This window comes from Entelurus aequoreus, linkage group LG14, assembly GCF_033978785.1.
Source record: "Entelurus aequoreus isolate RoL-2023_Sb linkage group LG14, RoL_Eaeq_v1.1, whole genome shotgun sequence".
NCBI classification, from domain to species: domain Eukaryota; kingdom Metazoa; phylum Chordata; class Actinopteri; order Syngnathiformes; family Syngnathidae; genus Entelurus; species Entelurus aequoreus.
The window spans coordinates 22,764,525-22,908,703 of NC_084744.1; the positions used below are offsets into that span (position 1 = coordinate 22,764,525).

The 144,179-nt window shown below is 41.0% G+C and overlaps 6 protein-coding genes across 8 annotated transcripts in view; 4 read left to right on the plus strand and 2 right to left on the minus strand.

Annotated features, from left to right (window-relative positions):
* Positions 1–12,000, minus strand: part of LOC133665295 (zinc finger protein OZF-like) — a 16,221-nt gene extending 4,221 nt beyond the window's left edge. The window contains exon 1 of the mRNA XM_062070553.1: positions 11,239–12,000. Within this exon, the coding sequence (XP_061926537.1) occupies positions 11,239–11,425 (187 nt within the window). The 5' untranslated portion in view covers positions 11,426–12,000. The remainder of the gene's footprint in view (positions 1–11,238) is intronic.
* A 7,065-nt stretch (positions 12,001–19,065) lies between these two features.
* LOC133665296 (gastrula zinc finger protein XlCGF57.1-like) lies at positions 19,066–34,706 on the minus strand. Its single transcript, XM_062070554.1, has 2 exons — positions 34,228–34,706; positions 19,066–21,695 (listed from the first exon to the last, which is right to left on the minus strand). Exons 1-2 carry the CDS (start codon positions 34,412–34,414, stop codon positions 20,458–20,460), a joined length of 1,425 nt encoding a protein of 474 aa, XP_061926538.1. The 5' UTR covers positions 34,415–34,706; the 3' UTR covers positions 19,066–20,457.
* A 6,308-nt stretch (positions 34,707–41,014) lies between these two features.
* Positions 41,015–71,628, plus strand: LOC133665298 (uncharacterized). Its single transcript, XM_062070555.1, has 13 exons — positions 41,015–41,048; positions 41,732–41,832; positions 43,617–43,835; positions 44,082–44,624; positions 49,152–49,393; positions 54,398–54,538; positions 54,629–54,771; positions 61,836–61,920; positions 62,042–62,186; positions 63,322–63,512; positions 68,209–68,350; positions 68,473–68,600; positions 71,096–71,628. The coding sequence occupies exons 4-13, from the start codon at positions 44,285–44,287 to the stop codon at positions 71,408–71,410; spliced, it is 1,872 nt and encodes a 623-aa protein (XP_061926539.1). The 5' UTR covers positions 41,015–41,048; positions 41,732–41,832; positions 43,617–43,835; positions 44,082–44,284; the 3' UTR covers positions 71,411–71,628.
* Positions 71,629–73,294: 1,666 nt separating this feature from the next.
* Positions 73,295–85,671, plus strand: LOC133665299 (gastrula zinc finger protein XlCGF8.2DB-like). The gene is made up of 2 exons (XM_062070556.1): positions 73,295–73,556; positions 83,722–85,671. The coding sequence occupies exons 1-2, from the start codon at positions 73,538–73,540 to the stop codon at positions 84,858–84,860; spliced, it is 1,158 nt and encodes a 385-aa protein (XP_061926540.1). The 5' UTR covers positions 73,295–73,537; the 3' UTR covers positions 84,861–85,671.
* Positions 85,672–86,546: 875 nt separating this feature from the next.
* Positions 86,547–110,453, plus strand: LOC133664520 (gastrula zinc finger protein XlCGF57.1-like). Of its 3 annotated transcripts, XR_009828592.1 has the most exons (4): positions 93,290–93,686; positions 101,466–101,684; positions 105,307–108,388; positions 108,437–110,453. XR_009828592.1 is itself a non-coding variant. In XM_062069216.1 (3 exons), exons 2-3 carry the CDS (start codon positions 101,522–101,524, stop codon positions 106,869–106,871), a joined length of 1,728 nt encoding a protein of 575 aa, XP_061925200.1. In that variant the 5' UTR covers positions 86,547–88,088; positions 101,466–101,521; the 3' UTR covers positions 106,872–110,453. The 3 variants fall into 3 exon arrangements, 2 of the variants coding, with proteins under 2 accessions (XP_061925200.1, XP_061925199.1); XM_062069216.1 differs by lacking the exon at positions 93,290–93,686 and adding an exon at positions 86,547–88,088 and having other exon boundaries at positions 105,307–110,453; XM_062069215.1 differs by having other exon boundaries at positions 105,307–110,453.
* A 2,767-nt stretch (positions 110,454–113,220) lies between these two features.
* LOC133664523 (gastrula zinc finger protein XlCGF57.1-like) lies at positions 113,221–127,482 on the plus strand. The gene is made up of 2 exons (XM_062069217.1): positions 113,221–113,653; positions 124,188–127,482. Exons 1-2 carry the CDS (start codon positions 113,530–113,532, stop codon positions 125,585–125,587), a joined length of 1,524 nt encoding a protein of 507 aa, XP_061925201.1. The 5' UTR covers positions 113,221–113,529; the 3' UTR covers positions 125,588–127,482.
* Positions 127,483–144,179: the final 16,697 nt, after the last annotated feature.

Here is a 144,179-nt window from a genome sequence, read left to right on the forward strand (position 1 = left end):
CAACGCACTTTAGCTACGGAGCTAACGTGATTGCATTGGGCTTAACTGCAGATAGAAACAAAAGAAATAAACCCCTGACTGGAAGGATAGACAGAAAATCAACAATACTATTAAACCATGGACCTGTAACTACACGGTTAATGCTTTCCAGTCTGGCGAAGCTTAACAATGCTGTTGCTAACGACGCCGTTGAAGCTAACTTAGCAATGGGACCTCACAGAGCTATGCTAAAAACATTAGCTATCCACCTACGCCAGCCAGCCCTCATCTGCTCATCAACACCCGTGCTCACCTGCGTTCCAGCGATCGACGAAGCGACGAAGGACTTCACCCGATCATCGATGCGGTCGGCGGCTAGCGTCGGATAGCGCGTCTGCTATCCAAGTTAAAGTCCTCCTGGTTGTGTTGCTGCAGCCAGCCGCTAATACACCGATCCCACCTACAACTTTCTTCTTTGCAGTCTCCATTGTTCATTAAACAAATTGCAAAAGATTCACCAACACAGATGTCCAGAATACTGTGGAATTTTGAGATGAAAACAGAGCTATTTGTATTGGATACAATGTGTCCGAATACTTCCGTTTCAACGATTGACGTCACGCGCATACGTCACCATACATAGACGTTTTCAACCGGAAGTTTAGCGGGAAATTTAAAATGTCACTTTATAAGTTAACCCGGCCGTATTGGCATGTGTTCCAATGTTAAGATTTCTTTATTGATGTATAAACTATCAGACTGCGTGGTCGCTAGTAGTGGCTTTCAGTAGGGCTTTAAGATTTTCATCTTAATCATTAGAGCAGGGGTGTCAAACGTACGCCCCGTGGGCCAGATCAGGCCTGAGAACAGGTTTTATCCGGCCAACGAGATGAGTTTGCCAAGTATGAAAATGAGCCAATTTTTTGAATGATAGAAACTGCTGTTCTAAAAATGTCCACTGGATGTCGCAATCACAATTCTATGTATCCCATGCTGCAAGAGCATGACTTCAGAGGGGTGAGATCTCCTGTGCTGGTATTGGTGTAAAGAGCCTTAACGGCCAGAACAATCTCATCTTGAATACCATAGAATGATAAACATGGCCTGTCTGTTGACAGAATCGAAGGCTTTCTTGAAGTAATGTAAGATCTTTCTTTCCGTTCCTAATTTCTTCCACTATCCTTCCCCAAAGATAGGATTTGCGAAAGCGTAGAACGTGGATCTACTTTGGGGACAAGTCTGTTTAGGAGCATCTTGTTGTATAACTTCGCCGCTATGGCAGTTAAGGAGATCACGCGATAATTGTCATGAGAGTAAGATTTCCCTTCTTTGGGACAGGTAGAGTGTACGAGGATAGCCAGAGAGGGTGCTTCATGGGAGGTATACACATGATTGCAAATCTCCAGAAGAAGCGGATGGAAGGTCTTATCTTTCCAGATCAGTGGGGGAATATTGTCAGGGCCAGGGGACTTCTTGCTGTTCAGTCCAGAGGTAGCTGTTTGAAGTTCGCTGATTGTGAGCGGAAACGTCTTGATGTTGAGATCGCTCGCAATTTGAATTATTGGGAGGTTCTGTGGGACGGGTGAAGATTCCCCGAGGAGCTTGTTAGTGGTTCAGCCAGCCTTCTTTGCGCTTTTGAGGGGATCCACCCTGTGCAGTGACAGAGGGCCTTTCTTTCCTGCCGGTAATGTCATTGTTTTCCAGGCTGCGCAGTGCTGCTGGGGTAGTTGGAGATGTTTTATGTTGTCAATTTTTCCTTGGATGTAATCGGCGGTTGCTTGGTCATAAGCGCATTGCAGGGAGATCTGTGCATCTGTCACCAGTTTTCTATTGGAAAGCGTGGGGGATTGATCGTACTTCTGATTAGCGGATAGCAAGTTAGTACGAGATGTCACAACAGACTTGTGGCTACTGATGGATTTCAGACTTGGCTTCTGTTTCCGAGGAAGAGTACCTAAAGCTACTTCCTGCACACAAGACAAAACAAGGTTATATTTGTCATTGGGCGGGATTTCCTCGTGACATAGCACTTGGAAGCGGTTGAAGACCTTGACTATGAAATGGTCAACGAGATCTTTATTTCCACTTGTGATTGCCCAGTCAATTTGATTCATCGGATTGACAGTGCCTTTCTTGGAGCAGCGAAGACTAAGGTTTATCTTGGCAGAGACGATTCTATGATCGGATTGCAGGGTGAAAAATGAAGAGTATGTTCGACAGTTTCTAACGCTATTGATTCATTGCTTGCTTATCAAGATATAGTCTAGCTGTGCACGATACCCAGTAGGGTATTGAAAAGTCCAAAATCTGTTAGTAGGATTCATAAAGCGGGTGTTTGTCACAGTAACATTGAATTCAATTGCCAGGTCAAGCAACTTCTCGCCGTTGCGGTTTGTGTTGGTGTTGTACGAGAACAGTGCTTCGTCAGTGCCAATTTTAGCATTAAAACCACTGCATAGAATGAGCATGTTGTGGGCAGGTATGTTATCCACAAGCGAACGAAAGTCTTGGTAGAATTCGTCAACTTCGTCTTCAGATCTTGCATTATGTGGACTGTAGCAACAAATAACGGAGGTCACAGGATTTGAGTGCAACTCAGTAATCAAGATTCGATTAGAGATCTTCTCAGCTTGGACTAGATTTGAGCTGGCTTTGGGGGATCTTAAAATGCCAACTCCGTTGATAGTGGCGTTAACATCGTTTTTGTAGGCTCGACATGTGATCATTTTGCAGCCCAGATGTTTGTGGTACTTTAGCTCATCACTGGGGTGGTGGAATCTATGCTCCTGGATACATATCATGTCAATGTTGCAGGCAATTGCACCATCAAGAAGTTATTCGATGCGACCTGGCTTGGACAGTGTGCAAGTGTTGAAGGTGCTGAGTATTACAGGCCTTCCGCACTTGACAAATGTAGTTTCAAGCCTTCTCCTTTTATCGGGCGCAACCCTTCCTGTGGGGTTTGGGGCTATGCCGTCATCCGTCCCAGTAGAGGGGACAAGGGTCGAGCTTGGAACCGGGTATGCACAGGCTTGAACCGTTGTGCTTGCCATCTTTTCAATAGCTAGATACGTGCTCGAGTCGCCACTCCTGGGCACGGTTTTTGGGGGGTTGTCTCCCCCAGCTATGCAAGGCAAGGGCGCTACACCTTAAGGAGAGAATCATATACTCCCGCATAGTAGTACTTACGCTGCTTATTAGTGGTAGATAATATAGAAAATGTGGATTGCTACGTTCATGCATTGATTGTCAAAGTAAATGTTGGTAATGTAACCTGTTACATTTCTACCCAAATAAATCATTTTGAGAATCTGTACATTTTTGTTGTACTTGTGACTGCAAGGGGACTCATTTTCTGGGCGCACATAAATATGATGAATTGATATGTATCCCCTTCGAACTTGTGTGCTTAAAGAAATGAGGGCAAATTCATAAGTTTTGTTGTAGATGATGCTACATATGGACAGAATAGAGCACATGATGTCAATACATCAGTTGAGGAAAATGAGTGAATTGCATTAAAGGCCTACTGAATTTTTTTTTTTTTATTTAAACGGGAATAGCAGATCCATTCTATGTGTCATACTTGATCATTTCGCGATATTGCCATAGTTTTGCTGAAAGGATTTAGTAGAGAAAATCGACGATAAAGTTCGCAACTTTTGCTCGCTGATAAAAAAAAAGCCTTGCCTGTACCGGAAGTAGCGTGACGTCACAGGAGCTAGTATTCCTCACAATTCCCCGTTGTTTAAAATGGAGCGAGAGAGATTCGGACCGAGAAAGTGATGATTACCCCATTAATTTGAGCGAGGATGAAAGATTCGTAGATGAGGAACGTTACAGTGAATGACTTGAGAGGCAGCAATGGACGTATCTTTTTTCGCTCTGACCATAACTTAGGTACAAGCTGGCTCATTGGATTCCACACTCTCCTTTTTCTATTGTAGATCACAGATTTGTATTTTAAACCACCTCGGATACTATATCCTCTTGAAAATGAGAGTCGAGAACGCGAAATGGACATTCAGTGCCTTTTATCTCCACGACAATACATCGGCGAAATGCTTTAGCTACGAGCTAACGTGATAGCATCTTGCTTTAACTGCATATAGAAACAAAAGAAATAAACCCCTGGCTGGAAGGATAGATAGAAAATCAACAATACTATTAAACCGTGGACATGTAAATACAAGGTTAATGCTTTCCAGGCTGGTGAAGGTTAACAATGCTGTGCTAACGACGCCATTGAAGCTAACTTAGCAACCGGACTGCACAGAGCTATGCTAAAAACATTAGCTCTCCACCTACGTCAGCCAGCCCTCATTTGCTCATCAACACCCGTGCTCACCTGCGTTCCAGCGATCGGCAGAAGGACGAAGGACTTCACCCGATGCGTTTGGCGGCCCGGAGACGTAGGAAGTCAAGGTGAGGTCGGCGGCTAGCGCGGCTAGCGCTCCAACAAAGTCCTCCTGGTTGTGTTGCTGTAGTCCGCTGCTAATACACTGATCCCACCTACAACTGTCTTCTTTGCAGCCTTCATTGTTCATTAAAAAAATTGCAAAAGATGTCCAGAATACTGTGGAATTATGAAATGAAAACAGAGCTTTTTGTATAGGATTCTACGGGGTACCATAACTTCCGTTACTCGGACTTCGTCACGCGCATACGTCATCATACCGCGATGTTTCAGCCGGATATTTCCCGGGAAGTTTTAAATGTCACTTTATAAGTTAACCCGGCCGTATTGGCATGTGTTGCAATGTTAAGATTTCATCATTGATATATAAACTATCAGACTGCGTGGTCGGTAGTAGTGGCTTTCAGTAGGCCTTTAACATCCTGTAATTTGATTTAGATATTTATTCAATTTTCTGCTCTATTAAAACATTAACACCAACGAGAGCATTTTAAAACTCTGCCAGACTCAAATCCATCTATTTGACTGGTGAACATTATCACAGCATTTATTCAGAAAGTATAAATAACGACAAATGAAGATAGAATACTATTAACCGCAACATGTCGTTGTGAAGTGAAGTGTGAAGTGAATTACATTTATGTAGCGCTTTTTCTTAAGTGACTCAAAGCGCTTTACATTGTGAAACCCAATATCTAAGTTACATTTAAACCAGTGTGGGCGGCACTGGGAGCAGGTGGGTAAAGTGTCTTGCCCAACGACACAACGGAAGTGACTAGAATGGCGGAAACGGGGATCGAACCTGCAACTCTCAAGTTGCTGGCACGGCCGCTCTACCAACCAAGCTATACCGCCCCATGGCGGTATATCTCGGTTGGTAGACACCGTGGTTTGTGCAGTCCTTTGAGACATTTGTGAATATCCATCAATCCATTTTCTACCGCTTGTCCCGTTCGGGGTCGCGGGAGGTGCTGGAGCCTATCTCAGCTGCATAATGGCGGTAGGCGGGGTACACCCTGGACAAGTCGCCACCTCATCTCATTGTAAATATGGGCTGTATAAATAAACTTTGATTGATTGATGTAACTGTAAAAAAAAAACATTATGATTTGTACATTTTCAGAATGTGTTGTGTTTATTTTAAAACAAAGAAAACCATCTGAAATTGTCTTTATTTTTAGGTTATTATGCCATGATTTTACCAGTCCTGCCCACTTGGGAATAGATTTTTCTCCATGAGGCCCCTGAGCTAAAACCAGTTTGACACCCCTGCTTTAGAGACAATGGAATCAATTTGAGGGCTGGAATAACAAGAGGCAAAAATCATGTGCCATCTCCGGGTTGGGGAGGAGATCTTGACCAAAGTGGAGGAGTTCAAGTACCTCGGAGTCTTGTTCACGAGTGAGGGAAGAGTGGATCGTGAGATCGACAGGCGGATCGGTGCGGCGTCTTCAGTAATGCGGACACTATCGATCCGTTGTGGTAAAGAAGGAGCTGAGCCGGAAGGCAAAGCTCTCAATTTACCGGTCGATCTACGTTCCCGTCCTCACCTATGGTCATGAGCTTTGGATTATGACCGAAAGGACAAGATCACGGGTACAAGCGGCCGAAATAAATTTGGGGGTCTCTCCCTTAGAGATAGGGTGAGAAGCTCTGACATCCGGGAGGAGCTCAAACTAAAGCCGCTGCTCCTCCACACGGAGAGGAGCCAGATGAGGTGGTTCGGGCATCTGGTCAGGATGCCACCCGAACGCTTCTCTAGGGAGGTGTTTCGGGCACGTCCGACCGGTAGGAGGCCACGGGGAAGACCCAGGAGACGTTGGGAAGACTATCTCTCATACTTGCCAACCTTGAGACCGCCAATATCGGGAGGTGGGGGGTAGGGGTGGGGCGTGGGGGGCTTGGTCCGGGGTGGGGTGGGGGGCGTGGTTGGGGGCGTGGTTATTTACAGCTAGAATTCACCAACTCGAGTATTTCATATATATATATATATATATATATATATATATATATATATATATATATATTTTATTTACATTAAAAAAAAAAAACTTGAATTTCAGTGGTCCTGTGGCTGTCCATTAGATGGCAGTATTGTCCTGTTTAACTTCTCCGTTCTTAATGAGTATATCATTTCGGCCACTGTGTTCAATGGAGAAGTCTGTTCTACAAAATTTACAGGCAACATACACCTTCCCCTTCAAACTGTCCTGGATGAACTGAAATTCTTGTTTCCATTCGTTTTGGAACTTGCAAGCGTATTTCTTCATCTTGCCCCCACGCAGTCTCAGGTCCGCATTGAGCTGGAGGGGGCGTGGCCTCCAGCTCCGGCTGAATACCGGGAGTTTGTCGGGAGAAAATCTCTGCCGGGAGGTTGTCGGGAGAGGCGCTGAATACCGGGATTCTCCCGCTAAAAACGGGGGGGGGGGGGGGGGTTGGCAAGTATGCTATCTCTCCCGGCTGGCCTGGGAACGCCTCGGGATCTCCCGGGAGGAGCTGGACGAAGTGGCTGGGGAGAGGGAAGTCTGGGCTTCCTGCATAGGCTGCTGCCCCTGCGACCCGACCTCGGATAAGCGGAAGAAATTGGATGGATGGATGTTTTCGGCCCTTTTTGTCAAAGAAAACTGTTTCTTTTTTATGGCAAACACACAAAATATGCAAAATCTTCCACAAAAAATATTTTTCAAAGTGGAATATTGGATGTGATGTAATCAGAGCCTTGGATAGCTCAATAATTCAAGAAAACATTGATTTTGATTCAATATTATGTTTTGAGCAGTGACAGTTTTAAAGAAAAAAAAACAGCTTTGTTTTATTAGTCAACATTGTAACTTTTTCTAAATTACATTTCACCTGTAAGCTTTTTTATTCTACTTGTGTTGTTTTTGTTTATTTTAATAGTATTTTCAGAATGTGCCGTGGGCCTTTAAAAAATTAGCTGCGGGCCGCAAATGGCCTCCGGGCCACACTTTTGACACCCCTGCTATAGATAATAAAAAGTTAAATCTGATAAGTCTATCAATAAAAAGCAGAGCCTTACGACTCATGCGCGTTTATCATAACGCACAGTCAGGATCTCTGCTTCAGTAAACAATGGCGGTGATGACGTCAGCGATGCGAGCGACACTTGCTAGCTTGTCAGCCACTTCTCCAAGAGACTCCTTTCGAACACTCCTCGCATATTAAGACTTCAAAAGGCACATATTCTCCCTGTTTGTTGACCTACAAAGTATGTTTTAGGGGTGGAGGAGTCCGGTCGGGTGCTGGTTAGCTTGAAGCTGACAGCTAGCCTGTCTCCATCCTGGAACAATGTGATACAGCAGGAGATAAAAGTGAAGTGGACTCACAAAGCCTAAAACAAGTCATTTACTGGAGACATGGCACAGGATGACGTTAAAAAGGCTGACTTTACACTCACCTTAGTGTTCACCATGAAGTCTTTCTTTTGAAAGTTGTCCCAGTTCAAACTGAGGCAGTATTTGTCATTGATAAAACTTCCGGCGAATCAAAATTTACCACCAATAAAAACGCAATAAACGGGGACAGAAATTTGATCCGGCAAATATAAACAAAACAGCACACCGGTGGAAAGCGATAATCGATCAAATTAAAAAAACCAGCAAACCGGGCGGTAAAAAATACAAATAAAATCAGGGTCCGGGGGACACACGGGCTTCTGGAATTGCGCGTCCTTTCTGATTTCAATGCGTTAAAAGACACAAAAAGTGCGTTAACGCCAACACTGTGAGTATATACTGTATATATGTACACAGCCAATCAGCTAGAGAACATTGAGTCTCTCCTGGAAAGAGATGCTTCGACAGAAGAGAAGTGGTCATCTCTCAGCGGATCACTCTACGAAGCCGCAGCCCAATCCATCGGATACAACAGGAACAAACATTAGGACTGCTTCGACGAAAACTCCACATATATCTCCACTTTCCTCACTAATACGCATATGGCCCATAAAGCCTCACTCAATAACCCAACCTCTGTTGCCCTTCAACACAACTGGCAGGTATGCAGGAGAGAGGTGCAATGTGTCCTGAGACTACTGCAAAACCAGTGGTGGGTGTCCAAGGCACAAGAAATACAGTCACATGCAGACAGATATGAAATGCATAATTTATATGATGCAATTAAATCCACCCCTGGCCCAAAAACCCAATACTGTCTTCCCCCTTTCGAACTGCTGATGAATCATCTCGTATTAGGGACCCAGCCCTAATCGCCTCGAGATGGGTGGAACATTTTGAGGCCTTGCTAAACCAGCAAGATGATTTAGCACTCCTAGCACATACACCAACATATGCAGGAGAAATCATGCACACTGGAAACAACAGCAGCTTCGCTTGGACTCAAAATCAACACATCAAAAACTAAGTTAATGCGTATCAACAACAAGAACAACTCCCCAATAAACATGGATCATAACCCGTTAGACGAGGTTGCCACCTTTACACACCTGGGAAGCATCACTGAAGTAGGAGTTGGGTTGGGCCCCTTAGTTCCAGTGAAAGGAACTTTGAATGCTCCAAGATACCAAAACATGTTGGACAATTCTATGGGATGGCACTTCAAGTTCATATGTGACCACCTACTCAGTGGCCTAGTGGTTAGAGTGTCCGCCCTGAGATCGGTAGGTTGTGAGTTCAAACCCCGGCCAGGTCATACCAAAGACTATAAAAATGGGACCCATTACCTCCATGCTTGGCACTCAGCATCAAGGGTTGGAATTGGGGGTTAAATCACCAAAAATGATTCCCGGGCGCGGCTACGCTGCTGCCCAATGCTCCCCTCACCTCCCAGGGGATGATCAAGGGGATGGGTCAAATGCAGAGGACAACTTTCACCACACCTAGTGTGTGTGTGACAATCATTGGTACTTTAACTTTAAGTTCATATGCGAGTAAAGGCAGGTGGCCAAATATTTTTGGCAATATCGTGTATTTCAGTTTTAGGAGTTAAATGGTGGAACAAGCTCAGTGATGAGTTAAAGACGTGTAGTTCTTTGTTAAGGTTTAAGAAAACCTTGAAAGGTGAAATAATTGAAAATGATAAAATATAGAAACAATTACTTTCATCCCATTGATTTTTCTTAACGTTGATGTTCCAGGCAATCTAATTTTCAGTGAATTCGGTCATTCTTTTTATTTTCTTTTTGTGTGTAAATGTGTATGATTGTTAGAGGCCTACTGAAAGCCACTACTACCGACCACGCAGTCTGATAGTTTATATATCAATGATGAAATCTTAACATTGCAACACATGCCAATACGGCCGGGTTAACTTATAAAGTGCAATTTTAAATTTCCCGCCACACTTCCGGTTAAAAACGTTTTATTATGCTGACGTATGCGTGTGACGTCACGAGGACAAGGGAAGTATTCGGAGCCCGGAGAATCCTATACAAAAAGCTCTGTTTTAATTTCATAATTCCACAGTATTCTGGACATCTGTGTTGGTGAATCTTTTGCAATTTGTTTAATGAACAATGGAGGCTGCAAAGAAGAACGTTGTAGGTGGGATCGATCGGTGTATTAGCGGCTGGCTATAGCAACACAACAAGGACTTAGCAGACGCCTAGCCGATGCTAGCCACCAAACCCACGGATGAAGTCCTTCGTCGCGCCGTCGATCGCTGGAACGCAGGTGAGCACGGCTGTTGATGAGCAGATGAGGGCTGGCTGCCGTAGGTGGAGCGCTAATGTTTTTATCATAGCTCTGTGAGGTCCGGTTGCTAAATTAGCCTTAGCGTCATTAGCCACAGCATTGTTAAGCTTTACCAGGCTGAGAATTATTAACCGTGTAGTTACATGTACATGGTTTAATAGTATTGTTGGTCTTCTGTCTATCCTTCCAGTCAGGGATTTATTTATTTTGTTTCTATCTTCATTTGAGAACGATGCTATCACGTTAGCTCAGTAGCTAAGTGTGTCACCGATGTATTGTCGTGGAGATAAAAGTCACTGTGAATGTCCATTTCGCGTGCTCGACTCTCATTTTCAAGAAGATATAGTATCCGAGGTGGTTTAAAATACAAATCCGTGATCCACAATAGAAAAAGGAGAGAGTGTGGAATCCAATGAGCCAGCTTGTACCTAAGTTACGGTCAGAGCGAAAAAAGATACGTCCTGCACTGCCTCTAGTTCTTCACTCTAACGTTCCTCATCCACAAATCTTTCATCCTCGCTCAAATTAATGGGGTAATCGTCGCTCCAAATCTCTCTCGCTCCATTGTAAACAAAGGAAAATTGTGAGGAATACTAGCTCCTGTGACGTCACGCTACTTCCGGTACAGGCAAGGCTTTTTTTTATCAGCGAGCAAAAGTTGCGAACTTTATCGTCGATTTTCTCTACTAAATCCTTTCAGCAAAAATATGGCAATATCGCGAAATGATCAAGTATGACACATAGAATGGATCTGCTATTCCCGTTTAAATTTTAAAAAATCATTTCAGTAGGCCTTTAAATATGTCTAATCTGTACTGTTAAACTGGTCACACAAAATGGTTGATTATATGACCGAAAAAAACCTATTTCATTCATTCATTCATTCAAGTTATACCAAATGTCACGTTCTTGTCAATAATCAAATGAAGTGAATTATATTTATATAGTGCTTTTCTCTAGTGACTCAAAGCGCTTTACATAGTGAAAGCCAATATCTAAGTTACATTTAAAGCAGTGTGGGTGGCACTGGGAGCAGGTGGGTAAAGTGTCTTGCCCAAGGACACAACGGCAGTGACTAGGATGGCGGAGGCGGGGATCGAACCTGGAACCCTTAAGTTGCTGGCCCAACTATAGAGTTAGTAAACATGTGAGAGTAAGAAGTCAACAAACCTGTTCTGTGTAACACAACTTGATGTTTCTTGAAAACAGCGTCCAGTAGTTGATAGTTCTCCTCTTTCGTTCTAGAAAGTTCCGCCTTGTATTCTGCTATCGTTCTTTCTAACGCTACAAATATTTCCTCGACGGCAGCAGTTAGTCGCTGATCCACCAACGCTCTCAACATTTGTAATGTAGACATTTTCACACAATCACAACACTTTACTCTCACACTTGATCTCTACTTAGCGATGTGTTGATAACTTCTGTCTTCTGTTAGCAGCTAACAAGCTAAGCTAACTAACGAGCGAAGCTAACTAGCGCGCTAAGCTACTCGTGCACCAAGACAATTGTATCCTTAAATAAAGAATCAAATAAGTATTTTATACGAAATAAATATTTACAAAGTGGAGAACAAATAATAAGACTGACTTGTCAGCGTCCTGCTTGTCACTACACGTCGACAAGATAGGTACCGGAAGACATGATCGGTCTGCGCTTGCGCGAAGATGACGTCATTTCCCGGACAGGCATTTTATTTTTTTCAGGCGGAGCTTCTGCTACGTCATGTTTTGTGATGTTTGTATGTTTTATTGGTGTTAGGTAAAAAAAAATAAAACAACTTACCTAGGAGTAAAAAGTAACAAGAATACAACAACAAACAAGGGATAGATTTAAAAAAGTTAATGTAAAGTGAGGCTATTAATGGTTTAAGATACTTTTTACTTACAAAAAGCTTTTGGTTCTTAACCTTGTTGGAGGTACCGAACCCCACCAGTTTCATACGCGCATTCACCGAACCCTTCTTTAGTGGAAAAAAATAAAAAAATAAAAAATAAAAAAAATTATATATATATATATATATATATATATATATATATATAAAATATCTATATAAAAAAAAGGAAAAAAAAAAAGATATATATATATATATACATTTATTTTATTTTTTTTCAAATTCAAAACAAAGTTATATGTTTTTTTTTTTACTGGTGCACAAAATGAAGCGTGCATGAACAAGAACTCACAACAAATGACTGCTACTAGGCACAGATCGCGCTCGGAACAATTGTATTAGACTTGTATCCAATAGGGAATAAATACTTCTGATTTTAAGTTTATGCATCGTGTCCTCTTTAAACATCTTCTGGCTCCAGATTAAACGAATATGACGACACTGTCTCAGCAGCAAACGTGAACGGCTGTCTCACCTATGCTGGATATGACTCTCTTGTAGGGAAATATCCGTCGAGAGACTTTGCAATTGATTGAGACTTTTATTAGTAGGTTGCACAGTGAAGTGCATATTCCGTACAATTGACCACTAAATGGTAACACCCGAATAAGTTTTTCAACTTGTTTAAGTCGGGGTCCACTTAAATTGATTCATGATACAGATATATACTATCATATATACTATCATCATAATACAGTCATCACACAAGATAATCACATTGAATTATTTACATTATTTACAATCAGGGGTGTGGAGGGGGCGGGGGGTAGGATATGGACAGCAAGTAGTGGACATATAGAGAGAGAGAGAGAAGAGAGAGAGAGAGAGAGAGAGAGAGAGAGAGAGAGAGAGAGAGAGAGAGAGAGAGAGAGAGAGAGAGAGAGAGAGAGAGAGAGACAGAGAGAGAGAGAGAGAGAGAGAGAGATCAGAAGGCATAAGAAAAAGTATCTGCATTTGATTGTTTACATTTGATTATTAGCAATCCGGGGAGGGTGTTAGTTTAGGGTTGTAGCTGCCTGGAGGTGAACTTTTAGTGCGGTTTTGAAGGAGGATAGAGATGCCCTTTCTTTTATACCTGTTGGGAGCGCATTCCACATTGATGTGGCATAGAAAGAGAATGAGTTAAGACCTTTGCTAGTTCGGAATCTGGGTTTAACGTGGTTAGTGGAGCTCCCCCTGGTGTTGTGGTTATGGCGGTCATTTACGTTAAGGAAGTAGTTTGACATGTACTTCGGTATCAGGGAGGTGTAGTGGATTTTATAGACTAGGCTCAGTGCAAGTTGTTTAACTCTGTCCTCCACCTTGAGCCAGCCCACTTTAGAGAAGTGGGTAGGAGTGAGGTGGGATCTGGGGTGGAGGTCTAGAAGTAACCTTACTAGCTTGTTCTGAGATGTTTGGAGTTTAGATTTGAGGGTTTTGGAGGTGCTAGGGTACCAGGAGGTGCATGCGTAATCGAAAAAGGGTTGAACGAGAGTTCCCGCCAGAATCCTCAAGGTGCTTTTGTTGACCAGAGAGGAGATTATGTAGAGAAATCTCGTTCGTTGGTTAAGCTTTTTGATTACCTTGGTTGCCATTTTATCACAGGAAAGGTTAGCCTCTAGAATGGAACCTAGGTAGGTGACCTCATCTTTCCTGGTGATAACAATGTCACCCACTTTTATGGTGAAGTCATTGACTTTCTTAAGGTTGATGTGGGACCCAAACAGGATGGATTCTGTTTTACCCAAGTGTATGGATAGCTTGTTGTCAGCGAGCCAGGTGCAAGTTCTACACAGCTCAGCACTGAGGATTTTCTCCACCTGTGACTTGTCCTTGCCGGATACCAGCAGGGCAGAGTCATCCGCAAACAAAAACAATTCACAGTCGCATGCCGATGACATGTCATTTATGTATATAAGGAACAGTAAAGGTCCCAATATACTGCCTTGGGGGACTCCACAGCTCACCGAGAGGGGGGGACACGGTGCCGTTCACCTCTACCACCTGCTCCCTCCCCTCCAAGTAAGATTGCATCCAGCTCCATGAGGTTTTGTTAAATCCGATTGCTCTGAGCTTATCCAACAGTATAGCGTGGTTAACGGTGTCAAAGGCCTTCTGAAGGTCCAGCATGACCATGCCGCAGTATTTGCCCGCGTCCACCTCATGTTTGATGTGGTCGTTCAGATAGAGAAGACATGTGTCAGTGGAGTGGTGCTCAAGTGAACAAGTGCGTGGCAATTGTTTGCTATAGTTCCAGGGGTACAGAAATGTCTCCTATTCCAGACACATCTTTGATCTTACTTACACAGTCGTCCAGGAGGGGAACGTTTGCAAAGTTATTGTTTTCTGTTTGCCGTTTCCATAACGGTAGATTTTTTTTTAAAAGCCTTCAGGTGTTCTTCCGCTTCCATGATGTTGACTCCACCACCCTTTACTGGGTATCCATAATACGCCGATAGGGAGAAGTTTTTATCAAACGATGAGTCGGGTGTGTCTTGACCACCGCCGAACCCCTGAGGCCGACTCACCAAACCCCTAAGGTCCGATCGAACCCAGGTTAAGAACCACTGAAATGATCTGAATAAACACAGAGTCGTCACATTTTGGTTGATTGTAGCAATCCATGCTAGCCTTCGCCATTAACTCTTCTTTTCAGCTGTTTCCGTTTGTCCAGAAATATGCGTAGGAGTGCGATAAAAGCTAGTAATATCTCTCCCACCTCCATTGTGGCAATTAACAATGGCACACGTCGTCGGCATTATGAATAGTACTGGATAAATTATCGCCAACAAGTAACCTTTTATGTAAAGTCACTTTTGGAATGTCACTTCCGCCCTTCAATATGCACACCAGCAATACATTGTGGGAAATGTAAAACAAATCCGAAACTCTCCATTGCTTGGATTCCAAATAACGTCACGTCACATCATTGAATACACGTGGTGGTCAAGTCAGCGCCATTTAACCTTTCATGAAGAAAAACACCCTATGCTTGTGTTGTTTTCAGCTGTACAAACCTTTCAAATTGCGAAAAGCATAGAGGTTTCTTCAGAGTTCCTCAAGAGGTAACCAAGAATGGTGGAAGAGTGCAAGATTTTACGAAAGACGACGACAAAATTAGCCCGCACTCCAGTCCAAGGGAGCAGGTTTCAACAAAACAATGTCTTTCCAGCGCATTTAAAAATTGACAGGTGAACAAAAGTTACCTTAACCTACTCAGTGGCCTAGTGGTTAGAGTGTCCGCCCTGACATGGGTAGGTTGAGAGTTCAAACCCCGGCCGAGTCATACCAAAGACTATAGAAATGGTACCCATTACCTCCCTACTTGGCACTCAACATCAAGGGTTGGAATTGGGGGTTAAATCACCAAAAATGATTCCCGGGCACGGCCACCGCTGCTGCCCACTGCTCCCCTCACCTAGTGTGTGTGTGACAATCATTGGTACTTTAACTTAACTCCCTGGTCTATAAACTAAAATATATCAACACAAAATAACAAAAATAACTAAATGATTTCATAGCAAAAGCACATTGTAAAGAGAAAGAATTTAGAATGATGGGAAAAGTAAGATTAAGTAAAACTAAAGCCAAAATAAAGAATAATTAAATCACATAGAAAATCAAATGAAAAGAAAGACGGTTCAACCAGTAACTACTAATAGAAACTTCAGTAACTATTTCTAAACAAGTTAAATCTACAAAACAAATCAAATCAACAATGAGGGAAGTGAAATTGATGGCAAAACTAAACAAAATAGTTCTCCAAGATAACTAAAATATAAAGAAAGAATATAGCCAAGAAAAGTGTACGCCAAAGATTGTTTCATTAAAGGCCTACTGAAATGAAATGTTTTTATTTAAACGGGAATAGCAGATCCATTCTATGTGTCATACTTGATCATTTCGCGATATTGCCATATTTTTGCTGAAAGGATTTAGTAGAGAACAACGACGATAAAGTTCGCAACTTTTGGTCGCTGATAAAAAAAAGCTTTGCCTGTACCGGAAGTAGCGTGACGTCACAGGAGGTAGGATTCCTCACAATTCCCCGTTGTTTACAATGGAGCGAGAGAGATTCGGACCGAGAAAGCTACGATTACCCCATTAATTTGAGCAAGGATGAAAGATTCGTGGATGAGGAACGTTAGAGTGAAGAACTAGAGAGGCAGTGCAGGGTGTATCTTTTTTCGCTCTGACCGTAACTTAGGTACAAGGTCTTATTGGATTCCACACACTCTCCTTTTTCTATTGTGGATCACGGATTTGTATTTTAAACCACCTCGGATACTATATCCTCTTGAAAATGAGAGTCGAGAATGCGAAATGGACATTCACAGTGACTTTTATCTCCACGACAATACATCAGCGAAGCTCTTTAGCTACTGAGCTAACGTGATAGCATCTGGCTCAAATGCAGATAGAAACAAAATAAATAAATCCCTGACTGGAAGGATAGACAGAAGATCAACAATACTATTAAACCATGGACATGTAACTACACGGTTAATAATTCTCAGCCTGGCAAAGCTTAACAATGCTGTTGCTAACGACGCTGAAGCTAACTTAGCAACTTAGAAACCGGACCTCACAGAGCTATGATAAAAACATTAGCGCTCCACCTACGCCAGCCAGCCCTCATCTGCTCATCAACACCCGTGCTCACCTGCGTTCCAGCGATCGACGGCGCGACGAAGGACTTCACCCGATCACAGATGCGGTTGGTGGCTAGCATCGGCTAGCGCGTCTGCTAGCCAAGTAAGTACTCCTTGTTGTGTTGCTACAGCCAGCCGCTAATACACCCATCCTACCAACAACTTTCTTCTTTGCAGTCTCCATTGTTCATTAAACAAATTGCAAAACATTCACCAACACAGATGTCCAGAATACTGTGGAATTATGAGATGAAAACAGAGCAGTTTGTATGGTGACACATTGGGTACGAATACTTCCGTTGCCGTCGTGACGTCACGCGCATACGTCATCATACATAGACGTTTCCAACCGGAAGTTTAGCGGGAAATTTAAAATTGCACTTTATAAGTTAACCCGGCCGTATTGGCATGTGTTGCAATGTTAAGATTTCATCATTGATATATAAACTATCAGACTGCGTGGTCGGTAGTGGCTTTCAGTAGGCCTTTAAAGCCGGCGTGCTTTCAGCGGTCTGCCACAGAGGGGACTTAAAGGATGCAGAAGGAAGAACACACCCCACAAGTCGCCCTGCACCGGGCACGTACCCACTGCGGAGCCCAAAGCAAACTGCGGCAGTCATACCACCATGTCGACTGAGCCCGCACATCATGGTGCGGGCTCAACTGGTGATTAGTACCGCTTTTGTACCCCCATAGCCCCACCAGCTGCGTTCCTTACTTCATGCACCCGTCACAGGACCACCGCCAGACTGCGCACCACCCAGTGACTGTCATCGCCAACAGCCTACCTGCCGCCAGCACGCCACAGGCGCCAAATGCCAAGACCGGGACCACTGACAGCAAGGCAGGGATGGCGTGAAAAGCTTGATTGGTAACCCGGAACAGGTGAGCCCAGACTGCCAATCAGACAGGTGAACCAATTGGAAGAATAGACTTGTTTTTGTTGTTAAACATCTCAAAGAATCAGACCATTTGTCATGAAATTGTCTGATTATTCATGTTTGCTATTGAAGTAATTGAACAGTAACTAAATGTAATTTGGAATTTGTTCAATCGTCAGGTATTTGTTAGTAACATAACCAACTTTGTGTGACTTCCTCTAGACCAGGGGTCACCAACGCGGTGCCCGCGGGCACCAGGTAGCCCGTAAGGACCAGATGAGTAGCCCGCTGGCCTGTTCTAAAAATAGCTCAAATAGCAGCACTTACCAGTGAGCTGCCTCTATTTTTTAAATGTTTTTTATTTACTAGCAAGCTGGTCTCGCTTTGCCCGACATTTTTAATTCTAAGAGAGACAAAACTCAAATAGAATTTGAAAATCCAAGAAAATATTTTAAAGACTTGGTCTTCACTTGTTTAAATAAATTCATTATTTTTTTTACTTTGCTTCTTATAACTTTCAGAAAGACAATTTTAGAGAAAAAAATACAACCTTAAAAAGGATTTTAGGATTTTTAAACACATATACCTTTTTACCTTTTAAATTCCTTCCTCTTCTTTCCTGGAAATTTAAATCAATGTTCAAGTAAATTTATTGTTTTTATTGTAAAGAATAATAAATACATTTTAATTTAATTCTTCATTTTAGCTTCTGTTTTTTCGAAGAAGAAGATTTGTGAAATATTTCTTCAAACTTATTATGATTAAAATTCAAAAAAAATATTCTGGCAAATCTAGAAAATCTGTAGAATCAAATTTAAATCTTATTTCAAAGCCTTTTGAATTTCTTTTAAAATTTTTGTTCTGGAAAATCTAGAAGAAATAATGATTTGTCTTTGTTAGAAATATAGCTTGGTCCAATTTGTTATATATTCTAACAAAGTGTAGATTGGATTTTAACCTATTTAAAACATGTCATCAAAATCCTAAAATTAATCTTAATCAGGAAAAATCACTAATGACGTTCCATAAATTATTTTTTAAATTTTTTCAAAAAGATTCGAATTAGCTAGTTTTTCTCTCCTTTTTTTCGGTTGAATTTTGAATTTTAAAGAGTCGAAATTGAAGATAAACTATGTTTCAAAATCTAATTGTCATTTTTTTTCGTGTTTTCTCCTCTTTTAAACCGTTGAATTAAGTGTAAATATCATTAATTATTAATAATAACATAGAGTTAAAGGTAAATTGAGCAATTGGCTATTTCTGGCAATGTATTTAAGTGTGTATCAAACTGGTAGCCCTTCGCATTAATCAGTACCCAAGAAGTAGCTCTTGGTTTCAAAAAGGTTGGTGACCCCTGCTCTAGACAGTACAATACATTGTATTACTTTTTTTTATTTTTACGTTAAAAAAAAGTTATTTTTAAGATGTAGGGGATTTAATTTTGCCGTTGCATTGCGCCACAATCAATTACATTAGGGGAAACCCAGACTTTCTAAATGTTGCATTGAATAATTTAAACTTGACTCAACTGAGAAAAATCTTCTATTTCAATAAAGACATATGAAAATAAGACATTTCAAGAACTCTGTGTCAGTCAATCCGGGTCACGGCACCAAACAGCTCAATGAATTAGACCATTAGTCATGAAAAACAGACATTTTATTCCACAAGGTCACATGCAAAGGATACAGCGCTGGTTTCAAAATAGCTAGTACAAACAAAAATGTCTATCTTACAAAAGGTGTACATAATTATATTGTATAGTGTACAAGTACAAGTAGTAGGACCGCTAGCACCACCACGGTGGGGACTTGTTTTGGAGACAGCAAGCCTGTGAAGGGGCACACTGAACCATAACATCAAAATCACTGCTAAAATATTTGCAGAAGTACAAATTGATGTGTTAATACACAACTTAAAGGTAGAATAATAAATATAAACTGTTGTGTGGATGTTGTTTTCCAGGATGTGTAACAAAGAATAATATTTACAGTCGTGGTCAAAATTTTGCATACACTTGTGAAGGACATAATGTCATGGATGTCTTGAGTTTCCAATCATTTTTACAGCACTTATTTTTTTGTGATAGAGTGATTGGAGCACATACTTGTTGGTCACAAAAAACATTCATGAAGTTTGCTTCTTTTATGAATTTATTATGGGTCTACTGAAAATGTGAGCAAATGTGCTGGGTCAAAAGTATACATACAGCAATGTTAATATTTGCTTACCGTACATGTCCCTTGGCAAGTTTACCTGCAATAAGGTGCTTTTTGTAGCCATCCACAAGCTTCTGCTTGAATTTTTGACCACTCCTCTTGACAAAATTGGTGCAGTTCAGCTAAATTTGTTGGTTTTTCTGACATGGACTTGTTTCTTCAGCATTGTCCACACGCTGAAGTCAGGACTTTGGGAAGGCCATTCTAAAACATTAATTCTAGCCTGATTTATCCATTCATTTACCACTTTTGACATGTGTTTGGGGTCATTGTCCTGTTGGAACACCAATCTGCGCCCAAGACCCAACCTCCAGGCTGATGATTTTAGCTTGTCCTGAAGAATTTGGAGGTAATCCTCCTTTTTCATTGTCCCATTTACTCTCTGTAAAGCACCAGTTCCATTGGCAGCAAAACAGACCCAGAGCATAATACTACCACCACCATGCTTGACGGTAGGAATTGGTGTTCCTGGGATTAAAGGCCTCACCTTTTCTCCTCCAAACATGTTGCTGGGTATTGTGGCCAAACAGCTCCATTTTTGTTTCATCTGACCACAGAACTTTCCTCTAGAAGGTCTTATCTTTGTCCATGTGATGTCAAATAAAGTAATTTGTGGTTTGTATAATCGTCAGGTAGTTAGTAACACAATAGAAAATTGTGGTCGGATGTTAATGAAACTTTCAGGACTTGTCAGAAATGGGAACAAGCGATTAAATGTATGTGTTTGGATTCAGCCTTCTTTTGAATGATTCTTTACAACTGGGAGATTAGGCCTGGTGGAGGTCTGCGGAGCGCTTTTCTATTTTACTGCTGCTGTTCTCACCAGCACACTTGTGTTTGTTGAGTTGGTATTTATAAGAGAATCTTTCATCACACACACTGCAACTCAACACTTTTTCCCCAGTGTGTCTTCTCGTGTGTTCTATCAAACTGTCCCCTCTTGAAAAACATACGCCACAGATTGAACAGGAAAAAGGCTTCTCTCCTGTGTGTACTGTCATGTGTTTTTTCAACTCTTGACTTCGTACAAAACTTGAATCACACATAGAACATGAAAAAGGTCTTTCTCCTGTGTGTCTTCTCATGTGAATGGTCAAATCGCGATTCCTTGAAAAACATACACCACAGATTGAACAGGGAAAAGTTTTCCCCCTGGGGTGTACTGTCATGTGATGTGTCAACGTTTCTTTCCTTGAAAAACATACACCGCAGATTGAGCAGGAAAAAGGTTTCTCGCCTGTGTGTACCGTCACGTGTTTTTTCAAGTTTTGACTTCGTACAAGACTTGAGTCAAACTCAGGACACGAGAAAGGTTTTTCTCCAGTGTGTATTCTCATGTGGTTTTTCAAATTTTGCCTTTGAGCAAAACGTGAGTCACACACAGAACACAAAAAAGGTTTCTCTACAGTGTGTATTCTCATGTGGTTTTTTAAACTGCCCTTTCTAACAAAAGTTGTCCCGCACACTGAACAGGAAAAAGGTTCCTCTTGAGTATGTATTCTTGCGTGTTTTATCAGGTCTCCTTTTATACAGAATATTTTACTACACACTGAGCACGGAAATGATTTCTCTCCAGTGTCAATTTTCATGTGTCTATTTAGAGACTTTTCGAGGTCAAAACCTTTCAAGTGAGTGTTGTCAGTGTGACATGTCTTATCATCTGTAGAGTCTTCATCATCAGTGTCATTATCTGATAGAGGAGCTAAGAGCTTGTCTGCTTGTGATCCTCCACAGTGGTCTCCATCAGCTTCTGTTGTCATGTGTTGTGTTGAGCTGCTGCTTGGAGGCTCCGCCCCTCCCCTCTCCTCACCTTTACCTTTGACCTCATCATCTTCACACTTCACAGGGACACCAGTCACTGGGAACTCCACCAGTCCTTCAATGTCCTCTCCCTCCTGACTGATGCTTTGTTCCATCGCTTCCTCTTTAATGAGTTGTTCCTCTTTTATGTGGGGGGGCAGTGGTTCCTGCTGCTGCTCATAGAGAAAATGTTCTTCATCGACGTCTGCGGGACACGAGAAGACAAACACATGCTTTAGAAAAGTCAGGTTTTGCTCACCCACATGGGACATCGTCATTAGGGTTGGGTATCGTTTGAATTTGAACGATTCCGATTCTGATTCCGGTTCTTTGTTTCGATTCCGATTCCTGACGATCCTCGGCTCCGATTCTTTTAAGAGGCAGGGTCAAAAAAAAAGTCTAGGATATTTTAAATGAGCTAGCTAACCTACAGTCTTTCTGAATGAAATAGTCTGACATTCTCCATCAATTTTAATTCTATTAACTTTTTATGAACTTTACCATAAATTCCTCACAGGGCTGTTTTCAACTAGAATATAAATATCAAATCTATGAACTTGAAAATAAATATTATAAATTATGAATACATTTTCCCAGGGGTACACTTTCCTCAAGAGAGCTTTATTTTTGAAAACCTCATGAAAACACATTTACACACACAAGTGTATGATGCTGCAGGAAACCTCATGAAAACACATTTACACATAAGTGTATGATGCTGCAGGAAACCTCATGAAAACACATTTACACACACAAGTGTATGATGCTGCACGAAACCTCATGAAAACACCTTTACACATAAGTGTATGATGCTGCAGAAAACCTCATGAAAACACCTTTACACATAAGTGTATGATGCTGCAGGAAACCTCATGAAAACACATTTACACATAAGTGTATGATGCTGCAGGAAACCTCATGAAAACACATTTACACACACAAGTGTATGATGCTGCAGGTACTTAAAAATGTTACCGTGCTCCCACTGATGGGCTAACCTGGTGCAGAAAAGCAAATAAACAATAAGAAACAACTTGCCAAACCCAGTCCAGATTAGCAGCAGGTACAGTATAAAATCAGAGACAGTTCTTGTTTAGGAAAATTACCATATCCGCCTTCTCAGGCAGGATGCGTGAGCGTTCTGGACAGATAGTGTCTCCTGCTGTGGAAAATACACGTTCGCTGGGTGTGGAAGAAGCTTGAACGCATAAATAGGAGAAAGCGAGATCTGACAGCAAAGGATAAGTCTTTTGTTGGTTCCACCACCATGCAGCAGGGTCGTCAGACATAATTATCGGTGGAACGTCCTGGTACATCTGCAGCTCTCTCTCCACTCGTTTCTTGATGGACATGGAGCTCTGTTATTTCGAGGTTATTTCTTTTTTTTTTGTAAAGTAAAGCCACATTTTTGACCGCCGACACCCGCTATCCATGCTTGAGCTTGACTGACTCGCTCGGCTATGCTAACACTTCCGGGGGTGGGCGCTTCTTCGTTGGTGCTCAGCGGCTTCTTCTTCCGGTTCGGCTGACTTTTTTTTTTTTTTCTCCGGTCGGCGGACTGGGTATCGAAAATAGGAATCGAAATTTAAACTTTTGAACGATACCGGGAGAATCGGAAAGCTAGTCCCGGTTCCAATCGATACTCGATACTCGATACTCGATACCCAACCCTAATCGTCATCCACCAGCATATGATCTCACCATTTAAAGGCCTACTGAAATGATTTTTTTTTATTTAAACGGGAATAGCAGATCCATTCTATGTGTCATACTTGATCATTTCGCGATATTGCCATATTTTTGCTGAAAGGATTTAGTAGAGAAAATCGACGATAAAGTTCGCAACTTTTGCTCGCTGATAAAAAAAAGCCTTGCCTGTACCGGAAGTAGCGTGACGTCACAGGAGCTAGTATTCCTCACAATTTTCCTTTGTTTACAATGGAGCGAGAGAGATTCGGAGCGACAAAGCGACGATTACCCCATTATTTTGAGCGAGGATGAAAGATTTGTGGATGAGGAACGTTAGAGTGAAGAACTAGAGGCAGTGCAGGACGTATCTTATTTCGCTCTGACCGTAACTTAGGTACAAGCTGGCTCATTGGATTCCACACTCTCTCCTTTTTCTATTGTGGATCACGGATTTGTATTTTAAACCACCTCGGATACTATATCTTCTTGAAAATGAGAGTCGAGCACGCGAAATGGACATTCACAGTGACTTTTATCTCCAAGACAATACATCGGTGACACACTTAGCTACTGAGCTAACGTGATAGCATCGTTCTCAAATGCAGATAGAAACAAAATTAATAAACCCCTGACTGGAAGGATAGACAGAAGATCAACAATACTATTAAACCATGGACATGTAACTACACGGTTAATAATGCTCAGCCTGGTAAAGCTTAACAATGCTGTTGCTAACGACGCTAAGGCTAACTTAGCAACCGGACCTCACAGAGCTATGATAAAAACATTAGCGCTCCACCTACGCCAGCCAGCCCTCATCTGCTCCTCAACAGCCGTGCTCACCTGCGTTCCAGCGATCGACGGCGCGACGAAGGACTTCATCCGTGGGTTTGGCGGCTAGCATCGGCTAGGCGTCTGCTATCAGGGTAAGTAGTCCTTGTTGTGTTGCTACAGCCAGCCGCTAATACGCCGATCCCACCTACAACGTTCTTCTTTGCAGCCTCCATTGTTCATTAAACAAATTGCAAAAGATTTACCAACACAGATGTCCAGAATACTGTGGAATTATGAAATGAAAACAGAGTTTTTTCTCCGGGCTCCAAATACTTCCCTTGCCCTCGTGACGTCACACGCATACGTCAGCATAATAAAACGTTTTTAACCGGAAGTGTGGCGGGAAATTTAAAATTGCACTTTATAAGTTAACCCGGCCGTATTGGCATGTGTTGCAATGTTAAGATTTCATCATTGATATATAAACTATCAGACTGCGTGGTCGCTAGTAGTGGCTTTCAGTAGGCCTTTAATTTTTTTATGTTTTAGCGATCGTCAGTTAGGGTCTCAAAGATCGAGTGGTCGATCGCGATGAACAGGTTGGTGACCCCTGTGGTAATGGCTCTCTCAAAGTCCCGGGTAAAGTTTGTAGCCTGTGTGTAGTCGCTCTTGTTTTTGTTTGGTTCCACCGAGGCTTGATTACTGCAATGCACTTCTCGTCAGGGTCCCCAAAAAGAGCATCAAAAAGCTCCAGTACATCCAAAACAGTACATCGAGGATCCTGATGAAAGTGTGCAAGCGTGATCATATCACATCCATCCTCAAATCACTCCACTGGCTCCCTATTGCAAACCCCGGACCCAATTCAAGATTAACCTGCTAACCTACAAACCCCGTTTCCATATGAGTTGGGAAATGGTGTTAGATGTAAATATAAACGGAATACAATGATTTGCAAATTCTTTTCAACCCATATTCAATTGAATGCACTACAAAGACAACATATTTGATGTTCAAACTCATAAACATTATTTTTTTTTGCAAATAATAATTAACTTAGAATTTCATGGCTGCAACACGTGCCAAAGTAGTTGGGAAAGGGCATGTTCACCACTGTGTTACATCACCTTTTCTTTTAACAACACTCAATAAACAATTGGGAACTGAGGAAACTAATTGTTGAAGCTTTGAAAGTGGAATTCTTTCCCATTCTTGTGACCAATGACCAAACGGCGCTTATTTGTTGTGTTCCTTGTTCTACTAAACCCCTCCCCTTCCTCCTTCCAAGACATGATTGCACGTTTGAGAACATCCATGATTGGTTGGTTGTTTACTATGATGAGTCACCATTGGTTGAGATTAGGCCAACATAGAACCAGGAACCATGGAACCAGGAAGGGAAGTCACAACAGACTTCCCTAATGACGACGAGAGAGTCGGAGAAGAGAAGAGGGGTTTTTCAAGCGGGAGATTTATATATTTTAAAAAACTAGTGGAAGATGGCAGAGGGATTCTCTTCCGGCGATGTTTCTTTTAGCGATGTAGACCACGTCCAGGAACCCCACAATGTGTCTACTTCTATCTGATGGCTTCATCTGGCCAGGATCTTCAGCTCTCACTGGATCGGTTCGCAGCCGAGTGTGAAGTGACTGGGATGAGAATCAGCACCTCCAAGTCAGAGTCCATGGTTCTCGCCCGGAAAAGGGTGGAGTGCCATCTCCGGGTTGGGGAGGAGACCCTGCCCCAAGTGGAGGAGTTCAAGTACCTCGGAGTCTTGTTCACGAGTGGGGGAAGAGTGGATCGTGAGATCGACAGGCGGATCGGTGCGGCGTCTTCAGTAATGCGGACGCTCTACCGATCCATTGTGGTGAAGAAGGAGCTGACATGGAAGGCAAAGCTCTCAATTTACCAGTTGATCTACGTTCCCATTCTCACCTATGGTCATGAGCTTTGGTTATGACCGAAAGGACAAGATCACGGGTACAAGCGGCCCAAATGAGTTTCCTCCGCCGGGTGGCCGGGCTCTCCCTTAGAGATAGAGTGAGAAACTCTGTCATCCGGGTGGAGCTCAAAGCAAAGCTGCTGCTCCTCCACATCGAGAGGAGCCAGATGAGGTGGTTCGGGCATCTGGTCAGGATGCCACCCGAGATGTTTAGGGCACCTCCAACCGGTAGGAGGCCACGGGGAAGACCCAGGACACGTTGGGAAGACTATGTATCCCGGCTAGCCTGGGAACGCCTCGGGATCCCCCGGGAAGAGCTGGACGAAGTGGCCGGGGAGAGGAAAGTCTGGGCTTCCCTGCTTAGGCTGCTGCCCCCGCGACCCAACCTCGGATAAGCGGAAGAAGATGGATGGATGGATGGCATTCTTTGTTTTTCTATTTTATTGATGTTATGTAATTCTGTGCTACTTAAACATCATCATCAATCTTTATTGCAGACCTTGAGATCCATTAAACATATAAAAACAGAACACAATACATTAAAGGCCTACTGAAATGATTTTTTTTTATTCAAACGGGAATAGCAGATCCATTCTATGTGTCATACTTGATCATTTCGCGATATTGCCATATTTTTGCTGAAAGGATTTAGTAGAGAAAATCGACGATAAAGTTCGCAACTTTTGCTCGCTGATAAAAAAAAAGCCTTGCCTGTACCGGAAGTAGCGTGACGTCACAGGAGCTAGTATTCCTCACAATTCCCCATTGTTTACAATGGAGCGAGAGAGATTCGGACCGAGAAAGTGACGATTACCCCATTAATTTGAGCGAGGATGAAAGATTCGTAGATGAGGAACGTTACAGTGAAGGACTTGAGAGGCAGTGATGGACGTATCTTTTTTCGCTCTGACCGTAACTTACGTACAAGCTGGCTCATTGGATTCCACACTCTCTCCTTTTTCTATTGTAGATCACGGATTTGTATTTTAAACCACCTCAGATACTATATCCTCTTGAAAATGAGAGTCGAGCATGCGAAATGGACATTTAAAGGGACTTTTATCTCCAAGACAATACATCGGTGACACACTTAGCTACTGAGCTAACGTGATAGCATCGTTCTCAAATGAAGATAGAAACAAAATAAATAAACCCCTGACTGGAAGGATAGACAGAAGATCAACAATACTATAAAACCATGTACATGTAACTACACGGTTAAAAATTCTCAGCCTGGTAAGGCTTAACAATGCTGTTGCTAACGACGCTAAGGCTAACTTAGCAACTTAGCAACCGGACCTCACAGAACTATAATAAAACATTATAGCCAGCCCTCATCTTCCCATCAACAGCCGTGCTCACCTGCATTCCAGCGATCAACGGCGCGACGAAGGACTTCATCCGTGGGTTTGGCGGCAAGCATCGGCTAGGCGTCTTCTAAGTAAGTAGTCCTTGTTGTGTTGCTGTAAGTATTGTACTTAGCCGCTAATACACCGATCGATCCCACCTACAACGTTCTTCTTTGCAGCCTCCATTGTTCATTAAACAAATTGCAAAAGATTCACCAACACAGATGTCCAGAATACTGTGGAATTTTGTCGAAGAAAACAAGAGGTTTTTCTATCGGGTCCGATGGGGTCCAACCACTTCCGTAGATTTTCTGACGTCACGCGCATAAATCATATCCAAAGGAGTTTTTCAACCGGAAGTGTGGCGGGAATTTTAAAATTGCACTTTATAAGTTAACCCGGCCGAAATTGGCATGTGTTGCAATAATAATATTTCATCATTGATATATAAACTATCGGACTGTGTGGTTGGCAGTAGTGGCTTTCAGTAGGCCTTTAAAAACGAAACTATAAAACATAAAGCCCAAATGTCAGTTTCTGACATACAAACATGTGTGCCAATGGTTCCACAGTCCAGATGAGTACTTAACAGAACTGCGGCTAGGGTTCGTTATCACAGAGATTATGTCATTTCCAGACTCAAATACCCTACACATAAACTTATACATAAGGTTGCGTAGCAACGCTGAGAAAGTGGGCACCCCAACACTAACAAACATCTGGCTTGCACTGGAGCTTCTTGGAATTCCCAGGAGAAGCCTCATACAATCATTATAAGCAACCTGCAGTTACTTTTCTGCGCTGTTAATACATACTTTCCAACCCTCCCGTTTTTAGCGGGAGAATCCAGGTATTCAGCGCCTCTCCCGACAACCTCCCGGCAGAGATTTTCTCCCGACAAACTCCCGGTATTCAGCCGGAGCTGGAGGCCACGCCCCCTCCAGCTCAATGCGGACCTGAGACTGAGTGGGGACAGCCTGTTCTCACGTCTGCTTTCCCACAATATAAACAGCTTGCCTGCCCAATGACGTCATAACATCTAGGGCTTTCAGAGAGTAGAGTGCACAACTGCGCACACAACAAGGAGACGAAGCAGAAGAACGAGGAAATTACAGACATGGCGACGCCGTCGATGAGCAAGATGAAGAAATACGCTTGCAAGTTCCAAAACGAATGGAAACAAGAATTTCAGTTCATCCAGGACAGTTCGAAGGGGAAGGTGTATGTTGCCTGTACATTTTGTAGAACAGACTTCTCCATTGAACACGGTGGCCGAAATGATATCATGAACGGAGAAGTTAAACAGGACAATACTGCCATCTAATGGATAGCCACCGGAACACTGAAATTCAAGTATTTATTTTGTTTATATGTAAATAAAATAAATATATATATATATATATATATATGAAATATATATGAAATACTCGAGTTGGTGAATTCTAGCTGTAAATAACCACGCCCCCAACCACGCCCCCCACCTCCCGATATTGGAGGTCTCAAGGTTGGCAAGTATGTGTTAATACCTATCTTGACTACCTGGGCTAATAAAAGTGAAACATTTAACTGTATATCACTCCAAAATGAATATCCAGTCATTGATTTGGTTCGTTCGTGAACATTACTACCCTTCAGTCTTTTGTTCATATTTTTGATACTCTCTTTAAATGATAAATGGGTTATACTTGTATAGCGCTTTTCTACCTTCAAGGTACTCAAAGCGCTTTGACGGTATTTCCACAGTCACCCATTCACACACACATTCACACACTGATGGCGGGAGCTGCCATGCAAGGCGCTAACCAGCAGCCATCAGGAGCAAGGGTGAAGTGTCTTGCCCAAGGACACAACGGACGTGACTAGGATGGTAGAAGGTGGGGATTGAACCCCAGTAACCAGCAACCCTCCGATTGCTGGCACGGCCACTCTACCAACTTCGCCACGCCACCAAGTACCACCTCAGAAAACACTTGGCTCTCCAAGTACCACCGTAATGACCAACATTAAAATACAGTACCGTAGTAGACCGTATTTGTTAAAACAAGGCAGAGGTACATTTACATATTTTTTGGCCACAGTTTGAATACAGGAAAATAATCAAGTGACTACTTGACGTACCCATAGATGGAGCCCGAGAACCACTAGTGGTACCAGTGGCGGGCCGTGCGTTTCCCACCTAGGCCTTCAGTGATGTCCGACTTCAATGATTACCTCTCAAAATACCATCATTTATGTCACAACCATTGCTGGAGAAATACTATACAGAAACACATTTACACACTACTCGGCATTGTACAAAACGGGTTATTTTCTGGCGCATTTAAAAATCAATAAACCCGCATCAGTTCTAATCATAATTTGCATTTTTTAACTCACGTTTTATGTCTCCCACCACGTTATTCCTCTCTCCCACAGTGTCCAGTAATCACTCATGCAAATGAGCTAATGATGTCAACTACCGTAATTTCCGGACTATAAACCGCTACTTTTTCCCCTCGTTCTGGTCCCTGCGGCTTATACAAGGGTGCGGCTTATTTACGGCCTGTTCTTCTCCGACACCGACGAAGAGGATTTCGGTGGTTTTAGTACGCAGGAGGAAGACGATGACACGATGATTAAAGACTGACTTTTCATATACCGGTAGGCTGGTTATTTTGATAACGTACAGACGAGCACTTTGTATTACTTTGCACCGTTGTATTATTTGTACTCTGCACGAATGCTGTTCGCCATGTCAAAGATGTGAAAGTTTGATTGAATGATTGAAAGATTTATTGTTAATAAATGGGACGCTTTGCGTTCCCAAACAGTCATCTCTGTCCCGACAATCCCCTCCGTGGTAGCAGGAAACCCTATATACTACGGTAATTACACATCAAAACCCTGCGGCTTATAGTCGGGTGTGGCTTATATATGGAGCAATCTGTATTTTCCCCTAAATTTAGCTGGTGCGGCTTATAGTCAGGTGCGGCTTATAGTCCAGAAATTACGGTATCAACTTCTACCAATTCTTGTGACAGCCAATAGCTGCCGTCCTTACTGAGGAGTTGGCAACGCCGGGCGATGAAGAGAGATCAGAAAAGATTGAGGACAGTGAGGGCGGAGGTGTAGAAGCAGGGGTGTGCCGTCAGGGCCAGCAAGGCCTTCTCTGATGGCCTCAAATAACCAGTCATGATCATAATTAAAGATGAAAGTACTTTTTTATTTACTTTCCTTAAATATCTAAAAGTATTCATATTCTCTTCATGTCATATTATGCTCCTTCCAGTGCTGTTGTTTTTAGGTTATAGAGCAGGGGTCACCAACGCGGTGCCCGCGGGCACCAGGTAGCCCGTAAGGACCAGATGAGTAGTCCGCTGGCCTGTTCTAAAAATAGCTCAAATAGCAGCACTTACCAGTGAGCTGCCTCTATTTTTTAAATTGTATTTATTTACTAGCAAGCTGGTCTCGCTTTGCTCGACATTTTTAATTCTATGAGAGACAAAACTCAAATAGAATTTGAAAATCCAAGAAAATATTTTAAAGACTTGGTCTTCACTTGTTTAAATAAATTCATTAATGTTTTTATATTGCTTCTTATAACTTTCAGAAAGACAATTTTAGAGAAAAAATACAACCATAAAATGATTTTAGGATTTTTAAACACATATACCTTTTTACCTTTTAAATTCCTTCCTCTTCTTTCCTGACAATTTAAATCAATGTTCAAGTAAAACATTTTTTTTATTATTGTAAAGAATAATACATAAATTTTAATTTAATTCTTCATTTTAGCTTCTGTTTTTTTAACGAAGAATATTTGTGAAATATTTCTTCAAACTTATTACGATTAAAATAAAAATTAAAAAAAATTCTGGCAAATCTAGAAAATCTGTAGAATCAAATTTATATCTTATTTCAAAGTATTTTGAATTTCTTTTAAAAATTTTGTTCTGGAAAATCTAGAAGAAATAATGATTTGTCTTTGTTAGAAATATAGCTTGGTCCAATGTGTTATATATTCTAACAAAGTGTAGATTGGATTTTAACCTATTTAAAACATGTCATCAAAATTCTAAAATTAATCTTAATCAGGAAAAATTACTAATGATGTTCCATAAATTCTTTTTTTTAAGTTTTTCTCTTCTTTTTTTCGGTTGAATTTTAAAGAGTCGAAATTGAAGATAAACTATGTTTCAAAATTTAATTGTCATTTTTTTCGTGTTTTCTCCTCTTTTAAACCGTTCAATTAAGTGTAAATATCATTAATTATTAATAATAACATAGAGTTAAGGGTAAATTGAGCAAGTAGGCTATTTTTGGCAATTTATCTAAGTGTGTATCAAACTGGTAGCCCTTTGCATTAATCAGTGCCCAAGAAGTAGCTCTTGGTTTCAAAAAGGTTGGTGACCCCTGTTATAGAGTTTGTATCCAATCAGAATTCAGGTAGCTTATGTTGCCATGCTGTACCAAATGCACTGTAAGTGAACGGGACATACAGTTGATACACTGTTGTGATAGCCAATCAGGGGCCGTACTTATCAAGCTTCTTAGAATTACTCCTAAGAAGTCTGCTAAGAGTTGACATAAGAGTAAATAAATTATTCGCTGAAAGCTACACTTAAAAGTTAGTTATCAAGCGTCTTACTCACACTTTCAGCGAAGTGTAGGACTGAATCTTAAGTGTCACACTCAGAGCTGAATTACGACATTACTATGTGCCGTAAACGGAATTTTAGGTGACGTCATTTCTGTGTCCATACAAATGACCAATCACGGAAGGGAATCCGTTGTCTAACAATAAAGAAATATCTTGGAAATATTTAAGTGGATAATGGGAGTGTATATTTTGACAATAAACTACAAAATAATACAAAACAAACTAGTCCCCGCCGGCACTCACGCTACGGCTCCCTCTCTTCTATCGCCCACACACTCACTGACGTCACTCACCTCACGGCCACACATACGCTACTGTCATAACATTTTCTTTCCAATTCATTAATTAGGCAACTAATTTGAAACTGGTGTGGGTGGCTCTATATATACTAGCCCACTGCAGCCACATGCAGAAATCAACAAGGAATCGAAAAGTATTAAATCTGTGACAAAAATAATATCCGCTCTGTCTAAACGATACCGTTTGATCAGCTGCTCGTCATCAAAAAAAACAACAACATTGTTCCGTTCCCTGAACGTTCGCGCACGTCTCTCTCGCCTCAGTGCCATCCCCTGCTGGCAACTCCTAACCACTTAAGACACCTCTGAAGGTCTCTTAAATATCGTGGAGAGTAGGAGTGATTCTTAGACTTAAGAACGTTGATAAAAAAACTTTTATTCTTAAGTTTGAGAGTAGGACTAAATTTCGCAAATTCTCAGGACTTAAGTGTAAAATGGCACTCTAAGAAGCTTGATAAGTACGGCCCCAGATCATGCGTTGTCAGTAAGGCCTTCTAGATGGCCTAAGGCAGGGGCGTCCAAACTTTTTCCACTGAGGGCCGCACACTGAAAAATCAAAGCAAGCGGGGGCCATTTTGATATTTTTTATTTTAAAAACCAATACAATATATGTATAAAAAAATATACATTTAGGCCTCCACTCAGGCTTGATCCCGGGGACCCCAAAGGATTTTGGTCAAAAGAATATCAAAAATGTGTCATTATTCAGTTTTATAATTTTTATTTGGTTATTCAAGTTTTACATCTCTAGATCAACATTAGGTCTAGCTGTCAATATAACTTTTTTAAAGATTTCAGTTGTATGCTCTTTTTGTCCAGAGAAAACCCTGTTTTTTTTATGGAAAAAACACGAAATATGCAATATTTTCACCCAATAAAATTTTAAGTGGAATATTTGAGATTATATAATAATTGGAGCCTTAAAAAGGTAAATATGGGGCGGTATAGCTTGGTTGGTAGAGAGGCCGTGCCAGCAACTTGAGGGTTCCAGGTTCGATCCCCGCTTCCGCCATCCTAGTCACTGCTGTTGTGTCCTTGGGCAAGACACTTTACCCACATGCTCCCAGTGCCACCCACACTGCTTTAAATGTAACTTAGATATTAGGTTTCACTATGTAAAAGCGCTTTGAGTCACTAGATAAAAGCGCTATATAAATATACTTCACTTCACAATAACTCATAACACCATTGATTTTTTTTTATTTTATTTGAGCAATGACACTTAAAAACCAATCACAACTCGTCCAACACACCTCGTCTGCATCTTTTATGATTAGACAAGACAAATATATATTTGCAAGGCCATTTTCAAGAAGGATATCTAAAGAGAAACTACATCTTGTGAGACCATGTCGGCCAACCCGGGAAGCTCGAATGGGTTCTACAGATTGTGAGTTCAGATTTTTTTTTTTTTTTCACGTTTAATATGTTTTTTGGCTATTTTAATTTTGACAGTACCACATAAGATATGTTTTAATTGTGGTTCAATGCCCAGTAGTGCGTAAATGTGTCCCTGTATAGTATTTCTCCAGCAATGGTCATGTGGTGACATAAATGATGGTATTTTGAAAGGTGATCATTGAAGTCGGACATCAGGGAAGGCCTAGGTGGGAAACGCACGGCCCGCCACTGTGTAGAAGAGATACAACACATGCAGAGGATAAGACAGAAGAGCCAGCAGACTAAACAGTGGAGATGATTTCCATGTCTTATTTCTGGTTAAATAAGACTAACATTAGCCACAGAGCAGGGAGACCTACTGGAGGTGACGACATCAGTTTGAAGTATGAATCGACATTAAAACAGGCCATTTTTTCGAATTCATATTGACACCAAAGTCTCACTCTTGTCATTTTCCGAAACTTGACAGCCCTGTGTTATATACTCCAGATGTCATTTTCTTGTCAACAATCAAATATAATGTTAGTAAACATGTGAGTAAGAAGTCAACAAACCTGTTCTGTGTAACACAGCTTGATGTTGTTGTTAATGTTATTAATCAAATGTAAAGTTAGTAAACATGTGAGAGTAAGAAGTCAACAAACCTGTTCTGTGTGACACAACTTGATGTTTCTTGAAAACAGCGTCCAGTAGTCGATTATTCTCCTCTTTTGTTCTAGAAAGTTCCGCCTCGTATTCTGCTATCGTTCTTTCTAACACTACAAATATTTCTTCAGCGGCAGCAGTTAGTCGCTGATCCACCAACGCTCTCAACATTTGTAATGTAGACATTTTCACACAATCACCACACTTTACTCTCACACTTGAGCTCTACTTAGCGATGTGTTGATAACTTCTGTTAGCAGCTAACAAGCTAAGCTAACTAGCGAGCTAAGCTAACTAGCGAGCTAAGCTAACTAGCGAGCTAAGCTAACAAACGAGCTAAGCTACTCACGCACCAAGACGATTTTACCCTTAATAAAGAATCAAATATGTATTTTATACGACAATATATTTATAAACTGGAGAACAAATAAGAATGACTTCTGAGCGTTCTGCGCACTTGTTTCTTTGTCAATGGGGTTTCACGACAGTTGACACACTTGACGTTACAAGGCAGGACTGCTCTGCTCGGCTCTCACAAAGCGTGGTGTCATGCGCAGTGGCGTCTGAGGAATGTTACGTCATCACGGCCGCCATTTTAAGCATTTTTACTTCCTATTTACTGCACTACTGAATTTTTAACTGTTTTTTTTTTTAAGCCGTTTGCTTTGTTAGACATATGCTTATCATACACATTTTTTTTGATTCAAGCTAAAAATGCAAACCAAAATAAAAACAGGGTCTGAAAGAGTATGCAATATCATTGGGTTAACTTATAAAGTGACATTTTAAATTTCCCGCGAAACTTCCGGTTGAAAACGTCTATGTATGATGACGTATGCGCGTGACGTCAATGGTTGAAACGGAAGTATTCGGACACATTGTATTCAATACAAACAGCTCTGTTTTCATCTCATAATTCCACAGTATTCTGGACATCTGTGTTGGTGAATCTTTTGCAATTTGTTTAATGAACAATGAAGACTGCAAAGAAGAAAGCTGTAGGTGGGATCGGTGTATTAGCGGCTGGCTGCAGCAACACAACCAGGAGGACTTTGACTTGGATAGCAGACGCGCTATCCGACGCTAGCCGCCGACCGCATTGATGATCGGGTGAAGTCCTTCGTCGCTCCGTCGATCGCTGGAAGGCAGGTGAGCACGGGTGTTGATGAGCAGATGAGAGCTGGCGTAGGTGGATAGCTAATGTTTCTAGCATAGCTCTGTGAGGTCCCGTTGCTAAGTTAGCTTCAATGGCGTCGTTAGCAACAGCATTGTTAAGCTTCGCCAGGCTGGAAAGCATTAACCGTGTAGTTACCTGTCCATGGTTTAATAGTATTGTTGATTTTCTGTCTATCCTTCCAGTCAGGGGTTTATTTCTTTTGTTTCTATCTGTAGTTAAGCACGATGCTATCATGTTAGCTCCGTAGCTAAAGTGCTTCGCCGATGTATTGTCGTGGAGATAAAAGTCACTGTGAATGTCCATTTCGCGTTCTCGACTCTCATTTTCAAGAGGATATAGTATCCGAGGTGGTTAAAAATAAAAATCTGTGATCCACAATAGAAAAAGGAGAGAGTGTGGTATCCAATGAGCCAGCTTGTACCTAAGTTACGGTCAGAGCAAAAAAAGATGCGTCCTGCACTGCACTCTAGTCCTTCACTCTCACGTTCCTCATCCAGGAATCTTTCATCCTGGCTCAAATTAATGGGGTAATCGTCGCTTTCTCTGTCCGAATCGCTCTCGCTGCTGGTGTAAACAATGGGGAAATGTGAGGAGCCTTTCAACCTGTGACGTCACGCTACTTCCGGTACAGACAAGGCTTTTTTTTTATCAGCGACCAAAAGTTGCGAACTTTATCGTCGATGTTCTCTACTAAATCCTTTCAGCAAAAATATGGCAATATCGCGAAATGATCAAGTCAATCAATCAATCAATCAATCAATGTTTATTTATATAGCCCTGAATCACAAGTGTCTCAAAGGGCTGTACAAGCCACAACGACATCCTCGGTACAGAGCCCACATACGGGCAAGGAAAACTCACCCCAGTGGGACGTCAATGTGAATGACTATGAGAAACCTTGGAGAGGACCGCATATGTGGGTAACCCCCCCCCCCCCCCCCCCCTCTAGGGGAGACGGAAAGCAATGGATGTCGAGTGGGTCTGACATAATATTGTGAAAGTCCAACACATCAGCGAAAGTCCAGTCCATGGTGGGGCCAGCGGGAACCATCCCGAGCGGAGACGGGTCAGCAGCGTAGAGATGTCCCCATCCGATGGACAGGCTAGCGGTCCACCCCGGAGCAGAGTAGAAAAGAAAAGAAAAGAAATGGCAGATCAACTGGTCTAAAAAGGGAGTCTATTTAAAGGCTGGAGTATACAAATGAGTTTTAAGATGAGACTTAAATGCTTCTACTGAGGTAGCATCTCTAACTTTTACCGGGAGGGCATTCCATAATATTGGAGCCCGAATAGAAAACGCTCTATAGCCCGCAGACTTTTTTTGGGCTCTGGGAATCACTAATAAGCCGGAGTTCTTTGAACGCAGATTTCTTGCCGGGACATATGGTACAATACAATCAGCAAGATAGGCAGGAGCTTGACCGTGTAGTATTTTATACGTAAGTAGTAAAACCTTAAAGTCGCATCTTAGGTGCACAGGAAGCCAGTGCAAGTGAGCCAGTATAGGCGTAATATGATCAAACTTTCTTGTTTTTGTCAAAAGTCTAGCAGCCGCATTTTGTACCATCTGTAATCTTTTAATGCTAGACATAGGGAGGCCCGAAAATAAAACGTTACAGTAATCGAGACGAGATGTAACGAACGCATGAATAATGATCTCAGCATCGCTTGTGGACAAAATGGAACGAATTTTAGCGATATTACGGAGATGAAAGAAGGCCGTTTTAGTAACACTCTTAATGTGTGACTCAAACGAGAGAGTTGGGTCGAAGATAATACCCAGATTCTTTACCGAGTCGCCTTGTTTAAATGTTTGGTTGTCAAATGTTAAGGTGGTATTATTAAATAGATGTCGGTGTTGAGCAGGACCGATAATCAGCATTTCCGTTTTCTTAGCGTTGAGTTGCAAAAAGTTAGCGGACATCCATTGTTTAATTTCATTAAGACACGCCTCCAGCTGACTACAATCCGGCGTGTTGGTCAGCTTTAGGGGCATGTAGAGTTGGGTGTCATCAGCATAACAGTGAAAGCTAACACCGTATTTGCGTATGATGTCACCTAGCGGCAGCATGTAAATACTAAAGAGTGCAGGGCCAAGAACCGAACCCTGGGGAACTCCGCACGTTACCTTAACATAGTCCGAGGTCACATTGTTATGGGAGACACACTGCATCCTGTCAGTAAGATAAGAGTTAAACCAAGACAAGGCTAAGTCTGACATCCCAATACGCGTTTTGATACGCTCTAATAAAATATTATGATCAACAGTATCGAAAGCGGCGCTAAGATCAAGAAGCAGCAACATAGATGACGCATCAGAATCCATCGTTAGCAATAGATCATTAGTCATTTTTGCGAGGGCTGTCTCCGTAGAGTGATTTGCCCTGAAACCGGATTGAAAAGGTTCACAGAGATTGTTAGACGCTAAGTGTTCATTTAGCTGCTGTGCGACAATTTTTTTGAGAATTTTCGAGATAAACGGTAGGTGGGACACCGGCCGGTAGTTCACCATGAGGTCAGGATCGAGGTTAGGTCTTTTGAGTAGAGGATGAATAACCGCTTTTTTGAATGCTAGAGGAACAGTACCAGAGGAAAGTGATAAGTTTATAATATTTAACACTAATGGACCCAATAAAACAAAAAGCTCCTTGATAAGTTTCCCAGGAATTGGGTCAAGTAAACATGTTGTTTGTTTTGTCCCATTTACACATTTTAACAATTCCTCCAATGTTATTTCATCAAAGAGAGAGAAACTATTTTGGAGGGCAATGTCCGTCGTATATACAGTCGTATTTGTGTTAATAGAACCCAGCTGTAGCTGAGATGCATTGTCTTTAATCTCTTTTCTAATGACTTCAATTTTCTTATTAAAGAAATTCATAAAGTCATCTGCTGAGTGGGTGGAGCTACTGGGAGGAGTCCCTTGTTGGGTTAGCGATGCTACTGTACTAAACAAAAATTTAGGATCATTTTTGTTGAGGTGGATGAGATTTGAGTAATATTTAGCTTTAGCTGAGGTAAGCATGCGTTTGTAAGTTATTAAACTATCACTCCATGCTTGATGGAAAACCTCAAGTTTAGTCGCACGCCATTTGCGTTCCAGCTTTCTACATGATAATTTCTGGGCTTTAGTTTCTTCTGTAAACCATGGGGTACGCCTTTTAGGGGCCCTTTTTAGCTTTAGCGGTGCTACACTATCAATGGTGTCGCGCAGGGCGTCGTTAAAGCTGTTAGTGAGGTTATCAATAGAGCCCACATAATTTGGGAATGGTGCCATTACCGAAGGCAGTAAGTCAGTAAGAGTCGTCGTTGTGGCAGTATTAATGTTGCGGCTGCTATAGTAGTTATTATTATTATTATTAGTTTGTTGACAATGAGTCAGAACTTCGAATTTTATAAGGTAATGATCGGACATTACTTTAGTGTACGGGAGTATCGTAACTTAAGAGGTGGTGACACCCCTGACAAGCACTAGATCTATCGTATTACCGTTGCGATGCGTGGGTTCATTTATTATTTGTGTAAGACCACAGCTATCAATTATAGTCTGGAGCGCCACGCATGGAGGGTCCGATGGGGTATTCATATGGATGTTAAAGTCTCCCATTATGATTATATTGTCGGCGTGCGTCACTAGATCAGCAACGAACTCTGAAAATTCATTGATAAAGTCCGAATAGGGCCCTGGGGGGCGGTAGATGACAGTCAGGTGCAGAGGCAGCGGTGTGACAAACCTCACAGTAAGCACCTCAAACGAGTTATATTTATTATTTAGGTCCGAGGTAAGGCTAAAGTTTTTGTTGTATATTAGTGCAACACCCCCACCCCTTTTAATGGGGCGGGCAATATGCGTTCCCGTATAGCCAGGAGGAGACGCCTCACCCGGCGCAAAAAATTCGTCTGGTTTGAGCCAGGTCTCGGCTAGACCAACGACATCAAGATTGTTGTCTCTGATGACTTCATTAACTAATAACGTTTTGGAAGACAATGACCTTATGTTTAAAAAGCCCATATTATAGGTAGTGGCTGTTTTGAGGAGTTTTTGTTGAAAGTATCCGTAGTAGCAATATTAATAATGTTACGTTTATTATGTATAGTGCACTTTAAATAATTTCGACCATATCTAGGAATTGATATGACAGGAATTTTTAGATTGTTTGCCACCTCAGTAAAATGCATGTCCACCTCTGACGCAGAAAAAACATTATGTGAGTTGTATATTATTCTAAGAGAATTGCTATGTGTGCAGGGATTATCCAGCCTGGCGCTGGCTAGTTCTAGTTTAACAGACTCCTTATTAGCGCTTCTTTGTGGATTAGCATTTAGCTTTTTCGTTAGCCCCGCTAACAACAACGCATTTAGCTTTGTTGTTAGCCCCGCCCGACACCCCCGCTTCTGCTTCCGAGCGCATCGCTTACGTCTCTTTCGCTGACGGTCTCCGCTGGTAGTCGACGCCGCTGCTTCAAAGGCCACTGCTGGATGTACCTCGCGAAGAATTCCCAAGCTAGCGAGTAGGTCCATCGTACACGCATCTTTCAGCCCAAAATGGCCCGATCTCTCCACATCCAGAATCGTAAGTCGGTCGTAAGTGATCACGGAGTGAACACGCTGTGAGCCAGCCATGAAATTGACTGAATTGAGGGGTATTTTTGCCAAATCGGTCTACACTTCCAGGAGCGCTCGCAAGAAGCCGCTGCCCTGAAGCGCCGCCATCTGCTATTCCCGTTTAAATAAAAAAAAATCATTTCAGTAGGCCTTTAAGCTCCTGTTATAAGCTGTTATACAGTACATGTCTGGAACTCTTGTTTTGAAGGCGCTAAGAGCGGAAGTTGTGACTCGTTGTGGTGGTGCGGAGTTTGAAAACAAACGACATAAAGTGGTCCTCGTGTAAAACTGGAGCCTCCGTGTTTGTTATTTTGTAGTTTTATACAGTATAGGCGACATATATAAACCCTTGGTTACAATAATAAAAAAATAAAATAAAAAAAAGGGCTACCTAAATCGCTTTAAATGTTTTTAACAAATATATCAATTTAAGGGCTTTTGTGCTCTTAATCATTCTTCAAAATTTGACTGATCATTTTAAACCATTAAGCCAATTAGAAAATGTAGGCCTTACTTTCATAAATCGACAACTAGTAAATTAAATACTTGTAAATTATTTTATTTTTTTAGTTGCTGTCAAAGTAGAGACCGGAAGTGGCTTTTTGGCGCATGCGTATTTAGAAACGGGCAGTGACCGTCATTATTGTTCTGTGTTCTTAATCAGTGCTTACATCCATCCATCCATTTCCTACCGCTTGTCCCTTTCGGGGTCGCGGGCAGTGCTTACATATATTTCGTTTATTAGAGAGAACATCGTTCATAATTCTTTGCGTCCGGATACATTAGTCCGAGCGCACTTTGACACTTCTCGTGCTAGCTTAGCTTGCTGGCTAGCTTAGCATGTTAGCTGCTAACAAAAACCCATGGCTAAGTAGAGATCAAATGTGAGTATAAAGTGTTGTGATTGTGTGGAAATGTGCGAAAGAACGATAGCAAAGTATGAGGAGGAACTTTGTCCAACAAAAGAGGAGAAGGAGCGACAACATCAACTACTGGACGCTGTTTTCAAGAAACATCAAGTTGTGTTACACAGAACAGGTTTGTTTACTTCTTACTCTCACATCTTTACTAACTTTATATTTGATTATTAACACTTTTGTTGAGTAGATTCTGTATAGGAAGGTGAATTGTCTTGTGAGGATGATGCACTGCTTTGTTTTTATATTCTTCATTAAAAGGAGACACAACATATTTATGAAAGGTTTGATGTTCCTCTCACCAAATATATTTTACATTGTAATCAATGAATTTGCAAACCCTATTTTTACTCAATGGGCAGCTTTTGAAGATACAGTCGTGGTCAAAAGTTTACATACACTTGTAAAGAACATAATGTCATGACTGTCTTGAGTTTTCAATCATTTCTACAAGTCTTATGTTTTTGTGATAGAGTGATTGGAGCACATACTTGTTGGTCACAAAAAACATTCATGAAGTTAAGTTATTTTATGAATTTATTATGGGTCTACTGAAAATGTGAGCAAATGTGCTGGGTCAAAAGTATACATACAGCAATGTTAATATTTGCTTACATGTCCCTTGGCAAGTTTACCTGCAATAAGGCGCTTTTGGTAGCTATCCACAAGCTTCTGGTTGAGTTTTTGATCACTCCTCTTGACAAAATTGACGCAGTTCAGCTAAATTTGTTGGTTTTCTGACATGGACTTGTTTCTTCAGCATTGTCCACATGGTCTCAATTTTTGTTTCATCTGACTTCCCAGGGACAAAGATAAGACCTTCTGGAGGAAAGTTCTGTGGTCAGATGAAACAAAAATTGAGCTGTTTGGCCACAATACCCAGCAATATGTTTGGAGTAGAAAAGGTGAGGCCTTTAATCCCAGGAACACCAATTCCTACCGTCAAGCATGGTGGTGGTAGTATTATGCTCTGGGCCTGTTTTGCTGCCAACGGAACTGGTGCTTTACAGAGAGTAAATGGGACAATGAAAAAGGAGGATTACCTCCAAATTCTTTAGGACAAGCTAAAGGGGATGGGTCAAATGCAGAGGACAAATTTCACCACATCTAGTGTGTGTGTGACAATCATTGGACGGCGTGGCGAAGTTGGTAGAGTGGCTGTGCCAGCAATCGGAGTGTTGCTGGTTACTGGGGTTCAATTCCCACCTTCTACCTTCCTAGTCACGTCTGTTGTGTCCTTGGGCAAGACACTTCACCCTTTGCCTCTGATGGCTGCTGGTTAGCGCCTCGCATGGCAGCTCCCGCCATCAGTGTGTGAATGTGTGTGTGAATGGGTAAATGTGGAAATACTGTCAAAGCGCTTTGAGTACCTTGAAGGTAGAAAAGCGCTATACAAGTACAACCGATTATTGGTACTTTAATCTTAATCTTTAATCTTAAAATCATCAGCCCGGAGGTTGGGTCTTGGGCGCAGTTGGGTGTTCCAACAGGACAATGACCTCAAACACACGTCAAAAGTGGTAAAGTTTAGTTTAGTCTTTATTTGAAGGGACAATGTACAGAAACATTAAGCTCAAAGACAGATATGTTCTGTACCAGATTATAGCTAATTAGCTAATTTCCATGTGCAGTCCCTGGCTACCTACATTAAAGGGATACAAAAATCATGCAATAAAATTATGACAATAAAATCATACACAAGTATTAAGAAAAAAGTCATAAAATGCCCTTTCATGGACACATACTTAATATACAATACAACCACACCTCATTTACATCATCACACAAAGACAATACATGCTTTTGTTCACATCTGTCATCATTTGTAAAAACAACCATGATTTTAACAGACACACCTCACAATTTACAATAAAAATGCTCTCATGGATAAATATAATACACATTAGGTTGATGTGTCAAACATAATGCCCATCTTAGTGACCGTGTGAGCAGCTTTGATTGCTCCAAAGCCACTTTTTAACTTCAATTGTGAATAAAGAGTAATCTGTTAGACTTTTCAAGTTTGTTGTGAGGTCGTTCCATTCCTTTATGGCTTTATATGAAAAGGCTGATTGTGCAAAAGAGGTTTTACATCTGGGTACGCTACACTGCCCCCTGGTGGAGGCTCATAAAGGAATGGCTAAATCAGGCTAGAATGAAGGTTTTAGAATGGCCTTCCCAAAGTCCTGACTTAAACGTGTGGACAATGCTGAAGAAACAAGTCCATGTCAGAAAACCAACAAATTTAGCTGAACTGCACCAATTTTATCAAGAGGAGTGGTCAAAAATTCAAGCAGAAGCTTGTGGATGGCTACCAAAAGCGCCTTATTGCAGTGAAACTTTCCAAGGGACATGTAAGCAAATATTAACATTGCTGTATGTATACTTTTGACCCAGCACATTTGCTCACATTTTCAGTAGACCCATAATAAATTCATAAAAGAACCAAACTTCATGAATGATTTTGTAGAAATGATTGGAAACTCAAGACAGCCATGACATGATGTTCTTTACAAGTGTATGTAAACTTTTGACCACGACTGAATATTTGTGGCTGTGACAAAAAGGGGCTATTGTTCCATGTTTTCATTTGTTGTTTAGCTACACGCTTAACACAAATAATCTCATTTTGTCAACGCCGTCAGCCCAAAACTACCTCTTTTCACTCTTAATACTATTTACCCAACAGACGTCCAGCAGCGCCCCCACATTAAAGAGGAAGAGGAGGATCCACAGTCTCCTCACCTTAAAGAAGAAGAGGATGAATGTTGGATCAGTCAGGAGGGAGAGTGTCTTCTAGGGCAGGAGGAGGATGATGTCACCAAGTTTCCACTGACTGTTGTCTCTGTGAAGACTGAAGAGCATGAAGACAAACCACCTGAGTCCTCACAGCTTCATCACAGTCCAAGTAAGCACAACATCATCTCATACAATGTCTTTAACACAAGGCATACTTTATTGACTAGTATTTTTAGAATGTGCTAAAAAATGGCTGAAGGCCACACTTTGTACACCTCTGACCCAGAGGGTTAAATTCATGATATTTTTATGACCCACTTACTGGCTCCTTCTGACGTGTGTGCATGGGACATTCCATTAGTATTACCTTGCGTGGGAATTGAAATAATCCACACCTGGGTGTATTTTCACATAGTCCAGCAGGATCCATCAGCAGAGGAGGCAGATGACGAGGCCACACTCAAGGCCAAGAGGAAGAGGACCACCACCTTCAACGAGGAAGAGAAGGAGGAAATAATCGACTTCCTCCTGCAACATGAGGTCCTCTACACCAAACGCCTCGCCGGGTTCAAAGACGTCAGCAAGAAGGAGAAGCTGTGGGCGACGCAGGCCGAGAAGATGGGGACGACGGCGGCGGACCTGAAGACCTGGTACACCAGTATGCGCACAATGCTCGGTCGGCTGAAGAAGAGGGCCAGGAAGAGCGGCGCCATGGCTGACCTGAACGCCACAGAGCAGTGGGTCTGGGACAAGTTTGGCTTCCTGCGGCCCCACATCGAGACAGTGGACCCGAGGAACGCGGCCTTGTTTGCTACGTCAACTCAAGAAATAGCCACTGAGGCCCCGGCGGCCAGCGCGGCATTCTCTGGTGCGAGCTCACCGACAGGATCACAGGGGTCCTCGCAGCCGGGGTCTCAGCAGTCACTGACACAGGAGAGGATGACCTCAGGAGAACAGAGTAAGTATCATTTTACATAGATATCGACCGATTATCGGCGTTGTATTTGGCATATTGATGTATACCAGTGTGCAGGCCTCAAATTTTTACTTTTTAAGGTCAAGGCAAGTGTTGCCTTAACCCTTGTGTAATGTTCATATTGTTGTTACTCAGCCAGCGTTTGTGGGTCTGATGGACCCGTTGCATTTTGTGGCTTTTAATGCCTTACAATCAAACACTTTTATGTTAAAATACTGAACAGGGGCCGTATTTATCAAGCTTCTTAAAATTAGTCCTAAGAAGTCTGCTAAGAGTTGACTTAAGAGTAAACAAATTCTTCGCTGAAAGCTGCACTTGAAAGTTAGTTATCAAGCGTCTTACTCACACTTTCAGCGAAGTGTAGGACTGAATCTTAAGTGTCACACTCAGAGCTGAATTACGACATTACAATGTGCCGTAAACGGAATTTTAGGTGACGTCATTTCTGTGTCCATAGAAATGACCAATCACGGAAGGGAATCCCTTGTCTAAGAATAAAGAAATATCTTAGAAATATTTAAGTGGACAATGGGAGTGTATATTTTGACAATAAACTACAAAATAATACAAAACAAACTAGTCCCCGCCTGCCCGCACTCACGCTACCGCTCCCTCTCTTCTCTCGCCCACACACTCACTGACATCACTCACCTCACATGCTGTCACCTATTAAAGGGCCACACACTCACATACGCTACTCTCATAACATTTTCTTTCCAATTCATTAATTAGGCAACTAATTTGAAACTGGTGTGGGTGGCTCTATATATAGTAGCCCACTGCAGCCACATGCAGTAATCAACAAGGAATCAAAAATGATTGAATCTGTGACAAAAATAATACCTGCTCTGTCTAAACGATACCGTTTGATCAGCTGCTCATCATCAAACAAATCCAGGACATCCTTCCGCTCCATGAACGTTCGCACACGTCTCTCTCGCCTCAGTGCCACCCCCTGCTGGCAACTCCTAACCACTTCAGACACCTCTGAAGGTCTCTTAAATATCGTGGAGAGTAGGAGTGATTCTTAGACTTGAGAAAGTTGATAAATAGCTTTTATTCTTAAGTTTGAGAGTAGGACTAAATTTCGCAAATTCTCAGGACTTAAGTGTAAAATGGCACTCTAAGACGCTTGATAAATACGGCCCCAGATGTTTACCTTATCCCAATGAACATCTGTTCAGTATTTTAACATAAAAGTGTTTGATTGTGAGGCATTAAAATGGACATGGACATACAGGCTAACAGGCATATATTTCCCCCCGTTAGCCTGCATGTCGATGTGTCATTGATCGGGCTAGCATGCTAACATTGGTTGCAGGAACATACTAGCTTTGTTAAGACAAGATCATGGACTGTACTGGACAATAAAGTTTACATACCAAATGTCCATTTCCATTTATTACAAGTAATAAGAAAACGTAAATGCCTGACTTACCTATCAAGTAGGAAATTAGCAAGTTTCTTCTTCGCCTTCAATGGTCTCCATCTTTCAAAGGCATCCCCGATACAAATCCTGGTTTTGTTCCTGGCTTTGTCACGAATACGTTGAGAATGGTGACTTTTAGATTTACCAAGGTCTGACATGTTTAGTATTTTTACCAGTGGCAGTAGCTAGACAAAGAGGGCGGTGTGTAACTGACACACTCATCATCCATTTCCATCCATCCATTTTCTACACTCACAGACCTTCTAATTGGTCAAACGGTGTAGGGCGGGTCATTGAAATGAAGACAATAACAAGATTTTGGGGCTGTAAATCTAATTATGAAATGAACAGGAGGGCGGGGGCATTGAAATGAAAACAATAACAAGATTTCGGGGCTGTATATCAAATTTTGAAATGAGCAGGAGGGCGGGGCATTGAAATGAAAACAATAACAAGATTTCGGGGCTGTAAATCTAATTATGAAATGAACAGGAGGGCGGGGGCATTGAAATGAAAACAATAACAAGATTTCGGGGCTGTAAATCTAATTTTGAAATGAGCAGGAGGGCGGGGCATTGAAATGAAAACAATAACAAGATTTCGGGGCTGTAAATCTAATTTTGAAATGAGCAGGAGGGCGGGGCATTGAAATGAAAACAATAACAAGGTTTCGGGGCTGTAAATCTAATCTTGAAATTAGCATATCCCGTCTGATCTACTGTTATCAGCTTATAGAGGTATTGGAAAAAAATATGATTTATTAATGCCTTTTGTCATATCAGGGCCATTTAATGAGGGCTTGACATGAAATGATTACATATGGCTCCTTTAAGCACTCTACAACAAACGATCTTACTACGCTAACATTCACTTCACAGTATGAAATTACGAAAATTAGCATTTTTTTCCTACTACAACAGAACTACATCAGCAGATACAATATATACACATATGATACCAGAATTTAGTATTTAAAAAAAAATCAATAATTAGTCAACTGGATTAGTACCGTGTTTTCCGGACTACAGAAGCTGCACCCACTAAATTTTAGAAAAAAAATATGTTCCATATAGTAGACGCTATAGTAAGTCGCCGATATATACGTTGTGAAATGAGTTATTTACACAGAAAGATTTAGTAAATTGTTTACTTACATACCTTAATTGTCTGTAACACGGCAGTAAAACGGCTGATCAAACAAAACAGAAGTCATCGTCATGGACCCACTAGCTGCACAAGCTAGCTCTCGAATCAGCTAACCAGGCTCAATGACTCCACGGTGACGTTTTGGTGAATTTACTGAGGAATTTGTGAAACTGAAACAATAAAAAAAGAATGCCGTCGTAAGTTAATAATACGAACACAGACAAATGTAAATTTGTTAGCATATTAGCTAATTACGCTAGCTTGATTACATTACGATAGCACGTACACATATGTATGAAAACACATGGGACGGTTTAGTAGGAAGAATTGTTATATTGTAAAATTTACAAACATTGCTTAGAGTGATGAATAGAAACCCTATGGATGACTAGAAGACTACACGGCACTTCTACTTTTGCTTCTAAGCACTTGTAGGCATTCACGCAGCTGCCCCTGCAGTGAGCGAAGTCATCAGAAAGATGGCGCCACAGCTGGAACAATAACACACCGTTGAAGTGTCTTTGCATGTGCAATTGAAACCTATTTGCGCAATGGCCGTTGGCGAAGAAAGAACCCATAAATTAGCCGCACCGTTTTATCGGCTGCAAGGCTCAAAGCGTAGGAAAAAAGTAGAGGCTTCTAGTCTGGAATTCACGGTAATAGATAGAATATAATAGAAAGTACTTTATTGATCCCTGGGGGAAATTCAGTAATAATAACCACTGCTCAAGCACCAGCCCTTTTGCCCAGCATGAGAAAAGTTCCCTTTTTGCCCGAGCTGAAATTTCTATTTATTTAATTTGTTTTAAGAATAAAAAATACTCTCCTTTTCAACAATTCTCCCCAAATATGTTTTGATATTTGACAGGGCATTTATTTGAGTTCTTGAGAGAGTTCTCCTCAGGTCTGCTCGACTGCCCCCCTTTCTCTCTGTCAGAATAATTGTATCTAAGTTATCACAAAACTTTGTGTTACATTGACTTCAGCTCACCCTGCGAGAGGACAAAAGCTGTCTTTGATCCTACCAAGCAAAAGGCTTGCAAAACTCAACTGTGTAGGATGGGGAGGGACATGAGGGCGTCGGTTTCTTTGATGTATTGTAATCTACAGGAAAATGTTGTCTTGACCTGAGATCTACAAAGCGGAGAGGAGGCAGGGCCTGACCCCCCTCCAGGCACCTTTTCTTTGAACTGTTTTGTTACCAAAGGCAATGGCTGTTTTTGACCCCCCTCCCTTAGAAACAGCTGTTGCCATGTAATCAGGGAAAGTCCAAATAAAAGAGGAGGCGTACAATCTTTCATCAGAGCGTGGGACGACACTGTACAAGGTTACAGTGTCTACGCGTTTCTCCCCAATTGAGCTAAATTGAATTCTGTCTCTGTTTAATTCCTTGCTTCTTGTCTTGTTTAATAGATGTCATCAGTGTTTGAACCTGACACTCTCCTCCTTGCAGTGCTAATCACCTGCGGTACATTTTTTTGTTTGCTTATCTGTCAAAACTTAGAATTTTTGCCAGAAAATCCAGTTTTTGTCCTTCTTTCTGGCTTCCATCCGCAACATTCGGTGTGTGGGCTCCTTAAAGGAGCGCGCAGAGTTTCATGTCCCGGGATTCAATCAAATAACAGCATGACAACGGGCATGAAGTTGACAGAAAAGATATCTCTGCCAAAAATGCAAACTTTGTGTAAATATCTTGACAAATATTTAAATAAGGAAGAGCAGGCAGCAGCTCGGACATTCTCGTACTTTCTGTAACAGCCAGGAATAAATGATGTCAGCCTGCTTGAAAAATTAATCTACGTGAAGGAGAAAAATGATAGTTTTTATTGAAATGTTGCCCCTGGACCGCACTTTGGGCACCCCTGGTCTCCTGTCACAAATATCGTGTCAATATTACCGGAAACGCTAAATGTATTTCTGGTGTCTGCTTCCAGAGGACCTCCTGGTGGACTTTAAGACACGCGGCACGTCGGGAACTGCCAGCTCCTTCTTCGGCAGATACGTGGAAGAGAGCCTCTCCAAGCTGCCAGGGGACCTCAGAAGGGCAGCAGAGGTGAACATTATGCAGGAGCTTCACAGGGCCCAGACTGCGGCCGAGCAGAGGAGCACGGCACCCACGCGACCTGCCTTTGTGTACCAGCAGTCGAACCAGCAGGAGTACCAGGGGCTAGCGCAAGTGAGTAGGGACGGGAATTGATGGGATTTTTTACGATTCCAATGGTTTTTTCTACAAGTCCCAAAAATGTGAAATCAAACCATGGAGACATGGCGGATATACACTATATTGCCAAAAGTATTTGGCCACTCATCCAAATGATCAGAATCACTAATCACTTGGCCCGGCCACAGGTGTATAAAATCAAGCCGGATAAGGTTATCCAGGGTAAATCACACCTAACCTTATCTGTGTCCAATGCCACCGTTTAAGACCCCCGTCCGCCGACGCAACACGACCTAGTACTCATGAGCAGAAAAAGCAGACGTCATAGTCACCCCCAGTGTTGCTTTGTGTGCAAGTTCTTAAATGTAACTTATCCAAACAATATCCAGTGTTGTGGTATTTCAATGAACTGGAATCCAGTGTGCTGTGGTGCCCTATTGTAGTGAATCACACCTGAGATATCATAACTTAATCAAATCTTTATTAGACACGTAAACAATGTGATAAGGAACATTTTACAACCATCAAACTCGGGATCTAGATATGTGGTCAGGACACTCCTCACTCTTTTGCCTTCACCTTCATTGTCCCTTCCTTTTTGGTGACTTTATATACTCTAGATCAGGGGTCACCAACCTTTTTGAAACCAAGAGCTACTTTTTGGGTACTGATTAATGCAAAGGGCTACCAGTTTTATACACACTTAAATAAATTGCCAGAAATAGCCAATTTGCTCAATGTACCTTTGACTCTATGTTTCTATTAATAATTAATGATATTTACACTTAATTGAATGGTTTAAAAGAGGAAAAAACACACAAAAAATGACAATTAAATTTTGAAACATAGTTTATCTTCAATTTCGACTCTTTAAAATTCAAAATTAAACCGAAAAAAAGAAGAGAAAAACTAGCTAATTTGAATCTTTTTGAAAAAATTTTAAAAATAATTTATGGAACATCATTAGTAATTTTTCCTGATTAAGATTAATTTTAGAATTTGGATGACATGTTTTAAATAGGTTAAAATCCAATCTGCACTTTGTTAGAATATATAACAAATTGGACCAAGCTATATTTCTAACAAAGACAAATCCTTATTTCTTCTAGATTTTCCAGAACAAAAATTTGAAAAGAAATTCAAAAGACATTGAAATAAGATTTAAATTTGATTCTACAGATTTTCTAGATTTGCCAGAATAATTGTTTTGAATTTTAATCATAAAAAGTTTGAAGAAATATTTCACAAATATTCTTCATCGAAAAAACAGAAGCTAAAATGAAGAATTAAATCAAAATTTATTTATTATTCTTTACAATAAAATAAAAACATGTACTTGAACATTGATTTAAATTGTCAGGAAAGAAGAGGAAGGAATTTAAAAGGTAAAAAGGTATGTGTTTAAAAATCCTAAAATCATTTTTAAGGTTGTATTTTTTGTCTAAAATTGTCTTTCTGAAAGTTATAAGAAGCAAAGTAAAATAATTAATGAATTTATCTAAACAAGTGAAGACCAAGTCTTTAAAATATTTTCTTGGATTTTCAAATTGTATTTGAGTTTGGTCTCTCTTAGAATTAAAAATGTCGAGCAAAGCGAGACCAGCTTGCTAGTAAATAAATAAAATGTAAAAAATAGAGGCAGCTCACTGGTAAGTGCTGCTATTTGAGCTATTTTTAGAACAGGCCAGCGGGCTACTCATCTGGTCCTTACGGGCTACCTGGTGCCCGCGGGCACCGCGTTGGTGACCCCTGCTCTAGATCTAGACATTGAGTCCGCGACATACATGGGGGACAATAACCGATACAGTCTGCTTTGCCAGTCCAAATACATTTGCCGTTTTCCTCGACGGCCAGCTAATACAAAGCACACGCTACCTTTTTTATCACATCTACGGGAGCTTGCATTCCCGTTGTCTCTCCTTCGACAAATGGACAAAGTTTTCCCTAAGTAGAATCACAGCTGACCCGGCCGGACATTGGAAAGCTCTCTTGCCGTCAGAGAAGTGTTGTATCCCAAATAGCTGCAATGGCTTTCTCTTAAGGTATTCATGTGTGATTTCCACAAGCGTCTGTACATGTAGAGCAGGGGTCACCAACGCGGTGCCCGCGGGCACCAGGTAGCCCGTAAGGACCAGATGAGTAGCCCGCTGGCCTGTTCTAAAAATAGCTCAAATAGCAGCACTTGCCAGTGAGCTGCCTCTATTTTTTAAATTTTATTTATTTACTAGCAAGCTGGTCTCGCTTTGCCCGACATTTTTAATTCTAAGAGAGACAAAACTCAAATAGAATTTGAAAATCCAAGAAAATATTTTAAAGACTTGGTTTTCACTTGTTTAAATAAATTCATTATTTTTTTTACTTTGCCTCTTACAACTTTCAGAAGACAATTTTAGAGAAAAAATACAACCTTAAAAAGGATTTTAGGATTTTTAAACACATATACCTTTTTACCTTTTAAATTCCTTCCTCTTCTTTCCTGACAATTTAAATCAATGTTCAAGTAAATTTATTTTTTTTATTGTAAAGAATAATAAATACATTTTAATTTAATTCTTCATTTTAGCTTCTGTTTTTTCGACGAAGAATATTTGCGAAATATTTCTTCAAACTTATTATGATTAAAATTCAAAAAAATTATTCTGGCAAATCTAGTAAATCTGTAGAATCAAATTTAAATCTTATTTCAAAGTCTTTTGATTTTCTTTTAAAAATTTTCTTCTGGAAAATCTAGAAGAAATAATGATTTGTCTTTGTTAGAAATATAGCTTGGTCCAGTTTGTTATATATTCTAACAAAGTGCAGATTGGATTTTAACCTATTTAAAACATGTCATCAAAATTCTAAAATTAATCTTAGTCAGGAAAAATTACTAATGATGTTCCATAAATTTTTTATTTTATTTTTTCAAAAAGATTCGAATTAGCTAGTTTTTCTCTTCTTTTTTTCGGTTGAATTTTGAATTTTAAAGAGTCGAAATTGAAGATAAACTATGTTTCAAAATTTTATTGTCATTTTTTTCATGTTTTCTCCTCTTTTAAACCGTTCAATTAAGTGTAAATATCATTAATTATTAGTAATAACATAGAGTTAAAGGTAAATTGAGCAAATTGGCTATTTTCGGCAATTCATTTAAGTGTGTATCAAACTGGTAGCCCTTCGCATTAATCAGTACCCAAGAAGTAGCTCTTGGTTTCAAAAAGGTTGGTGACCCCTGATGTAGAGGAAGGAGAAACACGGGCATGTCTGGATGACTCGCCTCCATATTTCCAGTGATTACCTCCGAGTTACGAAACCGCTTTATTATGAAGCTGGCTGTGGGCGTTCTTTCTGATGTCACTTCCTGTGTTGGCGTGGTCTTTCTAGCATCACTTCCTCTCCGAACTCACTTTGTAAAGAATGAGTCCACACAAAGCTAAGTGCCGGAGACTCAAGAATTACACGGCTGACTTACCCGTGTAAAAATGTGTCCGAGGAGGGGGACCTTAAACGCTGGTTTAGTGTGGCTGAAACGGGGCTTAGGCTAAATAATTATTCGTTTAAGGGGTTAAACGACTTAGTGTAGATATGGCCTTAGGCATGGAGACTGTTTCTACAAACATTTGTGAAAGAATGGGCTGCTCTCAGTGATTTCCAGCGTGGAACTGTCATAGGATGCCAACCGTGCAACAAATCCAGTCCTGAAATTTCCTCCTTCCTAAATATTCCAAAGTCAACTGTTGGCTTTATTTTAAGAAAATGGAAGAGTTTAGGAACAACAGCAACTCAGCCACCAAGTGGTAGGCCACGTAAACTGACAGAGAGAGGTCAGCGGATGCTGAAGCGCATAGTGCAAAGACTTTCTGCACAGTCGGTTGCTACAGAGCTCCAAACGTCATGTGACCTTCCAATTAGCCCACGTACTTTACGCAGAGAGCTTCATGGAATGGGTTTCCATGGCCGAACAGCTGCATCTAAGCCATACATCACCAAGTCCAATGCTAAGCGTGGGATGCAGTGGTGTAAAACGTTTTGAACAGATACATGAAAACCGAGGTTCTCGGGATTTTTGTTTCGGAACTCATTTTGTCTTCCCAAACATGAAATCTTTGATAGTTTGAAAACCGCACATTGAACCAAACTGCTGAAGTGTTATACCCCTATTAGTCATTCATTCAATATAAAGTCCCGTTCTACAATGCACAAGGCTGATCCTTGTTTGCTCTCTATTGGATTACTGGGATGGGATACATTTTATAGGATATATTGTACTGCGCAGTGGCCTTGTGGTTAGAGTGTCCGGTCTTGAGTTCAAACCCCGGCCGAGTCATACCAAAGACTATAAAAATGGACCCATTACCTCCCTGCTTGGGCGCATCAAGGATCACCAGTGTACAAACCCTGCCTGGGAAGAAAGTCATCCTATCAACTGGAAACCTGACATCCTGAAGAGAAAAAGATTCTAATCGATCTAAGATTGTTTGTTTTATTACATTAACAATCAGCACCTCCGAGTCCGAGTCCATGGTTCTCGCCCGGAAAAGGGTGGAGTGCCATCTCCGGCTTGGGGAGGAGATCTTGCCCCAAATGGAGGAGTTCAAGTACCTCGGAGTCTTGTTCACGAGTGAGGGAAGAGTGGATCGTGAGGTCGACAGGCGGCGTCTTCAGTAATGCGGACGCTGTATCGATCCGTTGTGGTGAAGAAGGAGCTGAGCTGGAAGGCAAAGCTCTCAATTTACCGGTCAAACTACGTTCCCATCCTCACCTATGGTCATGAGCTTTGGGTTATGACCGAAAGGACAAGATCACTGGTACAAGCGGCCGAAATGAGCTTCCTCCAACAGGTGGTGGGGCTCTCCCTTAGAGATAGGGTGAGAAACTCTGTCATCCGGGAGGAACTCAGTGTAAAGCCGCTGCTCCTCCACATCGAGAGGAGCCAGATGAGGTGGTTCGGGCATCTGGTCCCTAGGGAGGTGTTTCGACCCGACCTCGGATAAGCGGAACAAGATGGATGGATTACATTAACATGGCTTTTCTGCATAGATTGGAAATGCTGTGCCACCTACTACACTGCATGCCAGCTCTGACGTCCCACCAACTGCCACACCTGCATATCCCATGGCGAAACAAACGGCACCAATGGATCAGATAGTGCCATTGGTACTGCAAGTAGTTCCGGTATTTGTAAGTTCCACTTTCAAAGAGGTTCTCTTTGCGTTTCAACTCCAAACAGTGACAAACCTCAGTCTTGCTGTCTTTTATTGCAATTCTCAGGATATCCGCCAGATTCTCCGAGCTTCACCTGGGGGCAGGCTGATAGTTCAGAGGCTTGATGAGGATGGTGTGATCACAATCAAGCAGAGGTATTGCCTCGTCCGGATTCTGGTGTCACATCTCATGGAGAAGTTTGGAGACAGGTACTTTTTTTAAGACAGTTTTTTTTTTCCAAGTGCACACACAGATGGAAATGCATATTAATTTCAAGTCACTAAGCATTCAGTATGAATCACACATCAACCTAAAGGCCTACTGAAAGCCACTACTACTGACCACGCAGTCTGATAGTTTATATATCAATGATGAAATCTTAACATTGCAACACATGCCAATACGGCCGGGTTAACTTATAAAGTGCAATTTTAAATTTCCCGCTAAACTTCCGGTTGAAAACGTCTATGTATGATGACGTATGCGCGTGATGTCAATCGTTGAAACGGAAGTATTCGGACCCCATTGAATCAAATACAAAAAGCTCTGTTTTCATCTCAAAATTCCACAGTATTCTGGACATCTGTGTTGTTGAATCTGTTGCAATTTGTTTAATGAACAATGGAGACTGCAAAGAAGAAAGTTGTAGGTGGGATCGGTGTATTAGCGGCGGACTACAGCAACACAACCAGGAGGACTTTGAGATGGATAGCAGACGCGCCAGCCGCCGACCTCACCTTGACTTCCTCCGTCTCCGGGCCGCCGACCGCATCTATGATCGGGTTAAGTCCTTCGTCGCTCCGTCGATCGCTGGAACGCAGGTGAGCACGGGTGTTGATGAGCAGATGAGGGATGGCGTAGGTGGATAGCTAATGTTTTTAGCATAGCTCTGCACTCTAGTCCTTCACTCTCACGTTCCTCATCCACAAATCTTTCATCCTGGCTCAAATTAATGGGGTAATCGTCGCTTTCTCGGTCTGAATCGCATTGTAAACAATGGGGAATTGTGAGGAATACTAGCTCCTGTGACGTCACGCTACTTCTGGTACAGGCAAGGCTTTTTTTTTATCAGCGACCAAAAGTTGCGAACTTTATCGTCGATGTTCTCTACTAAATCCTTTCAGCAAAAATATGGCAATATCGCGAAATGATCAAGTATGACACATAGAATGGATCTGCTATCCCCGTTTAAATAAATACAAATAATTTCAGTAGGCCTTTAAAGGGATAGTCCACCGCTTTGGCAAAATTGCCTGTTAAAGGCCTACTGAAATGAATTTTTTTATTTAAACGGGAATAGCAGATCCATTCTATGTGTCATACTTGATCATTTTGCGATATTGCCATATTTTTGCTGAAAGGATTTAGTATAGAACAACGTCGATAAAGTTCGCAACTTTTGGTCTCTGATAAAAAAAAACCTTGCCCCTACCGGAAGTAGCGTGACGTTGTCAGTTGTTCACTCCCTCATATTTTCCTATTGTTTTCAACGCAGCTAGAGCGATTCGGACCATTACCCCATTAATTTGAGCGAGGATGAAAGATTCGTGGACGAGGAACGTTAGAGTGACGGACTAGAATGCAGTGAAATACATATTTTTTGTCGCTCTGACCGTAACTTAGGTACAAGCTGGCTCATTGGATTCCACACTCTCTCCTTTTTCTATTGTAGATCACAGATTTGTATTTTAAACCACCTCGGATACTATATCCTCTTGAAAATGAGAGTCGAGAACGCGAAATGGACATTCAGTGCCTTTTATCTCCACGACAATACATCGGCGAAATGCTTTAGCTGTGAGCTAACGTGATAGCATCGTGCTTTAACTGCATATAGAAACAAAAAAAATAAACCCCTGACTGGAAGGATAGATAGAAAATCAACAATACTATTAAACCGTGGACATGTAAATACACGGTTAATGCTTTCCAGGCTGGCGAAGGTTAACAATGCTGTGCTAACGAAGCCATTGAAGCTAACTTAGCAACCGGACCGCACAGAGCTATGCTAAAAACATTAGCTCTCCACCTACGCCAGCCAGCCCTCATCTGCTCATCAACACCCGTGCTCACCTGCAGAAGGACGAAGGACTTCACCCGATGCGTTTGGCGGCCCGGAGACGTAGGAAGTCAAGGTGAGGTCGCCGGCTAGCGCGTCTGCTCTCCAACAAAGTCCTCCTGGTTGTGTTGCTGTAGTCCGCTGCTAATACACCGATCCCACCTACAACTGTCTTCTTTGCAGCCTTCATTGTTCATTAAACAAATTGCAAAAGATGTCCAGAATACTGTGGAATTATGAAATGAAAACAGAACTTTTTGTATAGGATTCTACGGGGTACCATAACTTCCGTTAAACTGACTTCGTCACGCGCATACGTCATCATACCGTGACGTTTCAGCCGGATATTTCCCGGGAAATTTAAAATGTCACTTTATAAGTTAACCCGGCCGTATTGGCATGTGTTGCAATGTTAAGATTTCATCATTGATATATAAACTATCAGACTGCGTGGTCGGTAGTAGTGGCTTTCAGTAGGCCTTTAACTATCCATTATAGTCAAATAATTTCATATAGTCGAAACATTCCATTTTCCACAGATACGTTAGTTAGCTAAGAATAAGTTAAGCGTTTTTTGTGTGCCGTGGGAATATGCGATCAAAAGTTTACATACACTTGTGAAAGACATAACGTCATGGCTGTCTTCAGTTTTCAATAATTTCTACAACTCTTATTTTTTTTCTGATAGAGTGATTGGAGCACATAATTGTTGATCACAAAAATCATTCATGAAGTTTGGTTTTCTCATGAGTTTATTATGGGTCTACTGAAAATGTGAGCAAATCTGCTGGGTCAAAAGTATACATACAGCAACATACATGATCAATTTTGCTGATGTAGAAAAGTTACAATCAAATCAAATGAGCTTCATGCCATGGCCTCTTAACTTCATGTGAGTGAATATGATTGACGACGCCTGTTGACTTCTCTGAGCCCATTTAAGTAGGGCTCATGTGATGCAGTCATTAGACTCGGTTACAAACGCGACAATGGGAAAGTCAAAGGAACTCAGCACAGATCTGAAAAAACGAATAATTGACTTGAACAAGTCACGAAAGTCACTTAAGGTCCCAAGAGCAACTGTGCAGACAATTGTTCATAAGTATAAAGTGCATGGCACAGTTTTGTCACTGCCACGATCAGAAAAAAAACGCAAGCTATCACCTGCTGCTGAGAGGAAATTGGTCAGGATGATCAAGAGTCAACCGAGAACACCAAAAAGCAGGTCTGCAATGAATTGGAAGCTGTCAGTGTCAGTTAAGCGTGTTTTGCATCGCCATGGACTGAGAGGCTACCATGCAAGAAGGAAGCCCTTGCTCCAGAAGCCACACCTTAAGCCTCGTCTAAAGTTTGCTGCTGATCTCATGGAGGTTTGGTCTAGGGCGCAGTTGGGTGTTCCAACAGGACAATGACCCCAAACACACGTCAAAAGTGGTAAAGGAATGGCTAAATCAGGCTAGAATGAAGGTTTTAGAATGGCCTTCCCAAAGTCCTGACTTAAACGTGTGGACAATGCTAAAGAAACAAGACCATGTCAGAAAACCAACAAATTTAGCTGAACTGCACCAATTTTGTCAAGAGGAGTGGTCAAAAATTCAAGCAGAAGCTTGTGGATGGCTACCAAAAGCACCTTATTGCAGTGAAACTTGCCAAGGGACATGTAGGCAAATATTAAAGGCCTACTGAAATGAGATTTTCTTATTTAAACGGGGATAGCAGATCCATTCTATGTGTCATACTTGATCATTTTGCGATATTGCCATATTTTTGCTAAAAGGATTTAGTAGAGAACATCGACTATAAAGTTCGCAACTTTTGGTCGCTGATAAAACAGCCTTGCCTGTACCGGAAGTAGCATGACGTCACAGGTTGTGGAGCTCCTCACATCTGCACATTGTTTACAATCATGGCCACAAGCAGCGAGAGCGATTCGGACAGAGAAAGCGACGATTTCCCCATTAATTTGAGCGAGGATGAAAGATTTGTGGATCAGGAAAGGGAGAGTGAAGGACTAGAGGGCAGTGGAAGCGATTCAGATAGGGAAGATGCTGTGAGAGGCGGGTGGGATCTGATATTCAGCTGGGAATGACTAAAACAGTAAATAAACACAAGACATATATGTACTCTACTAGCCACAACACAACCAGGCTTATATTTAATATGCCACAAATTAATCCCGCATAACAAACACCTCCCCCCTCCCGTCCATATAACCCACCAATACAAATCAAACACCCGCACAACACACTCAATCCCACAGCCCAAAGTACCGTTCACCTCCGCAAAGTTCATACAGCACATACATTTCCCCAAAGTTACGTACGTGACATGCACATAGCGGCACGCACGTACGGGCAAGCGATCAAATGTTTGGAAGCCACAGCTGCGTACTCACGGTACCGCGTATCCAACTCAAAGTCCTCCTGGTAAGAGTCTCTGTTGTCGCAGTTCTCCACAGGCCAATGGTAAAGCTTGACTGTCATCGTTCGGGAATGTAAACAATGAAAGACCGGCTACGTGTTTGTGTTGCTGCAGCCAGCCGCTAATACACCGCTTCCCACCTACAGCATTCTTCTTTGCTATCTCCATTGTTCATTAAACAAATTGCAAAAGATTCACCAACACAGATGTCCAGAATACTGTGGAATTTTGCGATGAAAACAGACGACTTAATAGCTGGCCACAATGCTGTCCCAAAATGTCCGCTACAATCCGTGACGTCACACGCAAACGTCATCATACCGAGACGTTTTCAGCAGGATAATTCGCGGGAAATTTAAAATTGCACTTTAGTAATCTAACCCGGCCGTATTGGCATGTGTTGCAATGTTAAGATTTCATCATTGATATATAAACTATCAGACCGCGTGGTCGGTAGTAGTGGCTTTCAGTAGGCCTTTAACATTGCTGTATGTATACTTTTGACCCAGCAGATTTGCTCACATTTTCAGTAGACCCATAATAAATTCATAAAAGAAGCAAACTTCATGAATGTTTTTTGTGAGCAACAAGTATGTGCTCCAATCACTACATCATAAAAAAATAAGAGTTGTAGAAATGATTGGAAACTCAAGACAGCCATGACATGATGTTCTTTACAAGTCTATGTACATTTTTGATCACGACTATATATATATATGTATGTATATATATATATATATGTATATATATATGTATATGTATATATATATATATATATATATATATATATATGTATATGTATATATATGTATATATATATATATATGTATATATATATATATATATGTATATATATATATATATATATATATATATATATGTATATATATATATATATATATATGTATATATATATATATATATGTATATATATATATATATATGTATATGTATATATATATATATATGTATATATATATATATATATATATATGTATATATATATATATATATATATATATGTATATATATATATATATATATATATATATATATATATATATATATATATATATATATATATATATATATATATATATATGTATATATACATATATATATATATATTAGAGATGTCCGATAATATCGGCCTGCCGATATTATCGGCCGATATATGCGTTAAAATGTAATATCGGAAATTATCGGTATCGTTTTTTTTATTATCGGTATCGGTTTTTTTTTGTTGTTTTTTTTTTAAATTAAATCAACATAAAAAACACAAGATACACTTACAATTAGTGCACCAACCCAAAAAACCTCCCTCCCCCATTTACACTCATTCACACAAAAGGGTTGTTTCTTTCTGTTATTAATATTCTGGTTCCTACATTATATATCTATATATATCAATACAGTCTGCAAGGGATACAGTCCGTAAGCACACATGCGTGCTGCTGGTCCACTAATGGTACTAACCTTTAACAGTTAATTTTACTAATTTTCATTCATTACCAGTTTCTATGTAACTGTTTTTATATTGTTGTACTTTCTTTTTTATTCAAGAAAATGTTTTTAATTTATTTATCTTATTTTACAATTTTTTTTAAAAAGTACCTTATCTTCACCATACCTGGTTGTCCAAATTAGGCATAATAATGTGTTAATTCCACGACTGCATATATCGGTTGATATCGGTATCGGTTGATATCGGTATCGGTAATTAAAGAGTTGGACAATATCGGAATATCGGATATCGGCAAAAAGCCATTATCGGACATCCCTAATATATATATATATATATATATATATATATATATATATATATATATATATATATATATATATATATATATATATATATATATATATATATATATATATATATATATGTATATATATATATATGTATATATATATACATACGTATACATATATATATATATATATGTATATATATATATATGTATATATGTATATATATATATATATATATACATACATACGTATACATATATATATATATGTATATATATATACATACATACATATGTGTATACAGTATTTATATATATATATATTTATATATATATATATATATATATATATATATATATATATATATATATATATATATATATATATATATATATATATATATATATATATATATATATATAGGGCCGTACTTGGCTGGCCAGCAGGCCGTAGTTTGGATACTCCTGGTTTAATCCATTAACATACATTGAGGGGGGACAACATTTTAAGAACATATTAAAAACTTTCCAATATATTGCACTCTTGTTTAACAGCACCACCCAGTACAACCTCAACACACAAAGTATAATTACCACCGTTCTGACAATGTAACAAAAACTGAAAATGTAAAAGCTTGGTAAAAATAGAATTCATGGCAGAGCTGTTGGGTTGCATTCAGTTGCACAGCTGTTCTCAATCAAATGGCCCAGGAGTATAAACTGAACTAAAACATTTTGAACCAGACTGGGGGGAATTGGGACTTTTTCCCCCTGTTTTGCTCAATATGAGTTGGAAAATTGAAAGCTCTTCTGTGATCGTGCCATTTTCTACCAGATGTATATTTGAAACGTGGAAAAAACAAGGCTGTGTTTTTTAATGCCCGTACTGTATCCCTGTGTGGGGTTTGAAAATATTTCATATTGTGGGTCAATCTGCAACAAGTGGTCACGTGGCTTAGAACACAACTCACTCACCCTTTCACTCTTTTAGGCTAGGACAAAAATGTAGTAGTGTAATTGTGTTTGTCCATGTTTGCAGCCCTAGCTCTCAAACAAAAAACACAATGGCTTCATCTTTGGTTCAGACATTCCCCTGCTTGAAAGACACATCAGACAGTGGTCATGTAAGTCGTTTTGGAAAATAATTACATATAAAGGTGCCCTTATTTAGTCAATTTTGTGAAACGAAAAAGAACCATAATCTGTGTCATCTCTGTTCACACAAGATTTTTAATTTCTCGCCAGGAAATATGGTATACCCAAGGCCGGAACTACCGTCCGGCCACTGGATTCCTCGAAGAAAGGCTGAGGAATATTAGGAAGAGGAAGAGATCATTGAGCAGGCCTACCAGGCAAGAGGACAGCGAGCCTGCAAGGGTGTGCATACCAGGTAATGGTTGAACTGAAATATTATACTTTAGCATTTACATATACTGTCGTGGTCAAAAGTGTACATACACTTGTAAAGCACATCATGTCATGGCTATCTTGAGTTTTCAATCATTTTTACAACTCTTATTTTTGTGTGATGTAGTGATTGGAGCACATACTTGTTAATCCCAAAAAACATTCATGAAGTGAAGTTCTTTTATGAATTTATTATGGGTCTACTGAAAATGTGAGCAAATCTACTGGGTCAAAAATATACATACAGCAATGTTAATTTTTGCTTACATGTCCCTTGGCAAGTTTACCTGCAATGAGACACTTTTGGTAGCCATCCACAAGCTTCTGCTTGAATTTTTGACCACTCCTCTTGACAAAATTGGTGCAGTTCAGCTAAATGTGTTGGTTTTCTGACATGGACTTGTTTCTTCAGCATTGTCCACACGTTTAAATCAGGACTTTGGGAACGCCTTTCTAAAACCTTCATTCTAGCCTGATTTAGCCATTCCTTTATCACTTTTGACGTGTGTTTGGGGTCATTGTCCTGTTGCGCCCAAGACCCAACCTCCGGGCTGATGATTTTAGCTTGTAGTGAAGAATTTGGAGGTAATCCTCATTTTTCATTGTCCCATTTACTCTCTGTAAAGCACAAGTTCCATTGGCAGCAAAACAGACACAGAGCATAATACTACCACCACCATGCTAGACGGTAGGTTAGGTGTTCCTGGGATTTCTCCTCCAAACATATTGCTCGGTATTGTGACCAAACAGCTCAATTTTTTTTCATCTGACCACAGAACTTTCCTCCAGAAGGTCTTATCTTTGTCCATGTGGTGTCAGATGAAACTAAAATCTAGCTGTTTGGCCACAATACCCAGCAATATGTGTACTTTTGACCCAGTAGATTTGCTCACATTTTCAGTAGACCCATAATAAATTCATAAAAGAAGCAAACTTCATGAATGTTTTTTTGTGACCAACAAGTATGTGCTCCAATCCCTCTATCACAAAAAAATAAGAGTTGTAGAAATGATTGGAAACTCAAGACAGCCATGACATGATGTTCTTTACAAGTGTATGTCAACTTTTGATCGCGACTGTATATAGTTTATGTGTGTAATGATTGCATGTTTTTATAGATTCTACCATATCCGATGAGAGAGCTGAACGGATGAAAGAATGGCTGAGACACAATTCTCAGCCCCTGGGCCAGGTGTGGGCGTACATGCAGGACACAGTCCTGTACAGGGCACGCTGGATAAGAGGACAGAACTCTAAAAATGTATCGGAGATCCTCAAAGAGTTCCCACATCTGACTACTCAAGGCATGGTATGTATCTAGTCCAGGGGTCGACAACCTTTACCACTCAAAGAGCCATTTTGGAAAGTTTTACAAATTAAAGAAAACAATGGGAGCCACAAAAAATTTTTGAAAATTTAAAATGAAAAACACCGCATACAAAGCTTGAATTGCTTTGCGCTATGTTAACCAGGGGTCTCTGACACACGCACCGGCACGCATCTTAATAAGGAAATGTAATGTTAGTGCGGCCCGCGACTTTTAATCGAATGGCGCTTGATAGCGTCTTTCTTGCCAACCCTCTCAATTTTCCGGGAGACTCCCAAATTTCAGGACGTGCTGGCACTGCTTTTAGCGCCCTCTACAGCCTGCCCAAACAGCGTACCTGCTTGGCCACATGTTGAATGCAGCTTTTGCTTGCTCAAGTAAGTGCCAGCAAGGCATACTTGTTCAACAGCCACACAGCTTACACTGACGGTAGTCGTACAAAAACAACTTTAACACTGTTACGTTACAAATATGCGCCACACTTTGAACCCACACCAAAAAAGAATGACAAACACATTTCTGGAGAACATCTGCACTGTAACACAACATAAACACAACACAACAAATACCCAGAATCCCATGCAGCCCTAACTCTTCCGCTCAACCGACGCACGGAGAGGGGGGGGGGGGGGGGGGGGTGATGTGTGGGGGGGTTTGGTGGTAGCGGGGGTGTATAATGTAGACCGGAAGAGTTAGGGCTGCATGGGATTCTGGGTATTTGTTGTGTTGTGTTACGGTGCGGATGTTCTCCAGAAATGTTTTTGTCATTCTTTTTTGGTGTGGGTTCACAGTGTGGCGCATATTTGTAACGTAACAGTGTTAAAGTTAACTTTTTAACTTTAACTTATACGGCCACCGTCAGTGTAAGCTGTGTGGCTGTTGAACAAGTATGCCTTGCTGTCGCCTACGTGTGCAAGTAAAAGCAACATATAACATGTGGCCGGGCTGGCACGCTGTTTGTAAATGCTATAGAGGACAATTAATGCAGTGTCTTTAGGGCACGCCCTTGATTAAGTAATTAGAGTGAAAATAGGATAATATTTACCCTGGGAGATTTCTAGGAGAGGCAGTCTGCTGGGAAAATCGGGGGGGGGTCGTTGGAAAACCGGGAGGGTCGGCAAGTATGCAGCTGAGCCGCATCAGAGTGGTCAAAGAGCCGCATGCGGCTCCGGAGCCGCGGGTTGCCGACCCCTGATCTAGTCTAATAGAACTTTGTGAAAAAAGTCATAACATTTCAAGAAATGTATGTGAGTGCCCATAAATGTGATCTTTTAGGAGCACATTTTCTCCTGGGGGGAAATGTGAGCATAGAGCCATGATTAGTAGGTCTCTACATTGTTTATGGGGTCAGATGTGGTTCCTGAACATGTGGGAAAAGAACCACTGTTCTACAGGGTGTCAGCCGTTCTCCTGACTTTTACACTCTCCTTATTCAAGACCAGGCCACAGTCTGGCATAGGTTTGTACGGTATACCGGTATTAGTATAGTACCGTGATACTAATGAAACATATTCCGTACTATACCGCCTCTGAAAAGTACCGGTCCACTACCCCCCGCTCCCCCCGTGGTCGTCACGAGGTGCATGTTCGGCAGCGCACACACACAGAGTACTTACAAGCAGACACAGGGTGTAGACAGAAAAGGGAGAATGGACGCATTATGGTGTAAAAAGTAAAGATAAAGGTGAAGTTATAACACTGAAACGCCCACAGGAAGAGGTGCTTTAAGACATGGCTAGCTAGCTTGCGGCTAACATCCATCCACAGTGTTTTAGCTACTTCTAAATCACTAATCCTCGCCTCCATGGCGACGAATAAAGTATGTTTCTTACAAGTATCATTATCACTGCAGGACGAGGAATAGCTAAACATGCTTCACTACACACCGTAGCTCACCGGTGTCAAAATGTAAACAAACGCCATGGGTGGATCTACACCTGACATCCACTGTAATGATACCAAACTACAGGAGCGTATCTAGTCGATACTACTATGATTATGTCGATATTTTTTGGGATCACAACATCTTCTTTCGTTTAAAAAAATATATATATTATGTTTATAAACTCAGGAAATATGTCCCTGGACTCATGAGGACTTTGAATATGACCAATGTATGACCTTGTAACTGCTTGGTATCGGATTGATACTTACATGTGTGGTATCATCCAGTTTTGTTTTGGTGGTGACAGTGAGGAAGTTGAACCAGGATGAGATTTTATAGATTAAAGTAGACTCGATAAGTGATCTGTAAACAAGTGTTAAAATGTATTTCTTGATATTAGAAGTCCTTAGTTTTTTTGAGCACATGTAGACTTCAACTTCCTTTTATTGTCGTTCAAATTTGAACTTTACCGTACAGATAAGAACAACATTTTGTTGTGGTAGTGCAGGATAAAAGAGCAGGTCAGTCTTAACTCTCAATAATTAGTATGGCTTATTGAATTCCTTTCAATTGTTTTCCGTTCCATAGGTTGCACAGGATTTTCAGATTTTACACGGGAGGCGGCACCCAAACTCAGGGAAACATGGCTGCCTGTATGTAGCAGTCTGAGTAAACGTGCTTTTTTGTAGACTGAGTCAGCATGTTGCGAGGAGGACATGCTTGTGTCAATCTCCATCCCAAGTTATTTGAAGGCTGTACCTGCTCCACCTGCTGACCTTGTATGCAAAGTGGTTGGAACAGGTGCTCTGGGAGCAGGGCCGGCCCGTGGCATAGGCCGTATAGGCAAATGCTAAGGGCGCCGTCCATCAGGGGGCGCCAAGCCAGTGCCACAAATGTTGGAGAAAAAAAAAAAATAAAGTTGGTACTATTATTTCTAAATACAAAAAATAATCCCACGTTAATTAAAATGCAAAGTAAAGCCTATTTAATATAAATATTATTTGTTACAACATTACGCCCCCTCCCCTCCCCCCGCACGGTGCGCCCCCTCCCTTCCCGCATCATGACTCTTACCACATCAAAAAATCAACACAAGATGTCAAAACGGCCAAAACTGTCAGGTGCCCAGGGAAGAAAAAAGAGAAAAGAAGAGGAGGAGAAACGAGAAAAAGACAGAGGTAGCAGGTAGGTAACGTTAGCCTACATGAAATTATTTGTCTGTTACAGAATGTGATAGTAACCTGGCTTTTTAGCATTAAGCTAATGTTACATGATTCGGCAATTGCTAATCAATAAATGGCTAGTTCTGTTTTAACGTCGGGTTAATATTGTGGAGGGGGCTAAATTGTTATGGAAAATAATAATGTAACGTTAGGTAATTACAGTACTCCCACCTTACATTCCTCAGGGACATTTGTATTAGATCTTTTAAGCAGGTGTTTTTTGTTTACATTGTTATTGCCTTCTGGTTAGCTAATGTTTGCCCTGCAGGTAATAGTCACTTCTCCACCCCTTTATATATTAGGTATAGTTGTAAGCCTAGTTGTTAAAGTGCACATCATTAATGTTAATTAAGCAATATCACATGAGAGGGAATGCTGTTTTTTTAATTTGAGCACTGCTGTGATTCGTTCGGTTAAAGATAATCATAACATAACATTCTCATATAATATGTTAATTTGCTTTCTTTAAGTAAAAAAAAAGGTCAAAAACAAAGCTATTCGGTTTCTTGTGAGTATATACACTTCACTGCCGATGTGGGGGGGGGGCGCCACCTAAAATCTTGCCTAGGGCGCCAGATTGGTTAGGGCCAGGCCTGTCTGGGTGTTTCCCTCTGGATTTGCAGCACATCTCCTTTGGTTTTTGATGTATTGAGCTCTCAATTGAGCTTGAGTAAATTGTCAATATTGGACCAGATCAGTCTTAACTCTCAATAATTAGTATGGCTTATTGCAGTGTTTTTCAACCACTGCGGAGATACTGTCTGGTGTGTCGTGGGAAATTATGCAACTTCACCTAATTGGTCCAAACAATATTATTTGCCAATCAATAATTATAATCTGTAAATAATCTGCCGTTGTCTAGTGTCTGTGCTGTACAGACTTCGTCAGGGTAACCATGTAAAACTACATATCAGTAGGTGGCAGCAGGTAGTTCATTGCTTTGTAGAAGTCGGAACGCGTCGAGGATGGCTTGTCATGATCTCAATATGCAGAGCACAGCAGGAGATGGCGTGCAGGTAAAAAGGAATGTAACGCCTAAACCAAAAAAGAACAAAACGTAAAGGAAAAGGCAATGAAGCTTAGGGATGGCTATGCAAAACGAAAGTAAAACGGAACTGGCTACAAAGTAAACAAAAACAGAATGCTGGACGACAGCAAAGACTTACACGTGTGGAGCAGAGACGGTATCCACAAAGTACATCCGTACATGACATGACAATCAACAATGTCCCCACAAAGAAGGAAAGCGTCCACACAACTGAAATAGTCTTGTTTGCCAATAGAAAGCAGGTCAGGCAATAAAACTCAAAGGAAGGTACAGGAGAACCCCAACAAAACAGGAAGGGCCAACAAAATAACAGCGCAAGAGAGGAACTAAAACACTACACACAGGAAAACAACAACAAACTCAAAATAAAGCACGACAACCTGGTGGAGTTTCATTTTTTAACGTTTTCTGCTGGTGGTGTGCCTCCGTATTTTTTTTTTATGAAAAAAATGTGCCTTGGCTCAAAAAAGGTTGAAAAACACTGGCTTATTGAATTCCTTTCAATTGTGTTCCGTTCCATAGATTGCACAGGATTTTCAGGTTTTACACGGAGAGGCGGCCCCCAAACTCAGCGAAACATGGCTGCCTGTGTACACCGAGAAGATCCTGAGCCTTGCAAGACGTGAAGGGAAACTTGCATTGCGGGCAGATGAAATGGCACTGGGTAAACTATTATTTGTTGTTGTTGTTTTACGGTATACTCGGCATGTATTCTATTATTCTGTATTTGACTGCTAAATAACCACATCACATTATATTTACACCAATAAAATTGTCTCCCGACAGATGCCAAGTGGCAACTCGCGTTCAAAGTATTACCTGCAATGCTTCCACCTACGGTATATAAAGTTGGCGGCAAAGTGTTCCGACACACGATTGAGGAATCCAGGTTGGCCTTCATTGACTGTAAACCTGTAAGTTATAGCGGTTACTGTAAGGACATAATTCACCACAACTGTTTACTTGTCAAAAGATACTCGAAGTTGTCTTGTTTTCGCGTCACAAGCGCCACACTGGTGACCCCGACCTAATATACTTGTTCCTCTCCGGTGGATGCGTCTAACCACTCTAGTCGCCGTAGCCGAGGGAGGAAACGACATAATACAACTTAGTGTCGTCCACGGTGATACCACGCAGGGCGAACTGTGCCTCGGCCTGGGCAAACCATGCAGCCGCGGAAGATTCCCAGAACTCCGGCAGCTTCAGAGAAACCGTATTCGCCGTCATGGTCGATAATATTCACTGAATTCGTTCAGTGAAGCGTCGGGGTCGCCAGTGGTGCGCTTGGGTAGACAAACTCCCTTGGGTGATGCTGGGGCTTCCGTCTGCCCCCAAGGAAGACCTGCAGTCTTCCTCGGCAGAGTTGGTGTATGGCCAGCATTTGCGAGTGCCAGGTGACTTTATTCCTAGCACACTGCTCTCCTCGATGCCTCCAAGGGTTTTTCCCCCATCCCCACTTCCCAACACGGCCTTACGCCGTCTCATGTTCCCGCTTCTTTACGAAGAGCGGCACTTGTTTTTGTTCGCCACGACGCCCACCGCGGCCTCCTTCAACCTCCTTACGATGGGCCATTCCGCATCCTGGAGAGCGGAAACAAGCATTTCCTGTTGGATATCGGGGGTCGGTCTGAAAGAATCACGGTGGACCGGCTTAAAGCGGCCCACTTGGATCTTAGTCAGCCGGTTACACGGCAGTACCTCCGCGCCAGGGTCGTCCGCCCGCTCTACCTGGGCCCCATGATAATGTTTTGCATCCTTCTACGCAGGCCCCCGGGACCTTCGACAGTGCAGATACCCTGCCGGTCCCCCCTGCATACTCCCCGGCGTTAGTGCCAGTCCGGCGCACCCGGTTTGGTCGGCCCGTCCGTGCCCCTGTCCATTGACTGTTTAGTTCCTTTGTGATGGCGAATTCTGGGGGGACGTGTGTAGCGGTTGCTTTAAAGGCCTACTGAAATGAATTTTTTTTATTTAAACGGGAATAGCAGATCCATTCTATGTGTCATACTTGATCATTTTGCGATATTGCCATATTTTTGCTGAAAGGGTTTAGTAGAGAACATCGACGATAAAGTTCGCAACTTTTGCTCGCTGATAAAAAAAAGCCTTGCCTGTACCGGAAGTAGCGTGACGTCACAGGAGGTAGTATTCCTCACAATTCCCCGTTGTTTACAATGGAGCGAGAGATTCGGAGCGACAAAGCGACGATTACCCCATTAATTTGAGCGAGGATGAAAGATTCGTAGATGAGGAACGTTACAGTGAAGGACTAGAGAGGCAGTGATGGACGTATCTTTTTTCGCTCTGCTACAAGCTGGCTCATTGGATTCCACACTCTCTCCTTTTTCTATTGTGGATCACGGATTTGTATTTTAAACCACCTCGGATACTATATCCTCTTGAAAATGAGAGTCGAGCACGCGAAATGGACATTTAAAGTGACTTATCTCCACAACAATACATCGGTGACACACTTAGCTACGGAGCTAACGTGATAGCATCGTTTTCAAATGAAGATAGAAACAAAATAAATAAATCCCTGACCGGAAGGATAGACAGAAGATCAACAATACTATTAAACCATGTACATGTAACTACACGGTTAAAAATTCTCAGCCTGGTAAGGCTTAACAATGCTGTTGCTAACGACGCTAAGGCTAATTTAGCAACTTAGCAACCGGACCTCACAGAACTATGATAAAAACATTAGCGCTCCACCTACGCCAGCCAGCCCTCATCTGCCCATCAACAGCCGTGCTCACCTGCGTTCCAGCGATCGACGGCGCGACGAAGGACTTCATCCGTGGGTTTGGCGGCAAGCATCGGCTAGGCGTCTTCTAAGTAAGTAGTCCTTGTTGTGTTGCTGTAAGTATTGTACTTAGCCGCTAAGACACCGATCGATCCCACCTACACCGTTCTTCTTTGCAGCCTCCATTGTTCATTAAACAAATTGCAAAAGATTCACCAACACAGATGTCCAGAATACTGTGGAATGTTGTCGAAGAAAACAAGAGGTTTTTGTATCGAGTCGTTGGGGTACAACCACTTGCGTGGATTTTGTGATGTCACGCGCATAAATCATATCCAAAGGAGTTTTTCAACCGGAAGTGTGGCTGGAATTTTAAAATGTCACTTTATAAGTTAACCCGGCCGTATTGGCATGTGTTGCAATGTTAAGATTTCATCATTGATATATAAACTATCAGACTGCGTGGTCGGTAGTAGTGGCTTTCAGTAGGCCTTTAAGGACATAATTCACCACACCTGTTTACTTGATTGTGTCAAAAGATCCTTCAAGTTGTCTTGTTTTTGCATTACAAGCACAACAAAGTTCAATTTTGGATGTTTAAAGGGAAATGTTGCTCATTTTATTCCTGCTTATAATCTCTGCTTTCTTTTATTTGCTTCTTAGGTCGGAACTAACATGGTGGAGTACCTCCAGCACGCAGAGGTGTCGAGGTCATACCCCTACGTCCTCTCTCTGGGAGATGACCGCCTGCACTGCTCCTGTCAGTCATTCGTTATCCTAGCAGGTCAGGCTTTGGAGCAGAGCACACTGCTGGGGGCAGTCGACGTCTGCTTCAAGGCTTTTCATATCTTTGACATCAGCTACCCCAAGCAGTGTGCCCCTGTTTGGGAATTTCTCCAGAAAGTGGTCTATGAAATGGGAGGAGGTGAGTCCACCCCTGTGAACTTTCTGCACACAGCAATACTTGCTTGCAAGTAGAGACCGGAGGATTCGATTGTTTTCCTTCTGCTGTCCAAAACTGTTTGGTATTCGTGTATTTTCACATAGTTTGTCATAGTTTTTGGAACATCCATACTGGAGGTCATCTGTTCCAACATACTGAAATAAGCTAATGTTCATTTGCTGACAGTTGATCTGTCAGTTTTGAATGGGATTGTTTTCAAAATAAAGCGTCAACTGTTTGTTGCACATATGTTATTCTCAAAGCAGCACTAAGTAACTTTTCAAACTTCCACTTATATTTTCATACCTTTTTGGATGATACATGGACTTTCAACTAGTCGAAGGACACCTCTGTCATGACCTGAGGGGTCTGTATCGATTTTAGTGGCACTTAGCAACATTGAGGAAATGTGTTGACTTGCTTTACGGCATACGTCACTCCCCCTTTCCCATTTGTTAATAAGGCGGAAGTCGATCCGCATGCCTGCGTGCCGAAAGAGAGCTAGAAGAAGAAAAAGACCGCCTACATGCAATTACTGCTAACATGGCCGAAGCTCCAAAACAACCAAAGAAACAAAAAGTTTTGTCTGAGGAGACAAAAAGAGAAAAACAGGACAGTCAGGATCAACATTGCCTCGGCTTTCACTCTGTGGCGTGAGCTCAAAGATTAGGAGGGTGCTGCCTCAGCTCTGAGTTCAAGTACCTCGGAGTCTTGTTCACGAGTGAGGGAAGAGTGGATCGTGAGATCGACAGGCGGATCGGTGCGGCGTCTTCAGTACTGCGGACGCTGTATCGATCGGTTGTGGTGAAGAAGGAGCTGAGCTGGAAGGCAAAGCTCTCAATTTACCGGTCGATCTACGTTCCCATGCTCACCTATGGTCATGAGCTTTGGGTTATGTCCGAAGGACAAGATCACGGGTACTAGTGGCCGAAATGGGTTTCCTCCGCCGGGTGGCGGGGCTCTCCCTTAGAGATAGGGTGAGAAGCTCTGCCATCTGGGAGGAGCTCAAGGTAAAGCCGCTGCTCCTCCACATGGAGAGGAGCCAGATGAGTTGGTTCGGGCAGCTGGTCAGGATGCCACCCGAACGCCTCCCTAGGGAGGTATTAAGGTCACGTCCGACCGGTAGGAGGCCACGGGGAAGACCCAGGACACGTTGGGAAGAGTATGTCTCCCGGCTGGCCTGGGAATGCCTCGAGATCCCCCGGGAAGAGCTGGATCAAGTGGCTGGGGAGAGGAAAGTCTGGGCTGCCCTACTTAGGCTGCTGCCCCCGCGACCCGACCTCGGATAAGCGGAAGAAGATGGATGGATGGATGCCTCAGCTCTGTTTCTGCTAAACTAGTAAGTATCTTTCGATGCTCAAATCAAAATCATAATACTAATGTTAGCTATCGGAAATTTGCGTGGTAGCTCAAAGGTTTGCGCTATAGCAGTGGATGAACAGTATATGACCGCGTCATTTGCATAAAAATGGAACATAGTATCCGGTCCACTATCCGGCAAGATTTATAATCTAGGCTTAACTTTCACCAGTTTAGGGGCGGACAGCAGCAGTCACTGGCTCAGTATGTCAATATAGCAGCATAAGCTAGTTAGCTCTCTATGGTCATGGCACTGATAAAATTAGTTCCTCTGCGTTAGCACTTACAATAACAATATTGCTAATACTCGGTTAGTATTCAGATCACAAGATGTAAATGGAGTATTGGATGTTCTTTACAGAGCTTTATTATTATGTAATCCATGTTCTTTTCTTTAAAAAAAAGTGGTGTTTTACTTTCATTTTGTTAAAATGTAAAGAAATGTCCAACATATGGGGAATGTAAATGATTAAGATATGTATTTGACATGCTCTGGTCCAGATAGAATATAGGTCAAGCGCAATGACACTTTCCCACCTGAGGGGGGCGGTACTGCGAGAATGTCCGCGCTCTCTTGTCTGCCGGAAATGACCAAAAAAAAGAGTCGCTGTCCCCTGCGATTTGACGGTTGTTGTAAGCGTTTCTTCATCATTTATTACATTTTTTACGAGATATAACACATTTATTCAACCAAGTGCGGCTATTGAAGGAAGCATTTTAGTGTCAGAATGAAACGATAGCAGAGTACGAGGAGGAACTTCCTAGAACAACAGAGAACAAGCGACGCTATTTTCACGCCTCCAATGGATTCCCACAGAGCAGGTTAGTATTCTTCTGTCATATTTAAATATTTAATGTTTGTTTATTAACATTTCATGAACGTCAAAGTCCATTTTCTCCATGTACTCCAATGTGGTCGAACCACAGAATCTTTGTCGTTAAAGAAAATGGCGCCCGACTTCACCATATTGACCCCTTTTTGCCGCAAACATTTTAGTTTTTATCTTACTAACGTTTTATGTTTTTATATTATTAACCTGTTATTATTCATAAACCGCCCCAAACTTGTCCTAATCGTTTGTGCTGCAACATCGTTTGTTCTACTACAGTTTTCATGATTCATAACCAGCCCCAGTAAAACGTTAACAACATCAATACTATAAGAAATAGACTAAACATGTAGCATAAACCATTGTGAGTGTGAATTATATTTATATAGCGCTTTTCTCTAGTGACTCAAAGTGCTTTTACATATCCATCCATCCTTCCATCTTCTTCCGCTTATCCGAGGTCGGGTTGCGGGGGCAGCAGCCCAAGTAGGGAAGCCCAGACTTTCCTCTCCCCAGCCACTTCGTCCAGCTCTTCCCGGGGGATCCCAAGGCGCTCCCAGACCAGTCGGGAGACATAGTCTTCCCAACATGTTCTGGGTCTTCCCCGTGGCCTCCTACCGGTCGGACGTGCCCTAAACACCTCCCTTGGGAGGCGTTCGGGTGGCATCCTGACCAGATGCCCGAACCACCTCATCTGGCTCCTCTCCATGTGGAGGAGCAAGCAGCAGCTTTAGTTTGAGCTCCTCCCGGATGGCAGAGCTTCTCACCCTATCTCTAAGGGAGAGCCCCGCCACCTGGCGGAGGAAGCTCATTTCGGCCGCTTGTACCCGTGATCTTGTCCTTTCGGTCATTACCCAAAGCTCATGACCATAGGTGAGGATGGGAATGTAGATCGACCGGTAAATTGAGAGCTTTGCCTTCCGCCTCAGCTCCTTCTTCACCACAACGGATCGATACAGTGTCCGCATTACTAAAGATGCCGCACCGATCCGCCTGTCGATCTTACGATCCACTCTTCCCTCACTCGTGAACAAGACTCAGAGGTACTTGAACTCCACCACATGGGGCAGGGTCTCCTCCCCAACCCGGGGATGCCACTCCACCCTTTTCCGGGCGAGAACCGTGGACTCGGACTTGGAGGTGCTGATTCTCATCCCAGTCGCTTCACACTCTGCTGCGAACGGATGCACTGAGAGCTGAAGATCCTGGCCAGATGAAGCCATCAGGACCACATAATCTGCAAAAAGCAGAGACCTAATCTTGCAGCCACCAAACCGGATCCCCTCAACGCCCTGACTGCGCCTAGAAATTCTGTCCATAAAAGTTCTGAACAGAATGGGTGACAAAGGGCAGCCTTGGCGGAGTCCAGCCCTCACTGGAAACGTGGCCAACTTACTGCCAGCAATGCGGACCAAGCTCTGACACTGATCGTACAGGGTGCAGACCGCCACAATAAGACAGTCCGATACCCCATACTCTCTGAGCACTCCCCACAGGACTTCCCGAGGGACACGGTCGATCGCCTTCTCTAAGTCCACAAAGCACATGTAGACTGGTTGGGCAAACTCCCATGCACCCTCCAGGACCCTGCCGAGAGTATAGAGCTGGTCCACAGTTCCACGACCAAGACGAACACCACACTGTTCCAACGGCAGTGACTAGGATGGCGGAAGCGGGGATCGAACCTGGAACCCTCAAGTTGCTGGCACGGCCACTCTACCAACTGAGCTATAACGCCCCATACCATTTGAAAAACTATAATACTTTTCGGAGCACCAACTCTAGGCACTGGTTTGGGGAGATTTGAGAATGTTGTGAATCATAACACATTATAGTAGACACAATTTTTTTTGCAGCACAAACAATTGGGGCAAGTTTAGGGCGTTGAAGTGTAATTTGCCTTTATTGGTAGAACGATCCCAGTGGATCGACTACTACCAGTCCAAAACAGTCTGAATCCCCAACTTAGTATTCCATTCAGTTGTAAACACATGGCTCAAATGTCATTCTAGTCACCTTCTGTGACCAGAACCAAGCTAAGTCTATGAGCATGAACGGGTGAGCGGCGAAACGTCTTCTACAGGCCTCCAATTTTAACTTTTTAGGTCGAGGCAAGTGTTGCCTTAAAAGGGCGCTCATATTTTAGGGCACTAAGGCAAACATTATTTTCTTTCCAGGCAGGGGCTCCAAAGCATGCATGCATACATATACAGTTTTTAAAAAATTCATTATTAATATAAACTTGTCAGCTTTTTGTCATTTCATGATCCCTCTATCTCTATTTTTACCTTTTGATGGAAGTATTTTTTGTAATTATTTTTTAAGTTATGTACATGATGTAGATCAGGGGTCACCAGCGCGGTGCCCACGGGCACCAGGTAGCCCGTAAGGACCAGATGAGTAGCCCACTGGTCTGTTCTAAAAATAGCTCAAATAGCAGCACTTACTAGTGAGCTGCCTCTATTTTTTAAATGTTATCTATTTACTAGCAAGCTGGTCTCGCTTTGTCCGACATTTTTAATTCTAAGAGAGACAAAACTCCAATAGAATTTGAAAATCCAAGAAAATATTTTAAAGACTTGGTCTTCACTTGTTTAAATAAATTCATTAATTTTTTTACTTTGCTTCTTATAACTTTCAGAAAGACAATTTTAGAGAAAAAATACAACCTTAAACATGATTTTAGGATTTTTAAACACATATACCTTTTTACCTTTTAAATTCCTTCCTCTTCTTTCCTGACAATTTAAATCAATGTTCAAGTAAATTTATTTTTTTTATTGTAAAGAATAATAAATACATTTTAATTTAATTCTTCATTTTAGCTTCTGTTTTTTCGACGAAGAATATTTGTGAAATATTTCTTCAAACTTATTATGATTAAAAAATTTTTTAAAAATTCTCGAAAATCTGTAGAATCAAATTTAAATCTTATTTCAAAGTCTTTTGAATTTCTTTTAAAATTTTTGTTCTGGAAAATCTAGAAGAAATAATGATTTGTCTTTGTTAGAAATATAGCTTGGTCCAATTTGTTATATATTCTAACAAAGTGCAGATTGGATTTTAACCTATTTAAAACATGTCATCAAAATTCTAAAATGAATCTTGATCAGGAAAAATTACTAAATGATGTTCCATAAATTCTTTTTTTATTTTTTTCAAAAAGATTCGAATTAGCTAGTTTTTCCTCTTCTTTTTTTCGGTTGAATTTTGAATTTTAAAGTGTCGAAATTGGAGATAAACTATGTTTCAAAATTTAATTGTCATTTTTTTCGTGTTTTCTCCTCTTTTAAACCGTTCAATTAAGTGTAAATATCCTTAATTATTAATAATAACATAGAGTTAAAGGTAAATTGAGCAAATTGGCTATTTCTGGCAATTTATTTAAGTGTGTATCAAACTGGTAGCCCTTCGCATTAATCAGTACCCAAGAAGTAGCTCTTGGTTTCAAAAAGGTTGGTGACCCCTGATGTAGATGCTGTATCGGGACCGATCCATTAAGAGTTTGAGCAGAAATATGTCATATAGGAATTAACTATACACAATAAAACATGAACAAAAGGATGTGTGAAATGTTTTTTAAAGTAATACCTTTGTGAAATGAAAAAAACACAAGTTTTGTGAGAAAAAAAAAAAAAACATGGCGTTTACTTTTTTGATATCAAACTAAAACACAAAGCAGTTTGGCTAATGTAGTCTAATAAACAAGATGTGTTCTTCTCCAACGCCCCCTTGTGGTTCAGTACAACAGTATGGCCAACAACAACAACACAAAACAGGAGTGACTGCGTGTTTCCTCACCTCATTTAACTCTCAGTCACAGCAGCCGATGGACGCTGTGTTGTCAAAATGAAAGAAACATCATATAGTTTTTCTCCTTCGCTGTTTACTTTGAGTGTGGGGACAAGTGTCTCCAATATTGTCCACACCTGTCTCCATCTAACAGCAGTGCACTCTTAAACGCACGGCGGGAAGCGAGGAAAAATGACTGCGGCGTCCCGGAAGAGTTGGTGCTGCGAGGAATTTTTGGGAATGTGCTCTGTTGTGTTGCGGTGCAAATATTCTCCCGAAATGTAATTGTCAGTGTTGTTTAATGTGATCTCACTATATGGCACAGGTTTATGACAGTCTTGGCGTTGTTTATACGGCCACCCTTAGTGTGACATATAGGTCTGTTGATGCTGGTTATTAAGCATAAAACGTTAATAACACAAAAACCTTTTGTTGCACAAACGATGTTGTCAAAGTTGGGGGGTGGTTATGAATAATAACACTCCAATGAAACCTGCAAGACAAAGTATAAACATAAAATAATTATTATTAAAGTGTAACGTGTATTGTGTCCTTTAAACAAATATAATAGACGGTTCTTTGTCGACGAGTGTTGTCCCGATACCAATATTTTGGTACCGGTACCAAAATTATTTCGATAGTTTTCGGTACTTTTCTAAATAGAGGGGACCACAAAAAAATGGCATTACTTGCTTTATTTTAACAAAAAAGTCTTAAGGTACATTAAACATATGTTTCTTATTGCAAGTTTGTCCTTAAATAAAAGAGTCAACATACTAGACAACTTGTCTTTTAGTAGTAAGTAAACAAACAAAGACTCCTAATTAGTCTGCTGACATATGCAGTAACATATTGTGTCATTTATCTACCTATTGTTTTGTACACATTATTGAGGACAAGTGGTAAAAAATGGATTATTAATCTAGTTGTTCATTTAATGTTAATATCTGCTTACTTTCTCTTTTAACATGTTCTATCTACACTTCTGTTAAAATGGAATAATCACTTATTCGTCTCTTCTTTGATACTTTACATTAGTTTTGGATGATACCACACATGTAAGTATCAATCCGATACCAAGTAGTTACAGGATCATACATTGGTCATATTCAAAGTCCTCCTGTGTCCAGGGACGTATTTCCTGAGTTTATAAACATAATATGAATTTAAAAAAAAATATATATATGTTGTTATTCCAAAAAATATCGACGTAATCATAGTAGTATCGACTAGTGGATGTCAAGTGTAGATCCACCAATGGCGTTTGTTTACATTTTGATGCCGTGAGCTACGGTGTGTAGTGAAGCATGTTTAATAATGATACTTGTAAGAAACTTACTTTATTTGTCGCCATGGAGACCAGAATTAGTGATTTAGAAGTAGCTAAAACACTGCCCACTTCATTGTGGAGACGTTGATTGTCACGTCATGTTGGGATGTACATTTGCTCCACAGTAAGTTGTTGCTGTCGTCCAGCATTCTGTTTTTGTTTACTTTGTAGCCAGTTTAGTTTTAGTTTCGTTATGCATAGCCTTCCCTAAGCTTCAATGCCTTTTCTTAGGGGCACTCACCTTTTGGTTTAAACATTAGACACCTTTTTACCTGCACACTGCCTCCCACTGTTTCTGACTTTAGCTACCTGCTGCCACCTACTGATATGGAAGAGTATTACACGGTTACTCTGCCGAGCTCTAGACAGCACCGACACTCAACAACAACACATCATTTGCAGACTGTAATTACTGGTTTGCAAAAAATATTTTTAACCCAAATAGGTGAGATTGGATAATCTACCACGGCACACTAGTGTGCCGCAGAACAGTGGTTGAAAAACACTGTGATAATAGATGACTTACCTGGCCTCTGGACGTCTCAATCGGATGCTTTCTCGACAGGTGCTACAGCTATTGTGGTATGCCAGCTCCTCTTTGCAATGTTTGCATACTACTGCGTTTTCCTTCCATTTTAGTGTGAAGTGTTTCCACACCTTAGACAACTTTTGTCGTTTCTTTATTCCCTGGTTTTGCTATGGCTCTTGTCCACTGCTTTCTGCGGTGTCTGCCATTGCCAATTATGTCGGCGAAAAAGTTTTCTAAACTTAAAGCGTATTTAAAAGAGCGGTGTTGTGCAGAGCAGGGGGCGTATGATCTGTGACGTAAACACGCTGTGCAACACCTAAACAGTCCGTGCGAAATGTGAGCTTTGACTACTGTTTACTAAACGAGGCAAAATGCCGTAAAAAAAAATAATTCTCGAATATATTTTGTAATCAAGTACCCGAGTTACTCGAGGAATCGTTTCAGCTCTAATCCTAAACAAGAAACAAAGAAAAAGGTGTGCAAAACCAGATTGGAGCGGGCTCCAGCCAAGCAGGACCCGGCGGAGCCAGAGCAGAAACCGAAGTCCTGAAGTTTCCAGCTGACTATAACCATTTTCAGCTGAATGGGCCAAATCAGCTGCAGCTGCGAGACCTGCAAACACGCAAAGTAGAGAAGGCCTCCACTCTCGACCTATTCCCACAATCCGTAACAGTCCAAAGACTGTGACTCAAACCGAAATTAAAAGCTTCTGTCAAAATCAACCCTGGTTTCCATGCACTAAATTAGTCTAATTTCTCATGGAAACATCTAAATCTGATCGTGTTTGGATTTTTTAAATTATGATTAACACACCTAAAACCTACCTTTTGAACAAGTGTCAGGATGTTCTCAAATAAAACACTTCAAATACGCAGGCATGTGATTTTTCCGTCTAAAGTCGGAATTCCGTCTTTTTTAATCTCGGGGGGAAAAAAAAAAGATCTTCCGTTTTTCCGTTTTTTTTTCCGACCCTAAATCAAGATTTGAGACGTAGTTTATATTACGCCGTAGTTGATTGGTTGATATGTTCCTTGTGACCAATCAGGACATCTGTTATCAATGAGGACGTTAAAGGCCTACTGAAATGAATTTTTTAAATTTAAACAGGAATAGCAGATCCATTCTATGTGTCATACTTGATCATTTCGCGATATTGCCATATTTTTGCTGAAAGGATTTAGTAGAGAAAATCGACGATAAAGTTCGCAACTTTTGCTCGCTGATAAAAAAAAAAGCCTTGCCTGTACCGGAAGTAGCGTGACGTCACAGGAGCTAGTATTCCTCACAATTCCCCATTGTTTACAATGGAGCGAGAGAGATTCGGACCGAGAAAGTGAAGATTACCCCATTAATTTGAGCGAGGATGAAAGATTCGTAGATGAGGAACGTTACAGTGAAGGACTTGAGAGACAGTGATGCACGTATCTTTTTTCGCTCTGACCGTAACTTAGGTACAAGCTGGCTCATTGGATTCTACACTTTCCTTTTTTTATTGTGAATCACGGATTTGTATTTTAAACCACCTCGGATACTATATCCTCTTGAAAATGAGAGTCGAGAACGCGAAATGGACATTCAGTGCCTTTTATCTCCACGACAATACATCGGCGAAATGCTTTAGCTACGAGCTAACGTGATAGCATCGTGCTTTAACTGCATATAGAAACAAAAAAATAAACCCCTGACTGGAAGGATAGATAGAAAATCAACAATACTATTAAACCGTGGACATGTAAATACACGGTTAATGCTTTCCAGGCTGGCGAAGGTTAACAATGCTGTGCTAACGACGCCATTGAAGCTAACTTAGCAACGGGACCTCACAGAGCTATGCTAAAAACATTAGCTCTCCACCTACGCCAGCCAGCCCTCATCTACTCATCAACACCCGTGCTCACCTGCGTTCCAGCGATCGGCAGAAGGACGAAGGACTTCACCCGATGCGTTTGGCGGCCCGGAGACGTAGGAAGTCAAGGTGAGGTCGACGGCTAGCGCGGCTAGCGCTCCAACAAAGTCCTCCTGGTTGTGTTGCTGTAGTCCGCTGCTAATACACCGATCCCACCTACAACTGTCTTCTTTGCAGCCTTCATTGTTCATTAAACAAATTGCAAAAGATGTCCAGAATACTGTGGAATTATGAAATGAAAACAGAGCTTTTTGTATAGGATTCTACGGGTACCATAACTTCCGTTACTCTGACTTCGTCACGCGCATACGTCATCATACCGCGACGTTTCAGCCGGATATTTCCCGGGAAGTTTTAAATGTCACTTTATAAGTTAACCCGGCCGTATTGGCATGTGTTGCAATGTTAAGATTTCATCATTGATATATAAACTATCAGACTGCGTGGTCTGTAGTAGTGGCTTTCAGTAGGCCTTTAATAACGTCATCTTTCATAATGGTTATTACCGCCATTTTCCATATGTAAACGATGTCGGTTCTCGAGAGAAAGGACGCTTTACGAGTAAAAGAAGTTGATAAACATGTCAAAAATAAGTTTCGATGGGACTGGATGGAAAGGGAAATCACTGATACTGTTGGGAAGAAGGAAGTTACGACTTTGTTCGGTGATTTTATTCGGAAAATCGCTCGTCCCGGAAAGGTTTTGTGCACGTGGTGTCATGATAATATTGACTATGGATCACGAGGTTTCAAGGCTTTGGAAGTACATGCGAAACGCCAAAAACATATGAAACAACTTGAAGCAAGGAAAACCAACTTTTCACTTGCTGGTATTTTGGATGTCAACCGAAAGTGACATGGAGAGGAAAGATCCACCCACAACCCACTTCAGTTGCAGACAGTGTTGTTAATAATGAGGTAAGCTAAAAAATATTTGCTTGCGAAATACACATGTTTGTTTGAAATATTAACCAATTATTGCTTTGCGAAATATAAATGGGTTTTTCTAAAAATAAAAAGCCACCCCCTTATCCCCCCACCAGGGCACCGCCCTGGACCTGGCTGGGGGCCTTCGTCCCCCAGACCCCCGGAAATTTTTTCAGTCTTTTTCATTGTGGTCAAATCACATGCCTGCATACGTGAAATGATGCTAGATGGCACTTCCCGGCCGGAGGACAAAAACCTTTAAAACAGACATTTTCAGGGCTCGAATTTAACCGCAACAATTGCCGCGACCGCGGCAAAGGTATTACTTTAAAAACCATGTGACACATCATTTTGTTCATGTTTTATTGTGTATAGTTAATTCCTATACGACATATTTCTGCTCAAACTCTAATGGATCGGTCCCGATACAGCATCTACATGTACATAACTTAAAAAATGGATAATTACAAAAAATACTTCCCTCTATCAAAAGGTAAAATTAGAGATAAAGGGATCATGAAATGACAAAAGCTGACAAGTTGATATTAATAATTAATTTTAAAAAACTGCATATGTATGCATGCACGCTTTGGAGTCCATGCCTAGAAAGAAAATAGTGTTTGCCTTGGTGCCCTAAAATATGAGCCCTCCTTTAAGGCAACACTTGCCTTAACCTAAAAAGTTAACTTTCCAGGCCTGCATTTTGACATCATCTGCATTTCTATGCCGATGATACTCTTCTTTTCACCCCCCGTAAGGAGGACTAGCCGGTGGCAGTAGCTGAAAGCAGACAGTAGCAGGCAGAAGCAGCATGCAACATGCAACATGCGAAACGCAACATGCGCTAACTACAAGCACTTCTACGCAGTGCTACTGTAGTGACGCATCACACACACACTGTTTTTACAAACACACACCGCTGTATAATAGACTGTATTTATATTATTCACATGTGAATAATGTTGTATAATAGACTGTATTTATATTATTCACATGTGAATAATGCTGTATAATAGACTGTATTTGTTATTCACATGTAAATAATGCTGTATAATAGACTGTATTTCTGTTATTCACATGTGAATAATGTTGTATAATAGACAGTATTTATATTATTCACATGTGAATAATGTTGTATTTATATTATTCACATGTGAATAATGCTGTATAATAGACTGTGTTTATAGTATTCACATGTGATTAATGCTGTATAATAGACTGTATTTATATTATTCACATGTGAATAATGCTGTATAATAGACTGTATTTATATTATTCACAAACCTAAGTGTTTATTGTTTATTGTGAGCAAACTGTGGTGCTGAATTTCCCCCAGGGATCAATTAAGTACTTTCTATTCTGTATTATATTCTATAGTCTAATATTTCATACAATTTAGTTAATAAAGTCAAAATCCACCTCTCTCCAGGGACTTATTCCCTGAATTTTAAAATGTACAAAAACCTGATTTTGGAGAATAAAATCATCAAGCTGATTGCTCGTATCACATGTTCACTCTTTGTTTCATTGCAGCCATTTGCTAAAATCAAAAAAGTTATTTTTTTTATTTTTTATTATTGTACACTAAGCACCCCATCTTAACAGACCCCTTTTAGTCATTCCTCGGAACATACGCTGACTGAGCAATGCTTGTGTTTGTCTTGCATCCTGCAGACGTCAGTGAAGAACACCTTTTCCCTGGGCAGCAGGAGTGGACCTCCAGCTGGATAGAGCAAGAGACACCGCAACCCTCTCACATTAAAGTGGAAGAGGAGGAGCCACTGACCCCCGACTTTAAAGATACAACAGATGTGCCACAGCCACCCCGTGTTAAAAAGGAAGAGGAGGAGCCAGAGTGCTGCCACATTAAAGAGGAAGAGGAGGAACACAGCATCAGTCAGGAGCTTCAATGGTTGGAGTTCCCAGTGACTGGTGTCCCTGTGAAGAGTGAAGATGATGAGGTCAAAGGTGAAAGTGAGGAGAAGAGAGAGGCGGAGCCTCCAAGCAGCAGCTCAACACAACACATGACAACAGAAGCTGATGGAGACCACTGTGGAGGATCACAAGCAGACAAGCTCTTAGCTCCACTATCAGATAGTGAGGACACAACGTCACACTCTCCTGACACTGATGATGAAGACTCTAAAGATGACAACAAATGCTTTCAGTGTGACAAAACTTTCAGCAGCAAGGCCTATCTGACTGTGCACAAGAGAATCCATACGGGAGAAAAACCATTCATGTGCTTTGTTTGTGGCAAAAGATTCTCTCAGAAGTCCCATGTTAAAGAACACGCAAAAATACACACTGGAGAAAAACCTTTTACTTGTTCAGTGTGCGGTAAAGATTTCATAAGAAGTCAGTGTTTGAAAAGACATCTGAGAAAGCACACGGGGGAGAAACCTTTAATATGTTCAGTTTGTGGTAAAGGTTTCTCTCAGAAGGCACATTTGACAGCGCACATAAAAATTCACTCTCGAGAAAAACCTTTTATATGTTCAGTATGTGGTAAAGGTTTTAAACACAACCATTGTTTGAAAATACACATGAGAATACACACTGGGGAGAAACCTTTTTCCTGCTCAGTGTGCGGTAAAGATTTTGGACAGAACCATGCTTTAACAATACACATGAGAACGCACACTGAGGAAAAACCTTTTTCCTGCTCAGTGTGCGGTAAACTATTTAGACAAAGTCCACATCTCAAAATACACATGAAAATACACACCGGAGAGAAGCCTTTTTCCTGTTTAGTTTGTGGGAAAGTTTTCGGACAAAACCCTTCTCTCAAAAGACACATGAAAACACACTGAAATGAAAAGTTTTTCTTAATAATTTTAGACAAAATCCACAACTGAAAGAACATGTGAAAACACACCGATAAAAAATGTTTTTTTTAAATATAAAATGAAATGAAGTTGGTCAAGAAAGAGAAGAACAAAAGTGTGAACAATATTTACTAACTGCCAGTCTTCATAAATATCCACTTATATTTTTATACGATTACGCTTAATTCAGCTGTGCACATCCATCTTGTTGTTCCATTGTATTCGTCGTCCTTGAACAAGAAATGTCATTAAATGACGTCCAAATCCACACAGAGTACTTATTAATTTGTAACAGCACCCAATCAGTGTCCAATCGGCTAAACAGAATCAATAACTGGTGGCGTTTTGCTGAATTTACTGAGGAATTTGTGAATCTGAAACGATATAAAAAGAATGTCATTGTAAGTTAAAGGCCTACTGAAATGAATTTTTTTTATTTAAACGGGGATAGCGGATCTATTCTATGTGTCATACTTGATCATTTTGCGATATTGCCATATTTTTGCTGAAAGGATTTAGTATAGAACAACGACGATAAAGATTGCAACTTTTGGTATCTGATAAAAAAAAAGGCTTGCCCCTACCGGAAGTAGCGTGACGTAGTCAGTTGAACATGTACGCAAAGTTCCCTATTGTTTACAATGATGGCCGCATGAAGTGAGAGAGATTCGGACCGAGAAAGCGACAATTTCCCCATTAATTTGAGCGAGGATGAAAGATTTGTGGATGAGTAAAGTGCAAGTGAAGGACTAGTGGGGAGTTGAAGCTATTCAGATAGGGAAGATGCTGTGAGAGCCGGGGGTGACCTGATATTCAGCTGGGAATGACTACAACAGTAAATAAACACAAGACATATATATACTCTATTAGCCACAACACAACCAGGCTTATATTTAATATGCCACAAATTAATCCGGCATAAAAACACCTGCGTGTTTGTTACGCTAGCTCCTAGCTCCTCTGCTAGCTCCTAGCTCCATAGAACACGCCAATACAATTCAAACACCTGATCAACACACACAATCACTCAGCCCAAAAGACCGTTCACCTAACCCAAGGTTCATAAAGCTTATATATTTTTAAAAAGTTACGTACGTGACGCGCACATACGGTCAAGCTCTCAAATGTTTAGCAGCCAAAGCTGCATACTCACGGTACCTGATATTCAGCTGGGAATGACTACAACAGTAAATAAACACAAGACATATATATACTCTATTAGCCACAACACAACCAGGCTTATATTTAATATGACACAAATTAATCCTGCATAAAAACACCTGCGTGTTTGTTATGCTAGCTCCTAGCTCCTATGCTAGCTCCTAGCTCCATAGAACACGCCAATACAATTCAAACACCTGATCAACACACACAATCACTCAGCCCAAAAGACCGTTCACCTAACCCAAGGTTCATAAAGCTTATATATTTAAAAAAAGTTACGTACATACGCAAAAAAAAGTTGCGCACATACGGTCAAGCGATCAAATGTTTAGAAGCCAAAGCTGCATACTCACAGTAGCACGTCTGCGTCTTTGTCATCCAAATCAAAGTAATCCTGGTAAGAGTCTGTGCTGTCCCAGTTCTCTACAGGCGTCTGTGTATCGAAGTCAAAAGTCCTCCTGGTTAGAGTCTCTGTTATCCGAGTTCTTCCATCTTGACTGCATCTTTCGGGAATGTAAACAAAGAAGCGCCGGCTGTGTACTGTTGTGGCTGACTACGTTCGAAAAATACGTCCATTTCGCACCGACAACTTTCTTCTTTGCTTGCTCAGCTTCCTTCTCCATAATGCAATGAACATGATTGAAACAGATTCACGAACACAGATGTCCAGAATACTGTGGAATTATGAAATGAAAACAGAGCTTTTTCGTATTGGCTTCAATGTGGAAGGCATACCCGTGTTCGCCGGTCGACGTCACGCGCATACGTCATCCTCAGAGGCGTTTCGAACCGGAAGTTTAGCGGCAAATTTAAAATGTCACTTTATAAGTTAACCCGGCCGTATTGGCATGTGTTATAATGTTAAGATTTCATCATTGATATATAAACTATCAGACTGCGTGGTCGGTAGTAGTGGGTTTCAGTAGGCCTTTAATAATACTAACACATCATTAACATGTTAGCTTATTAGCTCATGCTAACAACGGTAGTTTAATTACAATACAACAGCATGTACAAACATGCATGAAAACTCCTACAGACATCACACATCGGACGGTTTAGTAACTATGAATTGTTTTAGTTATATTGTAAAACTTACAAATGCTTCTCGGAGTGATGAATGAAGAATCCGTACGAATAGACACGCTAGAAGACGGAAAAGCACTTCTACTTCCGGTTGAAAGGACTAAATGGAAGGACTTGTCTAAAAGATGGCGCCATAGCACAAACATTAACACACCTTATTAGTGTGTTTGCTTTGTTTTTTGGGTTTTTTAACTATTTGCATTATGGCAATCTGCAAAAAATTTTTTATAAATTTTCTGCACTGTTTTATAAGATGCAGGGGTCAAAGCATAGGGGAAAAACGGCTGCATTATGGCCATCAGCAAAGAAAAAATTATAAATTATCTGCACTGTTTTATAAGATGCAGGCGTCAAAGCATAGGGGAAAAAAATAGCTGCTTATAGTCCGGATTTACGATACTGTGGTGACTATTCTTGATCCGTCCTGAGCTGCAACGCACTACATTATATGGGTCTCCATTTCATTTGTTTTGTATTTGTCACGGCGCGGGCTCAAACTCGCTTTTCCCCGGCAGCTGGGTCTTCCAGCACCTCCGCTGGCAGCGCGCCGAGACACGCCCCTGCTTGCGCTGGCCGCGTCACGCCCACATGCCTGCAAGGCTGTGGGCAATCTGCACACCTGGGACCGATAAGGGCGAGCTGGATAAAGGACCAGTGGACCCAAGGATCCTTGCTGGAACTTAGTTACCCTTTGTATACCGAAAGCCGACAAGCCTTATGCTCTCTGTCTCTCTCTGCGTTTTTCCCTCCGTGTTCTGATGTCCTTGTTGTCCTCCCACAGTGCCTTCCTGAGTCTTACCCATTGTGATCTACCGTTGTTCCCTTGTGGATTTGGACTGCCTTCCTTGATCCTCGACCCTCGCCTGGACACGGACCTTGTCACTTCTCTCCTGCCCTCGACGGTTTGCTTGTGCACGGACTGCCTTACTGCTTAGTCCCTCCTCTCGCTCTCCTCAACACTAGGTAACACACACTTCAGCTAATCATACACATAGCCTCAAACATACTCTCTTAGTTTAGTCACATTCCATTTCCTTAGTTTAGTTATTAGTTAGTATTTATTATTATTATATAGATATATTGACTATATATATAATAAATCATTGAACATTACTGCCCCCTGGTGTCTGTGTCGTCACAACTCCCTCCTCCAACCATAACAATATTATTATATCTGAATCTGTATTTTATCATACCGCTGCCTAATTGAACTTTTTGTGGACCATACCATCAACCTACCGGGGACGGCAGATGGAAATTAGCCTTTGACTACAATCTGGCACAGTTACATGCTATATGTTCATTAATGTAACAGCCATGACCGTCCTTTGTAACAAATATATGACAAATATAACAAATGGCGACTTCCTATCGGGAGTTTCATTACACATCTATGAGCAAACGTATTGGTGTGTCTGGTGGGGCAGGCCAAAGTGATCAATTATCCATCCATCCATCCATCCATCTTCTTCCGCTTATCCGAGGTCGGGTCGCGGGGGCAGCAGTCTAAGCAGGGAAGCCCAGACTTTCCTCTCCCCAGCCACTTCGTCCAGCTCCTCCCGGGGGATCCCGAGGCGTTTCCAGGCCAGCCGGGAGACATAGTCCTCCCAACGTGTCCTGGGTCTTCCCCGTGGCCTCCTACCGGTCGGACGTGCCCGAAACACCTCCCTAGGGAGGCGTTCGGGTGGCATCCTGAGCAGATGCCCGAACCACCTCAACTGGCTCCTCTCCATGTGGAGGAGCAGCGGCTTTACTTTGAGCTCCCCCCGGATGGCAGAGCTTCTCACCCTATCTCTAAGGGAGAGCCCCACCACCCGGCGGAGGAAACTCATTGCGGCCGCTTGTACCCGTGATCTTGTGGGGACGGCGTGGCGAAGTTGGGAGAGTGGCCGTGCCAGCAATCTGAGGGTTACTGGTTCAATCCCCACCTTCTACCATCCTAGTCACGTCCGTTGTGTCCTTGGGCAAGACACTTCACCCTTGCTCCTGATGGGTCCTGGTTAGCGCCTTGCATGGCAGCTCCCGCCATCAATGTGTGAATGTGTGTGTGAATGGGTGAATGTGGAAATACTGTCAAAGCGCTTTGGGCTCCTTAAAAAGGGGTAGAAAAGCGCTATATAAGTACAACCCATGTACCATTTGTGGAAGAAAATGGATGGATGGATGGAATGAAAATTTTAAAAAATATATATCCAGTCTGGACTGGTTTTTAACCTAAATTTAAATTGGCTCAGAGACTGGGAGGATCTAATGGATCGTGGAAGGTTGTTCCACAGTCCACTGAGAAGGCCCTACCTCCTCTGGTTTTGAGTCTGGTTTTAGGGACAGCCAGGAGGAGCTGGTCTGAAGACCTCAGGGTCCTGCTGGGATAATAAGGCTGAAGCAACTCAATAAGATTGGGCGGGGTTACCTGGTGCCAGCATTGAAAAACAATACATTTTAAAACACACTCTAAAAGTTACGGGGAGGCAATGAAGGGTGACCAGTACAGGGGTTGAGACTTTTTTTTAATTAATTGAGACTTTTATTAGTAGGTTGCACAGTGAAGTACATTATCCGTACAATTGACCTCTAAATGGTAACACCCGAATAAGTTTTTCAACTTGTTTAAGTCGGGGTTTTGATTGATTGATTGAAACTTTTATTAGTAGGTTCTACAGTGAAGTACATATTCCGTACAATTGACCACTAAATGGTAACACCCGAATAAGTTTTTCAACTTGTTTAAGTCGAGGTCCACTTAAATTGATTCATGATACAGATATATACTATCATATATACTATCATCATAATACAGTCATCACACAAGATAATCATAAGAGTATATACATTGAATTAATTACATTATTTACAATCTGGGGTGTGGGATATGGAGGGGGAGGGAGTGGGGGTTAGGTTTGGTTGGTATTAACACTTCTGTCATCAACAATAAGCATCAACAATTGCATCATCAGAGAAATGGACATTGAAACAGTGTAGGTCTGACTTGGTAGGATATGTACAGCAAGTAGTGGACATAGAGAGAGAGATCAGAAAGTATAAGAAAAACATTTGATTATTAACAATCCGGGGAGGGTGTTAGTTTAGGGTTGAAGTTGCCTGTAGGTGTACTTTTATTGCGGTTTTGAAGGAGGATAGAGATGCCCATTCTTTTATACCTGTTGGGAGCGCATTCCACATTGATGTGGCATAGAAAGAGAATGAGTTAAGACCTTTGTTAGTTCGGAATCTGGGTTTAACGTGGTTAGTGGAGCTCCCCCTGGTGTTGTGGTTATGACGGTCATTTACGTTAAGGAAGTAGTTTGACATGTACTTTGGTATCAGGGAGGTGTAGCGGATTTTATAGACTAGGCTCAGTGCAAGTTGTTTTACTCTGTCCTCCACCCTGAGCCAGCCCACTTTGGAGAAGTGGGTAGGAGTGTGGTGTGATCTGGGGTGGAGGTCTAAAAGTAATCTGACTAGCTTGTTCTGGGATGTTTAGAGTTTAGATTTGAGGGTTTTGGAGGTGCTAGGGTACCAGGAGGTGCATGCGTATTCGAAAAAGGGTTGAACGAGAGTTCCCGCTAGAATCCTCATGGTGATTTTGTTGACTAGAGAGGAGATTCTATAGAGAAATCTCGTTCGTTGGTTGACCTTTTTGATTACCTTGGTTGCCATTTTATCACAGGAAAGATTAGCCTCTAGAATGGAACCTAGGTAGGTGACCTCATCTTTCCTGGTGATAACAATGTCACCCAGTTTTATAGTGAAGTCATTGACTTTCTTAAGGTTGATGTGGGACCCAAACAGGATGGATTCCGTTTTACCCAAGTGTATGGATAGCTTGTTGTCAGCGAGCCAGGTGCAAGTTCTACAGAGTTCAGCACTGAGGATTTTCTCCACCTGTGACTTGTCCTTGTCTGATACCAGCAAAGCCGAGTTATCCGCAAACAAGAACAATTCACAGTCGCATGCCGATGACAAGTCGTTTATGTATATTAGGAACAGTAAAGGTCCCAATACACTGCCTTGGGGGACTCCACAGCTCACAGAGAAGGGGGGGGGGGGGGACACGGTGCCGTTCAGCTCTACCACCTGTTCCCTCCCCTCCAAATAAGATTGCATCCAGCTCGATGAGGTTTTGTTAAATCCGATTGCTCTGAGCTTATCCAACAGTATAGCGTGGTTAACGGTGTCAAAGGCCTTCTGAAGATCCAGCATGACCATGCCGCAGTATTTGCCCGCGTCCACCTCATGTTTGATGTGGTCGGTCAGATAGAGAAGGCATGTGTCAGTGGAGTGGTTAGTTCTGAAGCCGGATTGGAATTTGTACATGAGTTTATTGGTGGCAAGGTAACCATCGACCTGTTCATAAACTATTTTCTCCATTACTTTCGAGATGGAACTGAGAATAGAAACAGGTCGGTAGTTGCCAGGTTCCAATTTGCTTCCTTTTTTAAAGAGGGGAGTTACTCTTGCTATCTTAAAATATTTTGGTACTTGGCTTTGTGAAATTGAGAGGTTTATTATGTGCGTGATGATTGGGGCAATGATGGAGGCAGAGTCCCTGAGGAATCTGGAGGGAATATTGTCAAGGCCGGTAGACTTGTTTGGGTGGAGCGCGCTCAATTTTTTAAGCACCTCATCAGCTGTGACCATTTCTAATTTGAAATCATTTTTGGATACTCCTAGCTTTCTGTAGAAGGCTTTAATGTGTTCTACACCAAAGAGTTGCGGCTATGCTGGTGAAAAAGGCGTTATGTCTGCTTGCTACCTCCATTTTGTCTGTAATGAGGGAGTCACCCTCCTTGATGCTGATGTTGGTGAGTCTGGTTTTAAGTTTTTGGCTGCAACCGGGAAGCTGGTTGTTGGGTAATGTGCTCACGTCGTTTGGTTTTGGTTCAAAGACGAGCAGAAGAGTTCTGTAAGCGCTGCAGCCGCCGGAGAGAGACCTGATCCAGGCCTACGTACAAAGAATGACAGTAGTCCAGGCGTGACGTCACAAATGCATGGATAGCTCTTTAAAAGTCAGCCTGTGGAAGAAACTGTTTTATTTTGGCAAGAAGTAGAAGTCATGTCAGATATGAACAACAGACTGAATGTTTTCAGCTGCAAACGCTGCATTAAAAGCATGTGATTAAAGCAGGGGTGTCAAACTCATTTTAGATGGGAGGCCACATGGAGAAAAATCTACTCCTAAGTGAGCCGGACTGGTAAAATTGATTTGTTTTCTTTGTTTAAAAATAGAACAAGCACATTCTGAAATTGTACAAATCATAATGTTATTATTTTTTTATTTTTTTTACAATTACCTAGTATATATACTTTATTTGTCGTTATTCATATTTTCTGAATACATTATGTGATAATGTTCCTCAGTCAACTCATTGGTGTTCATTTTCATTTTCAATCCATCAAAATCAAACTACAGTATGTTATTTATGTAGTTTGATAATTTTCCTCGACTGATGTACTCACATCACGTGGTTTATTTTGTACATGTCTACAAAGATACAAAGAATTGCTTTTGCGACATCCAGTGGACACATTTAGAACAGCTGTTTCTTTCATTCCAAAATTTCAGGTTCATTTTTATTCTTAGCAAACTCATCCCACGGGCCAGATAAAACCTGTTTGCGGGCCTGATCCGGCCCTCGGGCTGTACGTTTGACACTCCTGGAGTAAAGTATAATATTCCTATAATTTGATGTTTACAGAATATTCTATACTTCTAATTTTGAAACTTGCATTTGATATTTTTAAATATCAGTAATACACAAAATAGTGTATTTTGAAACAAATTACACTTCTGTATTCCTAAAAATCAGTAATAAACAATCAATATATGTGCATCTTTTTAACAATTAAGCAAACCCAGTCCATAGTTTATTCTAATTATTTCTGCTTAGTGCATACTAAAATAATGAACTATCTAGACACATGTTCATTTTATTTACGTCACATTTTGTTTGCATTAATTATTCATTGATTAGATCACATTATTCCGATGAAAATATTCCACTGTCGTGGTCCAAAGATGTTACTTATTCATTTCCACAAACTTATTTTCAGCAGCATTTGAAAATATATATATATATTTCTGATTCACTTCCGTTGTCACCACAGTGGGCGGTCGCTTACAAAAGCTGCGCGCGCAGCTTGACCGGCTCAAGATGGCGGCCGAACTCCCTGTCCCGCAGCACCCGGTACGGAAGCAAGCAAAATACAAGATGGCGTTTGACAGAGAAGACGTTATTGTTCTGTGTTCTTCATCAGTGCGTCGTTTAAATAGAGTAAATCTCGTTAATAATTGTTTGTATTTGGGTACATTAGTCTGAGCGCACTCGTGCTAGCTTCGCTTGCTAGTTAGCTTGGCTTGTTAGCTGCTAACAAAGAGACGCGGACGTTACCAACACATCGCTAAGTAGAGATCAAATGTGAGTGTAAAGTGTTGAGATTGTGTGAAAATGTGCGAAAGAACGATAGCAAAGTATGAGGACGAACTTTGTCCAACAAAAGAGGAAAACAATCAACTACTGGACGCTGTTTTCAAAAAACATCAAGTTGTGTTACACAGAACAGGTTTGTTTACTTCTTACTCTCACATCTTTACTGACTTTATATTTCATTAGTGACACTAGTCTTAAATACCTATATTGTTAATAGGAAGGTGAATTGTCTTGTGAGGATGACGCACTGCTTTGTTTTTATATTGTTCATGAAAAGGACACAGTTTCACTGCAAAAACTGAAATCTTAGTAAGATGAAATATCTCAAATAAGGGTGATATTTGCTTATTTTCTGTCTGATGAGATACTTCTTCTCACTAAGCAGATTTTATGTTAGAGTGTTGTACTTGTTTTAAGTGTTTTGGTCCTAAATGATCTCAGTAAGATATTACAGCTTGTTGCTGAGATTTTATGACCTATATTGAGTAAAACATGCTTGAAAAGTTGGAGAAGTCGGCAAAAGTCCCAAAAATGTTTGAAATACCTACCCAGGTTGGAGTCCCACATGAGTCTCAACCTCGAACCCGGGTGTGATTTTACCCACTTTTCTCACTTTTCTCCCTGCCTTCCCGTAGGACTTTGCTGGGTGTTATGGACATTTTAGGCATCCCGGGACTTGCGCGGCCATATATAAGATTTTATCTTGGAGTTTTTTACTTGTTTTAAGGGTTTTGGTCCTAAATGATCTCAGTAAGATATTACAGCTTGTTGCTGAGATTTGATGACCTATATTGAGTAGAACATGCTTGAAACTATTTTTGTCCAAATGTCCAAAACACACCCAGCAATGGTGCACAGGAAGGCGGGGAAGAAGAGGGGGAAAGGTGGCCAAAATGGTCAAAAGTCCCAATTTTTTTCCAAAATACTTCCCCGGGTTCCAGTCCCACGAGTCCTGCCGCCGGGATGCAAAAAAATGTCCAAAACGCAAAAGTGAGAAAAGTCGTCAAAAGTCCCCAAAAATGTTCAAAATACCTACCCAGGTTCGAGTCCCACGGGGAGGGGGGATACAAGTTGGAGAAGTCTGCAAAAGTCCCAAAAATGTTCAAAATACTTACCCAGGTTGGAGTCCCACATGAGTCTCAACCTTGAACCCGGGTGTGATTTTTGAACATTTTACCGACTTTTCTCACTTTTCTCCCTGCCTTCCCGTGGGACTTTGCTGTGCGCGTTTTGGACATTTTAGGCATCCCGGCCGGTGGCGGGACTTGTGGGACTCGAACCTGTGTAGGTATTTAGAAAAAAATTTGGACTTTTGCCAACTTTTATCCCCCACCCCGTGGGACTCGGGTGGGTGTGTTATGGACATTTTGGGCATCCCGGGACTTGCGCGGCCATATATAAGATTTTATGTTAGAGTGTTTTACTTGTTTTAAGGGTTTTGGTCCTAAATGATCTCAGTAAGATATTACAGCTTGTTGCTGAGATTTGATTACCTATATTGAGTAAAACATGCTTGAAACTACAATATCAACTGTTGCAAAGCTGTGTCATCAACACTCACAAGTATAAAACTACTTTTTTAAAGTAATTTATTTCTTATTTCAAGCATGAAAAAAAAGTCATGGCTTAGACACAATTGTGTCTCATAATTTAAATGGATGAAAGCCAAATGGACTTTGCTGCTTTATTTTCAATGAAACAATAGAAAATACGTACTCAAATAGTAGTACAGTTGTTATTAGTGAGAATATACTTATTTTAAAGGCCTACTGAAAGCCACTACTAGCGACCACGCAGTCTGATAGTTTATATATCAATGATGAAATCTTAACATTGCAACACATGCCAATACGGCCGGGTTAACTTATAAAGTGCAATTTTAAATTTCCTGCCACACTTCCGCTTGAAAACGTCTCGGTATGATGACGTATGCGCGTGACGTAGCCAGTTTAACAGAGGTATGGCTTCCCCATTGAAGCCAATACGAAATAGCTCTGTTTTCCACAGTATTCTGGACATCTGTGTTGGTGAATCTGTTGCAATTTGTTCATTGCATTATGGAGAAAGAAGCTGATCAAGCAAAGAAGAAAGTTGTCGGTGCGAAGCGGATATTTTGCGAGGGAAGTCAGCAACACAACACAGCCGGTGTTTGTTTACATTCCCGAAACATGCAGTCAAGATCGAAGAACCCGGACAACAGAGACTCTAACCAGGAGGACTTTGATTTGGATACACAGACGCGATACCGTGAGTACGTAGCTGTGCTTCCAAACATTTGATCGCTTGCTATAACTAGCTCGAGCTAGGAGCTAGCATATCAAACACCTAGGTGTTTGTTATGCGGGATTAATTTGTGGCATATTAAATATAAGCCTGGTTGTGTTGTGGCTAATAGAGTATATATATGTCTTGTGTTTATTTACTGTTGTAGTCATTCCCAGCTGAATATCAGGTCCCACACGCACGCTTCCAAACATTTGATTGCTTGCCCGTACGTGCGTGTCATGTACGTAACTTTGGTTAAATATATAAGCTTTATGAACCTTGGGTTAGGTGAACGGTCTTTTGGGCTGAGTGATTGTGTGTGTTGATCAGGTGTTTGAATTGTATTGGCGGGTTATATATACGGTATCCCGTCCATAGTACCCGCTCGAGCTATAACTAGCTCAAGCTAGTAGCTAGGAGCTAGCATATCAAACACCTAGGTGTTTTTATGCGGGATTAATCTGTGGGATATTAAATATAAGCCTGGTTGTGTTGTGGCTAATAGAGTATATATATGTCTTGTGTTTATTTACTGTTGTAGTCATTCGCAGCTGAATATCAGGTCACCCCCGGCTCTCACAGCATCTTCCCTATCTGAATCGCTTCCACTCCCCACTAGTCCTTCACTTGCATGTTCCTCATCCACAAATATTTCATCCTCGTTTAAATTAATGGGGAAATTGTCGCTTTCTCGGTCCGAATCTCTCTCACTTCTGGCGGCCATCATTGTAAACAATAGGGAACTTTGCGGATATGTTCAATTGACTACGTCACGCTACTTCCGGTAGGGGCAAGCCTTTTTTTATTGGATACCAAAAGTTGGGATCTTTATCGTCGTTGTTTTATACTAAATCCTTTCAGCAAAAATATGGCAATATCGCGAAATGATCAAGTATGACACATAGAATAGATCTGCTATCCCCGTTTAAATAAATAAAAATCATTTCAGTAGGCCTTTAAGGTATTTTTGGGTTCATTGAGGTTAGCTAATTTTACTTGTTTTGGAAAGTCTTGACAAGCCAAATTTTCTTGTTCTATTGGCAGATAATTTTGCTTAGTTCAAATAAAATACCCCTCTTTTTTTTTTTTTTTCTTGTTTTTGAACACTGACTTTTTGCAGTGTTGAGGTTGATGTTCCTCTCAGTTTGTAACAAAGTGTATCAACATGTTTACACAAAACTCACACATTCACCAAATATATTTTTACATGGTAATAATCAATATAACTCATAGTTACGTGGCTAATTTCACTTCCTGATTGTGATTTACATGCATCAATAAGTGAAAGTACCGTATTTCCTTGAATTGCCGCCGGGAATATAGTATGTGCATGCCTAGAATTACTGCCGGGTCAAACTCGTTTAGCAAAATAATTAGCGCATGCTTAGCATTATCGCCGGCTCAGGATTAAGGCTTCGTTTCGCAAAATATTATTTTTATTAGTGCATGTATAGAATTTCCGCCGGGTCAAACTCGTTTCGCAAAATAATTAGCATATGCCTAGAATTTCTGCCGGGTCAAACTCGTCACGTCACGAGTGACACTTCACCTGTCATCATTTTCAAAATGGAGGAGGCTGATTTCAGTAATTTAAAATCGCATAAAGGGAAGAAGATTAAGAGCTATTCAGTAGGATCTAAGGTCCAAGCTATTGAATATGCTAAAAAGAACAGTAAGCAGCTATGTTTTATTAACATACCGCAGCTGCGTGTGTCAAATATGAGTCATTAAATGATTCCCGCCTCCTGGTGGTAGAGGGCGCTAGTGATTCTTCTTGCGACTACCGGTACTCGGCTGCAGAAGAAGTGACAACAAGCAGCAACAGCTTTAGCAGCGATCGTTTATTTTTTCCTCTCGCTTGCACTTTTAACATGGAGGATTACATATCTAAAATAAAACAGTTTTCTAAATTGGATTTTTAATCGAAGCAGGAGGTAATAATTAAAGGAATATCTCCATCGAGACAGAGAGATTTTTAAAACTGAAGAACGATAAGGAAGACTTCTATAAACAAGTTATGGATGCTTTTGTTCAGAAGCAGCTGCGCATGGACTTCATTTATGAGTAAAGGTAAGACCATAATAACGTTTTTTTTAATTAAATGTGCTTTTCATGATGGTATCCTTACATCACACTCAAAGCGCAGACCTAAATTTACCTCATGCCTTTGGTAAGTGCCGGAGTGAGAAGAGGTTTTAAAATAATTAGCGCATGCTTGCCTATACCGCATGCCTTTGGTAAGCGCCGGAGTGAGAAGAGGTTTGAAATTAATTACCGCCCCGGCGCCAATTCAAGGAAATACGGTAAATATTTCTTGTCAATAACCAAAGTAGTCAACACTTGATTTACTAAAAGACCATCGAGGTGACTGGCTTTCCTTCAGCGTGTCGTAGCATGTTTGGCGGCTGCAAAGTGGTCGTTTGGGTAAACATTTGCTCTAAAAGGGTATTTGAACAAGTAAACAGTACAGTAGGTACTTGATGTTGATACATGTAATGCTCATAAGGGTATTCTAGTCAAATATGCAGAGATGAGATGTGTCAGTGGTCCTCGTCAGCCAGAAAACGTTGATTTTGGGGCGGCAGCGGTAAAGTTCCGATCCATGAAGGAAAGAAGAAAGTGAATGAATGTTTATAAGTGAATACATTTACATATGCATACAAATTTGTTTTCTTTTGTGTTATTTTTTGATGAATGAATTAACGTTTATGACAACCTTTTTCCAAAACACAATATAGAATGTGAGATACACTATATTGCCAAAAGTATTTGCCCACACATCCAAGCACTTCTCTGGAGTGATGAATCACGCTTTTCCATCTGGCAATCTGATGGACCAGTCTGGGTTTGGAGGTTGCCAGGAGAACGCTACATTTCGGACTGTGTTGTGCCGAGTGTGACATTTGGTGGAGGAGGAATTATGGTGTGGGGTTGTTTTTCAGGAGTTGGGCTTGGCCCCTTAGTTCCAGTGAAAGGAACTTTGACATGCTGGACAATTCCATGCTCCCAACCTTGTGGGAACAGTTTGGAGCGGGCCCCTTCCTCTTCCAACATGACTGTGCACCAGTGCACAAAGCAAGGTCCATAAAGACATGGATGACAGAGTCTGGTGTGGATGAACTTGACTGGCCTGCACAGAGTCCTGACCTGAACCTGATAGAACACCTTTGGGATGAAATTAGAGAGCCAGGCCTCCTCCACCAACATCAGTGTGTGACCACTCCGCCGTTTGCAGCTTGTACAAAACGCGGCTCCCCGTCTCCTCACCAGTACCAAAAAACGCGAGCACATCACCCCAGTGCTGGCCTCACTCCACTGGCTCCCTGTCCGTCACCGCATTGATTTTAAATTACTTTTAATTGTTTTTGAATCCCTAAACGGTCTGGCCCCACAATACCTGACCGAGCTGCTGCATCACCATACCTCGTCTAGAGCCTTGAGGTTAGCTGACCAAATGCTTTTGGCGGTCCCCAGATCCAGGCTAAAGACCAGAGGGGACAGAGCCTTTTCCGTTGCCGCCCCTAAGCTCTGGAACAGCCTTCCCCTCCACATTAGGTCAGCCCAGAGCCTGGGGGTCTTCGAAACCCTCCTTAAGACCTACCTCTGCTCGCTGGCCTTTGACCCGAGCTGAGTCCGCCCACTAGGCCACCATTTCTAGTCCCCCCCCCTCCCACCCCTTCGCTTTAGTTGTATTTTTCAATTTGTCGCACTTTTATTATTTTTATTCTGCAAATTTTTTTTTTGCACTATCTTGTTTAGAACATTCATTGTTTATTTTCTTTTTTTTTGTTTTTTTGTTTTGCTTAATTATTATTTTTTTTGCTCTATGCTTTTTTAACCTGTAAAGCACTTTGGTTCAATTTAAAAGTTGTTGAAAACGTGCTATATAAATAAAGTTGACTTGACTTGACTTGACTTGACTTGACTTGACCTCACCAATGCGCTTTTGGAAGAATGGTGGAAAATTCCTATAAACGCACTCTGCAACCTTGTGGACAGCCTTCCCAGAAGAGTTGAAGCTGTAATAGCTGCAAAAGGTGGACCCACATCACATTGAACCCTATGGGTTAGGAATGGGATGGCACTTCAAGTTCATATGTGAGTCAAGGCAGGTGGCCAAATACTTTTGGCAATATAGTGTATAACAGGATAATGCATACATTTATCATTTGTTTTCAAAACGGTTACAAAAAAGTGGGACCCCAAAAATTTAAAATGGAACCCCATTTTCCTAGCGCCAACAATGGTTTAGCTACACACTTTCAACACAAATATTGTCATTGTGTTAAAGGCCTACTGAAATGAAATTTTTCTATTTAAACGGGGATAGCAGATCCATTCTATGTGTCATAAATGATCATTTCGCGATATTGCCATATTTTTGCTGAAAGGATTTAGTAGAGAACAACGACGATAAAGTTCGCAACTTTTGGTCGCTGATAAAAAAAAAGCCTTGCCTATACCGGAAGTAGCGTGACGTCACCAGAGGAAGGGCTCCTCACAATTCCCCGTTGTTTACAATGGAGCGAGAGAGATTCGGACCGAGAAAGTGACGATTACCCCATTAATTTGAGCGAGGATGAAAGATTCGTGGATGAGGAACGTTAGAGTGAAGGACTAGAGTGCAGTGCAGGGTGTATCTTTTTTCGCTCTGACCGTAATTTAGGTACAAGCTGGCTCATTGGATTCCACACTCTCTCTTTTTTCTATTGTGGATCACAGATTTGTATTTTAAACCACCTCGGATACTATATCCTCTTGAAAATGAGAGTCGAGAACGCGAAATGGACATTCACAGTGACTTTTATCTCCACGACAATACATCGTTGACGCACTTTAGCTACGGAGCTAACGTGATAGCATCGGTCTCAAATGCAGATAGAAACAAAGTTAAAAAAAACCCTGACTGGAAGGATAGACAGAAGATCAACAATACTATTAAACCATGAACATGTAAATACACGGTTAATAATTTCCAGCTTGGCGAAGCTTAACAATTGAAGCTAGCTACGGGGCGGCGGCGGGCGTTGTAGCTTTCGACGACACCCCGGCCGCCATCAGAGTCGGCAAGAAACATTTATTTCCCCAAAGTTACGTACGTGACATGCACATATCGACACGCACGTACGGGCAAGCGATCAAATGTTTGGAAGCCAAAGCTAGACTCACGGTAGTGCGTCTGCTATCCAGCTCAAACACAACACAACCTCCTGGTGTTGCTGTAGTCCGCCGCTAATACACCGATCGCACCTACAACTTTCTTCTTTGCCGTCTCCATTGTCCATTAAACAAATTGCAAAAGATTCACCAACACAGATGTCCAGAATACTGTGGAATTGTTCGATGAAAACAGAGCAGTTTGTATGGTGACACATTGGGTACGAATACTTCCGTTGCCGTCGTGACGTCACGCGCATACGCATCATACATAGACGTTTCCAACCGGAAGTTTAGCGGGAAATTTAAAATTGCACTTTATAAGTTAACCCGGCCGTATTGGCATGTGTTGCAATGTTAAGATTTCATCATTGATATATAAACTATCAGACTGCGTGGTCGCTAGTAGTGGCTTTCAGTAGGCCTTTAACAGTGTCAGTCCAAAACTATTTATATTCTCTCTTATCTTATTTACTTATTTACCCAACAGACGTCCAGCAGCCCCCCCACGTTAAAGAGGAAGAGGAGGCTCCACAGCCCCCCCACATGAAAGAGGAAGAGGAGGAAGTGTGGATCACTCAGGAGGGAGAGTGTCTTCTAGGGCAGGAGGAGGATGATGTCACCAAGTTTCCACTGACTGTTGTCTCTGTGAAGACTGAAGAGCATGAAGACAAACCACCTGAGTCCTCACAGCTTCATCACAGTCCAAGTAAGCACAACATCCACATATCATTTTATTCCTATTAACGTGCCTCCACTTTGACAGCGTCTTCTCCCCGCCCACTTTGTTGTAGTGTTTAGCGATTCCATAGCGAGTCTACAGACCGATATAAGTTCGAACCGTACGCTACTTTGTATTAGAAATGGCAACAGCGGAGGATGCATGTCCATGTACGAGCCAGTCGGCCCCACAACAAGAGGGTAGAGAAAAGAAGGAGCTTATTGACCATAGCGTTGAACTATAGTGGCGTACGCACGCAAGGCACTCTGGCTACTTTTATACTATGTATGGATAATTTGCTGATGGTTTTTCCAATTTGTGATGTCACCAACTGGGCACTTTCCAAACAGTTCGTTTGGCGGAAGTAGAAAGTAAGGCAAGATTGTTTTATAAATATCTCTGCAATACCACCATAATCTGATTTAATATTTTCAGGACTAATGCATATCCCAATTACCATGGGTAAGAAAAGTTGGTTTTGTATAATATGGCCCCTTTAAAATCTCTATCGTTGGTCAAATGTATACTTAATAATATCATCTATCATACAAACCCCGTTTCCATATGAGTTGGATAATTGTGTTAGATGTAAATATAAACGGAATACAATGATTTGCAAATCATTTTCAACCCATATTCAGTTGAATATGCTACAAAGACAACATATTTGATGTTCAAACTGATAAAAAAAAAAATGTTGTGCAAATAATCATTAACTTTAGAATTTGATGGCAGCAACACGTGACAAAGAAGTTGGGAAAGGTGGCAATAAATACTGATAAAGTTGAGGAATGCTCATCAAACACTTATTTGGAACATCCCACAGGTGTGCAGGCAAATTGGGAACAGGTGGGTGCCATGATTGGGTATAAAAGTAGATTCCATGAAATGCTCAGTCATTCACAAACAAGGATGGGGCGAGGGTCACCACTTTGTCAACAAATGCCTGAGCAAATTGTTGAACAGTTTAAGAACAACCTTTCTCAAGCAGCTATTGCAAGGAATTTAGGGATTTCACCATCTACGCTCCGTAATATCATCAAAGGGTTCAGAGAATGTGGAGAAATCGCTGCACGTAAGCAGCTAAGCCCGTGACCTTCCATCCCTCAGGCTGTACTGCATCAACAAGCCACATCAGTGTGTAAAGGATATCACCACATGGGCTCAGGAACACTTCAGAAAACCACTGTCAGTAACTGCAGTTGGTCGCTACATCTGTAAGTGCAAGTTAAAACTCTCCTATGCAAGGCGAAAACCGTTTATCAACAACACCCAGAAACGCCGTCGGCTTCGCTGGGCCTGAGCTCATCTAAGATGGACTGATTAACTGATGGATTATTAAAATAGTTGCTGATTAATTTAGTCATTGATTCGTTGGATCTATGCTATGCGCATGCGCAGAGGGTTTTTTTATTAATTTTTTTTATTTAATTTTTTTTTTTTTTTTTTTTTAAATTTTTTTTTAAATAAACCTTTATTTTATAAACTGCAACATTTACAAAGAGCTGAGAAACAATAATCAAAATAAGTATGGTGCCAGTATGCTGTTTTTTTTTTCAATAAAATACTGCATAGAATAGAAATGTAGTTTGTCTCTTTTATCCGATTATTAATCGATTAATCGAAGTAATAATCGACAGATCAATCGATTATCAAATTAATCGTTAGTTGCAGCCCTAGTGTGTATATATATATATAATGTGTATATATATATATATATATATGTATGTATATATATATGTATGTATGTATATGTGTATATATGTATGTATATACAGTATATATATTTATATATATATATATATATATATATATATATATATATATATATATATATATATATATATATATATATATATATATATATATATATATACCGTACATGCCAAAAGTTTGGACACACCTTCTCATTCAATGTGTTTTCTTTATTTTCATGACTATTTACATTGTAGATTGTCACATCAAATTTATGAATGAACACATGTGGAGTTATGTACTTAACGAAAAAAGGTGAAATAACTGAAAACATGTTTTATATTCTAGTTTCTTCAAAATAGCCACCCTTTGCACACTCTTGGCATTCTCTCCATGAGCTTCAAAAGGTAGTCACCTGAAATGGTTTTCACTTCACAGTGTTGTTGTTTTTTAATTAAGACCAGCCGAGTTGTTGCTTTACGAAACGCTCGTAGCAAACTTGTTTTAAATAGTACAACTAATTTTCAGCTAATATTTAAATAATAAATACTAAAAGTGATCACTGGAAACTTGTGGATTTTTCGACTGTGTTCCCTTGGACTGGAGTTTGTGCCACTTTTCCAATAGTCGTTTTGTAAGTTATGGATTAAAAAACCTAGGCACTATCATCACTGTGCCATTCTAATAAAATAAAGTATTTTAAACTGGGGCAGCCTTCACACATTTGCAGACTTAAAAGTCACCTATAAAGTACTGCATGAATTGGCTCCAAAGAAACAACTGTGAGCGTGTCACTCCAGGCTCTGTCAGAGGTGACTTTTATATTCCTCTGCACTTTCAGTAAGTGGGCCTGGTCAGTAAGGAGTGCAAATGTGTAGAACTCAGTACCTGAGGAGGTTAAACTGGTCACAACTTACAAGGCCTTCACAAAATAATTGAAAATGTGGCTTATCAACGCCTACAGCTGCCAGCACTAAACAATGAGCCTGTTTTGATGCTAAGATAAATGTTATGTTGTATTTTAGTTTTTACCAACCATACCAACTTTATTTATAAAGCCCTTTAAAAACAACCACAGTTGAAAACCAAAGGGCTGTACACCACAAAGAAATAGAGGCTGTGGGAGAGGGCGTGGCCTGCGGGTCTGCCTCGGAACGGGGTGTGTCAGGACCGGCCTTGAAGACAGCGACAGGTGCGTAGATGGCCCAGGTGGGCCTTGTTATCTAATCACCTGTCACCTTTATTTAGCTGCAGCCGTGATGAGACGAGTAGTTGGAGTTGGAGGTGCTGCTGAGAGACACAGACGCGGAAAAGACACTTTGCTGAAAAGTAAAAGACTTTGCACGATTGGAGGAAAATAAAACAGTGTTATACCCAGAATTCCGGGCTCTCCTGGCAGTGTGTGGTGGTCTTAGTGTGTGGTGGTCTGAAGAACCCACTGGAGGGCAACCTCTACAGAGACAAAGGACAGGACAAAAATAACATTTAAAACAGAGGTGAAATACACTTTGAAAAAGCAAATACAAATTATCTTGAGAACAATTTGTTAGATAAAAAGCAGTAGAACAGTTAAAAAAGTTAAAAACAGGTTAAAAGCCAGTGAATAAAAATAAAAGTGTTTTATCGTATCGTATATTTATTGTGTGCTTTTATTCTTTTTCTCTCTCTTTCTTTTATTTTTCTTTTCAATGGTAATTTTACTGTCTTTTTTTACACCATGACCAGGGGACTACAGATGAAAACCAGCCTTCTGGCTAGTTCTGGCTTTTTTTTTAACCATGTGTAGTCATGTGTTTTATGAAATTGCATTGTCCCCTTTGAAATAAAGTCATCTTATCTAATCATGTAAATCCGAGCAATGTTATTTTTTGACATGTCTGAGCTGCAATCTGTTTGATTTGTTTGTCTTCTGCAGTCATCCAGCAGCAGCTTAAAAGTCAAGAACAAGGTGTCCCTCGATTGCAGGGAGGGGGCTTCACTTTGTGGCGGGTAAATGCATGGGCCCCCTGTATTAAAGAGGAAGAGGAGGAGCCACAGCACCCTCATTTTAAAAAGGAAGAAGAGGAGCCACATTCCCTTCATTGTAGAGAGGATGATGGGTCACGTTCGCCCCGTATTAAAGAAGAGGAGCCACAGCCACCTCATTTCAAAGAGGAAGGGGAGGAGCCACATCCCCCTTACTCTAAGGAGGAAGAGGAGGAAGTGTGGATCACTCAGGAGGGAGAGTGTCTTCTAGGGCAGGAGGAGGGTGATCCCACCAAGTTTCCACTGACTGGTGTCTCTGTGAAGACTGAAGAGCATGAAGAGAAACCACCTGAGTCCTCACAGCTTCGTCACAGTGCAGGTGAGGAGAAGAGAGAGGCGGAGCCTCCAAGCAGCAGCGCAACACAACACATGACAACAGAAGCTGATGGAGACCACTGTGGAGGATCACAAGCTGTCCATGTTTTAGCTCCACTATCAGATAGTGAGGACACAACGTCGCGGGTTCATGTAAATATGGAGTCACACACCAGAAAAAACCCTTTCAGTTGTTCAGTCCGCGTGGAAAGACTCCCGGTCAAAGATTACATGCCATCGCACCTGAGAACGCACACAGGAGAAAAACATTTCAGTTGTCCAGTGTGTGCTAGAATCTTCCGTGTCAAAGGTAGCATGCAGAGACACACCAGAACACACACAGGAGAAAAACCTTTCAGTTGTTCAGTGTGTGCGAAACGCTTGTGTGACAAGAGGAGCATGCAAAGACACATGAGAACGCACACAGGAGAAAAACCTTTTAGTTGTTCATTATGCGCTAAAAGATTCTCTCATAAAAGTAGCTTGCAAACACACATGAGAACTCACACGGGAGAAAAACCTTTCAGTTGTTCAGTGTGCGGTAAAAGATTCTCTGAAAAGAGTAAAGTGCGAAAGCACAAAAGAACACACATGGGGAAAAAGCCTTTCAGTTGTTCGGTGTGCAGTAAAAGATTCTCAGAGAAAGGTCACCTGCAGAGACACAAGAGAACGCACACGGGAGTAAAACCGTTCTGTTGTTCAGAGTGTGGCCGACGATTCAGTGAAAAAGAAAGACTGCAGAGACACATGAGAACCCACTCAGGAGAAAAACTGTTCAGCTGCGTAGTGTGTGGTAAAAGATGCTCTGACAAAAACAGCATTCAAATACACATGCGGACGCACACAGGGGAAAAACCCTTCAGTTGTTCGGTGTGTTCGAGAACATTCTGTGACAAAAGTGTAATGCGGAGACACGAGCGCACGCACACCGGAGAAAAGCCGTTCGGTTGTTCGGTGTGCGCCAAAAGATTCTGTGTCAAAGAAAGCATGCAAAGACACGCGAGAACGCACACAGGAGAAAAACCTTTCAGTTGTTCAGTGTGCGGTAAAAGATACTCTGACAAAAGCACTATTCAAAAACACATTAGAAAGCACACAGGAGGCAAACCTCCCAGTTCAGTCTGTGGAAGTCCTCTTTAAATGGACCTTATAGTCAGTAAAGTCAAGCCCGGCTCATTAAATATGTGTGGTGGTCTGTTCTCAATGGGTACGAGGCACCATTTTGCCTATTCTTGAAGAAACATGACCTATGCGTGCATTGGTTTCGGTTGTACGAACTGTTCGAATCGCGAAATGGATAAATGTTTCTTCAGAGTAAGGCAGGCTTATGTTGTGCTAAAATAAATTAAGTAAATTAATAATATAATATATGGCAGCACGGTGGAAGAGGGGTTAGTGCGTCTGCCTCACAATACGAAGGTCCTGGGTTTGCTCCTGCGCTCGGGATCTTTCTGTGTGGAGTTTGCATGTTCTCCCCGTGACTGCGTGGGTTCCCTCCGGGTACTCCGGCTTCCTCCCGCCTCCAAAGACATGCACCTGGGGATAGGCCCCTCCCGCCTCCAAAGACATGCACCTGGGGATAGGCCCCTCCCGCCTCCAAAGACATGCACCTGGGGATAGGTTGATTGGCAACACTAAATGGTCTCTAGTGTGTGAATGTGAGTGTGAATGTTGTCTGTCTATCTGTGTTGGCCCTGTGATGAGGTGGCGACTTGTCCAGGGTGTACGCCGTCTTCTGCCCGATTGTAGCTGAGATAGGCTCCAGCGCCCCCAAAGGGAATAAGCGGTAGAAAGGCCCTTTCTCTCTGCTTGCTTCTTTGTCTTGTCTTAACTTTCTTGTTGCCTCTTTTTGCACTGCTCTCCAAATCTAAACATTGGAACTATTTAACTGGCCTCAACGAAATTGACAAGATCTTGGGTTCGGGAGAACCTGCTTGTCGTGACGAAGCGGTTGTTGCTGGACACACGACGGACTCTTGGGAGTAGAAGGAGTGCCGCGTGCTTGGCGACCCTTTTCTGTGGAGGACGTGAAGATACCCACCTATTCGGAATTATGACAACAGGACATCTTCTGATTGGAGTAAGCGTTGCTCTGGTTTGTCGACAAATTGGAAGTTGCTGGCAGTCTTCAAAGTACCCCAAAGCTGCCACAAAGGATTGGAGGATGCGGGAACAACTGTGGACACTCTTGTGATTTTGGATCACATCGGACTGTCTGCCCCGCAGTTTTGAGGACCAGTCATAGACAATTTAGAGTGAAAAGCAAATTTTATTTTCACTCGCATACAAAACATTCTAACTTGGATTGTTTCCCTGGCTTGGAGACTCTCCCGAAGGACAGTGCGGCGAAGACACAACAAACTCCCTTCTTGTCTCTCATGGACACACACCTGTAGTTGTTGACTTTGGACTGACTGGCAAGAACACCAAGGCCGCGGAAGCTCAGACACATTACGGGCTTACACACACACTTGCAACCACAAAAATATACGCCACACACACATACTCCAACCCCCAATCCAACGCCCTCGACGCAAATCCCATAGGGGTGATGAGCCCCTGAGAGCTGCGGCCTACCATCATGACCTCGCCCTTCCCTCTGTTGCTAGATATCTCGAGTTGTACGTTGTAATATGTATATGTGCTTTGCTATGGAGGTTTTTTTCCCACTCCAGACTGGGCCCCCTTATGAGCCTAGTCTGGAGTGGGAAAAAAACCCCTTAGGAGCCCAGTCTAGATTGTATTTTTTTACTCATCCTTCCCCAGCGTTTTACCTATTTCCCATATTTTACGGGGCGACTTGTGGCGACCCATCAGCGTTCCTGTTCTGTAACCCTGCACACTGTTTGTTTGTCTCATCTTGAACGGGTTTGTGCTGAAAACAAAGTTTTGTTGTACTTGTGCAATGACAATAAAGACCTACCTACCTACTTACCTAAAATGGATGGATGGACATACATACATGTATGTATGTACACTACCGTTCAAAAGTTTGGGGTCACATTGAAATGTCCTTATTTTTCAATGAAGATAACTTTAAACTTGTCTTAACTTTAAAGAAATACACTCTATACATTGCTAATGTGGTAAATGACTATTCTAGCTGCAAATGTCTGGTTTTTGGTGCAATATCTACATAGGTGTATAGAGGCCCATTTCCAGCAACTATCACTCCAGTGTTCTAATGGTACAATGTGTTTGCTCATTGGCTCAGAAGGCTAATTGATGATTAGAAAACCCTTGTGCAATCATGTTCACACATCTGAAAACAGTTTAGCTCGTTACAGAAGCTACAAAACTGACCTTCCTTTGAGCAGATTGAGTTTCTGGAGCATCACATTTGTGGGGTCAATTAAACGCTGAAAATGGCCAGAAAAAGAGAACTTTCATCTGAAACTCGACAGTCTATTCTTGTTCTTAGAAATGAAGGCTATTCCACAAAACTGTTTGGGTGACCCCAAACTTTTGAACGGTAGTGTATATGTGTATGTATGTATGTATGTACGTACACATGCACAAAAGCAGTGCAAGAGAAGCAACTAACTATTTGCAATCATGTTGTTATAACAGAATACAAACACAATGCTAGTTCATTTTAGCTATCCAAATCGCTGTCGTTAGTTAACAACATACAAAACTAATGCACATGCACATCTTACATACGTACATAGTGTACGTCATTGCGTCCTTAAAGCAGTCAGGGTACAATACTTAACATACATTGGAAAGTTACATTGGGGACGGCGTGGCAAAGTTGGTAGAGTGGCTGTGCCAGCAATCGGAGGGTTGCTGGTTACTGGGGTTCAATCCCCACCTTCTACCATCCTAGTCACGTCCGTTGTGTCCTTGGGCAAGACACTTCACCCTTGCTCCTGATGGCTGCTGGTTAGCGCCTTGCATGGCAGCTCCCTCCATCAGTGTGTGAATGTGTGGGTGGATGTGGAAATACTGTCAAAGCGCTTTGAGTACCTTGAAGGTAGAAAAACACTATACAAGTATAACCCATTTATCATTTATTTAAAGTTAGCGCCCTCTGGCATCTGTGTAAAGGTTACAAACATCCCCTTTAAATAGAACTGTTATAATAAATAGGGATGCCAGATTATGGCATTAATTGTGATTAAATAATTACAGCCTGTGATCAAAGGTTCAATCTGTATCATTATTGTCTCTGTATGCCTGCGACTCTGCGACTTTCCTCGCCCGCTTCTTGTTGGGGTGTAAAACAATAAGTGTCTATGAGAAGTAGTTGGCCTTCCAAAAAAGGAATAAGAAACATGTCAGCATGGCTGCTTTGTCCTCTGTAGCCTCCTAGAAGTGACTCTTTGATGTTCTTTAATCAATCAATCAATCAATGTTTATTTATATAGCCCTAAATCACAAGTGTCTCAAAGGGCTGCACAAGCCACAACGACATCCTCGGTACAGAGCCCACATACGGGCAAGGAAAACTCACCCCAGTGGGACGTCAATGTGAATGACTATGAGAAACCTTGGAGAGGACCGCATATGTGGGTAACCCCCCTAGGGGAGACCAAAAGCAATGGTAAACAAGGATTGTTATGATCTTCTTTCTACAGCACTGTGATTGGGGCTCTGTTTTATTTTATTTTATTTTATATGGAAAAAAAACAACAAGTTCAATGTTGAAAAGAAGTGTTTTTACTGTTGTTAGATCGTAACTTCAGCGTTTTATATTGACCCGATGTTTTATTTTAGTAAGTGGTTAAGACTGCGTCTGTTTAAAGTCTGTTAGAAATAACAAGTGATGTCATGAAGCAAATGTTTTTGTTTATATAGCAATCTTTAGAAGCCCATGTTAACTTAATGAATTTGAAATAAAATACTTGAAGTCGAGGGCTTTTCTCAACATTTTATATGTGAGTTTCAAGAGATATAGGGTTTAGGCCTTACTGACAACAACTCGTGATCTGATTGGCTATCGCATCTATCTATCAAATATATGTCCCCGTTCACTTACAGCACTCAGACTGTAAGTGAACGGGGACATATATTCAAGTTTTCTTTGTGCCTTTTGGTTCCGGACCCTTTGGGACTGTGTGACAAGGGGTGGCACTTTCTTGACTTCTGTGGTGCTTTTTTGTGAACTTCTGGATCTGCGTCCTGGGAGCCTCTTGGCCATGGAGACCAGCTGCTGGGTCTCTGCCACACCAGAGTCCGTTTGGAGAGACCGGAGGAGATGCGGATGAAGCGCCAGGACGGACAAGCTTCACAGTCTTGGCTGAATGAGCAGGTATCGGACACCTCGGTCTCAGCCGCATCCGCTCATCCATGCGGACTGGACACTGGCTGAGAGTTAGTGGGCGGCCGAGGGTGGAGTCGGCTCTCTTGGTTGCTTTGTTGGGTCCGCTCGTGTCTCTGGCTATGCTCCCCCCACCCCAGCAGACGATGGCATGGAACACCGCAGAGGCCCCCACAGTGTTTATGATTTTTGTTGTCTTTGTTTTACTTTTGTATCTGTATGTAGAAATGGAAGCTTGCATCAGCTCTGCTCTTTTTAATGTCTTTAATGTCCTTTGTGTTCTTTGATGTTTGATGTTTCTCTCTTACATCCATCCATCCATCCATCTTCTTCCGCTTATCCGAGGTCGGGTCGCGGGGGCAGCAGCCTAAGCAGGGAAACCCAGACTTCCCTCTCCCCAGCCACTTCGTCCAGCTCTTCCCGGGGGATCCCGAGGCGTTCCCAGGCCAGCCGGGAGACATAGTCTTCCCAACGTGTCCTGGGTCTTCCCCGTGGCCTCCTACCGGTCGGACGTGCCCTAAACACCTCCCTAGGGAGGCGTTCGGGTGGCATCCTGACCAGATGCCCGAACCACCTCATCTGGCTCCTCTCCATGTGGAGGAGCAGCGGCTTTACTTTGAGCTCCCCCCGGATGGCAGAGCTTCTCACCCTATCTCTAAGGGAGAGCCCCGCCACCCGACGGAGGAAACTCATTTCGGCCGCTTGTACCCGTGATCTTGTCCTTTCGGTCATAACCCAAAGCTCATGACCATAGGTGAGGATGGGAACGTAGATCGACCGGTAAATTGAGAGCTTTGCCTTCCGGCTCAGCTCCTTCTTCACCACAACGGATCGATACAGCGTCCGCATTACTGAAGACGCCGCACCGATCCGCCTGTCGATCTCACGATCCACTCTTCCCTCACTCGTAAACAAGACTCCGAGGTACTTGAACTCCTCCACTTGGGGCAGGGTCTCCTCCGCAACCCGGAGATGGCACTCCACCCTTTTCCGGGCGAGAACCATGGACTCGGACTTGGAGGTGCTGATTCTCATCCCAGTCGCTTCACACTCAGCTGCGAACCGATCCAGCGAGAGCTGAAGATCCTGGCCAGATGAAGCCATCAGGACCACCACATCTGCAAAAAGCAGAGACCTAATCCTGCAGCCACCAAACCGGATCCCCTCAACGCCTTGACTGCACCTAGAAATTCTGTCCATAAAAGTTATGAACAGAATCGGTGACAAAGGGCAGCCTTCTCTCTTACACACATGCTTATATGTGCTATGGCTATGTTTTTTCCCCTTGGCCTCAGTCTGGACCCCCTCTCCAGGGCCCAGGCTTAGTCTGAATAGTTTTTTTTATCCCCCCCCCCCACTATTATTTCTAAATACAACAAATAATCCGACGTTAATTAAAATGCAAAGTAAAGCCTATTTAATAGAAATATTATTTGTTACAACATTACGTTAGGTAATTACAGTACTCCCACCTTACATTCCTCAGGAACATTTGTATTAGATCTTTTAAGCAGGTGTTTTTTGTTTACATTGTTATTGGGGGGGTGGGGGGGGGGGGGGGGGGGCGCCACGTGAAATCTTGCCTAGGGCGCCAGATTGGTTAAGGCCAGGCCTGAGTACAGTACATATTCCGTACAATTGACCACTAAATGGTAACACCCGAATAAGTTGTTCAACTTGTTTAAGTCGGGGTCCACGTAATCAATTCATGGCAAATGCTCCCCTAAAGAAAGATAAGATAAGCTAAATGTTACTGTAATGATGTCGATTTGTGGAAACATGCTGTGCAACAGCGCCTGTTGCTGGTGAAAGGTGGCATTTATTAATTACAACTGTAAAGCTTTCTGAAATATAATCACGTGACCAAAGTGGACCACCTTTCAATCTGCAATTTGTTACAGCTAATATGTTTCCCCCCTGCCACTGTAATTGTGTTATTGTCAATAAAACTGTTTCCACATGTTGCTATCCTGCCAGTGCTAGCGCGGAAGACCCGATCGGTGCACGCATGCGCGAAGATTACGACGGGGATCTTCTCCGACGTCACGTTCTGTGATATTTACATGTTTGATTAATTAATGTGTGTATAACTTGATATTTTGCCGAGGAGTAAAAGGGAAAAAGAACATAAAAATGATCAATTGCCACACTTTTATCCACTGAATAAAGTAGTAAATGATCGATGGTCTGTTCACGGAAGTGATGTCGACTTCGCGCATGCGTGGACCGAGCGGGTGATAAAGCAAGATGGCGTCTGACGGAGAAGGCCTAAACGCGGGCATTATATTTCTGTGTTCTTACATATATGTTGTTTAATAGAGTACACACGGTTAATAATTGTTTGTAGCAGGATACATTAGTCTGAGCGCACTTTGACACTTCTCCTGTTTGCTAGCTTCATTTAAGGTAGCTTGCAGCTAGTTTAGCTGGCTAGTTAGCTTAGCTTGTTAGCTGCTAACAAAGAGACGCGGAAGTTATTTAAACATCGCTAAGTAGGGAACTAATGTGAGTGTAAAGTGTTGTGATTGTGTGAAAATGTGCGAAAGAACGATAGCAAAGTACGAGGAGGAACTTTGTCCAACAAAAGAGGAGAAGGAGCGACATCAACTACTGGATGTTTATTATAAGAAACATCATCAAGTTGTGTTACACAGACCAGGTTTGTTTACTTCTTACTCTCACATTTTTACTAACTTTATATTTGATTATTAACACTATTCTTAAATATATTGTGTATAAGAAGTTTGGTTGTCTTGTGAGGTTGATGTACATATATGGGTGAGGGCGGACCTACGTCACTTCCGCCTACCAACCCCCTAGCAACCGGGAATTCGTTGAAAACAAACCAGCTCACAGCGAACACAGCATTGACAGAAAAAGCATTTAAGGAGCGTTGTGGCTTGGAAGTCGGCGTTAAATCCTTCATTTACGCATTTTTACTTATTCGCATATCGTGTGAAAAAACGAAAATGTATTATTTGCGTCAGACTCGTCTCAGTGAACTTTAAATCTTCTCAGGCTTAGCTTAGCTTGCTAGTTAGCTTAGCCTGCGCGCTACTAAGAAAGAGACGCGGAAGTTATCAACAACAATATCAAGTGTTAGTGTATAAAATATTGAGAGATTTGAGGGCTACATGTATTGAATGGCAACATGAAAATTATAGGGTTTATTGGTTTTTAAAAACCCAACTGTTAAGTGCAAATTTAAACGAAACCTGTTTTCGAAAATAGCTAGCTAGGCTATAGACTATATAGTATATTACTTACTTAACTTAATCCTCTTCTTCCCGGATGGGAAATAAGGCTTCGACGACTCGACGCCATTCATCTCGCTGCTGTGCTAGTCTCTGTGCCTCGCCCCATGTAAGCGTCATCTCTTTCAGCTCCCCTTCAACTGTTCTTCGCCAGGTGTTCTTTGGCTTACGCTTTCCCGGTGGTGTCCATCTTAACGCTGCCTTTGGTATCCTCTCGTTGTCCGGTTTTCGAAAATAGCTAGCTAGGCTATAGACTATATAGTATATACCGCATGTTATTTTTGTACAACAACTTCAGCTGTCGAACGTTATAAGGTACAAATTCAAAAAGTACAACATTAGCACGGACGTATAGCCAAGTTGTGGTTAAGAAGGTGGATTTTTGTTCCTTATATTTACCAGAAACGAAGTGATCCGAACACACGACCCGCCGGGACTTTGGGGGACTCCAGTGAGAACCGTCCTCGTTTTCCCGGTGTAATGCTGCGAGCCATTTGTCTCGTCTCTGTGGGCTTTTATCACGCTTTGGCAGAACAAAATACAACCTTTGTTTTCCCTGTTTCCAGTTGTGGTTAGCACAACCAAAAACAACACAGTTTTTCGGCATTTTGGAGGCAGAATGACGGGTTTAATCAGCGTAGGTCGACAGGTTAAAGAGTAATGGCAACGGTTTGTTTTCAACGCCAGTCTGGTTGCTATGGCTCGAAGAACCCGTATGTAGCTCAGTTGCCCGGATGTCGGCCCTCACCCATAAGTCGCTCCGGAGTATACGCCGCACCGGCCGAAAATGCATAATAAAGAAGAAAAAAAACATATATACGCCGCACTCGAGTATAAGTCTAATTTTTTGGGGACATTTATTTGATAAAATCCAACACCAAGAATAGACATTTGAAAGGCAATTTGAAATGTCTAAAGAATAGTGAACAACAGGCTGAATAAGTGTACGTTATATGAGGCATAAATAACCAACTGGTATGTTAACGTAACATATTATGGTAAGAGTCATTCAAATAACTATAACATATAGAACATGCTATACGTTTACCAAACAATCTGTCACTCCCAATTGCTAAATCCCATGAAATCTTCTTCCTCTGTGTCGCTTCTAAACAACTCTGCCAACTCCAAAGGTGTGCGCCGCTTCCTCTTGCCGTTCTCTGCTGCATATTTCACTACGTCCAGCTTGTAGTCTGCAGTATATGATTTCCTTTTCGGTGCCATTTTTGTTCAGCCCTTCTCAGTTTTTATAAGTTACCGCCAATTTTGAAATGATCCATTTTTATACTGTAGCTACGGACGTAGTAGCAGGTAGTATCCCATGACCCACAATGCACTTCTGCCATGACCCACAATGCACTTCAGCCATGACCCGCGCCCGCCAAATTTTTATTGGTTGACGTGTGTGTGACGATTGCTGACATTCGCCTCGTCTCTTACGGAAATGAGATAAATAATATTATTTGATATTTTACGGTAATGTGTTAATAATTTCACTAAGGCTGAAACGACGCGTCGACGTAGTCGACGTCATCGGTTACGTAAATACGTCGACGCCGTTTTTGTGCGTTGACGCGTCGCATATTTACGTCACACTACCGTCATGGCGGAACGCAAAGCAGACTGTGCGAGCGAGGGGGAAAAAATCATGCCAAAAGTGATCAAAAGTGTGGGAGTATTTCAATACACAGCCTAATAATGTTGTTGTATGCACACTGTGTCGAGCGGGAATGGCCTATCATAGCAGCACAACGGCTATGAACGAACATTTGAAAAGAAAACCATCAACTAGTCAATCGTCCGCGCGAGCATACGTTGTCATCATTACACAAAAACATGAATGTGTCATTTGTATCTGCTAGGGGTGTAACGGTACGTGTTTTGTATTGAACCGTTTCGGTACAGGGCTTTCGGTTCGGTACGGGGGTGTACCGAACGAGTTTCTAAGCTAAAGCTAACTTTAGCTGCTAAAGTCTTAACAAGCTGCTTCGCTCCTTCTGCGGCTGTCTCTGTCTCAGCACGCAACATTGTCCCACCCACACAACCATCTGATTGGTACACACAAACCGTTATACAAAGCGTTATCAGCCAATCAGCAGTGCATATTCAGAGCGCATGTAGTCAGCGCTTCAGCGTGGAGCAGATAGGTGTTTAGCAGGTGAGCATCGGGCAGCGGACTCTCCCCAAATGATAATAAACACCTCCCAGTCAACTACTAGTAACATCACTATGAGCCCGTTGACCTTCTAGGAATATAAACTGGAGCTCAGCTCGCTCGCAGTCCTGGCTTGAGGTGAAGGCTACCGGTAATTAGCTCTCAGTTCCAGCCACATCAACCCCTTCTGAGCGCCTATTTTCAGCTGCTGGGAATATTGTAAACAAGAAAAGAAGCAGAGCATGTAGACATGCTAACCTTTCTTCATTACAATTGTTAGTCACTCACTGGAATGAGTAGAATTGGTTATTGTGTACTGTGTTGGACTGGATGTTTATTTTGCACATTTTAAAAGCAATACTTAATGTTTACAGTGCTCCAGAATATTTAGATTGGCACTTTTTTGTATTAGATGTTTATCTTTATTTTTGCACATTTTAGCAAATAAGCAATACTTTCACTTTTGTTGAAATGTTTACACTGTTGTTACAGAATATTTCGTTTTGCACTTTTTTGTATTGGATGTTTATCTTTATTTTTGCACATTTTAAAGCAAAATAAGCAATACTTTTACTTTTGAAATGCTTATACTATTGCAGAATATTAAGATTTGCGCTGGATGTTGACTTTTATATTTGCACATTAAAAAGCAAATAAGCTACTTTTAATTTTGTTAAATGTTAAAAGTTTTAAATGTTTACATTGTTACAGAATATTTTGTCATGTTGTTGTCAATGTTGACTGAGTGGCCATACTTCTTTTGTAAATAAAAGCCATGCCTTTTGAAAAAACAGGCCTACATTTATTTTTTCATCTTCGTTTTAAATAAATAAATAATCGGTAAAAGGAAAAATAATCTATAGATGAATCGAAAAAATAATCTATAGATTAACCGATTAATCGAAAAAATAATCTATATATTAATCGATAGAAAAATAATCGTTAGCTGCAGCCTTAAATTTCACACATAAGTTGCCCCGGAGTATAAATCGCACCAAACTATGAAAAAAACTGCGATTTATAATCCGAAAAATACGGTGCAATGTTTTGCAAATCCTTTTCAACTTATATTCAATTGAATAGACTGCAAAGACAAGATATTTAACATTCAAACTGGTAAACTTTGTTGTTTTTCTTGCAAATAGTAGCTCATTTGGAATTTGATGCCTGCAACATGTTTCAAAAAAGCTTGCACAAGTGGCAAAAAAAGGCTGAGAAAGTTGAGGAATGCTCATCAAAGACTTATTTGGAACATCCCACAGATGAACAGGCTAATTGGGAACAGGTGGGTGCCATGATTGGGTATAAAAGCAGCTTCCATGAAATGCTCAGTCGTTCACAAACAAGGACGGGGCGAGGGTCACCACTTTGTCAACAAATGCGTGAGCGAGTTGCAGCTGGTTACCAAGAGCCACAAATTCTCAGTCACTTCTTCAACTGTATCCTCAAAACCGTGAAAATCATTCACAAATTGAGGGCATAGCTTTTTCCCCACACAATATTAACCTCATCCCATGCATCAGCAATGTTCTTGACAGCTTCATAGATGTTGTACGACCGCCACCATTCCTTTAAGGTCTTGCCATCTGGTCCTTCAGTTGCTTTGACTGCCTTCGAGAATGTCCTCTGTAAATAGTAGGCTTCGAAAGAGGCAATCACGCCTTGGTCCGTTGGCTGGAGAAGGAATGTAGTAATTGGTGGAAAGTACGCAACTTTAATAGTTGGATTCAAGTCATCTAAAAATGCAGGATGGCCAGGTGCATAGTCAAGAACTAATACAATCTTTAAATTAATGTTATTTGCAGTGCACTATCTCTCAACCTCGGGTACGAAAGGATTGGTAAACCAATCTTCAAAGACGGCCAATGTTATCCAAGCCTTTTTGTTGGAATTCCAGATGACTGGAAGTGAGCCCTTCCAAATGCCCTTGAAAGCCCTTGGGTTCTCAGATTGCTAAACAAGCAAAGGCTTAAGTTTACAGTCTGCCGCAGCATTCTGTCCAAGCAAAAGTGTCAGTCTCTCCTTAGCATACTTGCCAACCCTCCCGTTTTTAGCGGGAGACTCCCGGCATTCAGCGCCTCTCCCGATAACCTCCCGGCAGACATTTTCTCCCGGTATTCAGCCGGAGCTGGAGGCCACTCCCCCTCCAGCTCAATGCGGACCTGAGTGGGGACAGCCTGTTCTCACGTCCCCTTTCCCACAATATAAACAGCTTGCCTGTCCAATGACGTCATAACATCTACGGCTTTTAGAGAGTAGAGTGCACAACTGCGCACGCAACAAGGAGACGAAGCAGAAGAACGAGGAAGTTACAGACATGGCGACGCCGTCGACGAGCAAGATGAAGAAATATGCTTGCAAGTTCCAAAACGAATGAAAACAAGAATTTCAGTTCATCCAGGACAGTTCGAAGGGAAAGGGGTATGTAATTATGTTGCCTGTACATTTTGTAGAACAGACTTCTCCATTGAACACGGTGGCCGAAATGATATACTCAGACATGAACGGAGAAGTTAAACAGGACAATGCTGCCATCTACTGGATAGCCTCCGGAACACTAAAATTCAAGTATTTATTTTATTTATATGTATAATAAAATAAATAAATATATATATATAGCTAGAATTCACTGAAAGTCAAGTATTTCATATATATATATATATATATATATATATATATATATATATATATATATATATATGTATATATATGAAATACTTCAGTTGTTGAATTCTAGCTGTCAATATACTCTCGTCTTAACCCCCCCACGCCCCCCCTCCGATATCGGAGGTCTCAAGGTTGGCAAGTATGCTCCTTAGCCACTTTATGTCCTGGCGCCGATTTCTCTTCCTTGGCGATGTACGTACGACCCGGCACCCGCCTCCAAAATAAGTCCGTCTCATCCACGTTGAATACTTGTCCGGCAATGTAATCCCCCTCTTTTAGCATTTCAGCCAACATACCAGGAAAGTCACGCGCTGCAGCATGATCCGCGCTTGCTGCTTCCTCCTTGCACTTTAATATTATGCAAATCCGCACAACACCTAAAATGGTGAAAGCAGACACGACTGGCAGCAAACTCTTCACTTTTGTATTCTGGACCCTTTTCAGTCTTTTAACTTTTCAAAAAGACTGTTGGCCTTTTCTTGAATCAGCATCAAGTTGACATTGACTTGTTTCTTCAGCATTGTCCACACGTTTAGGTCAGGACTTTGGAAAAGCCATTCTAAAACCGTAATTGTAGCCTGATTTAGCCATTCCTTTACCACTTTGGACGTGTGTTTGGGGTCATTGTCCTGTTGGAACACCCAACTGCGCCCAAGACCCAACCTCCGGGCTGATTATTTTAGGTTGTCCTGAAGAATTTGGGAGGTAATCCTCCTTTTTCATCGTCCCATTTAAAGCAGCAGTTCCATTGGCAGCAAAACAGGCCTAGAGCATAATAGTACCACCACCACGCTTGACGGTAGGAATGGTGTTCCTGGGATTAAAGGCCTTACCTTTTCTCCTCCAAACATATTGCTGGGTATTGTTGCCAAACAGCTACATTTTTGACATCATATGGACAAAGATAAGACCTTCTGGAGGAAAGTTCTGTGGTCAGATGAAACAACAGCTTTATTGCAGTGAAACTTGCCAAGGGACATGTAAGCAAATATTAAAGGCCTACTGAAATGAATTGTTTTTATTTAAACGGGGACAGCAGATCCATTCTATGTGTCATACTTGATCATTTCGCGATATTGCCATATTTTTGCTGAAAGGATTTAGTATAAAACAACGACGATAAAGTTCGCAACTTTTGGTCTCTGATAAAAAAAAGCCTTGCCTGTACCGGAAGTAGCGTGACGTGGTCAGTTGATCGCCTCCTCATATTTTCCTATTGTTTTCAATGCAGCTAGAGCGATTCGGACCGAGAAAGCGACGATTACCCCATTAATTTGAGCGAGGATGAAAGATTCGTGGATGAGGAACGTTAGTGACGGACTAGAATGCAGTGCAAGACATATCTTTTTTCGCTCTGACCGTAACTTAGGTACAAGCTGGCTCATTGGATTCCACACTTTCTCCTTTTTATATTGTGGATCACGGATTTGTATTTTAAACCACCTCGGATACTATATCCTCTTGAAAATGAGAGTCGCGAACGCGAAATGGACATTCACAGTGACTTTTATCTCCACGACAATACATCGACGAAACACTTTAGCTACGGAGCTAACGTGATAGCATCGTGCTTAACTGCATATACAAACAAAATAAATAAGCCCCTGACTGGAAGGATAGACAGAAAATCAACAATACTATTAAACCATGAACATGTAAATACACGGTTAATGCTTTCCAGCTTGGCGAAGCTTAAAAATGCGGTTGCTAACGACGCCACTGAAGCTAACTTAGTATAACGGGACCTCACAGAGCTATGATAAAAAACATTAGCGCTCCACTTACGCCAGCCAGCCCTCATCTGCTCAACACCCGTGCTCACCTGCGTTCCAGCGATCGACGGAAGGACGAAGGACTTCACCACGATCATCCGTGCGGTCGGTGGCTAGCGTCGGCTAGCGCGTCTGCTATCCGAGTCAAAGTCTTCCTGGTTATGTTGCTGCAGCCAGCCGGTAATACACCGATCCCACCTACAACTTTCTTCTTTGCAGTCTCCATTGTTCATTAAACAAATTGCAAAAGATTCACCAACACAGATGTCCAGAATACTGTGGAATTATGAGATGAAAACAGAGCTATTTTGTATTGTATTCAATGGGGTACCGATACTTCTGTTACGTCATCATACATAGACGTTTTCAACCAGAAGTTTAGCGGGAAATTTAAAATGTCACTTTATAAGTTAACCCGGCCGTATTGGCATGTGTTGCAATGTTAAGATTTCATCATTGATATATAAACCATCAGACTGCGTGGTCGCTAGTAGTGGCTTTCAGTAGGCCTTTAACATTGCTGTATGTATACTTTTGACCCTCACATTTTCAGTAGACACATAATAAATTCATAAAAGAAGCAAACTTCATGAATGTTTTTTGTGACCCACAAGTATGTGCTCCAATCACTCTATCACAAAAAAAAAAAGAGTTGTAGAAATGATTGGAAACCCAAGACAGCCATGACATGATGTTCTTTACAAGTGTATGTACACTTTTGACCACGACTGTACGTTCCATAGCCTGTATAATAACCAAGCCGTAGCGACGTTGTTATTGTAAGAGCAAACACTGAGGTTACTGTTTTTCTACCATAGCAACACATGGCCTTGCGACGGCAATGCTTCAGCATTAGCTGTAAGCTCGCTTCTGCGTCAACAGCTGAGTGGCTTTTGAGTTTGTAAATCCAATCAAAGCAAACTTTATTTAATCATCACTTTTTATGCACAGATAAGTGCCAAAGTGCTGAGAAGAAAACCATACCCACGCAAACACTCAAACTACGGTTGTAGTCCAAAAATGGCTACTAAATAAATCAGAAGTTACACAATACTTGAGTATTTTTTTCATGCATACTTATTACTCTTACATTATTTTGATGACTACTTTTTACTTCTACTTGAGTCATATTAGTCTAAAGTAACTGTACTCTTACTTGAGTACAATTTTTGGGTGCTCTACCCACCTCTGGTAACACGTCAACATTTTCCTCACTAAATATATTTCCAAAAGTGCTATTGACATAAAACAAAAATCACCAGATGTTTGGAACAACCCAAGTAATCCATACATACAAAGAAAGTTCAACAACTAACATGTAGTTATCCGTAGTAATGTGATATATAATATAGTATAGTATCAGTATACGGCCATTACTACAGATCAAAATGAGTTGGTTTGTTTGCAAACTCAGTAAATAAGTCCCTGGACACAGGAGGACTTTAAGAGCAAATTCCAAATACTTTTAATCAGAGCCAATAGTAGGTAATAATTTAAATATTTATATTGTTACACCGCCGTCATGTGTTTTTTTTCCTGATTATAATTGTGATAAAAAATTAACTTGGATTATTACCCACATGCCACATACCTAAAACAAATGTCAAGTATCCAAACAGCAGAAGTATAAGTGATTATTACATTTGAACAGAAGCTTAGCTAAAACAAGATATTAGCTGTAAATTAAAGGCCTACTGAAATGATTTTTTTTTATTTAAACGAGAATAGCAGATCCATTCTATGTGTCATACTTGATCATTTCGCGATATTGCCATATTTTTGCTGAAAGGATTTAGTAGAGAAAATCGACGATAAAGTTTGCAACTTTTGCTCGCTGATAAAAAAAAAGCCTTGCCTGTACCGGAAATAGCGTGACGTCACAGGAGCTAGTATTCCTCACAATTCCCCGTTGTTTACAATGGAGCGAGAGAGATTCGGACCGAGAAAGTGATGATTACCCCATTAATTTGAGCGAGGATGAAAGATTCGTAGATGAGGAACGTTACAGTGAAGGACTTGAGAGGCAGTGATGGACGTATCTTTTTTCGCTCTGACCGTAACTTAGGTACAAGCTGGCTCATTGGATTCCACACTCTCTCCTTTTTTTATTGTGGATCACGGATTTGTATTTTAAACCACCTCGGATACTATATCCTCTTGAAAATGAGAGTCGAGAACGCAAAATGGACATTCAGTGCCTTTTATCTCCACGACAATACATCGGCGAAATGCTTTAGCTACGAGCTAACGTGATAGCATCGTGCTTTAACTGAATATAGAAACAAAAAAATAAAGGATAGAAGGATGGATAGATAGAAAATCAACAATACTATTAAACCGTGGACATGTAAATACACGGTTAATGCTTTCCAGGCTGGCGAATGTTAACAATGCTGTGCTAACGACGCCATTGAAGCTAACTTAGCAACGGGACCTCACAGAGCTATGCTAAAAACATTAGCTCTCCACCTACGCCAGCCAGCCCTCATCTACTCATCGACACCCGTGCTCACCTGCGTTCCAGCGATCGGCAGAAGGACGAAGGACTTCACCCGATGCGTTTGGCGGCCCGGAGACGTGGGAAGTCAAGGTGAGGTCGGCGGCTAGCGCGGCTAGCGCTCCAACAAAGTCCTCCTGGTTGTGTTGCTGTAGTCCGCTGCTAATACACCGATCCCACCTACAACTGTCTTCTTTGCAGCCTTCATTGTTCATTAAACAAATTGCAAAATATGTCCAGAATACTGTGGAATTATGAAATGAAAACAGAGTTTTTTGTATAGGATTCTACGGGTACCATAACTTCCGTTACTCTGACTTCGTCACGCGCATACGTCATCATACCGCGACGTTTCAGCCGGATATTTCCCGGGAAGTTTTAAATGTCACTTTATAAGATAACCCGGCCGTATTGGCATGTGTTGCGATGTTAAGATTTCATCATTGATATATAAACTATCAGACTGCATGGTCGGTAGTAGTGGCTTTCAGTAGGCCTTTAACATGTCAATAATAATAAAAAAACAAAAAAATTATGTAATATGTTACTGCATTTGTCACCAAATAAATTAGGAGCCTTTATTACCCATTTCACAAATGTTTGTATTTGCAATTCTGTATTAAATAATCTATCACATTATATATTTTAACTTCTATCGTCCATCTCTAGTAAAAAGTACCTCATGGTCTCCTTTTCCTGTGGATAATGTTGTAAAGGGCGGCGTGTTTGCCCCCCCTACCCCCAGAGATTTTGGACTAGTTCATACAATAACCTGTAGGTTGAACAACTTAAATGTGAGCACACTGTATGTTTCTAAAAGCATATTTTTGTCTTCTTGTGTCCTGCAGACGTCTGTGAAGAACATCTTCTCCCTGAGCAAAAGGAGCGGAGTTTCAGGATGCAGCTGGATGAGCCACAACACCCTTGCTTTAAAGAGGAAGAGGAGGTGCCAGGAACCCCACGCTTTAAAAATAAAGTGGAGCATCCACTGAACCCCAGCATTGATCGGAATAAGGAGGAACCACTGACCACCCACTTTAAAAAGGAAGAGGAGGCGCCACAGCCCCTGTACCCTAAAGAGGAAGAGGTGGAACACTGCATCAGTCAGGAGGGAGAGCATATTGAAGGACCGGTGGAGTTCCCAGTGACTGGTGTCCCTGTGAAGAGTGAAGATGGTGAGGTCAAAGGTGAAAGTGAGGAGAAGAGAGAGGCGGAGCCTCCAAGCAGCAGCTCAACACAACACATGACAACAGAAGCTGATGGAGACCACTGTGGAGGATCACAAGCAGACAAGCTCGTAGCTCCACTATCAGATAGTGAGGACACAACGTCACACTCTCCTGACACTGATGATGAAGACTCTAAAGATGATAAGACATGTCACACTGACAACACTCGCTTTAAATGTTCTCACTGCGACAAAACATTCAATTACCGTCGTAATCTGAAAACACACACGAGAAGACACACTGGAGAAAAACCCTTCACCTGCTCAGTATGTGGTAAAAGTTTTGGACTAAGTCAAAATTTGAAAGTACACATGAGAACACACACTGGAGAAAAACCTTATGTCTGTTCAATCTGCGGTAAAGGTTTTGGAACGAGCCACAATTTGAAATTACATATGCGAATACACACTGGAGAAAAACCTTTTATCTGTTCAATATGTGGTAAAGGTTTTACACACAGTCAGAGTTTGAAAAGACACGCAATATTACACACCGGAGAAAAAAACCCTTTTACATGTTTAATCTGTGGTAAAGGTTTTGTTCTAAGTCACAATTTGAAGGTACACATGAGAACACACACCGGGGAAAAACCTTTTACCTGCTCAATCTGTGGTAAAGGTTTTGCACAAAGTTCATGTATGGAAAAACACAGAAGAATACACACTGGAGAAAAATCTTTTATATGTTCAATCTGTAGTAAAGGTTTTGTACAAAGTAACAATTTGAAAGTACACATGAGAACACACACTGGTGAAAAACCTTTTTCCTGTTCAACCTGTGGTAAAGGTTTTACAGAAAATCAGTGTTTGAAAAGACACAGGAGAACACACACTGGTGAAAAATCACATTGCTGTTCAATCTGCAACAGAAGCTTTTGTGACCGACCAAACCTTGTAGCACACATGAGAACACACACGGGAGAGAAAGTGTTGAGTTGCAGTGTGTGTGGTGAAAGATTCTCTTATAAGTACCAGTGTAAGAAACACAAGTGTGCTGGTGAGAACAGCAGCAGCAAATGAAACTGCAGGTTTTGTAATAAACTGTCAAGACTTTAATTTTGACTTTCTAACAACTTTAGCACATATAACATGTGTGATGTTGTTGTTTGTGTATCCTTTTCAACTTATATTCAATTGAATAGACTGCAAATACAAGATATTTCATGTTCACACTGAGAAACTGTTATTTTTTTTGCAAATATTAGCCCATTTGGAATTTGATGCCTGCAACATGTTTAAAAAAAGACTGATAAAGTTGAGGAATGCTCATCAAACACTTATTTGGAACACCACAGGTGAACAGGCTCATTGGGAACAGGTGGGTGCCATGATTGGGTATAAAAGCAGCTTCCATGAAATGCTCAGTCATTCACAAACAAGGATGGGGCGAGGGTCACCACTTTGTCAACAAATGCGTGAGCAAATTGTCGAACACTTTAAGAACAACATTTCTCAAGGAGCTAATGCAAAGAATTTAGGGATTTCACCATCTACGGTCCGTAATATCAAAGGGTTCAGAGAATCTGGAGAAATCATTGAATGCCCATGACCAGGCGGTACTGCATAAAAAAGCGACATCAGTGTTTAAAGGATATCACCACATGGGCTCAGGAACACTTCAGAAAACCACTGTCAGTAACTACAGTCGGTCGCTACATCTGTAAGTGCAAGTTAAAACTCTACTATGCAAAGCCAAAGCCGATTATCAACAACACCCAGAAACGCCGCCGGTTTCGCGGGGCCCAAGCTCATTTAAGATGGACTGATGCAAAGAGGAAAAGTGTTCTGTGGTCTGGCGAGTCCACATTTTAAATTGTTTTTGGAAACTGTGGACGTCGTGTCCTACTGACCAAAGAGGAAAAGAACCGTCCGGATTGTTATATAGCATGTGTGATGGTATGGGGGTGTATTAGTGCCCAAGGCATGGGTAACTTACACATCTGTGAAGGCACCATTAATGCTGAAAGGTACATACAGCTTTTAGAGCAACATATGTTGCCATCCAAGCAACGTTATCATGGACGCCCCTGCTTATTTCAGCAAGACAATGCCAAGCCACGTGTTACAACAGCGTGGCTTCATAGTGAATAAAGTGCGGGTACTAGACTGGCCTGCCTGTAGTCCAGACCTGTCTCCCGTTGAAAATGTGTGGTGCATTATGAAGCCTAAAATATGAGAAGGGAGACTGTTGAACATCTTAAGCTGTACATCAAGCAAGAATGGGAAATAATTCCACTTCAAAAATGTGTCTCCTCAGTTCCCAAATATTTACTGAGTGTTGTTACAAGGAAAGGCCATGTAACACAGTGGTGAACATGCCACTGTTACAACTTTTTTGTAATGTGTTGCTGCCATTAAATTCTAAGATCATGATTATTTGCCAAAAAAAATGAAGTTTCTCAGTGTAAACAATAAATATCTTGTCTTTGCAGTCTATTCAATTGAATATAAGTAGAAAATGATTTGCAAAACATTGTATTCTGTTTTTATTTACCATTTACACAACCTGCCAACTTCACTGCTTTTACGATAATACAATTTTATACTTATTCATAATAGTGTTTTTTATAGGTGTTAGAAATATTGAAGTGTTACATATTATTTCTAATTGTTAATGATCCCATAGATTAGCACCTTTATATGATATACATATGTACTGGTTCACATCTGAAACATCTTCTGGACCACTTCAGGAAGAATATTATTATTTACTTTATACATCATTTGAACAGTTGTCTTTTATGCCATTTTAAAATGTGTGACTTTATGAATCATTTGTTGGGTCTCTATAATCCATTTTATTAATTATCTTTATTACTCTCTTTTGTAATATGATGATATGTGATTGTTTTATATGTATGTACTCAGACATTTATGCAATATAAAAGTGAGAGAAAATGGCTGAATTATTTGTGGAAGGATGGCTTTGTTTTAAAAAAAAACATTTGTGGATTAATAAAAACAAACTATTATTGTGTTTTAAACATTTTTTACGTTTTTTTTATTTTTTAACATCCCCAAAACAATATCAATATCAATCAGGCAAAAGCCAATATTGTACATCATCTTATTTACTTTGCATACATTCACAAAATAAACTATTTAGTTTCCCTATCACAGAACTAACAAGTGTTGTCTTCAATTGCAAAACAACATCCTAAAAAATGTTTTAAGTGGTCAATTCAGTTTTTTTTTTCCGTTAAATGAACTCCTTTGCTGTTGGAAGAATGGAAAATTTCAAGTTATGAATATTTTGTTTCGTTCCAGAGAAAATACAGTGAAGGGGAAATAGTACAGAATTGAAAAAAGAAGATATGCTGTAATTAAACCATTTGGAACGAAAGCCTTTTTAATTTTTGTAATTATTTTTAAGGTCGTACTTAACAATGAAATCTTCAAATAATTTCATTTATGAGTTGTCGAATCTCCCGGCAAGTCTGAAGCGCTTCCCGACGCGGTCACGTGGTACAACTTGCCAACCAGGTGTTAATGAGAGTAGCGTATGTGTGTGTGTGTGTGTGATTGTGTGTGTGTGTGTGTGTGTGTGTGTGTGTGTGTGTGTGTGTGTGTGTGTGTGTGTGTGTGTGTGTGTGTGTGTGTGTGTGTGTGTGTGTGTGTGTGTGTGTGTGTGTGTGTGTGTGTGTGTGGCCCTTTAAAATATGACAGCGTGTGAGGTGAGTGACGTCAGTGAGTGAGTGGGCGAGAGAAGGGAGGGAGCGGAAACAGTGAGTGCGTGCAAGTGCCAGTAGCTTGGTGGATGGCAACACAGACATGTTAGAAGTAGACGCAGCATTGGCTGCTGTGACGCGAGAAATTGGGCCGCCATCTTGAAGTGGTGATGAGGAGCCAGCGAGCAGCCTAAACTGACAGTTGACAGGTAGAAAACAAAGATGCTAAACTGACAGTTGACAGGTAGAAAACAAAGATGCTAAACTGGCAGTTGACAGGTAGAAAACAAAAATGCTAAACTGACAATTGACAGGTAGAAAACAAAGATGCTAAACTGACAGTTGACAGGTAAAAAAACAAAGATGCTAAACTGACAGTTGACAGGTAGAAAACAAAGATGCTAAACTGACAGTTGACAGGTAGAAAACAAAGATGCTAAACAGACAGTTGACAGGTAGAAAACAAAGATGCTAAACTGACAGTTGACAGGTAAAAAAAACAAAGATGCTAAACTGACAGTTGACAGGTAGAAAACAAAGATGCTAAACTGACAGTTGACAGCTAGAAAACAAAGATGCTAAACTGACAGTTGACAGGTAAAAAAAACAAAGATGCTAAACTGACAGTTGACAGGTAGAAAACAAAGATGCTAAACTGACAGGTGACAGGTAGAAAACAAAGATGCTAAACTGACAGTTAGAAAACAAAGATGCTAAACTGACAGTTGACAGGTAAAAAAACAAAGATGCTAAACTGACAGTTGACAGGTAGAAAACAAAGATGCTAAACTGACAGGTAGAAAACAAAGATGCTAAACTGACAGTTAGAAAACAAAGATGCTAAACTGACAGTTGACAGGTAGAAAACAAAGATGCTAAACTGACAGTTGACAGGTAGAAAACAAAGATGCTAAACTGACAGTTGACAGGTAGAAAACAAAGATGCTGAACTGACAGTTGACAGGTAGAAAACAAAGATGCTAAACTGACAGTTGACAGGTAGAAAACAAAGATGCTAAACTGACAGTTGACAGGTAGAAAACAAAGATGCTAAACTGACAGTTGACAGGTAGAAAACAAAGATGCTGAACTGACAGTTGACAGGTAGAAGTGGTGATGAGGAGCCAGCGAGCATGAGAAAGAAGTAACTGCCCTTAAGACATAAGAGGCGCTGACGTCAAGAAACAACAACGCCACTCCAGTCGTGCTCGTGAAACTCGTAAACAGAAAATCTAAAATGGCATTGCTGAGACAGGGAAAGAAGCTGAAGGGAACAAATGTGTACATGAATGAGCATCTCACAAAACGTAATGCTGGAATCGCCAAGAAAGCACGCGACTTGAGAAGGCAGGGAAAAATCCAGGGAACTTGGAGCGCCAACTGTAAAATCTACATCAAGCTGAATGGAAGTCCAGAAGCAAGAGTAATTGTTGTCCATGACATCAAGGACCTGGACAATTTTTAAAGTTTACACAGCTACCACAACAACGATGATAATGGACTCTGACAGAAAACAAGCACCTAAATTCAGCATCGGCACTACTATGTTCCAAGGGACGACTAAACAAGAGGACCTAGATTCAGGATTGCATCCACCTACACTTATAGAGATTATTGAAACAACATCAAAGTTTGTTGAACAAGAAAATATGGAACTAAAAAATTTCTGCAAAAAAGATCACAAAAACCAGGATTTGGAAAATGATATAGATCCAGATACAATTTTTTTCTCCCACATCAGTAATAGTTGTTTTTATTATACAGATGATCAATATAATAGCAACATTGAATGTGATAACAAATTGTCAATTATTAATTTTAATAGTAGAAGCTTGTATGAAGATGCTAAACTGACAGGTGACAGGTAAAAAAACAAAGATGCTAAACTGACAGTTGAAAGGTAGAAAACAAAGATGCTGAACTGACAGGTGTCAGGTAGAAAACAAAGATGCTGAACTGACAGTTGACAGGTAGAAAACAAAGATGCTGAACTGACAGTTGACAGGTAGAAAACAAAGATGATAAACTGACAGGTGACAGGTAAAAAAACAAAGATGCTAAACTGACAGTTGACAGGTAGAAAACAAAGATGCTAAACTGACAGTTGACAGGTAGAAAACAAAGATGCTAAACTAAATGTTGATAGATAGAAAACAAAGATGCTAAACTGACAGGTGACAGGTAGAAAACAAAGATGCTAAACTGACAGGTGACAGGTAAAAAAACAAAGATGCTAAACAGTCAGTTGACAGGTAGAAAACAAAGATACTAAACTGACAGTTGACAGGTAGAAAACAAAGATGCTAAACTGACAGTTGACAAGTAAAAAACAAAGATGCTAAACTGACGGTTGACAGGTAGAAAACAAAGATGCTAAACTGACAGTTGACAGGTAGAAAACGAAGATGCTAAACTGACAGTTGACAGGCAGAAAACAAAGATGCTAAACTGACAGTTGACAGGCAGAAAACAAAGATGCTAAACTGACAGTTGACAGGTAGAAAACAAAGATGCTAAACTGACAGTTGACAGGTAGAAAACAAAGATGCTAAACTGACAGTTGACAGGCAGAAAACGACGATGCTAAACTGACAGTTGACAGGTAGAAAACGACGATGCTAAACTGACAGTTGACAGGTAGAAACCAAAGATGCTGAACTGACAGTTGACAGGTAGAAAACAAAGATGCTAAACTGACAGTTGACAGGTAGAAAACAAAGATGCTAAACTGACAGTTGACAGGTTGAAAACAAAGATGCTAAACAGACAGTTGACAGGTTGAAAACAAAGATGCTAAACTAACAGTTGACAGGTAAAAAACAAAGATGCTAAACTGACAGTTGACAGGTAGAAAACAAAAATGCTAAACTGACAGGTGACAGGTAGAAAACAAAGATGCTAAACTGACAGGTGACAGGTAAAAAAACAAAGATGCTAAACAGGCAGTTGACAGGTAGAAAACAAAGATGCTAAACTGACAGTTGACAGGTAGAAAACAAAGATGCTAAACTGACAGTTGACAGGTAGAAAACAAAGATGCTAAACTGACAGTTGACAGGTAGAAAACAAAGATGCTAAACTGACAGTTGACAGGTAGAAAACAAAGATGCTAAACTGAATGTTGATAGATAGAAAACAAAGATGCTAAACTGACAGGTGACAGGTAAAAAAACAAAAATGCTAAACAGGCAGTTGACAGGTAGAAAACAAAGATGCTAAACTGACAGTTGACAGGTAGAAAACAAAGATGCTAAACTGACAGTTGACAGGTAAAAAACAAAGATGCTAAACTTACAGTTGACAGGTAGAAAACAAAGATGCTAAACTGACAGTTGACAGGTAGAAAACAAAGATGCTAAACTGACAGTTGACAGGTAGAAAACAAAGATGCTAAACTGACAGTTGACACGTAGAAAACAAAGATGCTAAACTGACAGTTGACAGGTAGAAAACAAAGATGCTAAACTGACAGTTGACAGGTAGAAAACAAAGATGCTAAACTGACAGTTGACAGGTAGAAAACAAAGATGCTAAACTGACAGTTGAAAGGTAGAAAACAAAGATGCTAAACTGACAGTTGACAGGCAGAAAACAAAGATGCTAAACTGACAGTTGACAGGTAGAAAACAAATATGCTAAACTGACAGTTGACAGGTAGAAAACAAAGATGCTAAACTGACAGTTGACAGGTAGAAAACAAAGATGCTAAACTGACAGTTGACAGGTAGAAAACAAAGATGCTAAACTGACAGTTGACAGGTAGAAAACAAAGATGCTAAACTGACAGTTGACAGGTAGAAAACAAAGATGCTAAACTGACAGTTGACAGGTAGAAAACAAAGATGCTAAACTGACAGTTGACAGGCAGAAAACAAAGATGCTAAACTGACAGTTGACAGGTAGAAAACAAAGATGCTAAACTGACAGTTGACAAGTAGAAACCAAAGATGCTGAACTGACAGTTGACAGGTATAAAACAAAGATGCTAAACTGACAGTTGACAGGTATAAAACAAAGATGCTAAACTGACAGTTGACAGCTAGAAAACAAAGATGCTGAACTGACAGTTGACAGGTAGAAAACAAAGATGCTAAACTGACAGTTGACAGGTAGAAAACAAAGATGCTAAACTGACAGTTGACAGGTAGAAAACAAAGATGCTAAACTGACAGTTGACAGGTAGAAAACAAAGATGCTAAACTGACAGTTGACAGGTAGAAAACAAAGATGCTAAACTGACAGTTGACAGGTAGAAAACAAAGATGCTAAACTGACAGTTGACAGGTAGAAAACAAAGATGCTAAACTGACAGTTGACAGGCAGAAAACAAAGATGCTAAACTGACAGTTGACAGGTAGAAAACAAAGATGCTAAACTGACAGTTGACAGGTAGAAACCAAAGATGCTGAACTGACAGTTGACAGGTATAAAACAAAGATGCTAAACTGACAGTTGACAGCTAGAAAACAAAGATGCTGAACTGACAGTTGACAGGTAGAAAACAAAGATGCTAAACTGACAGTTGACAGGTAGAAAACAAAGATCCTAAACTGACAGTTGACAGGTAGAAAACCAAGATGCTAAACTGACAGTTGACAGGTAGAAAACAAAGATGCTAAACTGACAGGTGACAGGTAGAAAACAAAGATGCTAAACTGACAGTTGACAGGTAGAAAACAAAGATGCTAAACTGACAGTTGACAGGTAGAAAACAAAGATGCTAAACTGACAGTTGACAGGTAGAAAACAAAGATGCTAAACTGACAGTTGAAAGGTAGAAAACAAAGATGCTAAACTGACAGTTGACAGGCAGAAAACAAAGATGCTAAACTGACAGTTGACAGGTAGAAAACAAATATGCTAAACTGACAGTTGACAGGTAGAAAACAAAGATGCTAAACTGACAGTTGACAGGTAGAAAACAAAGATGCTAAACTGACAGTTGACAGGTAGAAAACAAAGATGCTAAACTGACAGTTGACAGGTAGAAAACAAAGATGCTAAACTGACAGTTGACAGGTAGAAAACAAAGATGCTAAACTGACAGTTGACAGGTAGAAAACAAAGATGCTAAACTGACAGTTGACAGGCAGAAAACAAAGATGCTAAACTGACAGTTGACAGGTAGAAAACAAAGATGCTAAACTGACAGTTGACAAGTAGAAACCAAAGATGCTGAACTGACAGTTGACAGGTATAAAACAAAGATGCTAAACTGACAGTTGACAGGTATAAAACAAAGATGCTAAACTGACAGTTGACAGCTAGAAAACAAAGATGCTGAACTGACAGTTGACAGGTAGAAAACAAAGATGCTAAACTGACAGTTGACAGGTAGAAAACAAAGATGCTAAACTGACAGTTGACAGGTAGAAAACAAAGATGCTAAACTGACAGTTGACAGGTAGAAAACAAAGATGCTAAACTGACAGTTGACAGGTAGAAAACAAAGATGCTAAACTGACAGTTGACAGGTAGAAAACAAAGATGCTAAACTGACAGTTGACAGGTAGAAAACAAAGATGCTAAACTGACAGTTGACAGGCAGAAAACAAAGATGCTAAACTGACAGTTGACAGGTAGAAAACAAAGATGCTAAACTGACAGTTGACAGGTAGAAACCAAAGATGCTGAACTGACAGTTGACAGGTATAAAACAAAGATGCTAAACTGACAGTTGACAGCTAGAAAACAAAGATGCTGAACTGACAGTTGACAGGTAGAAAACAAAGATGCTAAACTGACAGTTGACAGGTAGAAAACAAAGATCCTAAACTGACAGTTGACAGGTAGAAAACCAAGATGCTAAACTGACAGTTGACAGGTAGAAAACAAAGATGCTAAACTGACAGGTGACAGGTAGAAAACAAAGATGCTAAACTGACAGTTGACAGGTAGAAAACAAAGATGCTAAACTGACTGTTGACAGGTAGAAAACAAAGATGCTAAACAGGCAGTTGACAGGTAGAAAACAAAGATGCTAAACAGGCAGTTGACAGGTAGAAAACAAAGATGCTAAACTGACAGTTGACAGGTAAAAAACAAAGATGCTAAACTGACAGTTGACAGGTAGAAAACAAAGATGCTAAACTGACAGTTGACAGGTAGAAAACAAAGATGCTAAACTGACAGTTGACAGGTAGAAAACAAAGATGCTAAACTGACGGTTGACAGGTAGAAAACAAAGATGCTAAACTGACAGTTGACAGGTAGAAAACAAAGATGCTAAACTGACAGTTGACAGGTAGAAAACAAAGATGCTAAACTGACAGTTGACAGGTAGAAAACAAAGATGCTAAACTGACAGTTGAAAGGCAGAAAACAAAGATGCTAAACTGACAGTTGACAGGTAGAAACCAAAGATGCTAAACTGACAGTTGACAGGTAGAAACCAAAGATGCTGAACTGACAGTTGACGGGTAGAAAACAAAGATGCTAAACTGACAGTTGACAGCTAGAAAACAAAGATGCTGAACTGACAGTTGACAGGTAGAAAACAAAGATGCTAAACTGACAGTTGACAGGTAGAAAACAAAGATGCTAAACTGACAGTTGACAGGTAGAAAACCAAGATGCTAAACTGACAGTTGACAGGTAGAAAACCAAGATGCTAAACTGACAGGTGACAGGTAAAAAAACAAAGATGCTAAACAGTCAGTTGACAGGTAGAAAACAAAGATACTAAACTGACAGTTGACAGGTAGAAAACAAAGATGCTAAACTGACAGTTGACAAGTAAAAAACAAAGATGCTAAACTGACGGTTGACAGGTAGAAAACAAAGATGCTAAACTGACAGTTGACAGGTAGAAAACAAAGATGCTAAACTGACAGTTGACAGGCAGAAAACAAAGATGCTAAACTGACAGTTGACAGGCAGAAAACAAAGATGCTAAACTGACAGTTGACAGGTAGAAAACAAAGATGCTAAACTGACAGTTGACAGGTAGAAAACAAAGATGCTAAACTGACAGTTGACAGGCAGAAAACAAAGATGCTAAACTGACAGTTGACAGGTAGAAAACGACGATGCTAAACTGACAGTTGACAGGTAGAAACCAAAGATGCTGAACTGACAGTTGACAGGTAGAAAACAAAGATGCTAAACTGACAGTTGACAGGTAGAAAACAAAGATGCTAAACTGACAGTTGACAGGTTGAAAACAAAGATGCTAAACAGACAGTTGACAGGTTGAAAACAAAGATGCTAAACTAACAGTTGACAGGTAAAAAACAAAGATGCTAAACTGACAGTTGACAGGTAGAAAACAAAGATGCTAAACTGACAGGTGACAGGTAGAAAACAAAGATGCTAAACTGACAGGTGACAGGTAAAAAAACAAAGATGCTAAACAGGCAGTTGACAGGTAGAAAACAAAGATGCTAAACTGACAGTTGACAGGTAGAAAACAAAGATGCTAAACTGACAGTTGACAGGTAGAAAACAAAGATGCTAAACTGACAGTTGACAGGTAGAAAACAAAGATGCTAAACTGACAGTTGACAGGTAGAAAACAAAGATGCTAAACTGAATGTTGATAGATAGAAAACAAAGATGCTAAACTGACAGGTGATAGGTAGAAAACAAAGATGCTAAACTGACAGGTGACAGGTAAAAAAACAAAGATGCTAAACAGGCAGTTGACAGGTAGAAAACAAAGATGCTAAACTGACAGTTGACAGGTAGAAAACAAAGATGCTAAACTGACAGTTGACAGGTAAAAAACAAAGATGCTAAACTTACAGTTGACAGGTAGAAAACAAAGATGCTAAACTGACAGTTGACAGGTAGAAAACAAAGATGCTAAACTGACAGTTGACAGGTAGAAAACAAAGATGCTAAACTGACAGTTGACACGTAGAAAACAAAGATGCTAAACTGACAGTTGACAGGTAGAAAACAAAGATGCTAAACTGACAGTTGACAGGTAGAAAACAAAGATGCTAAACTGACAGTTGACAGGTAGAAAACAAAGATGCTAAACTGACAGTTGAAAGGTAGAAAACAAAGATGCTAAACTGACAGTTGACAGGCAGAAAACAAAGATGCTAAACTGACAGTTGACAGGTAGAAAACAAAGATGCTAAACTGACAGTTGACAGGTAGAAAACAAAGATGCTAAACTGACAGTTGACAGGTAGAAAACAAAGATGCTAAACTGACAGTTGACAGGTAGAAAACAAAGATGCTAAACTGACAGTTGACAGGTAGAAAACAAAGATGCTAAACTGACAGTTGACAGGTAGAAAACAAAGATGCTAAACTGACAGTTGACAGGTAGAAAACAAAGATGCTAAACTGACAGTTGACAGGCAGAAAACAAAGATGCTAAACTGACAGTTGACAGGTAGAAAACAAAGATGCTAAACTGACAGTTGACAGGTAGAAACCAAAGATGCTGAACTGACAGTTGACAGGTATAAAACAAAGATGCTAAACTGACAGTTGACAGGTATAAAACAAAGATGCTAAACTGACAGTTGACAGCTAGAAAACAAAGATGCTGAACTGACAGTTGACAGGTAGAAAACAAAGATGCTAAACTGACAGTTGACAGGTAGAAAACAAAGATGCTAAACTGACAGTTGACAGGTAGAAAACAAAGATGCTAAACTGACAGTTGACAGGTAGAAAACAAAGATGCTAAACTGACAGTTGACAGGTAGAAAACAAAGATGCTAAACTGACAGTTGACAGGTAGAAAACAAAGATGCTAAACTGACAGTTGACAGGTAGAAAACAAAGATGCTAAACTGACAGTTGACAGGCAGAAAACAAAGATGCTAAACTGACAGTTGACAGGTAGAAAACAAAGATGCTAAACTGACAGTTGACAGGTAGAAACCAAAGATGCTGAACTGACAGTTGACAGGTATAAAACAAAGATGCTAAACTGACAGTTGACAGGTATAAAACAAAGATGCTAAACTGACAGTTGACAGCTAGAAAACAAAGATGCTGAACTGACAGTTGACAGGTAGAAAACAAAGATGCTAAACTGACAGTTGACAGGTAGAAAACAAAGATGCTAAACTGACAGTTGACAGGTAGAAAACAAAGATGCTAAACTGACAGTTGACAGGTAGAAAACAAAGATGCTAAACTGACAGTTGACAGGTAGAAAACAAAGATGCTAAACTGACAGTTGACAGGTAGAAAACAAAGATGCTAAACTGACAGTTGACAGGTAGAAAACAAAGATGCTAAACTGACAGTTGACAGGCAGAAAACAAAGATGCTAAACTGACAGTTGACAGGTAGAAAACAAAGATGCTAAACTGACAGTTGACAGGTAGAAACCAAAGATGGTGAACTGACAGTTGACAGGTATAAAACAAAGATGCTAAACTGACAGTTGACAGCTAGAAAACAAAGATGCTGAACTGACAGTTGACAGGTAGAAAACAAAGATGCTAAACTGACAGTTGACAGGTAGAAAACAAAGATCCTAAACTGACAGTTGACAGGTAGAAAACCAAGATGCTAAACTGACAGTTGACAGGTAGAAAACAAAGATGCTAAACTGACAGGTGACAGGTAGAAAACAAAGATGCTAAACTGACAGTTGACAGGTAGAAAACAAAGATGCTAAACTGACAGGTGACAGGTAGAAAACAAAGATGCTAAACAGGCAGTTGACAGGTAGAAAACAAAAATGCTAAACAGGCAGTTGACAGGTAGAAAACAAAGATGCTAAACTGACAGTTGACAGGTAGAAAACAAAGATGCTAAACTGACAGTTGACAGGTAGAAAACAAAGATGCTGAACTGACAGTTGACAGGTAGAAAACAAAGATGCTAAACTGACAGTTGACAGGTAGAAAACAAAGATGCTAAACTGACAGTTGACAGGTAGAAAACAAAGATGCTAAACTGACAGTTGACAGGTAGAAAACAAAGATGCTGAACTGACAGTTGACAGGTAGAAGTGGTGATGAGGAGCCAGCGAGCATGAGAAAGAAGTAACTGCCCTTAAGACATAAGAGGCGCTGACGTCAAGAAACAACAACGCCACTCCAGTCGTGCTCGTGAAACTCGTAAACAGAAAATCTAAAATGGCATTGCTGAGACAGGGAAAGAAGCTGAAGGGAACAAATGTGTACATGAATGAGCATCTCACAAAACGTAATGCTGGAATCGCCAAGAAAGCACGCGACTTGAGAAGGCAGGGAAAAATCCAGGGAACTTGGAGCGCCAACTGTAAAATCTACATCAAGCTGAATGGAAGTCCAGAAGCAAGAGTAATTGTTGTCCATGACATCAAGGACCTGGACAATTTTTAAAGTTTACACAGCTACCACAACAACGATGATAATGGACTCTGACAGAAAACAAGCACCTAAATTCAGCATCGGCACTACTATGTTCCAAGGGACGACTAAACAAGAGGACCTAGATTCAGGATTGCATCCACCTACACTTATAGAGATTATTGAAACAACATCAAAGTTTGTTGAACAAGAAAATATGGAACTAAAAAATTTCTGCAAAAAAGATCACAAAAACCAGGATTTGGAAAATGATATAGATCCAGATACAATTTTTTTCTCCCACATCAGTAATAGTTGTTTTTATTATACAGATGATCAATATAATAGCAACATTGAATGTGATAACAAATTGTCAATTATTAATTTTAATAGTAGAAGCTTGTATGAAGATGCTAAACTGACAGGTGACAGGTAAAAAAACAAAGATGCTAAACTGACAGTTGAAAGGTAGAAAACAAAGATGCTGAACTGACAGGTGTCAGGTAGAAAACAAAGATGCTGAACTGACAGTTGACAGGTAGAAAACAAAGATGCTGAACTGACAGTTGACAGGTAGAAAACAAAGATGATAAACTGACAGGTGACAGGTAAAAAAACAAAGATGCTAAACTGACAGTTGACAGGTAGAAAACAAAGATGCTAAACTGACAGTTGACAGGTAGAAAACAAAGATGCTAAACTAAATGTTGATAGATAGAAAACAAAGATGCTAAACTGACAGGTGACAGGTAGAAAACAAAGATGCTAAACTGACAGGTGACAGGTAAAAAAACAAAGATGCTAAACAGTCAGTTGACAGGTAGAAAACAAAGATACTAAACTGACAGTTGACAGGTAGAAAACAAAGATGCTAAACTGACAGTTGACAAGTAAAAAACAAAGATGCTAAACTGACGGTTGACAGGTAGAAAACAAAGATGCTAAACTGACAGTTGACAGGTAGAAAACGAAGATGCTAAACTGACAGTTGACAGGCAGAAAACAAAGATGCTAAACTGACAGTTGACAGGCAGAAAACAAAGATGCTAAACTGACAGTTGACAGGTAGAAAACAAAGATGCTAAACTGACAGTTGACAGGTAGAAAACAAAGATGCTAAACTGACAGTTGACAGGCAGAAAACGACGATGCTAAACTGACAGTTGACAGGTAGAAAACGACGATGCTAAACTGACAGTTGACAGGTAGAAACCAAAGATGCTGAACTGACAGTTGACAGGTAGAAAACAAAGATGCTAAACTGACAGTTGACAGGTAGAAAACAAAGATGCTAAACTGACAGTTGACAGGTTGAAAACAAAGATGCTAAACAGACAGTTGACAGGTTGAAAACAAAGATGCTAAACTAACAGTTGACAGGTAAAAAACAAAGATGCTAAACTGACAGTTGACAGGTAGAAAACAAAAATGCTAAACTGACAGGTGACAGGTAGAAAACAAAGATGCTAAACTGACAGGTGACAGGTAAAAAAACAAAGATGCTAAACAGGCAGTTGACAGGTAGAAAACAAAGATGCTAAACTGACAGTTGACAGGTAGAAAACAAAGATGCTAAACTGACAGTTGACAGGTAGAAAACAAAGATGCTAAACTGACAGTTGACAGGTAGAAAACAAAGATGCTAAACTGACAGTTGACAGGTAGAAAACAAAGATGCTAAACTGAATGTTGATAGATAGAAAACAAAGATGCTAAACTGACAGGTGACAGGTAAAAAAACAAAAATGCTAAACAGGCAGTTGACAGGTAGAAAACAAAGATGCTAAACTGACAGTTGACAGGTAGAAAACAAAGATGCTAAACTGACAGTTGACAGGTAAAAAACAAAGATGCTAAACTTACAGTTGACAGGTAGAAAACAAAGATGCTAAACTGACAGTTGACAGGTAGAAAACAAAGATGCTAAACTGACAGTTGACAGGTAGAAAACAAAGATGCTAAACTGACAGTTGACACGTAGAAAACAAAGATGCTAAACTGACAGTTGACAGGTAGAAAACAAAGATGCTAAACTGACAGTTGACAGGTAGAAAACAAAGATGCTAAACTGACAGTTGACAGGTAGAAAACAAAGATGCTAAACTGACAGTTGAAAGGTAGAAAACAAAGATGCTAAACTGACAGTTGACAGGCAGAAAACAAAGATGCTAAACTGACAGTTGACAGGTAGAAAACAAATATGCTAAACTGACAGTTGACAGGTAGAAAACAAAGATGCTAAACTGACAGTTGACAGGTAGAAAACAAAGATGCTAAACTGACAGTTGACAGGTAGAAAACAAAGATGCTAAACTGACAGTTGACAGGTAGAAAACAAAGATGCTAAACTGACAGTTGACAGGTAGAAAACAAAGATGCTAAACTGACAGTTGACAGGTAGAAAACAAAGATGCTAAACTGACAGTTGACAGGCAGAAAACAAAGATGCTAAACTGACAGTTGACAGGTAGAAAACAAAGATGCTAAACTGACAGTTGACAAGTAGAAACCAAAGATGCTGAACTGACAGTTGACAGGTATAAAACAAAGATGCTAAACTGACAGTTGACAGGTATAAAACAAAGATGCTAAACTGACAGTTGACAGCTAGAAAACAAAGATGCTGAACTGACAGTTGACAGGTAGAAAACAAAGATGCTAAACTGACAGTTGACAGGTAGAAAACAAAGATGCTAAACTGACAGTTGACAGGTAGAAAACAAAGATGCTAAACTGACAGTTGACAGGTAGAAAACAAAGATGCTAAACTGACAGTTGACAGGTAGAAAACAAAGATGCTAAACTGACAGTTGACAGGTAGAAAACAAAGATGCTAAACTGACAGTTGACAGGTAGAAAACAAAGATGCTAAACTGACAGTTGACAGGCAGAAAACAAAGATGCTAAACTGACAGTTGACAGGTAGAAAACAAAGATGCTAAACTGACAGTTGACAGGTAGAAACCAAAGATGCTGAACTGACAGTTGACAGGTATAAAACAAAGATGCTAAACTGACAGTTGACAGCTAGAAAACAAAGATGCTGAACTGACAGTTGACAGGTAGAAAACAAAGATGCTAAACTGACAGTTGACAGGTAGAAAACAAAGATCCTAAACTGACAGTTGACAGGTAGAAAACCAAGATGCTAAACTGACAGTTGACAGGTAGAAAACAAAGATGCTAAACTGACAGGTGACAGGTAGAAAACAAAGATGCTAAACTGACAGTTGACAGGTAGAAAACAAAGATGCTAAACTGACAGTTGACAGGTAGAAAACAAAGATGCTAAACTGACAGTTGACAGGTAGAAAACAAAGATGCTAAACTGACAGTTGAAAGGTAGAAAACAAAGATGCTAAACTGACAGTTGACAGGCAGAAAACAAAGATGCTAAACTGACAGTTGACAGGTAGAAAACAAATATGCTAAACTGACAGTTGACAGGTAGAAAACAAAGATGCTAAACTGACAGTTGACAGGTAGAAAACAAAGATGCTAAACTGACAGTTGACAGGTAGAAAACAAAGATGCTAAACTGACAGTTGACAGGTAGAAAACAAAGATGCTAAACTGACAGTTGACAGGTAGAAAACAAAGATGCTAAACTGACAGTTGACAGGTAGAAAACAAAGATGCTAAACTGACAGTTGACAGGCAGAAAACAAAGATGCTAAACTGACAGTTGACAGGTAGAAAACAAAGATGCTAAACTGACAGTTGACAAGTAGAAACCAAAGATGCTGAACTGACAGTTGACAGGTATAAAACAAAGATGCTAAACTGACAGTTGACAGGTATAAAACAAAGATGCTAAACTGACAGTTGACAGCTAGAAAACAAAGATGCTGAACTGACAGTTGACAGGTAGAAAACAAAGATGCTAAACTGACAGTTGACAGGTAGAAAACAAAGATGCTAAACTGACAGTTGACAGGTAGAAAACAAAGATGCTAAACTGACAGTTGACAGGTAGAAAACAAAGATGCTAAACTGACAGTTGACAGGTAGAAAACAAAGATGCTAAACTGACAGTTGACAGGTAGAAAACAAAGATGCTAAACTGACAGTTGACAGGTAGAAAACAAAGATGCTAAACTGACAGTTGACAGGCAGAAAACAAAGATGCTAAACTGACAGTTGACAGGTAGAAAACAAAGATGCTAAACTGACAGTTGACAGGTAGAAACCAAAGATGCTGAACTGACAGTTGACAGGTATAAAACAAAGATGCTAAACTGACAGTTGACAGCTAGAAAACAAAGATGCTGAACTGACAGTTGACAGGTAGAAAACAAAGATGCTAAACTGACAGTTGACAGGTAGAAAACAAAGATCCTAAACTGACAGTTGACAGGTAGAAAACCAAGATGCTAAACTGACAGTTGACAGGTAGAAAACAAAGATGCTAAACTGACAGGTGACAGGTAGAAAACAAAGATGCTAAACTGACAGTTGACAGGTAGAAAACAAAGATGCTAAACTGACTGTTGACAGGTAGAAAACAAAGATGCTAAACAGGCAGTTGACAGGTAGAAAACAAAGATGCTAAACAGGCAGTTGACAGGTAGAAAACAAAGATGCTAAACTGACAGTTGACAGGTAAAAAACAAAGATGCTAAACTGACAGTTGACAGGTAGAAAACAAAGATGCTAAACTGACAGTTGACAGGTAGAAAACAAAGATGCTAAACTGACAGTTGACAGGTAGAAAACAAAGATGCTAAACTGACGGTTGACAGGTAGAAAACAAAGATGCTAAACTGACAGTTGACAGGTAGAAAACAAAGATGCTAAACTGACAGTTGACAGGTAGAAAACAAAGATGCTAAACTGACAGTTGACAGGTAGAAAACAAAGATGCTAAACTGACAGTTGAAAGGCAGAAAACAAAGATGCTAAACTGACAGTTGACAGGTAGAAACCAAAGATGCTAAACTGACAGTTGACAGGTAGAAACCAAAGATGCTGAACTGACAGTTGACGGGTAGAAAACAAAGATGCTAAACTGACAGTTGACAGCTAGAAAACAAAGATGCTGAACTGACAGTTGACAGGTAGAAAACAAAGATGCTAAACTGACAGTTGACAGGTAGAAAACAAAGATGCTAAACTGACAGTTGACAGGTAGAAAACCAAGATGCTAAACTGACAGTTGACAGGTAGAAAACCAAGATGCTAAACTGACAGGTGACAGGTAAAAAAACAAAGATGCTAAACAGTCAGTTGACAGGTAGAAAACAAAGATACTAAACTGACAGTTGACAGGTAGAAAACAAAGATGCTAAACTGACAGTTGACAAGTAAAAAACAAAGATGCTAAACTGACGGTTGACAGGTAGAAAACAAAGATGCTAAACTGACAGTTGACAGGTAGAAAACAAAGATGCTAAACTGACAGTTGACAGGCAGAAAACAAAGATGCTAAACTGACAGTTGACAGGCAGAAAACAAAGATGCTAAACTGACAGTTGACAGGTAGAAAACAAAGATGCTAAACTGACAGTTGACAGGTAGAAAACAAAGATGCTAAACTGACAGTTGACAGGCAGAAAACAAAGATGCTAAACTGACAGTTGACAGGTAGAAAACGACGATGCTAAACTGACAGTTGACAGGTAGAAACCAAAGATGCTGAACTGACAGTTGACAGGTAGAAAACAAAGATGCTAAACTGACAGTTGACAGGTAGAA

Coding starts and splice junctions, on each gene's coding strand:
- LOC133665296 (XM_062070554.1), bottom strand. CDS start 34,414: ATGTCTACATTACAAATGTTGAGAGCGTTGGTGGATCAGCGACTAACT. Junction 21,696..34,227: donor AGTTGTGTCACACAGAACAG/GTTTGTTGACTT, acceptor CGTGTCCCGCAG/ACGTCGATGAAGAACATTTT.
- LOC133665298 (XM_062070555.1), top strand. CDS start 44,285: ATGGGGACGACGGCGGCGGACCTGAAGACCTGGTACACCAGTATGCGC. Junction 61,921..62,041: donor ACACATCAGACAGTGGTCAT/GTAAGTCGTTTT, acceptor ATTTCTCGCCAG/GAAATATGGTATACCCAAGG. Junction 68,351..68,472: donor GGCAGATGAAATGGCACTGG/GTAAACTATTAT, acceptor GTCTCCCGACAG/ATGCCAAGTGGCAACTCGCG.
- LOC133664520 (XM_062069215.1), top strand. CDS start 93,572: ATGTGCGAAAGAACGATAGCAAAGTATGAGGACGAACTTTGTCCAACA. Junction 93,687..101,465: donor AGTTGTGTTACACAGAACAG/GTTTGTTTACTT, acceptor TTTACCCAACAG/ACGTCCAGCAGCCCCCCCAC. Junction 101,685..105,306: donor ACAGCTTCATCACAGTCCAA/GTAAGCACAACA, acceptor TGTCTTCTGCAG/TCATCCAGCAGCAGCTTAAA.
- LOC133664523 (XM_062069217.1), top strand. CDS start 113,530: ATGTGCGAAAGAACGATAGCAAAGTACGAGGAGGAACTTTGTCCAACA. Junction 113,654..124,187: donor AGTTGTGTTACACAGACCAG/GTTTGTTTACTT, acceptor TGTGTCCTGCAG/ACGTCTGTGAAGAACATCTT.